Below are 131,749 nucleotides of genomic sequence, written 5' to 3'. Positions count from 1 at the left end.
CCAATGATGTTGTTGCAAATGGTAGAAGTTCCTTCTTTCTTTCAGTACTTATTCATTGTCATTTTCCCCCTTTGTACTCGTGTTCCTCTCTGTCTCTCTCTGTTTCTTCATCTTCTTAAAGCAGACCCTTTAGCATCTCTTGCAATACTGGTTTGGTGGAGATGTATTCTTTTAGCCTTCTTTTGTCTTGGAAACTCCTTATTTCACCTTCTATTTTGAATGAGAGCCTTGCTGGGTAGAGTATTCTTGGTTGTAGGCCTTTGTTTTTCATTGCTTGGAATATTTTTTGCCATTCCCTTCTGGCTTGTAGTGTTTCTGCTGAGAAATCTGATGATAGCCTTATTGGAGCTCCCTTGTATGTTATTAGTTGTTTCTCTCTTGCTGCTTTTAGGATTCTCTCTTTGTCTTTGAACGTTGACATTTTAATTATGATGTGTCTTGAAGTGGGCCTATTGGGGTTCTTCTTCATTGGGACCCTCTGTGCTTCCTGGATTTGCATGATTCTTTCTCTCCTCATGTTAGGGAAGTTTTCTGTCATTAGTTTTTCAAAGAGGTTTTCTGTTCCTTGCTCTTCTTCTTCTCCTTCTGGAATTCCTATGATACAGATATTATTACGTTTCATGTTGTCCTGCAGCTGTCTTAGAGCTTCTTCAGTCTTGTTCAGTCTTTTTTCATTTTGTTGCACTGTCTGTGAGTTTTTGTCTACATTGTCCTCCAGCTCGCTTATCCGATCTTCTGCTTCCTCTAGCCTGTTTTTAATTCCTTCTACTGTGTTCTTCAATTCAGAGATCGTATTCTTCATTTCCTCCTGGCTCTTATTGATAGCTTCTATGTCCTTTTTGATGCTGGTATAATTCTCAGTAAGTTCCTTATAGTTCTTCTGGAGTTCACTGCAGTTTTTCTGGAGTTCTTTGTAGTTTCCGCTGAGCTCATTGAGCTTCTCCATAATCCGTGCTTTCAATTCCGTATCTGATAGTTGGCTCCCCTCTATTTCATTTAGCACTCTTTCTGGGGACTCTACCTTTCCTTTCAATGGGGAGTTGTTTCTCTGTCTCCCCATTTTTGTGACTCCTATTGTTTGTTGGTGCTTCTTAGAATCGGAAAAAATTCTTAAAATTATAAAATTACACACACACACACACACACACATGAGGTCTGTCTGGAAAAATTCCAGCCGTTGTCAATATAATGAGAATGATTTGCACAACATTGGTGTAACCTGACAGCCAAGGAGAGTGGGCTGGAATGCCCATGTGTGAACAATGACGACTTCACTGTACTAGTCAGTGGGGGCCATAGACACCGTTGAGTGAGAAGGTGTGCTGTGTGGCTGTAACATTCAAAATGACTGAGAGAGTAAAGCAATGAATCTGCATCAAATTTTGCGTTAAACTTGAACATTCCTCTGCGGAAACTATTTGGGTGACTCAGATGGCTTTTGGGGATGATGCAATGAGTGCAGCACAAATAAAAGTGTGGCACAAATGCTTCAAAGATGGTCAAGAGTCTGTTGAAAGTGACCCACATCCTGGAAGGCCCGCAACGAGCAGAACACCTGAGAGTGTTGAATGTATACGAGCTGCAACCAACAGAGATCAGCGACTGACAGCGTGAGAACTAGAAGCTGACCTGGGGATTCCAAAAACTGCTGTGTCCGAGATTTTGACATGAGATCTTGGCATGAAAAGAGTCATGGGAAAATCCATTCCATGGCTTCTGCTACCAGAGAAGGAACACTGTGCTGCAGTTGCTAATGACTTGATTCTAACCACTACCAATGAACCAGATTTCCTCAGGAAGGTCATAACTTTAAAGGGGACTGAGGCATATTGTCCCATGTAGAATGGTTCTTGTATCTTGTATGTTCTTCAATAAATGTCTCTAGGTTTCCCAGTATGCAGCTGGATACTTTCAGGACAGATCATTTTATATATATATATAGTTTGTCTTTGACCCCTTCTTTGACACAGGGCTCATAAATCTTTCTGTGATTTCCTAAGTGATAAGAGCACTAGGAGAATCTTTTGTTCTAATGAGGCAACGCTGGATGGGCTCCTGGATGGGAACTGGTTCCCGGAAAGACCGAGCCCTGATTAGAAACTTAGAATTTCAGCCCGCTCCCATCCTCCGGAGAGTAATTGATCATGCCCATGTGAGGAAGCCTCTGGGCTCAGAGCTTCCAGGCTGGTGACAGGTGAAGGGTCAGGGAGAGGGACGCACCAGGACAAGGCACACAGGCTCCACACTTCTTCCCACGCACCTCACCCTACTCATTGCTTCCATTTGGCTGTTTGTATCCTTTTATAATAAACCAGTAAATGTAAGGAAACTGTTTTCCTGAGTTCTGTGAGCAACTCTAGCAACTTAATCAAACCCAAGGAGGAGGTCGTGGGAACTCCTGATTTATAGTCATTGGTCAGAAACCCAAGTGACAAGCCCAGATTGGCGATTGGCCTCTGCAGTGGGGCAGTCTTGTGGGACTGAGTCCTTAACCTGTGGAATCTGATGCCACCCCCAGGCAGGCGGTGTCAGGATTAGGTACATGTAGAACCCAGCTCGTCATGGAGAATTGCTGGGGGATGTGTGGAGAAAACACCCCCACCTTATACCTGGGTCTTAGAATCATTTTAACAATTGATCCTTTGTTTTTCTGGTTTGAAGATAATTTATTGTTTTGTTTTGTTCTTTACCTTCTTCCACTTCAACCCCACTTCTCACCCCACCCCCCCAATAGTTGAGCTTTGGTTAATGAGGCCTGTGCTTACGAAGCGGTATTTCTTTATTTATTAACCAAATATTTACTATGGGCCAGGCGGGGCCAGCTTCATGGGCTTGCAGCCTGGACAGTCCCACAGGGAGTGCCTGGCACTCAGAAGGGGCCCACGCTGCAGGTTTAATGCTTCCCTGTCCCATCTTGAAGTGCTTAACAACCTTACCTTGGAACGCGTGCTTTGTAAGTTCAAGTCCAGTGGGACACCAGCGCGGGCTTGTGAGCAGCGGAGATCAGCACAATACGTGTCCTAAGGCAGGCGGCTCGCACATGCGCTTCTGAGGCCGGGGTTCTGTGCTTGTTAGCCACGCAGTGTTCTGTTTCGTTTGCAACCTGGATTTCAGAGCCGTGAAGGGAAGCAGTGCCATCCAGTTGCTTCGAGCCTCACTACTTCCTGTTGGCGTATACCTGGCCGCATCACACATTTGCTATTTGTCTGTTTTTTAACTTAATTTTATGTATTAACTGTGCTTTATTCATCAGTTCCTTCAATACGCAGAGCTGAAAGCTGGTTTTGGGTCCTGGCCTCCAGGCTCAGCTCTGTTGCATAAAGAAAGTGACTCCTCTATTTAAACCCACGGTGAAAAACATATTCAATCTAACAAAAATATTTATAAAGCATTATTCTACTTGCCTTGCACCATGCCCTGGGCTAAGAAAGAAGAAAAGGGGTGTGAGCTTATGATGGAAGAGGAAAAACGAGCTTTGCAGGGGCTTTGATCCCGCCCAAACATCCGCGGGGACAATTGGTCCGCACTGACCCACGCACCTTGCCCCGCGTGCCATGACCAGCTCGGCTACCGGGGCAAGAGGGGTTATTACTGGCTACACAGGCACCACGCAATTATTGGACCAACAAAACATGATGGTATTAAATCTGTAAACCAAATATATAAGTAACTGTTATGAGCTATTCAGACCCAGGGGTGTTTTGTAAGCACGGATGCTCTGGACAGGACCGTGTGACGTGAACCAAATGTGTTCATGGATGTTTTTGATAGAACAACATTTCAGAGACATTATGGCATGGATCAAATGTGTCCATGGATGTTTGCGACAGGGCCCAATATCCACTAATCAACACGAGCAAACAACTAGCAAGTGCAGCTTCGTACACTAACCATCTGGGTGTTTTAAAACGAAAACTGATAGTGGTTACGCAACAGTGACTTTTCAGTCAAAGCAGGGGGTGACGCATGGAGGAGAAAGTGTGTGATAGAATTCATATCCATGGATAAATTAAATATCTATACTGCTCACTCTTTCCCCTTAAAAAGAAAGGTAGGAGAGAGAGCGCAGCCTGAGATGGGGGCTTACTGTTTGAAGGTCTTGCGTCCATGAATCTTCAGCCATCGAAGGTGTTCCCTGAGTCACCCGGGAGGCAAGTATAAAAGTCTCCTCCCCTGAGAACAGGGGGAGAGAGGAGATGGCCGAAACACCATGAGACAGACCAGTGGGAAGACTTTGAAACACGTGACCAATGTTCAATATTAAGTCGTTGGCATTGCTGAGTTTTAAAGTCCCCTTCTTTGCCAGTAAATTTTCAATAAAATCTGAGCCACAAAGACACGTTATCCCATGAGTGGGATTTCTCCGCCACGAAGCACGACATTCATTTCACATCTCCCAGTGTGTCTGGCATTCGGCAAGAAATTGATGAGTATTTATTATAAGAGAGACCAAACCGAAGACGTGATTAATGCATAGTCACAAATGAGCACGTGAATGATGGTTCGCTGGCTCGGCGTATCTCGAGCCCTCACACTGGGGTACAACTTGGAGATACTAAATGCATGGTGAGGTGCTTCCAGAGGGTGTGGGCAGGACTGGGAGGTGAGGCAGAGCTTTGTTAGTTTATATTTGCAGACCCAGCTATAAATAGATGCCTTGGCCCAAAAGATTCAAAGGACCTCAGAAGTAAGGCTATGTCAGAATGGCCCACATTCAGGATGAAACGGACTAAGCTGGTATCAAACGCTTCTACACAATTTCTCAGCAAGGCAGAGCAAGGATCTCAACACCGCGCACTGTGGTAGCATTTGTCTCGGCACACAGAGCCCCAGGCCATCCGGGGCCACCTGTTTTGCCACAACGCCTGCTAACGCTCATTCCTGACTCACACTGGCTCACTGTTTCATAAGATGGGGCAGCTCTATTTCTCTCCCTGTGTCAACCACAATAATTATTGAGGACAATAATTTGAACAAGAACTTACTCTTCTCTTCTAACATGCAAAAGTACTGTCATTTACAGCAAAATCATCTCCTGGGTATGGGGTAATGGAAACCGTTATGTTCTGTTTCAGTCTGCATGGCAGGTGTAAACCTTGGCTATGAGTGGAATTAGAATCGCTCATTCATTCATTCATTCACTCATTCATTCATTCAGCACATACTAATAGAATACCAGTTCCGTGGCAGGCAGTGTACACCATGGAGCCTAGAATCTGGCTTTATTCCCTCCCACATCTTGATCCAGAGGAAGGGCCTGCCAGAACAATGACCATTTGATGCTTGGCTCTAGGGGAGTGATAAGCTTCCTCACAGACACCCCCCCCCAAGAACACTCTGACTACCATCTTTAAGGAGGTACTACATGAGGTCAAGATTCAAACCAGAAACCTGCTCTACATCCCACAGACATGACACAGGATCTGAATCCTGGTCCTGTCTCTCGCTAACTAAGTGACCTAGGACACATTTCTTCCCCTCTCTGAACCTCTACTGCAGGAGGTAAAATAGAAATAAAGTATTCTAAGATCATTCGAGCAACAGAAAAAAGAGGGGTTGGTGGATTTAGAAACTAAAGTAGATCTTCAGAATGGATCTTCTATGCTACTCCAAACAAATTGCTGGAACTCAAAGCACAGCAGACATGAAATGATAACATGAGCAGATAAGATGCTTCTTTAAAATTAGCGCCAGACCCATGAAACAGTTCCAAGGCTACCACAGCCTTTCAAACTCTGCAGAAGAGTCTGGAAAACAAGTCATGCCTGCACAAAATACCCATCTACATTCAACAGTGACTACAGCTCTTGATACACATGAGCCTAGACGCAAACAAGCCCTACTTAACACGGTTTCTAGTTTGTTGCTAAGGAACCACGACTGCCTGGTATGCGTGTGACCACTTTGTGTCTTGTGTCAACTCATTATGCTAACATAATTAGAGTGAACTTAACATCAGAGAATGACATGTGGGACTGTGTTTTTCATCACCTAAACAGTCAGTCCATTATTGTCCACAAACCTAAAGAATATTTTCCAGAGCCAGGCGAAAGAACAGAGAGGTCAAGGAAGAATTAAGATCACGTGGCAGGTGGGAGGAAACGTGATTCTTTACATGAGTGTCCACAAAGGCCCACCCACTGGGTGACAACCATTCATCTTCTGTCCTTTATCCCTTTCAGAGATGGTGCGTCATACTAGTCAAGCATGGACACCTAGTCCTTGACGCCATGATATAAACAGAGGAATGAGGGGCAACATTTCCCCAGTTAATGGTCATTGTCATCACCCCTAGCCACTCCTCTCTCCCTGTCATAGGTGAGCAAAGGCTGGTGGGATCGTGGCTGCATTCTCCTCCCCAGGAGTGAGGAGGTCAAAGGTGAGGAGCTTTTCTTCCCAGCAGCTCTGCCCCACCGTCCAGCCTGTCCCCAACGGCTGGGTCCCATTTGCCTGTTGGTGGCTACAGTGTCTCAGAATTCCACTATCATGCTGGAGCCCAGACACACCTGAGATGGGGGTTTTCTGAGTTCCTGAAGGACATTTCATAAATCACTTCTCTTAGGAAAGTAAATGGTCTCAAGATAACTCTAAGTTATTCATTCACTTCCTCCGCTGGATTTAAATTCCCTTACCCCGTTTCACTGGATGATCAATTTTTTAAAATATTGATCTAAGCAATGATACACTAGCACCGGAGAGAGCACAGGGAATAGTTAAGTTAGCAAATGACAATTCAGTGTGGTGAGCAATGGGGTCAGTATAAACACATGGGGCTGTGCGCCCCCTGGTAAGGCAGCTACTCCTGAACCAGGTGGTGTGTGTACAAGTATGTGTGTGTGTGTGTGTTAGAGTGTGTGTGTGTGCGCGAGTGAGTGTGTGAGTGTGTGTGAGAGTGAGTGTGTGTGTGTGTGTGTGAGAGAGTGTGGGTGTGTGAGTGTGTGTCAGTGTGTGTCAGTGTGTGTGCGTGTGCCAGAGAAGGGCTCCTTGAAGCGGTGGCACCTGCGGCTTCCCCACTTGCGGGCAGATGCCTGGCCGCACCTGTGTCTGCATCTCCCCTGTGCCTAGTGCAGAGCCTCACACCCGGCGGTTGCGCAGGGACCATGCCCTTGGACTATCACCTACTCAGACATCTCAGATGACCCCTTACCATCGCAGTCACGGGCTTCACCTCTCTCTAGCTTGCTCATTTCCTAAGCCCTGGGTGAAGTTCACTTACATCTGTTCAGCTTTGATTTGACAATTTTTTGAAGGCCATCTCAAAGCCATCCTCTGGGCTCTCACCATGGCTGCGAAAAGGAGCTCCTCCATGCTGGGTCTCAGCAGAGCCTGGCGCGCTGGGCCCACTCCAGACATCATTTCCCCAAGGGTCCGCAGAGCAAGCCTTCCTTGCCAGCACCTGCTGAGGGGTCAGTGCAGCGGGGCAGGTGGCAGGCTCTGGCTCTGGTGCCCACCACCCTCCATCGCCAAAGCAACAAGGCCGGCCCCTCTTGCAGCTCTGTGGGCACGCCCACGCTCACAGGCTTTGTTTGGGGGCAGTAGTTTTCCATGAAAGTAATACAAGTGTCAGTTAAACTCATGAAGTCAGAAAAAGGAAAAGAAAAAAAAAAAAAAAACCACACCTACTTTATATGTTAGCTACATTTTGAATGACAGCCCTTTCTAAAATCTACCCGATAGAAAACTTAGACAATGTGTTTAAAAGACACTTATTATTAATACCTAATTCACAGAGCTGTATCGCAGGCATTCTTCAAAGTCCTGACTGGCGGGGGGCGGCGGGGGGGTCACCTCTGTACCTTGCATGTTAATCTTCCTTCATTTCTGCTGTCATCATGTCATTTTGTTGTTTAAGAACTTGGCCTCATGTCCACGTCCCATTAAAGCCAGTCCAAAGTCTTGGCCCCCATATCTGTTTATAGCCAAGCCCCACCCCCACCCCGCACCCCCCACCTTAGCCTCCAGCTCTCACCAGGACTGCTGCCTCTGCCTGTGCTCTAAACCATGCTCCCCGGCCTCCCTACATCTAGTTAAGCTGTCCCCGGCCATGAATGCTCTGTCCTTTTTCTCCGTCGATAGTAGTAATTCACCTTGCCCTTGAAAGTTCAATTCCTGTTGGCTTTCATCCAGGAACTTTCCCGGATAACCTTGACCCTTGACCCTTCCATCCAGATGCCCCATCATTTATGCACACGGTCTGTTCCCGTCTCCTGCACTCGGTGTGTAGATGTGGAAGGCAACGCAGTATACTAGGAAGCTCGTTGGACTTGGAATTGAGCCTCAGCTCTCTCACCTATTACCTGTGTGACCTTTGGCAACTTACTTAACCTCTCTGGATCTCAGTGTATCTATTTATTTTAAAAAAGACAATAATATCTACTTTGCAGGGCAGTGCTAATTCATTGGTAGAGGCAGTGGGTATAAATGCACCTGGCAAACAGGGAGTTCAATAAGGATGGTGTTCGTGGTCTCCTTGGAACCCGGCTGTTTTCTTAAAGGACGGGATTAGAGAGCTGGCTGGCTGCTACAGGGGCCAGAAAGTGACTTCTTTTGGATCCCAATCCTGTCTGCACATGCAAAGCCCTCCTACCCGCCACCTCCTCCTCTTCAGGCCACACAGAAAATGCCATTGTCGACTCTGGGCTAAATTGTGGATTTTGACCCAGAAGTGTTGGTTGCTCCCCCATTGGGCCTCCATCTGGGCATTTCACATAAACGTGTCCCCCTCAAGCCACTCCATCCCAACCCCTAAGGCCCAGCTCAAATCTGCCTCCTCCCTCAGCTCTTCGCAGAAGGCTGCTTGGAAAGCCTCTGACTCCTCACCTGGCTTTCCCGGTTCTTTGCTCATAGCGCTGCCACAAGTGCATGAGTTAACCCATGAAAAACCCATCGCACAATTCCTGACTCAGAGCACGCACCGTGGAAGTGTGAGCTTCCGTTGGTGTCACCCTCGTCCTCCGCCACCACTGTGCTGTGGGCCTCCCCAGACCCTGGCTGTCCTGGAGGCCGACTCCCAGGCCCCTTGCCTCTCTTCCTGCTGGGTGTGGCTAAGAAGGAACCCCAAGGAGGCACAGGAGGAGGGAGGGGGCTGTTGTCAGGATATTGTCCTCTTCTCTGTGGGCTGCTGAACGCAGAGGCCCCAGAAGCCCCTCCTCCTCCCCAGAGCTCTCCCTGTCCCAGTTCTGACAATGGCTCCTTCCCTTCACCGGCTCTGGCTCCCTGGTGTTCCTGGCCCCAAATCTCCATCTGGTCTCTTTAGTCAATTCTCCTCAAACTACCCAAATTGGCTAGGTCCCCTGTTTCTTGCCAGAACCCTGATTGAGACACCTACCTCCTGTAACAGTGTTTGGTTTAGTCGAATGTCATAGGTCGGCCAGGTTCCTGGAGGCTCTTCTGAATCTATTAGGAAAAAAAAACAACCACAACTATCATACGCCCCGACCCCCTGACCGGTATGGCCCAGTTGGTTTAGGAATCATCCTGCAAAGCGAAGGGTCGCTGGTTCAATTCCAGGTCAGTGCATATACCTGGGTTGTGGGTTCAGGCCCAGTCGGAGCACGTATGTGAGGCAACCACACATTGATGTTTCTTTCCCTCACTTTCTCCCTCCCCTCGTATTTCTCTAAAAAGTAATAAAATATTTTTTTAAAATACATACGTATTTTTAAGGCCATTTAAAAATTTGACCCTGAGGTTCCCTGAGGCTCCCTGAGACTATGTCGGGAAGGCTGGGATCTGGAGGGTTCTTTGAGAAGCCCAAGCAGTGCCCTAAAGCAGTGGCCCTGGATCAGAGTGTCTGAGCAGGTGCTGAGGAGACCATTCTATGGAGGCCAGAGCATGAGTCCTGAAGCTGAGCCCTCAGGAAAGGCTGTTTCCTGTCCCCTCCTCAGAGCCCAAGTGCCCCTCAGGGAACAAAGGAGCCCCCCTGCCAGCAGCACTGAGTGGCAGAGGGCTCTCTCCCCAAGCTGCTCTGACAGCAGAGCCCGGGGTGTGCTAGAGGGAGCCCCACAGAACAGCCGAGAGTCAGCCTGGCCCCGACCTTGATAATGGCAGCTTCGAGCCAGATTTGATCGATTTTTATAAATAAATAAATAAATAAATAAATGGAACATTTCTTGAGCCTCATTGTTGTGGCAGAGACACAATTGTCACCTCTCCCATTTTGTAGAAGAGGCTGGGGACAACGGCCTGACTTCCCAGAATCCTTTGCAGTTAGGTACGAGCAGTATTTCCAGGTCCTATCCTTAGGGAAAGGGGCATGATGATAGGCGTTTGTCCTCACTCAGCTCTGATCGGTGCAACCCCAGGGGCCAATGCTCCTTCTGTTCCTAAGACAACGCCTTCATCTGCAGGAGCTGGGAGGACTTCAGGGTGGAGGATGAAGGGGACTGTCAAGGGAGAGCAGGAGGACATTTATTGGAGTGGTGGATCTGTTCTATATCTCAGTTGTAGTGGGGGTTACACAAACCTATAGATGTGTTAAAATGCATAGAACTATACACTGAAAGTGATGAAAAGTAAATTTTACTGCATAATTTAAATAAAATACACACAAATATGTATATGTACGTATGTGCATGTGCACATATGCTATTTATATACATAGTGTGTTAGTTATGTGCCTCATGCACAGAAAGTGCTACTCAGTGTGTGGGATGCAGACCGGCAGCCACAATCATTGCGAAGATCAATCAACTCTGCTTTGCTAAGCACATGCTTTAGGCTGTAGCTGACTTTTCCTTTTTAAAGTAAGACTTTCTCAGTGAAGTTAACAGGGTGTTGATTTATGTTATGGTGCAAGTTCCTTTTCTAGAAGCAGAGAGGCCCTTTGAGTAGCACTGCTCTAGAAAGTGTACTATGATAATATCCCTGTTACTTACATACGGCCGTGGCATTGATGTCGGGGTGGCCAGTGCTGGGCACAGGACCTGGCTGACAGACAGGAGAGGTCAAATCAAGTTTGTTGGAGAAGCACATATGGAGAACGACTGAAAGGAGAACGACTTTCACATGCAGCTCATTCATTTATTCAACTGATGAGTTTACTGGGGGGCAGACAGATAAACAATATACTCTAACAAGGCATACCGAAATGCCAGCTGAATAATGTCCCAGGAGACCTCTTGCACAAGGATCAAAAGGAGTGACAACCTATGGAAACGTATATCTTTCCCTGATGCCAGAAATTTTGCCTTTTTCCTTATGCAGCCCCAGTAGGAAACCTTCTCTCCAAGGCTCTACAGTCTGCGGCCCCCTGGTTTAGATCCAGGGCCCTTTGTCCTGCTAGAGAAAAGTCAGGCCCATGAAAAGGAAAAGAGGTGAAGCAGGGGGAGAGACTGCAATTCAACAGCCAGCACCCTGGCCCAAGTGCTGCCCGTGGTAAGCTGTGTGGCCTCGGGTGGCATCCCTCTCTAAGCACCTCTGTTTCCCCAGCTACCCAGCAGGAGAGCTGGGCTCTCACACCTCCTCACCGTCACCCCTCCTACCTCACTTTCTCAAATTCTTTACAGCTGATACTGTCACTCATTGATTAGACCCTTTTCATCCTTCTTTTCCTGCCCTAGATCTGCAACTCTGAGTATGTTGGTTCTTTGCCAAAGGCCAGCAAGCGTTGACCACAGAGAAAAGCACGTGTTCCTGCTGATAGGAAATCCAAGAGCTGAAAGCCTAGCCTCAACCTCCCCTTCGTTTTTGAGTTCTCACGGTGCCCTTGGCACAGCCCACAGTCCCCAGGCAAAGAAGTCCATCATCTCTACCATCGCAGACCTCCTGGCAGATTGCAGCAGCCTCTATTATTTCAATGTATTATTTATATGGCCCGTTTCCACTGCCAAGGACAGCCCGCAAAGCACACTTGATCCTGCGCAAGGAAGCCACAAGTTCTGCCTTCTGAGATGCGTGTGCTCTCCACCTACATCCACACCCAACTCCACCGAAGCCTTTCTCTTGACTGCAACGTCTCACTAGGCCAGGAACAATGGAAACTCAGAATAATAGGACAGTCCCCACAGTTTCAAGGCTGCTCTCGAGGCGGGGGCACGGCTGACGTTAAACACACAGGGCGGTTTGCAGCAGCTGCAGAGCTGGCCCTGGCAGGCTGGAGCCCACAGCTTCGCGCAATTACATCTTAGAGTGAGCAGCGTGGCGACCCAGGCGTCGGGTTCCCAACCAGGAGCCTGGGTTCCGATTCCTTGATGCTGCTGCCTGCTACCCAGAAGGCTTCAGACTTGTCAGGCCAACCCCCTGGACTTCAGACTCCTCACCTGTGAAACACTCGTATCAATGTACTAGCTCTGCCTCGCCAGCGTCACCGGGTTGCCTGCCGCAAGGATCCAGAGAAACAGCGGCCACTCTACTCTGGCTACTCACAGTGTGGTCCCCTGACCAGCTGCATCAGCGTCACCTGGGAGCCTGTTAGAAATGCAGGATCCCGGGCCCCTCTCAGACTCGCTGAATCAGGTGTTTCTTTACCAAGACCCCCCCACCCACAGGCGATTTGTGTGGCAAGCATTTTCCTATATAAACACAGATGTGCTTGGTGTCGGGGGGAAGAGGGGGTTCCGTTTGGAGCCTGGAGCTCTTAGTTCAAATTCAGCTCTGCCACTGACTGCCTCTGTGGCCTCGGGAAAGCCACTGGAGCCGCGGCTCCTCAACGAGGAAACACTGTCACACTGCCGGAGCACAGGAACGTGGGGTGAAGATGAGAGCGGGCAGAAGGCAGAGTGCCCTACGTTCTTGGTGGGACACAAAAAAAGTAAAGGGGTCTGGGAGGAACTCTGTAGGCTGATGGGAAATGGAGACGGTTACATGGTGGAGAGGAACAGGAAACAGATCAGAGCTTCCTCTGCCTGCCCTGTGTCCCCTCTATCCCACTTCTTTCCCCAGTCACCAAAGCCACTTGACATGGACTCTCAAGGTAGCTGCCAACCAAAGGCAGCTGAAGAGTGGGCAGCTCCCACGTGCTGTCAGATAGCCAAAGCGACAACCACAACGGATGGAAAGAAAAGGCTGCGGGCTCAGAGCTACACGAGTTCCCACTTTCTCCAGCAGAGCTGGCAGGTCTTCAACCTGGCCCCAGGCCACAGAGCATCTCCTGTATGGTACCGGGAGACCCAGGACTGAGGTCAGCAAACGAATGGGGAATAGAGAAACCACGGAGCAGACCCACCCTCCAGGTTGCAAAGGACACAGCCAAGGGGGTCTTGCCGACAGTCTCGGAGGCATTGCCTGTACATTTAATGAGCGACATTCAATAGCACTGGATTTCCTATTAAGCAAACTTGATACAACTTGAAGCCGAACGTACTTGACCTGGGTTTCAAAATTTTCCAGCAATGCTGGGAAATGGACTGCGTCACACTCGACAAAATTCCATTCAAGTAATTACCCAGGGAGAGGTATTAGCATCGCCCAGATGCAAGTGCTCCGTTTTGTGGGGTTAAAAATGCCCGCTTCCAGAGCTGTGCTGAGCATTCAGCAAGGGAACACGCTGCTGCTCCTCCTCGCACAAGCTCCTTACTAGTCCCTGGCAAGCGAACTGAAGCCTTCACTCTGGCCAGAGGCCCCTTCCTTGGCCTCAGCCCTGGCAGCAGCACTTTAATGGCTCTGCTAATCAATGTTTCAGGTCCACAGTGACGGAGTCCTGGGCCCTGATCCTAAAAGCCCCAAGTCCTGGCTGGTGGAGTATTTTTGGCCATTGTCTGTTTTCAGAAAAAGCTGGTCTCATTCTTTCAAGACCACAAAGAGCGTGGCCCTCTGTGCTTTCTGCAGCCACAATAGATCCCTTGAGAAAATCACGTTAAAGAAAACCTCACAGTCAGGAGTTTTAAATGTCCCTGAGTGCACGTTCCAAACCTGGAGAACCTACAGGTCAACAGGTGGATCAACTGGACAAGCACGTACTGAGCACTGACCAGCTGTGGGAGGTTGAATTGCTGCCCCCAAGGCTTCACCCCTCCCTGTTTTCACATCCCGGCCATGGCCTGGTTTGGGGCAGAGTAATTCCACACTCCTTGATGTGGGGCTTGACCATGTGGCTTGCTTTGGCCAATGGAATGCAGCGCCAGTCCCAAGCCTAGACCCTAAGGAGCCTCCTATGTTTCTGAGATTGCCATGACCTTGCCCTGGGTAGCTGCTCCCCCACCATTCTGCCACAAGAGAGTGCTCAAACCCCAGAATGGAATTCTCCCAAAATCCTGTCCTAGAATTAGGACTGCAGTAGGCCCCACCCGGTGAGCAGCAGGTAGTCTGAAAGGTGAGAGAGGGTGGAATCTGGGATCTCAGCATTCTTGGCCTGCAGCCCAGTGCTGAATTAAATCTATTTAATATTTAAAGTAAGTTCATTTTTTTCAGGTTTTCTATTTCTTCGTGAGTCAATTTGTTAATTGCTCAACGAATGTCCGTGTCTTTATATTGTCAAATAGAGGCATAAAGGTGCGTATAACATGTTCTTATTGTCCTTCTAATGTTGTGATAACTACTCTTTTATTCTTGATGACCGTGACTTTTGTTTTCTCTCGCTTTTTCCCTTCATCAAGGAAAACTAGCTAGGATTTTAAAGTGCTACTAAAATAAAAGTTAAGATTGTTCACTTTTTAAATTGTTTCTTTTCTATTTCATTGACTTCTGCTCTTATTTTTATTTCTTTTCTTTCACTTACGTTGGATTTAATTTTATCTTTTTAATTTGGAAAAAGATAATTTATTTTAAATCATTTCTTCTAATATAAACACTTTAAGCTACACAAAAAAACATTTCTAAGTGCTAATTTAGCCACATGCTACACATTTTGGTATTTTATCTCCATTCACTCAAAATATTTTCTAACTTCACCTGTGATTTTTTAATTTGTCCCAAGAGTTATTTATTTTTTTAAAGATTTTATTTATTTTAACATGGAAACAGGAACAGACTGACAGCAACCAGAGGGGTGGAGGAGGGGGATAAGGGGTGGGGGAGATAGGGAAGGGTCTAGTCAAGGAACAAGTATAAGGGAACCATGGACATGGACAATGGGGTGGGGACTGACTGTGGGAATTGCAGGGTTGGGGGGACAGGGGAGAGCAACAGGGAAGAACTGGGACAACTGTAATAGAACAACAATTTTTTTTTTTTAATTTACTTATTTTTAGAGAGGGGGGAGGAAAAAAGAATAGGAGAGAAACATCAATCAGTTGCCTCTCACACACCCTCATCTGGGAAGCCAGTGTGCAACCCAGGCATGTGCCCAGACCAAGAATCAAACTGGTGATTCTTCAGTTTGCAGGCACGTGCCCAGTCCACTGAGCCACACCAGCCAGGGCTATCTCATGGACTATTTAGAAGTATGTTACTCAATTCCCATGTAGCTGAGGAATTCCTAGATGTCTTATTATTGTTGATTACTAATTTACTAGCCCTGTGGTCAGATAATGTACTGTATGTTTTTGATCTTCTGAAATTTATGAGACTTATTTTATGGTCCAGTATATGGTCTATCTTGCTGAGTGGTCTATGTGCTTTATTCAGTCTGACGATCTCTGCTTTTTGCATAAAGTATTTAGTCAATTGATATTTAAATAATGATCGATATGGTTGGGTTTAAGACTACCATCTTGATTTGGTTTTTCATTTGTTCCATACATTCCTTGTTTTTCTACTCATCTTTCCCTGCCTTATTTGGGGCGAATTAAGTATCATTTAGTATGCCATTTAGTTGTTTAATTAACCTTTTAGCAAAACCTCTTTGTGTTGTTTCTAGTGCTTTTTCTAGAAATTGAGACATTATTAACATCACACTCTGTCTTTAACTAACAGTATTCTACATCACAAACAGTATCAGAAACTTACAAGGTTAAATTCCATTTACCCCTCTCCTACCCTTTGCGCTCTCGTCATATACTTCACTTCTGCATAGGTTATAAGCCCATAATATATTGTCATTATTTTCAACCATTATTTTTAAGAGTACATTCGTGTGTTTGTTTAAAGATAATTCAAAAGGTCTTTTATACTAACCCACATATTCACCCTTTCTGATGCTCTTAGTTCCTTACTGCACATGCAAACCTCAATCTGGTATATGTTTCCTTCAACCTGAAGACATTTATTTAGAATTTCTTAAAGTGTCCACCTCCTGGCAAAAAAAAAAAAAAAAAAAAAAGAAAGAAAGAAAAAAAATTCTCTAAACTTCTGTTCATCTTAAAATGTATTTGTTTCTCTTTCAGTTTTGTAAGCTATTTTCCCTGGATACAGAATTCTAGATTGATAAAGTGCTTTTTTCCTTTCAATATTTTTAAAATTCATCATCCTCTTGTTTTCTGGTTACTGCTGTTTTTTCTTTTAAAAGTTTACTATTAATCTTGTTGTTTTTCTATATAAATGTTTCTATTTTTATCCTCTGGGCTGTTTTTAATTATTTTATTTCAATATTTGATTATCAGAAGTTTGACTATCATGTGTGTAGCTGATTTATCCTCTTTGGGGTTCATTGAGCTTATTTAGGATCAGTGAGTTACTGTTTTTGTCTTTATCAAATTCGTAAAATTTTTAGCCAATATTTTTTCAAATATTATTTTCTACCTATTATTTCTCTTCCCACCAATCACATGTGTATTTGGTCACTCAGTACTATTGAACAAGTTATTGAAGTGACATTCATTTTTCACTTCTTGTGCTTCAGTTGGATTATCTTTATTAACCTTTCTTCAGATTCAATTCTCTTGTTGTGTCCAGTATTCTGTTAATCCCATTCCATAAATTTGTAATTTTATATGTTATATTTTTCAGTTCCATGACTTCCATTTAGTTTTTTTTTATGAGCACCCAATGCTCCTTGATTTTCCAGCTCTTCAATTTCTTACATATTCTAGATTCTTACATATATTTATCAAAGGAATTTTAATATATATTTTTGATAATTACAACATATGGGTCATCATGGAACTGTGTCTATTAACTGATTTTTCCCTCAACTATAGGTAACACTTTCCTGCTTCATTGATTATCGTGTTTTCTGGGTTTTTTTGTTTGTTTGTTTGTTTTTGTTTTGTTTTATTTTGTTTTTGATGCTGGACATTGTATCTGGGAAGGGTCTATCTCTGGAGTTTAGTTATTTTATATTTGCTGTCCACAGTTCTTTGCCAGCTCACAACCTGTTTTTATACAGATCATGAAATAAGAATGGCTTTTACATTTTTAAAGGACCCTGAAGAAGGAGGAGAAGGAAGAGGAGGAAGAGGAGGCAGGGAGGGGCAGGAGGAGGAGTAGGGGGAGAAAAGAAGAAACAAAGACCATTTGTGACCTGAAAGTCTCTACTCTCTGGTTCATACAGAATATTTGTCAACACCATACTTAAAGAAAAAAAAATACTTTTTTTGTTTGTTTATCCATTGATTTCTTGTTTTTCAGCAGTAACAAAGGCCTTTCGCATCCTTCCACATCTTAGCCAGAAGCAGAACTCATATTGTGGTTTTATTTCTATTTCCTGATACACTGAGACTGCATCTTCTGTGCATCTTTTTATATGTGTATTGCTTATTTGAATAGCCTCATTTTTTTTAAGTCTCTTGCATGTTTTTCTACTACAGTTTGCCTTTTTTGATTTGTAGAAGTAATTTATATATTCTGGATATCAGCCCTTTGTTAGTTATATTTGTGACAAATGTTTTCTCCCATTGTGTGGCCTGATTTTTTGTTCTTCTCATAGTGACTTTATTGAATAGAGCCTCTTAATTTTAATGTATTCAAATTAATAATCTTTTCTCTTATGCCTGTGCTTTTCTTGTGTTTGGTTTAAGCTTATGGTCTTCATTTGCAAATTGCAGGAAACCAGAACCGACCCAGTTGGCAAGGTGAGTGGTTTACATTGATTTTGAGGTTATCCTCAAAAGCAGCTTTTATAAACAGCAAGATCTGTTTGTGGCTTGGGTTTTTGTTGTTGTTAACATTGAATTTAATGAAGTAAAAACTAAAAGCTAACATCCTTAAGTTTTTAGGTTTAATTAAATCCTTAATCTTCTATGTATAAATCTAAGAGGCTCTTTACAACCTAGTTAATCAAATCCTTAAATATTATAGGTTGAATATATATTAACAGAACCAATTTTCTTTTTAAGTTTGTATCTATAATTCATTTTATTCTTAAACACTGCAGTTATTTCTAACAAGCAAAGCCTTCTCAAGAACATGGTGAATTTTATAAATTAATAAAATAAGCTTATACAGTTTTGAATGTTCCATCTTTATAATCACAAGATTAAATCTCCTGCTGAAGTACACCTTTAAAATTGAAATCATAACTCTGTCACATATACCAAATTCTTATGCACAAATAAAATATTCAATATAGACAAATTATTCTTAAGCATTAAAAATAATAACATTATTTGTTCATTTTGTATTTTATTTTCTCTTTAATTAATTGTAAACATGCCTAAGTTTTTCAAGTTATCTTCAAAGATGGTAGTTTTTAACATGGATAGTGCTGCCCCCTAGGGGACATTTTTTAAATTTGCCGGTATGTTTTTTTGTAGTAACTAATGGAGGGATGCTCTTGTATTTAGCATATAGGGGTCAGGGATGCCCGACATCCTGATATACACAGGACAGTTCCACACAACTAAAAGTTATCCGGTACAAATTTCAAAGGTCCCTTCATGTAAGTGAAGAATTCATAATTGCCTGTGCCTAGAATTTCACCACGTTTTCCATGTATTTTTTGCATAATTTTGATATTGATTGAATTTTGCAAGAATTGCAATTATCTTGCAAATCAGGTAGAGATTGTACTCTGATATGTTCTGAACTTTACTAAGAGCTATTGACCATTTCAGAAAATTGTGTTGTGAGTACAAATGTCATGGTACTTGCATCGGTCTGTACAGTGGTCAAACTCATGGTGATTAGTCGTAGATATATTGATAGGAATATACAAATATATTTCTTAATCCCTTGTTTCAAATGACCAAATATTTTATAACTTTATAGTTTTCAGGTGAATATTGTATTATCTTAAAATTAAACTTAATAAGCAACTTATATCTTCTAAAAGAGTACTTGAGCATATACATATTGAAATATATACTTTTTAGTGTAACTTTCTTTTATTTCTCTTTTATACTAAAGTTTGAGCACTATATTGTGTGTAACTAGATAATGTTATGTATGAATTCCATTTCAGGATAGGAGAGATTATTACAAAGTATTTTTAAACCTTAAAATACTGTGTAGCCCTGGACTAATAGTTATGATACTGCTGTGCCGTGTAATGGAATTGAACAATTAAGTAAATGGGTGACAGGTAAAGTGAGCTTGTTTCTTCCTACTTGAGTGGGAACTAACAGATAAGAAAGGGGAGAAAGCTAGAATGACCCACGTGGGGTTGGATTAGAGTTGGAGACATCAGTGTGAACTCAGGTTTAGCTCAGCATCAATACAGGTGGTTAGGAATAGGAATATTTATAGATATGTGATATACATGGGTTAATATGCATTCATCTATTTCCTTGCTCTGCAGGTGAGAGGGTCTAGAAGCAATAACTCCGCAGTAACAAGGAACACACCTAGCGGGCAGAGGCTGATGTCAAATATGCTCTAATAAAAGAAACCAGTTCTTCAGTTCTAAGGGCTGGGACAAAAAATAGACAAAATAAGCCTGCAGCATCATATAGTACCAGAGTGTAAGGAAATCCTACACACGCACCCACACACATGCACACACAGTGATGGGCATGTGTCAAAGAGACACAGGAACCAACTGAAAGACTTGCAGTGGCCAAAGCTGAAACAACTCGAGTAACAAAATAATTAAATTACTATTGAATTATACCCCAATGTATAAAATAAGTATCAATGAGTCCATACTGATTTAAACAAATGATTAAATAAATGAATAGGAGAGAAGAGAGGAATCTCCCATGCAGAAGAATCCCAAATAATTTATGAAGATTCTCCACCCTCAAAGGTGTGGGGTGTAATTCCCTGCTCTCAAAGCGTGGGCTATACACAGTAACCTCCTTCCAAAGAGGACAGCGTAGAGAAGAATGTGGGGAAATACCCTCACAGTGAACAAACACAACTTCAGCTAGGCAACCAAGCTCAACAGCGACAGTAATAAATCATGTTGACAGTATGTATTTTTGACACATGATGTGACAAGAGTGGCACTTTACATTGGTGGTCTTCCTCCCCCAAACCTGTAACTCTAATCTAATCATGAGAAACAATTCAGACAGATCCCAATGAAAAAACATCTTCCAAAATATCCGATCAGTCTTCCTCAAAACTGTCAAGGTCACCAAAAACAAGGAAAGTGTGAGAAACTGTCACACCCTTGAGGAGCCTAACTAGCATGATGACTAAGTGTAATGTGACATACTGGATGGGGTCCTGGAACAGAAGGACATTGGGGTAAAACTAAGGAAATCTGCGTATAGACTTTACTTAATAATAATGTGCCAACAGTGGTTCATTCGTCGTCGTCGGCAGCCGTCCGTCTCGAGACGATGGTGTAGCTTCTTAAGAGTCTATCTGCACCGCCGAGAATGGTTGTGCAGTCCGACTCGGGAGTGACACGGTATCTGTCTCCTCCCGTGTTGAATCTACATCTTGCGATGACGCTGGAGTGTCCTCTCCAGTGAAGCTGAAGCTACAGAGCCTGGGCAGGGTGATATGGAGGGTCTGCTGTTGCCCATGCAGCAGACCCCCCCTCTCTTCGCAGCTGAAGGGTCCAAGGGAAAGACAGAGTCAATACAGCTTGGCTTCAGGTGCACCGCAGGAGTTGCCGGTGTTGACTACAACGTCAAACCGCCTTAGGGACTCCGGCTCCGGATTTACTGTTCATTAACTGTAACAAATATACCCTACTAATAAAAGATGTTAACAAAAAGGAACTGGGTGTGGGGTACCTTTGAAGTCTGTACTATCTTTGCAATTTTTCTGCAAATATAAAATTTTCTTAAATAATAAATTTTATTGAAAAATATGTAGTTCTTATAGGTAGACAACTACAACACTTTACCAAGGGATACAAAGGACAATTTGAATAAGCAGAAAGAGTTATCATGTACCTCAATGTAAAGAATAGGTTTTGTAAAGATAACTCTCCCTAAGTATTTATTCCAAAATTTAGCTCAATTTCAATCAAAATAGCAAAGAATTATTTTGGGAAATTGAAAAGATATTTTTAGAGTTCATCTTAAGAATTATTAGGTAGGAAGAGTAGGATTTTAAAACCTAAATCAAAATTAGCATAGTCAGAAACTAAATCAAATATTAAATTAATAAACATTAAAACAGTCTAATATTGTTGCAAGAAGAGATAGCTCATTAGAACAGAATAGAAAACTTCAAAATAAGTACACCGGTACCAGTATATAAATTTTGAATATTAAGATGGGCTCTCAAAGCAAAGAGAAATTGAAAAATAACTTAATAAATGGTGGTGGAACAACTCATTAAGACATATATAGATATGGAAAGTGCCCTATATGTATCCAATTTAATTTCAGGTGGATTAAAAGTTAATTTTAAAAAGTGAAATTCCAGAAGAGCCTAAAGAAATACAGGTGATGATGAATCTGGTAACTAGCAGGAAGAGCCTCTGTAGGCACAAAAAGACAAAAACAATAAGCTAAAATGCTAGCAAACTTGCACAAGTGGTAAAACTTTCTGTGTTTAACCCCTCCCCCAACAAAAATAAAACAGTAAAGAACTTGGAACAAAATTTTGCAACATCCGAGAGAATGGATCAATGTAATTAATATATAACAAATTTCTATACATCTGTAAGTGAAAGAAATACTTCAATAGAGAAAAGGTCCAGAAATCTAAGACTACAATTCACAAAATAAGGACTACGTTTTTATAGGGAAGGGAAGGGAGGGTGAAAGAGAGGGAAAGAAACATTCAATCAGTTACCTCAGTTGCCTCTCATATGTGCCCTGACCAGGGACCAAACCCAGAACCCAGGCATGAGCCCTGATCAGGAATCGAACCCATGACCCTTAGCTTTGTGAAACAAAGCCCAACCAACTGAGCCACATCAATCAGGACAGCAAAGTTGTTTTGTTTCGTTTTTAACAAAGCTAATAGGAGTAGAAAAAAAATAGATTCCCCCACATACTTTTGGAGGAACTATAAACTGGTACAATATTTTTGGAGGGCAACCAAACAGCGAGTATCAGTAGCCATAAGAAATGTATAGTTTCTGACTCAGCAATTTTTCCTCTAGGGATTTATGATCAGAAAACCACAACATAAGCACTTCATGCCAGGAAAACTCATAAGAGCAAAAATTAGAAAGAATTTAAACTCAAAAAGAAGGGCTGATATATTGAACTATAGCACACCCACAGGACAGAATGTTTGATAAGTAAAAGTCATGTTGAAAGTCTGCAAAAGGCAACTGTGTAGGAAAGGAAAACAGATCAGTGGTCCCCAGGGTCTGGGGTACTGTGGGGAGGGGTTCACTACAAAGGAGCGTGAGAGAATTGGTCCCTGGGGGGAATGAATGGGTGATGACAATGTCCTATATCTGAGCTGGCAGTTCCAGGGCTGTAAGTTTCTCCAGACTCATAGAGGTGCACGCTGAAAGGCTGAGTTTTACTTCGTGTAAATTACACCTCAATAAATTCGACTTAAAAAAATCCTATTGACGAATATTAAACAGGCTGGGGGGACTCTAAATGACTAGGTAAAGAAAATCAGGACTTTGCAAAGGAGCGGGAAGCAAGTTGATTGGAACTTGGGGTGGCTCGGCTCCCCATTCAGACAGTGACAGGTATGGTGCCTTGGCGAGGCAGACTGAAAGGAAATGTGCTCAAATGAAAAGAAGGGAAACCAAATATTGTTCTTCTCCTTAGGTTTTCTTTTTAAATGGGGGCGGGGGTGGTGGAGGTGGTGGGGTGGATACAGGAACTTGAAACCACAGCCCTCCGGCTTTGATGTCCAGGTACTTTAAACTCTGTTCGTTAGAGCCATCAAGCAAGAGGAAAGCCACCCAAGGGAAACCCCCAGTGGGCGCGAGAGCCAGTGGCGGAGTGGGTAGACCGGTGAGTGGGGTGGGGATTAGAGGCGGGCGAGCAAAGACCTGTGAGAAGGTGCGGGGTGGGGGCTGGCGAGTGGGGTGCGGGGTGGGCGCAGGCGAGCTAAGACCGGTGAGCGGGGTGCGGGGTGGGCGCGGGCGAGCCAAGGCCCGCAGGCGGGCAGAAGGCGCGTGCGTTCCTGCGTTTTGCCCGGCCTGAGGAGTCCCAAGGGGCGGGCGGTGTCCCCATTGGTTCGCCTGGGAACTAACACCCCCCCGGAGCAGAGTCATTTCCTGAGCGGAGCCTGGACCGGGAAGGCCTCACCATGATCAGTGAGTCTTGCCTTCCCCCGGGGGTGGTGGCCTGGGCAGGGGTGGGCTGGCCTCCCCCGGCTCCAGCCCAGCCCACGAAGGGCCAGAGGGCTCTCTATTTTCCTCCATTCCCGCAAACAACTGACTGTCGTTCCCCGCCCCCCGCCCCCCGCCCCCCACTTTGTCTCCCTAGAGAGAGCGGCTGCAGCGGCAGTCGGAGCAGGTGAGCTACCTGGGAGCCTTCATCCCGGGATGGGTGGGTGGGAGACTTCACAGACCCGGCGCTGCAGCGCTCTGCGGGCTGGCCCCCCACCGGTTCCACTCCCGGGGCTACCTGCGTGACTTTCAGGGGCAGAGAGCAGTGCTCCCGCGGAAGTGCCACCTGGATGCCGACCTAGCTGCCCCTTGGTGCTTACATGTAATGAGCATGCAGACAAGAGCGCATATCAAAGGGGGTTGCAGCTAAACTGCCAAGGTGTAGTTCACCCTCCCCGTTTACACGAGCACAAACTTGAGCCCAGGGAGGGGCAGTGTCCCCAGCAGCACACAGCAAGTTAAGCGACCCAACCAGGGCTATGCTATGCGGAGACCTGCTAGGACGTCTGTGCCCGCCCCCCAACGCTGTCTCCTTTGCCTTGGCCCCAGTTTCCAAGCTGCTGCCTTCCGTATGCTCAGAGCAGACACTATCAGGGAATTCCTAAGGGGATCCTCTCCCCGAGCCCACATCCCGACCCGGCCCCTGGTCCCCGCAGTGGTGGCCGTGGGCGCGGTGCCCGTGGTGCTGGGCGCTGCGGGCTTCACCGGGGCGGGAATCGCAGCCTCCTCCCTAGCGGCCAAGATGATGTCAGCGGCTGCCGTCGCCAACGGGGGCGGGGTTGCGGCCGGTAGCCTGGTGGCTACTCTGCAGTCTGTGGGTAAGTGACCTGAGCAGCAGGAGGAGGTGGAGGATCGGGCCAGGGAGCCAGGACGGGATTCCGCCCAGAGGCTAAGCCTGAGGGGAAGGCCTGTCCCCCACCTCCAGTTCCGAGGTCCTCAGAGCCCCGGTTCCTTTGTCCCTCCCTCGCTGTCCCCTCTTTGGGTTGGGGGTTGGGGGTTGGGTCCAGGGTACAGCCCAGCAGGCCTGCATTCCTAGTCAACCCTACAAAACCTGGGCAGGTCCCCTCCCCTCTCCAGGCCCCAGCCTAGTCCTGTGGAAGGTGACATGCCTGCCCTTTCTCAGAGGGTCTGCCCTCTCTGTCACTGGTGGAGTCACCACCAGAGTTCATGTCTCCTCTCTGGGCGGCCCCTCCCCAAAGCAGGCATCCTGGGGTTTTAGGAAGTAGAGGCGGGAGCAGGTGTGGGATGTTGGTACCCCTGACCTCCAGAGGTGTCCTGGGATCTCTGACCCTACACCCTTGCCAGGAGCTGCTGGGGCTGTCTGTCCCCATGTGCTGTCAACCTCTTTTTTCCCAGGGGCAGCTGGACTCTCTATGTCATCCAACGTCCTTCTGGGCTTGACTGGGTCATCTCTTGGGGCCTGGATGGGGTATTCAAAAGAGAAAGACACTTCCTCTCCTCCAGATGAACCCAGTGGTGGTGACTCTCAGGATGGCAAACCCCCAAACGACAAGCCCCCTGCCTCCCAAAATTGTTCAAAGAAGGATGAGAAATAAAGACGAGATTCAGTGACCTTCCCCCTGTGTCTACACTGCGTTCCTGTGGACAGGGCAGGGCAAGCCAGTGGGGACTCTGTAGGAACGCGCACCGACATCCTCCATGGCTGGAAGCCACGTCTGTTCCCAGTCCTGCCACTCACTTGTACCCCTGAGATTGCCATGTCTCCCCCTTAAGCCTCAGTTCACAGCTCTTCAGATGGAGACTTGGACCAAGTGTCTTGGGAGATCTGAGCCCAGGCCAGCGTAATAGGGCAGCTTGGCTCTGGGGTCACTGTCTGAGCCCTTGACCTTCAGCTCCTAAACCCTTTACCCTCAGGCATTCTCGACCCCTCCACGCCCCACGGGAGACTCAGGGTCAGGCTGCATCGTGACTCTAGCACAGCGATTTTCAACCATTTTCATCTCACGGCACGCTTAAACTCATCACTAAAATCCTACGGGACAACAAAAAATATATTCTTTGCTGATGTAATTTTGATTCATTCACACCAGATGCCTACTGTTGTGTTGGCTGTTGTCATTTTTTTATTTGACAGTCTAAGGGAAAAGAGGTCAGTGCCCCTGACAAAATAGGCATTGCATATTTTAAGAACTCTTGAAGGAGACTTGACTTGGGGTTTTGAACACACAATACAATATACAGACTATGTATGATAGAATTGTACACCTGAACTCTATATAATTTTATTAACCAATGTCACCCCAATAAATGCAACTAAAAATAAAAGTTCTTGCAGCACACTGGTTGAAAATCGCTGCTCTGAAGTTCAGGGACATTGTGTCTGCCTGGCCTGGTAGCTCCTGAGGCTCTCCAGGTAAGTGGAGAAACTGCCTTTTTCCAGGGAGCTCTGTCCCTGTTGGTCTAGAACCTGGGGGTCATCAGCCCCCAGAAGGGATTGACCAGTGTCTGCAAAGACAGACAGGACTTGCTTCCCTGGTGGGACTCGCAAGAGATGGGCCAGTGCAGGTCATTTATTTCCCAAGGCCCACTGTGTGCCCAGCCCCGGCTGGTGTGTCAGGTGTCCCGTGCACACTGACCTGGCATCTGCCACCTGCCTGCCTTGCTGATAACCCACAGTCAGCTTCTGGGAGGCCTTTTCCATCTTAGGTTCGAGTCTCAGATCTCAACCTACTGGCCTTCACACCCGTTCTTCCTTGACTGGAGTCAGGCTCTGTATTTCAGACAAGACCCCAGACACATGAATGAGCCCAGCTAAGATCCTAAAAGTCAACCCAAAGCTGAGGCCAGAAGAGCCGCCTGCCTCAATTGCTGACCCATGGAATCATGAATTAAATATTTTTAAGTCACCAATAACTCACTGATAACACAACCCAATGTGTGTGATATATTGAGAGGATCAAGCTACATGGTGTGGAGGACAGAGAAAGTAGAGATTAATTCTAACTGTAGCTATTAGGGAAGGCTTCCTGGAGGAGGTGCCATTTTATTTAAGATTATATAGTTATAAGTAATAGAAACTTGACTATAACTGGCTTGAGTTCAGGGGACTTTATTGGCTTCCTGAACTGAAAAGACAAAAGTAAGTAGGCTTCAGTGGAGGTTTGATTCAGCAGCTCAACATTGATGTGAAGGACATGTTTCTTTCTGTCCCTCCTCTGCTTCTGAGTTGTCAGCTTCATCCTATGGCTGCTGAGTTTCATGGTTGTAAGTTGGCTGCTGGCAGGCGCTGGAGGCTACCTGCTTCTTTATTCATGTCTCCCCCCAAAGAGCATTTTTCCATGAACCTTCTGCTGAAGAGCAAGAAAGCATCTTTCCCAAATGCCTCTGTTAAAGGTTCCTGTTCATTTTACCCCTAAAGCCATTACTTTGGCCCAAAGGATGTGATGTGAGTATTGGTTTTAGCCATTCTGGGCTCGCCTTTGGAGGCTGGGGTCAGAGCCCAAGGCTTGGACAAGCCCAAGGTCAAGGCAGAGACTCCCAGTCCCTGAGGAGTGGACAAAGACAGGGACTGTCCTCCAGAGACAGAGTAAGGGCTGTCCTCTGAGGGGAGACTGGGCCTCCAAGGACCCCGTGGGGAACCAAAGCAGTCCCCTAGCCAGGCAGTCTGCATCTGTCTCTGGGTAGTGACCATGGCCAGGTGCGTGCAGCCCTGCAGGCCTAGTGCCACTTCTGCGCCACAAGCTCTAAAGGGGCAGCTGACTCCCAGAAGGGTCCCCGTGCTCTCCTGACCCAGGCAGGCCTGAAAGGCACAGTCTTCCGCCTGTAGACTTTGTGGGCCCTCAAATTCCAAGGGATTCATGTCAGGTTTTCCAAGGGGGTACCGCTGAGGTCCAGGTGTCCTGGTGGGTAGACCCCTTTCCCTCCTCTCTCCTGAGGGGTGTGGGAAAGAACAGCCCACCAATCCTCTCTCGTTCTCTCTTCTTTCTTCTTCTCTCTTTTCTTCCTTTGAAATCTCAGCTCTAATTAATTCCTCTCCTTTCTTTCTTTCTTTTTAGAGAGAGGGGAAGGGAGGGAGGAAAGAGGGAGAGAAACAGTGATGTGCAAGAGAGACATTGATCAGTTGGTTGCCTCTTGCACGCCCCCAACCAGGGGTCTGGCCTGCAGCCCAGGCATGTGCCCTGAGCGGGAATTGAACCAGTGACCCTTTGGTTCGTAGGCCAGCACTCAATCCATTGAGCCACACCGGCCAGGGCATAATTCCTTTACTTTTACAAAAAAACTAGTTGTACAGTTTCTTAGCATATCCTCTCAGCAAGGTTAGGAAGTGGAGGTTCTTGGCACCTGACTGTACTGCTCCCTGCCCTTGAACCTCAGCTGAAACACCAATGAACATTCAGGGAAGGTGTGCATTTAGCATTTACATATAGTAAAGGTATAAAACCATACATGGGAATAATTAGCTGTAAATTCTGGAGAGTGGTTACCTGTGGGGCAGGAGGCAGAGCGAGGAGGTTGGAAGGGATTCTCAGGTTGTGTTCACTGCATCTGTATCATTTGAGATCTTGAGTGGAGTGGCAGTCAAATAAGCGTTTGTTGTATTATTATCTATAGCTTGTTGGATGTGTGGAGAGCAGGACCAATAAAAAGGCATTGGTCCCTTCAAGACAGCATCAAGAATATAAAACAAAGTGGAGTCACTTGTGTCAACCAAAATGACTGTTAGTCAGCCGTGACACTTCGGTTCAAGAGGGAAGCTGCCTAAGTCACACAAGATCCACCTGACAAGGAGACACAGCTAAGGGATCTGCACATGTGACCAGGACAGCCATGTCTGCAGAGCAGAGCCACCCAGAGATAGGCTGCTGGGGAAAGCCCATACTTGCCATCAGAGGTGTCAAGACAGCTATTTAGAGACCCAGAAGGGTGGAGTATACCCTTTTCAAGATATAACTGAGGTGGGCTCCAGACCACTGCTGAGATAGCCAAGCTCCACCCACCAGAGCGCTGCTCCACACGACGCTGATCTCCGTTGGCATCGGCTGCTGGAGGCTCTGCCCTGCTGGACTGAGGACTTTGTCTGCCCTGTTGCCGACCTGGCTCCGGAGACCCTTCCTTGCAAGACGCTGACGACTCCCTTGCCCACTGTGCAGTCTCCCAGACCTGCCGACTGAGACTCTGGGACTCAGGTTCATCACTCCCCATTGATTACTCTCGGTCTGTGTTATATTTTTCTTAGACTGTTAGAGTGTGAGTAGGATAGTAATTGGTTGATGTTCTACTTTGCGTGACCCTGAATTCAATAAAAGCTGAGAGGCTAGCATAGCCACCCTGTGTGACTCCTGTCAATTTCTTGGTGCTGGACAGCTCAGCAGGCAGCTAGCGGAGGGAGAAGTTGCCCAGCTGACTTAGAGGAAAGACTATATTGCAAACATACGCTTGTGACAGAATGCCTGAAAATATTTCCTACTATGAATAATGCGTATTTTAAAAGCACCTGTAAGGTAAGAGAGAGGAAGAGCAGGTGTACACGTCTCTTTCAACAATTTGCTGGGACGGCAGTAGAGAAATTAAAAGGCACTTGGTGAGAGCTTGGGGGTCAGCAAGTGATTACAAAGTCGATCTCTATAGTCTCTATAATAACTAGAGTTTCCCCTTGATGGGAAAAGGGAAGAAAAATGTGGTTTTGGTTTCTTGGAAAAACAAAATCAATCTCAGTTGCTGCTGCATGCCTTGGGCTGTGCTTCCCTCTGAGCGGAGCTGCTTTTAACCCTCCAGGAACACAGTCAAGCTCAGTTCTAGTTCTCAGAAATTCAGGACAGAGAGTGGATAGTGGCAAGGTCAAAGTCTTTGAGGAGGAAGAGGGCATGAAATCATAGGAGCTGGGATAGTTGACCCACAGCAATGGACGGAAGGCAGAGTCTATGGATCCAGACGCTGGGGGCTGGTGGAGCTGTCATTGTGAAGAGAATGCTTTTCTGATTGCATCTAAGTTCTTGAAAGAATAAGTGATCATCTGAGAGTGAGCTGAGAGGAGATGGTGGTAGAAGCTTTAGAAGCCAAATTTTGTAGAATTGCTGGGTAAAAAACCATACCCACATGCTGACCCAGTCCCCTTCCATCCAGAAGTGATTTGAGCCTCAGCTCCCATTGTGACTGGCCTCGCAGAATCAGGATGGGCTCCCCCAACTGGAACGCTGTTAGGATGTTGAAACTGGTGGAACCCTGAGTGCGTGCGCGCACACACACACACACACACACACACACACATACATTCATTGTGTGAATTAGCAAATCCTCTGGTGTTGAAAGTAGCTGGTGGGAGGTGTGTGGATTCCAGAGCAGGGCAGACCTCCAACCAAGTGTGGCGGAAACTCACGAACCCAACAGGTGTATCACACTACTCATGATGACTATTTAAACTTAAATTACAGCCATTTTTTTTTCAGTCTATCCTCAATGTAACAGCCGTAGTGAACCTGATCTTGTCATTTCTCTGCACCAGGCCCCGCACTCGCTTCCCATCTCGCTTGGAGCACAAGAGCAAGTCCTTGCAGGCCGGCTTCCTGTTAACCTCTGACATTCCTTCTTGCCCCCCTCCCTCTTCCTCTCCCACCTGGGCCCCTTGCCACCTCTGTTCCTACCACCTGGAGCGACTCCCCTCCTTCACCTCCTTTTGCTTTAGTACGTCTTCAAATCACACACTATATTCAGTAACTTATCTTACTTTATGTCCCCTTACAGTGTGTAAACTCCATAAGGACACATATTTGGGCTAGTTTGGTCTTTGTGTTACAGAAACAGGGGAGTCCAAAAACAAACCCCAGAGTTTGCGGCTGGGAGATAGGCAGCAGGAAGCAGCTTTCAGGATGCCCTTGCATGCCTGGGGCCAGTGGCTGGAAACATTGTTGCAAAGAGCCGCTTTACTTCCAAGACTCAGGAAGATGGGAGGGATCTTGGACTGTGCGCTGGTGCGGAAGAAGCAGACAGAGCCTATGTAGGGTTCGGTAAATGGTCAGGACGGTTTGCAACACCCACTTCGTGAGAGGACGCAGGGGGAGAGAGGAAGCAGGGAAGAAGAGAAGCAACTGTGGACATTTTGGGCTGGCTCTGGCTCTCTCTGGCCCTCATGCCCTCACTGTCTGGCTCTTGTGGGCTCCCTCCATGTGGCTTGGAGAAGGGGTCTCCATGCTGCTTAAAGAAGAAGCTCTCACCAGGCAAGGAGATCCACGTGGTTTGCAGGAAGAAGGCAGTTTACAAGGAGGCTGAGAATCCAGGCGGTCCTGCACTGAGAGCTGGAGGGCACCACAGCACAGAAAGGACCTCCCCAGTCAGAACTGAGTGATTGGCAGCTACTGGTAAAGCTGAACTGTGCCTAGGAAGAAACGGTGTTTCTGACTTTCCTAAGACTGGCCAGGTCTGGGAGGGGGAGGCAGGACTATGTGTAAATAAACAATTCTTTTTCTTTTCACCAAACTCTGGTATTCAGAGTTATGATTCTGGCGGCAGGCAATCGGGCCCCTAACTAAACAGCCCAAGGGTTCTGTTACACTTGCTCTCACTCAGTGCCTAGATCCATGTCTCGCGTGGTGGTCCCTCAGTATAGATTTTTGGAATAACTAAACAATCAGTCATGACAAGGATTAATGCTATTCTGAAAACCACCTTTCTGTCTCCATTAGAAATTAATATTTATCCTCTTATTATATAACTTTGATCAGATTTATTAATGATCTTTATCATGCAGATAGGACACTCCATCCCCAAATTAAATGACAGTGTCTTCCATTAACCGACAGGGGTGGATACAGTGGTCAGATTCCATCTCTAATAACTAGATTTTTCCATTGACTGGGAAAGGGAAAAGGAAAACAATATGGCTGCAGTTTCAGTTTCCTGTAAAATGAAACCTACCATATTTGGGACTTGCATTACTGAGGGGTGGAACTGCTCCTAATATCCGGAGCCACGCCTCAAGAGCAGTATCCAAATTCAAGCCCTGGAGCTCAGTTCCACATTTCAGAAAATCCTCTCCTCTCGGTAAGACGGGGAGGGGTGGCAGGGGTGGCAGGGGATTCAGGGAGCGGAGGGAGACCCATGTGGATCCACTCACAGAACATTCTTTTTGTTCTCAGCAGGAAGGCTGCCATCAGAGAAAGTGGGTCTTGGGAGGGAAGGGACTCCAGCCCCCACCAGCTCCTGGGCTCTGGGACTCAGGGGGCAAAGAGCCTGGTCCATTCCTGGGTGGGGGTGAGAGAGGCAGGGGGAAGAGACCAATTAGGTTTAGGGGGACGCAGATCACAGCCGGTCCAAGCCTGAGCTTTGGAAGCAGCTGGACCTGGGTTGGGTGGCACTTTGACATACAACGTCTTGTGACCTGGATGAACCACTCACTCTCTCTGTGCCAGACAATGTTTTCTCATTTATAAAAGGAAGATAGTAATCTCTTCTTTATCACTGTTAGATGACATCAAAGCAGGAACCCAGAGTAACCTGGGACAGGCAATTGGTTCTCGTCCTGGTATCTTTTAAGTTGCTATGTGGAGGTTTAAGGGAGTTCCAGAAATATCTGAATAGTGGATGCTGGAAGGAAGCAGCCCCCCTGGGGAAACAGAATCCACCTCCACCCCACCTCCCACGAACAGGTCCTTGCATAACCCCAACACCCACACCTGGACCCTTTCCAGGCCTGCTGCCCCACAAGCCCCAAGAAGCTTCTCTACCCCCCACTGGGACACCTTATGAGGCTACAGGGGTGGGTGGGGGAATCCCAGGTGCAGCAGCGGGTGGGGGTGGGTGGGGGGTGGGGTGTGGGCCCTAAGTGCAGCATCTGCAGGGGTGGGGGAGGGACGGAACCCCAGGTGCAGCATGCCCATCCCTCATCAGAGCGCCAATCTCCGCGCAGGTTTGACTCTGCTGAGTGTTTATTACCCTGTGCACCATGGAAGCCATCCTGGTCTCTTCAGTCCCCAAGATAATGTCCGCAGTGAGCCTGGCCAAAGCTGGCGGGGCGGCGTATGGTGCCCTGTCTGGACTGACATCAGCGGGTAAGTGCCCCTAGGAGGGCGGCTGGGGAGAGAGGGCACAGGGAGGGCCCTGCTCAGGGATCTGTGAAGACAGGGGGTGGCTTCATCACCTGTGGCCTCTCTCCCCTGCCCTGTCCTTCCCTGGGAGTCTGTCCTGCTCTCTCTCCGAGAAGGGCCAGAGGGAGGCAGGAGCTGAAGAAGGAGCCCCTCTGGGCGACCCCCCCACACACACACACTACAGGGACCTTGCCTGGGTCCTGCTTCCTGGCCCCTGTTTCCCTTGGATTCACCACCAAAATTTACCTCCTTTACTTTTTGACCAATGCGGCCACCCAGCCTTTCACAGCAGTTTGTAATGTTGGGTCTCAGAAGCAGAGCATTGGTTTTAGCGAAATTCTTCAGTTTGGCCCTCTTTTCTTAGTTAGTTCATGTGAGTGCCCTCCTGGGTTTTATTTTTTTACTTTGCCATTTATCTTGTCTTTTGCCCCCACCCCACCCGCAAAGTCAGCCTTTCTAATATGTTTAATGTGTACCAGGTTTTCATATATATTTTTGCAGAATGGGTATTTTCTGTTTGCATGCGTTTTCATTTACTTACAGAATAGTGTGCTGTCTACGTCATTCTGTTGCTTCTCTTTGCATGAAAAACTTTTTGAGGCCTGTCTGTGTTGCTAGGTGAGCTTCCAGCCCTCACTTCCATTGCTGCAAAGTGGTTGCGTGTGTCCCCACCGCCATTTATTTACCTTTCTGTCCCCTGGGTGGACACCCAGGGGCCCTCCAGCCCCAACCAGCAAAAATTGCATCATATGGAACAGGGGGAGGGCGCAGGGCCTCCGACCACCGCCTGACACCTGGCGCCTGTGCACCCACCCCATGTCCCTCCTCAGGGCTTACCCTGCCATCCAGCGCTGCCCTGGGCTTGGCTGCATCGACCGTGGTGGCATCCTTCCTGGGGACAGTGAAGGTCTCGTGCCTGGTGGGATCCCCCGCCGCGGCCCTGACTGCTTGCCCACTTGGAGGTAACTGACCTTGGGTAATAGACGCTCTCTTTGGGCCCCCACTGAGCGCACAGAAGTGTCACAAGCATGTTAAGGCCTCTAGGCCACAGCCAATGCTCCTTCCTTCCTGTCTGAATTACAGAGCCCTCCTCAGCTGATGGTAAGAGTAAGAGCAGCTGGCTTTTCTCAAAACGCTAGTCACTAGGCTTGGCAGTTGACATGTATCCATCGGTTTACTTCTCATAACGATCCCAGACGAAGATAATGTCCCTTATTTATACATGTAGACACCACGGTGCAGGAGCCTTGGGCAGGGAGGAAAGGGTGGGCAGCTGGGAACTGCAGTAGGAAGGAAACGCAGGCCAGGCTTCGGGAGGAGGCCTCAGGGCAGGGCAGGTTCTGAGCAGCCCAGAAGGGCCCGGCCACCCTCCCCGTGGATGAGCACGGGGCCCGCCAGCAGGCAGCTTGTCAAACAGCACCCATTTCCCCTTGGCCTTCTGATGTGGGGACGTCCGTGTGCCAAGCCGCTGGCCGGCCTGGCATTACTCACTTGTCAAACAATAACATTAAGCAGTGAGTATGTTCTAAACAGGCCCCTGATTCCTGAGTCTCTGGTTCATAGCCCACCCAGGGGGCCCCTTGGACCATTCAGTTTTGGTTTCCTGCCCCTCTCTCTTTACTTTCTCCATCGTTGCCCCAAGGCTCTCTCCCTGGGGAGCTGGCGGAGTTCACTGCTGCACGCCTTGCTATCTTTAGAACTTCTGGCCCCCACTGGCCTCAAAGACTGCAATCCTGGCCACTATGGCTGCAGCAGACCAAGACCTCTGCCTGCTCCCCAGGGACCCACAGCATTGGAGAGCCAGGCCCGTGCACACCTCAGTATGATTCAGTGTTGTGCATGGCTCCGGCCACAAGGGAGCAAGGGTGAACTCTGGGGTGGCTTCCTGGAGGAGGGGGGTGACAAGTCAGGCCCTGAAGAATCAGGAGCATTCATTTGACTCACTCAAGCATTGCTCTCAAGTAGCATTCAAGCATTCGATGGTGCTTGCCTGACTTCAGCCAGGCAGTGCAGATGAAGCAGCTTCTCTCCACAGGTTCCCTCACTTATCGCGGGTATTGTTCTAGACCCCCCTCGACAGGTGAAAATCTGCGAAGTAGGGACCTTATCTTTATTGAAGTATCTATATATATTGTAAGGCTTTATAATCCCTTCCCACGCACTTATAAACCATTCCCACTCCCTTATTAACCTTTTCCACACTTTTATAAACACTACTTATGTTCTTAAACATATTCTACACTCTTAAACCTACGTAACTTTAACAACATATGTATATAGTACCGCAAAATCCCGCAATATAGCGAAGTATCCGCTATATTAAATAATTAAATATAATATTTTAAAAAATCCCACGATACAGTGAGGCCTCGATAAGTGAACCGTGATATAGAGAGGGACCACTGTACATGAGTATGGATTATAGTCTAAAGAGCTTCTATAATTCCCCACTAAGAAAACATTGACCAAATTCTAGATGATGAGCTGACATCTTGGCTCAGAGAGCACGGCCCCCATTTCCTTCGCCTCTCCCTGCCCCTTTGAAACTACCACGCCCTAAATTACTTGGCCAAAAAGTCCACCTTCACGGAAAAGGAATGTGGCAGTGGCTTGCTAGGGGTTTTTTTGTTTGTTTTCGTTTTGTTTTTGGTTTTAAGCAAACCTGGCTTGGAAGACAGAACGAAAAGGATAGCTTCTGACCTCCCTACGAACCCCTAACCAATCAGCAGACAGATAAAAGTGAACCAAACCAAAATTGTAACTGATGACTGAGTTTATGGGCACAAGGACCTCAGACCCCATCTCCAGGCAACTTTAGGCCAAGGCGGCACATTCACTGAGGACAGAAGTTACGCCTCTGCAATCAGACTCCCCAGCAATCCTCACCAAGCTCAGGGCTGTGACGCTACCTTTCTCAGAAATCCCATGTCTCTGAGTGAAGGGGGTGGGGGGATGAGAACAACCCCCTCCCCGTAGGTGGGCCATGAGCTCAGGGAGTGGAAGGGAAGCCAACTGTGGCCCTACTCACACCGTGTTCTCTTGGTTTCCAGCTAAGACTGCTGCAGCTGTGATCGGAGGAGGTAAGCCGCTTTAGGGAAGGGACTCATGGCCCCGTCTCTGGGATTTGGGCCATAACTGGCCTTGTGCGTGCCTATGTTTGCCCCAGGCCTCGTGTAGATGGTAGGAAAGGAGATGAAAGGATGGAGATGAGCAGGAAGCGAGGGACTGGAAACAGGAAACAGAGACCTTGAAACAAGGCGTATCATGGCAACGCTGATGTGGAGGCAGCCCTGGCTGGGCCCAATCTCCTCTTCGCAGAGCGTTCGCTGTGTGACCTTAGATATGTCTTTGAACTCCTCTGAGCTCTCATTTTCTCCTCTGACATATGGGCCAGTATCACCCACTCAGGATTATCGTGAGGCTTTGTATAGGATGAAACGTGCACAGAGTCAGAACATAGGCAGGGCATTAAAGAGAGGCCATCGGCTCAGTGACCCTGGGTCTAGTGACTTTCCTGCTGCCCTGTGGATATGCCGTGGAGCCCCTGAGTTGGGATTCACTGAGATTCACGCAGGGCTCAGAATGTGCTCCTTGCTTCCACTAGGCCCCTGGGTGAGTAAAATTGATTGTATTAAAGAGTTCCTCGGCAAAGACAAGGAACTTGAAAGCCGCACCCTGGTTCCTGCATCCTACTGATGCAGAAACTGAGACCCCGAGGACAAAGGGCTTTGCTAAGGACGGTGCTGCTGCAGACCAGAGCTGGTCCCGGGTCCCTGTCCCCACTGACCCCACAGCCTTTCCTGCTTCCCCAAGTTCTTTCTGTGACCTCTGGCCAGGCCCAGAGTCTCTCCCAAGTTTCGAGTTCACCCCCTTCTCCACCCTCTTGAGGTCTCCTGAGCCTAACCAACTGTGTATGGGGGTGGGGGAAGGGAGTCCATTCCCTTGAGTGTCGCCTTGACCTTGCTCCTCTCCTTTGACAGCTGTGGCCGTGGGCGTGGTGCCCATGGTGCTGGGCAGCATTGGCTTCACTGGGACAGGAATCGCGGCTTACTCTTTAGCGGCCAAGATGATGTCAGCAGCCGCCATCGCCAACGGGGGTGGGATTGCCTCCGGTAGCCTCGTGGCTACTCTGCAGTCCATCGGTAAGTGTCCCTGGTGTGGCAAGAAGGGCGGGAGTCTCAGAGGGGCCGGCCCAGATCCTAGCCCTAGCGACCTTCAGTCTCTCTGGGTCTCTGTCTAACTCCCCCTGCCCTCTCTCCGGGTTTCTCTGAAGGAGACGTAGGACGGGGGGAAGGAGCCCTAGCCTGGGGTGTGCAGGTTCAGGTGGACTCTGCTCGAAGTGGGTGGCTGGGTTACTTGGAGCACCCCCCCCCCCCCAATGGCTCAGCCTCCTTCCCTGGAGAGCCAGGCAGCTTCCAGCTCTCAGTTTAACCACTGGAATTCATGCCACTGGGTAGCTGCCTGCAGCAGCCCCTCCCAGAGCAGGGATCCTGGGGTCTGGGAAACCAAGGAAGGTGCAGGGTGGGGTGTCTGGGCCTGCCGGTCCCTCTCCGCTCAATCTCTGCTTCTTCCGCAGGAGCCAGTGGACTGTCCATGTTGTCCAACACCATCCTGGCCACCGCTGGGTCTTTCCTGGGGTCCCTCCTGGTTTAGCTCCCTGTCACTCCCAGTGCAGAGAAGAGGACCAGGTGGAGCCCTGCTCACCAGCCTGATGCAATGGGGACCACACCCAGGGTGACAATATGCCCCATGCTGTACCCCCAGAAAATAAGGAATAAAAATGAGGTGTTGCAACCCCTCCCGGTTCCCTTTTGTCTCGCTTACAGTCAGGTGGCGGAGGGCTCACTTCTCTTCCCAACTATGTAGTCACAGAGCCACATGGCGTTGGGGTGCAGTGAGCTGGAAAGAACGTAAACAGGAAAGCTGGAAGTGCCCCCTGCCCAGCTTCTGACTCTGAATGTGACCCTGGGCAGGCCCTCCTCTCTGGGCCTGCTATTGTCCCTCTCTAAATTGGGAGTTGATTTAAATAACCTCAAAGATCCCAACCAGGGAGGATGTTGGCTCAGTTCCTATGCAGAGTCAGGAAAAGGGGGAGAGGAGGGTGGGCTCTCTGGAGCCACTTACCAAGCCCAAGTCTCATTTGCACACTGGAAACTAACTGGGCAGCTTGATCCTGCCGCCTGCCACCATGTCCACTCAACACAGATTTGTGCGGAACGAAAAGGGATTTTATTAAAAAGATACCCAATTTGAGGGGGCTGGGAGCACCCCTGCTTCAAGCCAACCTCTTCTGCAAAGCATAGAAATCCCGTTGTTTTCAGAAAGACTAAAACCCAAACACATGCCCAGAAGCCCCCCATCATTACTTTTCTGTCCTTTTGGAACTCAAGACAGCTACACAAAGGGGCCCCTGGCCTCAGTCTCTCTGTGGTGCACACCTGTGAGTTCCAGAGAGGCCATGCCTAGCAGCAGCTCCCCGCCCCCCTCTCTCTGTCTCTTGTGTGTGTGTCTGCAGTGTGCTGCCAGATCACTCCAGATGGTTGTGCACAGGAAGCTCCATCCATCGGGCCCTGGGGCTGAGGAAGGTCTGGGGCCTGCGCCTCTCTCAGGGCAAGAGGGTGGAAGCAGCCCAGGCCCCCTGTGGTGAGGGGGGACCCGGTGCATGCTGCCCGCCAGGTCCCACGAGCGCTCCTGCCCCCACCCCGACTGGGGCTGAGGGGCAAGGAAGAGACAGGAAGAGAACATATGTTTTCCGGCGTGCTCTGTTTTAAGGACTTGGGCCAGAGACCTATGTGTGACAAAGTATCGGGCTTTTTCACTGATGGGTACCAACGCCCACCGTGTCTGCCAGCCCCGCAGTGTCTTTGCCCCTTTTCTGGCCACCATCTTGCAGATGGGGACAGAAGTTTCCCAGCCAGGCACAGGCGCACACGGATCTCCACTCAAGGCAGGATGTCCTGCCCCCACAGGCCACCCAGCCCTGTCGCCTTTGTTTACAGTAGCCCCAGGGTGTGGGAAGGCTGGCTTGCAGCTTTGATTGCTTTTCAATCTCCACGGTTTCCTGTGCTTCCTGCAACCCCCTCCTGGGGAAGCGGGCTTGGTTTCCTGTGCTTCCTGCAACCCCCTCCTGGGGAAGCGGGCTTTTCCTCTGGCTGCTGCTTTAGACTGCCACCTCAGGGTTTTTTTCCCTACCCTTCCTTCTGGGGGGTACAGCTTTTCATGCCAGATTGGGGTTTGCCCCTCCGCGCCCCAGTGATGTGGCCTGACCCACCCTGTCACACACTCACCCCATCCCTGGTCTCTGACGGCCAATGGCTACTCCCTAGGTGGCCTGGCTCAGGCTTCCAAAGCACAGCCTCTGGGACCTCACTGCCCCAGCCCTGCCCGGTCCTCCCTCCCTCAGCTAGAAGGAAAACTGTTCATCGGGGCTCTGGCCTTCCTGCTTCAGGGCCTCGGTCCGGAAATGTGCTTCTCTTCCCAGAACAAGCTCATGTAAAAACTTACCACTAGGATGGGTTTCATCCCAGCGGATAGAAAATTCACTCCCATATTGATTCGTACTCTCTTTCCACAAACTCTGAGCATGGGCTGTGGGTCAGGACCTGGGCTGGGTGCTGGGGAACCCCGCCTTTTCCGGGGCAGTGCTCATGGTCTGCTCGGGGGATGCACCCCAGCCCCCGATCAGTGCATTTCCCGAGGCCAGCCCAGGGCTCGTGGGGGCCCAGAGCAAGGCGTGTAGCAGCAGCAATGCCTTTGTCCATTTGGGCTGCTGTAGCAAAAACCTCAAGGACCAGGTGTTTTACAAACAATAGAAATTTATTTCTTGCAGTCCTGGAGGCTGGGCATCCAAAGACCCAGGTACCGACAAAGTAGGCATCTGGTGAGGGGCTACTTCATGGACAGCAGTCTTTTCGCTGTGTCCTCCCGTGACAGATGGGACAAGGGAGCCCTCCAGGGTCTCTTTATAAGGGCATTTAATTCCAGCCATGAAGGCCCTACCCTCATGATCTAAGCGCCTCCCCAATGTCTCACTCGCTAACACCATCACCTTAGGGGGTAGGGTTTAAACATGAATTTTGGGGGGGACACGCACATTCAGACCATGGCAGGCATGTTGGGAAAGGGGTGCTTGGGCTTTATTATCCCGAGGGTTTTGGGGAGACCCTGAAGGGTTTTCAACATGACAGGTACCCAGTCACTGACCTTGCACCCCTGTTCACCCTGTCCTAGGTACTGCGAGCAGCCTAACGGGGTCTCAGTTTCCAACAAGAACTAAAATTGTGAGTCTAGTGGACATTTTAGAAAGTTAAACAACTCATCTGTGCCCTCAAGTGGCTCCTAGTTGGGTCAATGATGCCTGGTTGCTACCCAGCCGTAAGAATAAACCCCTTGGGTTACTAATTCACTGCTTGATTCTTTTTCTTTCTCCCCTTTCTTTGATGCCTTGGAGAATCTGATAAAAGCTGTGAATCTTTTCCCCCCAAAAGGCACATGTTCTCAAAATAATGCCTCCAACTTCAAGGTGTTCATTGGAGCTCCCAAAGGCCCCTCTTGGAGCCGAAGGTAAGAGCCCCACCTTAACTGGAAGTCCAAGTTCCCCACAGGAAGGGCCCTTGGGTCTGACCTGGACCCAGGAGGATGGACAGGCAGGCCTTCCTTCCTGCTAGGGCCCAGCATGCAGCTCTGCAAGGCTCCCCCCAAGAGCGCCCATCATTCTGGACTCTGTGTCCTGGCCTCCTTCCCCACCCCGCTCACGAAGGTGAGGCCTCCAAGTTCCCAGAGGGCCTGTTTCTATTCCACTTGAGTTTGCAGCCCCACCTCTGGGCTTCCTGGCTCTGACCTGGGTCTCTATCTCTGGCCCCCAGGCTTGGCCTCTACAGCAGGCAGAATCCTAAGCGTGGCTCTCAGCGACCCTTACCCTTGTATACTCCCCAACCTTTGGGTGTGGGTGGTTCCTGTGACTAGGATGGCACTTCACTCCTGTAATTACGCAAAGTTATGTGACAAAGGGAGGTTCCACAAGTGTGTCTGAGACAGGCTAGCAAGAAGCTAGGAAAATTCCTTGGGAAGTGGAACAGGGGAACTGAGGCAGGGAGCTGAACACAATGGCTGAGCAGTTTGTAGCTGGTGTAGATGGTCCCCAGAGCAGAAGGCCTGGCAGGGGCAAAACTGGGAAAACAAGGGCCTTGTCCCCAGGGTAACCTCTTCACCCCTGGCCTTTTCTCCCTGGAGATTACATCTAGGCCCTGCAAATGCCCTGGTTTCCCCTGACAAGGCAGGGCCAGGGGAACGCAAAAAAGGCCAAATTCCTGCACACCCTCTGTCTTAAATCTTTTGCCCCCAAATCCTACATGAGGCAGAAGTGTCCAAATTCCCAGCCAGTCTCGGCTGGTGTCCACCACACACAGTGTCTCTGCCTGGGCCGGGCCATCACCACGCTCACCGTCACCGTACACGTGTGTTATGACCTCTCAGCCCGCGCAGGTCCCGGGCAAGCTGTGCCACAAGCCACCTTAGTTGTTCTCCCTTCTCCAGGTCATCGAAGCCGGTCACGCAGCTTCGGTTGTAATTTCAATCGTCACCTTGGGGTTCCCTCTGACCCTGCCCCTCTCTGCGACGAGGCAGGTTGGGAAAATGGGGAGAACCGGAACCCTCTAATTCACATGCCAGCCAGGGCTGCAAGGAGCAGACACGCGGAGGTATATCGGCACATGCCCTTTATTTCTCAGGGTCCTCTGACCAGAGTGGTGGTTTCGGAGGTTTGCGTTGGGATATATTTTCTCCTGGCTCGTCCCCTTCAGCTCTGGGTGAAGCTGGGGGAGAGGAAGGGGGTTCCTTCTTTGAACCTCCCAGCAAGGCCTCAAAAGCAGACCCAGTGCAGGCCAGGAGGACGTTGGATGACACGGAGAGCCCAGCTGCCCCTGCGGGAGAAGAGCGGGTGAGCATGGGGAGCATGCAGTGGCCAGTGGCCGGGGACCCTCAGGAGGTCTGAGGCCTGAGGCCCAGAGATCCCAGCGGGACCCCTCCTCTAGGTCCTGAGACCTGCAGGCCTCTGCTTTAGGAGAGGATGCTGGGGGCAGCAGAGAGAAGAGACAGGGTGAATTCACGGGGAGTGAGAGACAGAGGGGAGTTGGCCTCAGGGTCCGAGCTACAGGCTCCTCACTTTACACATGAAGTCACTGAGGCTTCATGTGTAAAGGAGGGGACCCAGCAAGGTCTCCCAGGTGTCAGATTTGGGTAGATCTGGACCCACAGCCCAGAAATCACTCACCCTGGGCTCCTTCCCTTCCTCTCCCTCCCAGGACCTCTTCATCCCTCCACTCTGCCCCGAACTTCACTCAGAAGGAGCCAGAAAGAGGACAGCGAGGGAGGGACAAAGGACCCGGGGCTCTGAGGACCTCGGAACTGGAGGTGGGGGACAGGCCTTCCCCTCAGGCTTAGCCTCTGGGCGGAATCCCGTCCTGGCCCCCTGGCCCGATCCTCCACCTCCTCCTGCTGCTCAGGTCACTTACCCACAGACTGCAGAGTAGCCACCAGGCTACCGGCCGCAACCCCGCCCCCGTTGGCGATGGCAGCCGCTGACATCATCTTGGCCGCTAGGGAGGAGGCTGCAAGTCCCGCCCCGGTGAAGCCCGCACGGCCACCACTGCGGGGACCAGGGGCCGGGTCGGGATGTGGGCTCGGGGAGAGCACCCCCTTAGGAATCCCCTGATAGTGTCTGCTCTGAGCATACGGAAGGCAGCAGCTTGGAAACTGGGGCCAAGGTAAAGGAGACAGCGTTGGGGGGCGGGCACAGACGTCCTAGCAGGTCTCCGCATAGCATAGCCCTGGTTGGGTCGCTTAACTTGCTGTGTGCTGCTGGGGACACTGCCCCTCCCTGGGCGCAAGTCTGTGCTCGTGTAAATGTGGAGGGTGAACTACACCTTGGCAGTTTAGCTGCAACCCCCTTTCAAATGCGCTCCTGTCTGCATGCTCATTACATGTAAGCACCAAGGGGCAGCTAGGTCGGCATCCAGGTGGCACTTCCGCGGGAGCACTGCTCTCTGCCCCTGAAAGTCACGCAGGTAGCCCCGGGAGTGGAACCGGTGGGGGGCCAGCCCGCAGAGCGCTGCAGCGCCGGGTCTGTGAAGTCTCCCACCCACCCATCCCGGGATGAAGGCTCCCAGGTAGCTCACCTGCTCCGACTGCCGCAGCAGCCGCTCTCTCTAGGGAGACAAAGTGGGGGGCGGGGGGCGGGGAACGACAGTCAGTTGTTTGCGGGAATGGAGGAAAATAGAGAGCCCTCTGGCCCTTTGTGGGCTGGGCTGGAGCCGGGGGAGGCCAGCCCCCCCCACCCCCCCAGGCCACCACCCCCGGGGGAAGGCAAGACTCACTGATCATGGTGAGGCCTTCCCGGTCCAGGCTCCGCTCAGGAAATGACTCTGCTCCGGGGGGTGTTAGTTCCCAGGCGAACCAATGGGGACACCGCCCGCCCCTTGGGACTCCTCAGGCCGGGCAAAACGCAGGAACGCACGCGCCTTCTGCCCGCCTGCGGGCCTTGGCTCGCCCGTGCACACCCCGCACCCCACTCTCCGGTCTTAGCTCGCCCGCGCCCACCCCGCACCCCACTCGCCAGCCCCCACCCCGCACCTGCTCACAGGTTTTTGCTCGCCCGCCTCTAATCCCCACCCCACTCACCGGTCTACCCACTCCGCCACTGGCTCTCGCGCCCACTGGGGGTTTCCCTTGGGTGGCTTTCCTATTGCTTGATGGCTCTACCGAACAGAGTTTAAAGTACCTGGACATCAAAGCCGGAGGGCTGTGGTTTCAAGTTCCTGTATCCACCCCACCACCTCCACCACCCCCGCCCCCATTTAAAAAGAAAACCTAAGGAGAACAATATTTGGTTTCCCTTCATTTCATTTGAGCGCATTTCCTTTCAGTCTGCTTCACCAAGGCACCCCATACCTGTCACTGTCTGAATGGGGAGCCCAGCCACCCCAAGTTCCAATCAACTTGCTTCCCGCTCCTTTGCAAAGTCCTGATTTTCTTTACCTAGTCATTTAGAGTCCCCCAAGCCTGTTTAATATTCGTCAATAGGATTTTTTTAAGTCGAATTTATTGAGGTGTAATTTACACGAAGTAAAACTCAGCCTTTCAGCGTGCACCTCTATGAGTCTGGAGAAACTTACAGCCCTGGAACTGCCAGCTCAGATATAGGACATTGTCATCACCCATTCATTCCCCCCAGGGACCAATTCTCTCACGCTCCTTTGTAGTGAACGCACCGCAGACAGCAGCACAGCCTAACGTCCGGCGGCACGAAGACCCAGACCAGAATCCAGGCGTGACCACTCACAGCCATGCCGCTTTAGAGACGATGTCTACCCTCTGGGACCCCAAGTTTCCGAATCAGTGAGATGGGAAGGATAATGGAATTTACCCCAGTGCGGCTGTGAGAACGTCACACAGGGCCCGATGCATTTTAAATGCTAAGTCAACGTTTTAAGTCGTTATTACCGCCATTCCCCTTTCTTGGGGTTCCCTTGCTCTTCCATCCACGTGACTCTGATATAGGACCCCACCCCAAGTTTCCTGACCACTCTTCCAGAAGACGCTAAGTGTCTAGGCGGCCTAGTCCTATGTCACACAATAGAAGAGTCACTTGCCACAGATGGCTACTGAGCACTGAAAGCGTGGTTATGCTAAACTGAGAGAGGCTGCAAGTTCAAAACACACACCGGAGTCTGAAAACTTAGTATAAAAAGGAACGTAGGTTATTCTCCGGAGCACCTGAGATCTTAGTTCCACATATGTGGTCAACTTGGCTCAAATAAACTTATAAAAAAAGTAATAAAGTAAATGTGAAATAGCTCACTAATAATTCTACATAAATTACATACTGACATTTTAAAAATATAATTGGTTAAATATGTAACTAAAATGAATTCCACCTCTTCTTCTGTAACTTTTTAACATGGCTCCTAGGAAATTTAAAATTACATTATGGGGCTCACACTATACATATATGTATGCATGTCACTGCTTCGGAGCCTGAGACGGCCCAGGGGCTGAGGAAACTCACTCCTCAATGCCCCAGCCTAACGGTCAGCTCCTGCCCAAATCTGCTGGCCCGGCCACCTACCAGGCATGACAGTAAGCTCACCAACACCCCAGAAGCCCTTTTGATCTCTGGCCACCCTGTCCAGAGAGTAAGGCACGCTGTCCTTACGCTAATGCAGACCTACTCTCCGGACGGCTGATCTCAGCCCCGCTGTCACCAGGAGCCACTCAGAACAGGAAAAAACTGCCAGTTGCAGGTCACTTACGACCGACCGCTGTAAAGTTTCGCTGCTGCAGCATTTACATTTAACCCCCAGAGCAGAAGCAGCAGGTGCTGCTGTCACCTCCCTTTTATAACGGGGCCTGTCCTGCTCAGAGACATAAAGTGACGCCTCCGGTACCGGTCAGTAACTGGCCGGTTGCCACACCACGCTGGCGACTCGGACACCTCACCTGACCCTTACGCGGCCCCACTCCCAGCAGCCCCACCCCACCCCCCACCAGCCTGATCGCAGCCACACGGGCCAGACCCAGAAGCACCGCGCCCTGGCCGGAGCAGGGTGCCCTTACCTGTCTCAGCAGCCCCGAGGACATCCAGTTTGTCACGGATGGCGGGTGCCAGGGTCAGAGCTTGGATCGGGGTGGGCGCAGAGAAGCCTAGAAAGCTGAGCGCTCGCAGAACTGGCTTGGGCACGAACAGATCCTTCCACGCCGACACGTCTGCCTTCTGGTCGCGCACTTCAGCCATCCACGTCTTCGCTTTTTTGGGCACCTTCACAGTGGGGCCCTGGGAAGGCGCCCGGGGTTTTTTCCCTTTCTTTTTCTTCTTTTTCGGAACAGCTGGGGCCGCGCTGCCTGATGCCCCCTCCCCTAGCTCCAGATCGGGACCAACTGTGCCTTCTCCCTGGGGCTCTGGCTCGGCATCGCTGACCTCAGACCCTTTCTGGGCACCGGTTCCTGCAGTTTCGGCAGCTTTACTCTTCTTCAACTTCATTTTTTTCTTGGAGGAGCTACACTCTCCTTCCTCCCATCCTTCCGGAACAGCTTGGGCCTTTCTCTTCTTGGGCTCCTCCTTTGCGAAGAGACTGGAGGAATTCTTACCGGGGGAGACCAACCGGTAATCGGTCAGCTCCTCAAAGCACACCAGGTCGTCCATCTGTCCGTCTGCAAACACGTTTGGGTCGATCTTCACCTGCTTCCACTTTCCGACGACTTTGATCCCCTGCGTCTGAAAGCGGCCGTAGCTTTGCGACTTTGGCCTGGATTTTGGCTCCTTCAACTTCATGGTTGCTGAAAAGGAGAAACGTTCCGTGAGGTCGGACGCTGAGACGCACAGGGCCCCGAGGCGACGACCACCTTCTGGGCAGCCTGCCCTCTCGCAGGCCCTGCAGACAGGAGGACAGGACGCAAAGATAGCTCTAACCCGGGGGCTCCACACCCCTATCAGCCTGTACGTGGGGTGCTATTTTCCGCAGCTTTTTCATGCCTCCCCTGTTGTTCGCAGATGGTGAGGGCAGGTCGGCCTGACTAAAAGCCCAGGCTTGAACCACCAAGCCAAACCGGCTCCTTTGTTATATGCAGGGAAATCAGCTTCACAGTCTGGGCGGCCTGTCCCGTTTACCGCCTGGTGACCTTGGGAAGCCCCAAAGCAGTGGTTCGCAGCCTTTTTGGCTCCAGGGACCAGTTTTGCGGAAAACCGTTTTTCTGGCGGCGGGGCTGGTTTCGGGCACATTACATTTACTGTGCACTTTATTTCTGTTCTTACACTGTAATATATAATGAAATAATTATACAACTCACTATAATGCAGAACCAGTGGGAGCCCTGCCCTTGTTTTCCTGCAACTACACGGTCCCATCTGGGAGTGATGGGAGACAAGGACACCCGAAGTGTGTTGCTTACTTATGTTCAGTCTGACTCTGTAAGCTTGTTTTGGTTGCTGTCACTGCAGAAAACCCTGCTTCGCAAAGACAGGATGTTGGAAATGGAAGCAGGCTTTTCAGGGCTCCCGTGGCAATCTCAGGGTATTCCGCCTTAACTTTAATCGGAACGTATGGAGATTTGAAGTTGTCTCCAACATACTTTTAAGGCCACCGTCGTTTGCGATCTCAAGCAGCTGATCTTCTTCTAGCACGAAGTCGATTCAGCTGGCTTATTCACAAATGGGTCACGGGTCCATTCCTTTGCAGTTCGAGGGTCTTTTGTGGTTGGGAAGTAATGCTCAAACTCTTGAAAGCTGAGACAGGTGATCGTGTGCCAGCCGGGAGAAAGATGGCCCTGGCTCAGTCTCTTTCAAAATCTCTGCTAATGTTTGAAGCATGTCAAAAATCCCAGTGTCACTCATCACCTCCATAATTCCAGTGTTTGGCTTTGAATGCAGCCCCTTCATTTGCTGACTTAAACACAGTTGTCGCTCTCCCCTGAAGTGACATTGTGTTCATTGAGCAAGTTGAATATGTCACCCAAGTAAGCAAGTTTGGCAACCCATTCTGTGTCACCGAAATGTGCTGCCAGCAGTAACTTCTCTAAAAGAAATCTCTGGAGCGGCTATTGTGACTCAAAAACTCTTGCCAATGACCCACCTTTACAAAGACATCTCACTTCTGTGTATAAGAGAAGACATGTGTGCTCTGTGTCCATCTCACAGAGCTGTGCAAATAGGTGTGAGTTAAGGCCATGTACTTTAATGTGGTTGGTCATTTTAATCACATCATGCAAAACGTTCAGTTCAGGTGACAGTTTTTGGCTAGCCAGCATTTCACTGTGGATGACACAGTGCGTAGACTCACATTCAAAAGCGACCTCTTTGACCCGAGCAGTGAAACCAGAAAGCTATCCAGTCACGGCAGCCTCTCCATCAGTCCATGTACCGACACAAAGTGACCAGTTCAGTTTTCCCAATATGTAACCATTCAAAGACTTGAATACTTCTGCAGCTGTGGCATTGGTGGGCAACAAAAGGGCACATAGCATGTCCTCATGCACCTCCTCCTGAAAAATATATTGCACAAAAACAAGCATTGTTGCCTTGTTGTCAGCATCAGTAGACTTGCCGACCTGGATTGCGTGCCACAGTGACTCACTAATCCTCTCCGAACGATCATGCCTCAGTACCCTCTACTGTTTTCTCAATTTGTCTAATTATGGTGGTAGCCAAAAGAGGGACTCGTGCCATCTTTTGAACTACAGCCTCTCCTAAAAGTTCACGACAAACGTCCTTAGCAGCAGGCAGGATCAACTCCTCACCAGTGGTAAAGCGCTTCTTAGCTTTAGCCACTGCAGTTAGCCACTAAGAATGATGCTCTCAGTGCAGACGCGTCTGATGAAGTGGTGGCCTTCAGTAATCGCTTCTGTTCTTAGTGGCCACGTTATTTTTTCTTTTGAAAAATTCCAAAGGCTTGTCTTTGAATTCAGGGCGCTTGGTGTCCAAGTGGTGAAGCAGTTTTGAAGGCTTCATGGCTTCGTTGGACAGCTGGTCGCCCCATGTTACACAAAGTGAGCTTGCAGAATGGGAACCACCTGCTGCAACGAACCCGTGATTTAAGTAGGACTCTTGCTATTTTCTTTTAAACGAAGCTTCCTTTCTGGTGGCAGTTGTAGAGTCTCCTGCTCTCTCATCATTGGGTCTTTCCCCCTTTTCAAAGAAGCTCGCCAGCGACATTTGGTTTTTACTCACTTTGGCTGGGGCCAGCTTGTGGGCTTACCAAAACTGTGACTGAGACAAGTGCGTGGTGCCGGAAAGAGGCAGGCCACGCACGGACTCAAGTTTAAGTGTCGGATTCTGACTTAAAGCCTGCCACCAGGTGTAACTGTACAATTGAAGTACATCAACTCACTTGCCACTGAAAAGCTTGCCACCAGATGCAGCTTAATTGTCATTTGCCACTCACTGATGGGGTTTTGATACGAATCTGCAAGGAGTTGATTTATTATGGTCTCTGTGCAGTCAAACCTCCCGGCTAATGGTCATCTGTGTCTGCAGCTGCTCCCCAGCACGAGCATCACCGCCTCGGCTCCGCCTCAGACCACCAGGCATTGGATTCCCACGAGCTGTAGGTCCCGCGCATGCGCAGTCCCCAGTAGGGGCTGCGCTGCTGTGAGAATCTAATGCTGCCAATGATCTGACAGGAGGCGCAGCCCAGGTGGTAGTGCGAGCGATGGGGAGCGGCTGTAAATACAGGTGACGCTTCCATTGCTCTCCCGCCGCTCACCTCCTACTCTGTGGCCCGGTTCTGTGATCTGTGGCCCAGGGTTGGGGACCCCTGTCCTAAAGGACTATGGGGGAAATCACCAAACTTAGGTCAAGCGAGCCTCCCTATCCCCTTACAGCCACCATGGGACAGAACTTAACTCGTTTCTTGGGGGAACTTGCCAGTGTGTCCCCAAGAGGCTGGGTGGTGTAGAGCCTGTGTTCTAGTGGTGCCCGAGGAAGTCTGATGACAAGACTGGAGCTGTCCCAATGGCAGGGTGAGGAGGAAGGGCTGCATGTGCCTCGATGGAGGGACAAAGATTCCCATCTCCTCTGGGCCAGTTACACACCTTGGGGGGTGAGCTCTGGCTGTTAAGCTTTTGCACTGATAGTTGAACTGTTCCAAAGGGATTTAACATGGCGGCTTGGATAATGGGAAGCAAAGGGGTAAGTGACCATGAATAAGCCCTTGTGGGATCAGGATACGTGGAAAGATATTTGGGTCCACCTGTAAGGACCTGAGGTCATCCTGTTTTCCACATCCTGGCTCGTAAGGCACTGACACCCCCTGGCAGTCAAGAAGCTGATGCCCTAGCTCCAGCACCAGCAGGTACAGCGGATCGGATGTGTAAAAGAGCCACCACTGCGTTATCTGGGATGGCAGATTGCCCTTGAAATACAGTGACTTGGATAATGCAGTAGCAGCATGTCCTGTGTGCTCGAAACACCACCAAAGGCAGCTACCAAAGGAGTCTGGAGCCACCCACCAGCACTCCCAATTAGCGAATGATTAAATTGATTATATTGGCTCCCGCCCTGCGAGTGGTTTATACGGACATTGAGTCTGATTTAACCCAAGCTTTACCCTGTTGCCATGCAATCCAGGTAGCCACCATTAAGGGGATTAGAGAGCCGAGTATCAGATTAGATCATCGGGAAGACCAGCTCACACTCACCCCATCTTCGCATTAGCAAGGCAAAGGTGAGGTCTACCTGGCTCTAAGCTTAGAATGAGAGTGACTCATCAGGTTCATTTGAGCCTTGGTGTTGCACATCATCCAGGGTGTGACTATTTAGCCTACTGGAGTCCTCGGAAGCCTCGCTACACCCAGGACTTCTGACACTGCTCTGCCTTCTCAGGCAATTACTTCCCAAGGGAGGCAGGGGCCTGGGAAGTGGCAAAGGTGAGACTCCGCTCTTACCATCTCTCTTTGCTGCCATCCAGGGCTACTGTCACTGTGATTGGAGGTGAGTGTGCTGGGGAGGGCTTTGAGCCCACACTGACCCTGAGACTTTGGAAGCAACTGGTCTTGTTCCAACCCAGGTTACTCTCAAGCCCTGAGACTTAGGCTGGGGAGGGGGCAGTGGTTAGGGGACAGAGAGGAATAGAAGCCTGGGGATCAAGAAGCCAGGCAAAGTCATTCACTTAAAAAGCTGGAGTCTGTGCAGATTTGGGGGATGTGCAGGAAATGGCCCACAGGCTGCTATAGAACAGACGGCTGGGCTCCGGGCAGAGAGGTGCCCACTTCTTCCCCCAGTCCATTACAAATCAGGTACAGCACTTCTGTTTTCAGTCTGTGTCTGGGAAAGGCGGTGGTTCCACCAAGATGTCAGCTAAAGCCATAGAGGATGGGGAAGGATTTGCCCTGGATGCCCTCCTGCAGGAGTCTCAGTCGGATGGTGAGTGCCCTCAGGGAGGCAGTGGAGGGCCAGGCGGCCCGGGGCTTGGGGTGCGTGGCCCAGAGCACAGGGGGGTCTGCGTTCCAGCATGAAGGCACCAGCAAGGTGCATAGTATCTGAGTGAGTCTGTTCCCTCCTGGGCCTGAGCCTGCCCCTCTGTGAAGTGAGGGACCTGCCAGCTCTCAGTTGGTGGCCAGGTTTCCCCCCCACCCCGTCTTCTCCTCGGGTTCATCTCCAGGCATTCCCATCACTTCTCAGTGCAGCTGCCGCTGAAGTCCCCTCCCCGGATCGGAGTTCTTGAGAGCTTCCGGAAGTGGCAGAGGGTGCTCTGTGGTGCCTCTGGCCCTCATGCCCTCCTCAGGGGCCTGGGGGCAGCGGTCTTTGGTCCCACAGCTGCCTACCCACTGTGTGCTCCCCCCTCTGCTTCTTCTCCAGAGGAGGAAGAGGCCTCCCAGCCATCCTCTGCTGGTTCTACTCCTGGGGGAACCCCATCAGGGCCTGAGGGACCTGGCTCCGACCCCACGGACCCAGCCAAACATGGAGGAAGGAAGTTCTCCCGTGCTGCAAGTAATTGATCCCTGGGTGCCTATCAGCCCCCCACCCCCGCCACTGCTCAGCTCAGCCTTCTAAATTGTCTACATTAAGGCACACGTCCCGGTGGAGCCTCCACTATCCCCACGTTGCCGGCAGAGGGGCACGTGTATTTGGGCAATGACGTCAGTGATGCACGAGAGTCAGAGGGAGGCACTCCAGGTTCTGGCTCTGCGGCTGACTTGCTGAGTGACAGACCCCAAGCTGTCCCTTAGCCTTGATCAGTTTTACCTCTGAGTGCAGGCCTGCTGCTCAGGCTCCGGCCCAGCAGTGGGCACAGGCTCGGGCCTGGCTCTTTGCCAGTGCAAGTCCACTGCCCGTGCCCTGACTTGCTGGCCCCACGCACCCAAGGCCGGGGTGAGTTTCATTTCTCCCATGGCTCCTCCCTTGAGGCACTGGGGCCTGGTTGATGATTTGCTCCCAGGACACACTCTTGTAGAGCAGCCTTACCTCTAAGGCAGGGCCAGTCCAGGGACAGAGAAGCAAAAGGTCCATTCTGGGTTTGTTGTTGGTTTTTTTGTTTTTTGTTTTTGTTTTTGTTTTTGGTGGCAGAATGCACATTAACATAAAATTTGCCAACTTAGCCACTTTTAAGCAGACAGGTCCATAGTGTTGATTACCGTATATTTACACTGGTGTGTTTGTGACCCATCTTCGGAACTCTTCATCTCCCCAAACTGAAACTCTACACATTCAGCACTAACTCCCCATTCCTTCCTCCTCCCAGCCCCTGGCAGCCACCTTTCTATTTTCTGTCTATGAATTTGACTACTCGAGGGATTTCATATGAGTGGTGTTGATGTAAGACATGTCCAAACCTGTAGAGAATTTATATAAGAATTTATATGAGTCACACTGACAACATATGCCAGGAGGCAAGGCCTCAGTTGTTGCTGAAATAAGTTTTTTCAGCATCCTTCGTGCATTTGAAATTAAGGAGGGGATGTAAGGAAGACTGTAGAAAGCCAGGTGGGGCCTGGATTTCAGGATGGTTAACAAGATTGTGTGCTCTCTTGAGGGTTAAGACTCCTTTCAGGGGTATTAATTCTGGTATTGCAAAGGCGTGTTAACCTTGATACACCAGACTAAAGGACGCTGGCTGGCTGAAAACCCTTCACTGAAGGAGTTATAGGCCTGAGGCATGACTCCCCAGCGTAACCTGCCCAGTTAGGAATTTATGATCAAGTCACCCTGTGCAGTTGCTTTCCATAGAAAGCAACAGTGGGATCCACAGTGGAATCACACAATATTTGTCTTCTTTTGTGATTGGCTTATTTCACTGAGCATGTCTCAAGGCTCAGCCATGTGTCAGAATTTCCCTCCACTTTAAGGCTGAACAATATTCCACTGCATATAGACACCACATTTTGTTTATCCTTTCATCCATCCGGGGACACTGGGGTTGCTTCCGCCTCTTGGCTATTATGAATAATGCTGCTATGGACTTGGAGCGCAGGCACCTCTGTAGGGCCCTGCTTTCAATTCCTTTGGGTGTTTACCCAGAAGTGGGATTGCTGGGTCATAGAGCACTCCCTTTTCATTGTTTCTGGAACCGCCATATTGTTTCCCACAGCGGCTGCATCATTTTATGCTCTCACCAGCGGCGCATAGGGTTCCAGTTCCTCCACATCCTAGCCAATGCTTGGATGAAATGATATCTTACTCTGGTTTTGATGTGTATTTCCCTAGTGATTAGGGATGCTGAGCATCTCCTATGTATATTGGCCATTTGTATATCTTCTTTGGAGAAGTGTCTATTCACATTTTGCCCATTTTTAGGTTGGATTATTTGGGTATTCTGTTGTTGTAGAATTCATTATACATTCTGAATATTAACTCTTTATCAGAGCTATGATTTGCAGGTTGCTTTTCCACTCTGTTGCGTGTGTCCTGCCTTAATCAGTTAGCACGGCTGGAACAAAACGCCATAGACCAGTGGATTATGAACAACAGAAATTTAGTTCTCACAGTTCTGGAGGGCAGGAAGTCCAAGATCAAGGCTCCCGCAGACCAGTGTCTGGTGAGGGCGCACTTCCTGGACAGCCATTTTTTTGTTGTAACCTCACGTGGTGGAGGGAACAAAGGGACTCTCTCGGGTCACTTTTATAAGGGAACTCATCCCAGTCACGAGGGCTCTGTCCTCACGAGCTAGTCTCTTCCCAAAGGTCCTACCTTGTAACACCACACGTTGGACACAGTATGTTTCATGCTGTGAATTGGGAACACAACATTCAGACTATAGCGTGTCCTTTGATGCACAGAGGTGCACTCTTGATCCAGATTTCGTTCTCCGAAATACCCATTCAGCACTGCCTTGCTCGCAGGCCTGTGGCTGGAACTAGGGTGGTAGCAATGAATGAGGCTTGGTCCTTGACCTTGGAGAGCTCAAAATCTAGCAGGGGAGACAGACCAGCATTGCCTGTGGGCAATTCTGTGGCAGAAAAGGAGCGTAATAGACTCATACTTGGCGTCTATAGGTGGAGGCAGCCGAGGGATTGGGACTCTGTGGTCAGGGCAGGCTCCTGGAGGTGGCAAAGTCCTGAAAATCTGCCTGGATTTGACATGAAAAAGGTTGGAAGCCAAGCGCCAGGGAGCGGCTTCTATCCTTGCCTTAGGATAGCACAGCAGTGAGCTTGGGGAGGAAAGCAGGAGCCAGCTCTCTCGTCCTGGTTAAAGAGGTGGGCTTATTGTGCCGCGGGGCGCGGGGCGGGTGTGGGGCTTCAATAGCACGGCCCTTCCCTGTACCCCTGTGTAGTGTCCATGTCATTGATCATGGGCGGTGGGAGGTGATGCTGACCAGGGTGGCAGTGGTGGAGGTAATAGGGGTGGTCAGATCCTGGACCTGCATTAAAGGTGGAACCAACAGGAGTGCTAACGGCTGGATGTGGAGTGAGACCGGAGGAGGAGCGTCTAGGGTGAGTCCACGACCTTGGCTGCTGAGGGAACGGCGCCAGGCTGAGTGGAAGCTCGGGGGCCAGAGCAGAGGCGGGGGACAGCAAGGAGGCTGCCGCACTCATCCTGGTGGCGGCGTGGCCCGTGATGGGAGAGGCAAACAATGGTCAGACTGGATACTTCCAAGGTTAGTCAGCAGGATTTGCAGATGGGCTGGTGTGCAGAGAGGGAAACTGGGCAAGATCGACTCGTGGGTGCTGACGCTGGCCTCCTGAAAGCCTGGGGCTGCCTTTCACGGAGATGGAACAGCTGGAAGGGGAATGAGTCCAGCTTGCCACGTGGCATGTCTGAGGTGCTTCTCAGACACCCACGTGGACTTGCTGAGTAGGTCTGGGCTGGACGTATCAGAATTCAGGTGGCCCTGAAAGTCATGGGGCTGGTGAGGGCACCCAGCAGTGGAGCTGAAGCAGAGCAGGGGTCTGAGGACTGAGTCCCTGGACATGACGCCGTCAGAGATCCGAGCAATGAGAGGAGAGGGGACCGAGAAGGAGAGGCAGGTGTGGCAGGAAGAGACGTGGGGAAAAGTGACTCCTGAAGGCCTGATGAGGAGAACGTTTCCTAGGGCAGCCATAAACACACGTGGTGGCTTAAAACAACAGAAACGCGCTCTCCCACGGTTCTGGAGGCTAGAAATCCCAAATCAAGGTGTCTTCTAGGGCTCAGGGGGAGACTCTACCCCATGCCTGTTCTAGCTTCTGGTGGCTGCCGGAAATCCTTGATGTCCCTTGGTGTGTGGCTGCATCACTCCAGTCTGTCTTCGTCTTCACATGTCCAGGTGCCTAACCGCTGTGGCATTCTGCCTCGCCCTCCATGCAGAAAAGGATTTCACAGAGCTTTGCCATGAGGAATGGATCAAAGTGAGGTGGCCATTGCAGGAAGCTGTGGTGCAGAGGGAGAGGCTGCCTTTGTTCTTCAGCTGGGGGGCGTGGTAGAGCCTGGTGGGATGCCCTTGGAAGTGGTCCAGGACAGAGGGAGACTGATAGCGCAGAAGCAAGGGGGGAATGCCGGAGGAGCAAGGGGGAAATGCCGGAGGAGCAAGGGGGGAACGCCCAGGAGCACCCCCTTGATTGGAGGGAGCAGGTGAGCCCAGCACACAGGCAGCCAGGAGCAGGCACTGCTCCACACAGAAGCAGGGGTCCAGAGGAGGGGGCGGTAGACTTGGTGATGGAAGGGAGGGTGCAGAAGTTGTCTTCTGGTTGCCTGGATTTCCTTGGTGAAGTAGGGAGCTGGGAGAAGCAGGATGGTGGAGCAGCGGCCTGCTCGGAGATCGGGGAGAAGCTGTGAATGCTGGGTGTTCTCAGAGAGCGGGGGAGTGACAAGAGCAGGAACACTTGGTGGGGTTGAGCCCAGGAGATGAAGAGGAGGGGAGGGCATTAAGGGTCTGCGAGGGGCACTTGTGGTGAGTGGGTATGGAATCTACCTGGGTGAAGAGGGCACAGAGGATGGGGGATGAATGAGGGGTCGTGTTGTGGGTTATACTAAGTCCCCTCAAAATTATACGTGCGATCCTAACCCACAGTACTTGTGCATGTGACTGTAGGTGTAATAAAGATGTAAACTGAGGCCCTGGGGAGGTAGCTCAGGTGGTCAGAGTGTGGTCCTGATAGGCCAGGGTTGCGGCTTTGATCCCAGTCAGAGCACATGCGAGCAACAACAAATGAATGCAGATGTGAGTGGAACAATGAATCAATGTCTCTCCCTCCCAACCTCCCTCCCTCTCTCTTTCTTGTCAATAAATCTTTTCAAAAAGTAGAGGTTAGCGCTGAAACTGCACTAAAGTATTTTTAATAGATGTATGTTGAGATGAAGTCACATTGGACTAGGGTATGACATGTGTCCTTATGAGAAGAGAAGGACACAGGGAGAAGGCCATGTGAAGACAGAAGCAGAGACGGGAGTGATGCCGCCATAAGCCAAGGATTCCTGGCAGCCACTACAAGCTAAGAAGAGGCAGAAGAGGAAACCCCCCCAGAGCCTTCGCAGGGAACACAGCCCTGCTGACACCTTAAAACTCAGGTGTCTCGCCTCCAGAACTAGAATATGAGAGAATGAACGCCCGGCTTGTAGTAATTGGTTACTGCAGCCACAGGAAACTGACACAGATATTGGAAAGGCCAGTGTGAAGAATTGGTCAAGGCTGTGCTAGAATCAGAATCTGCAAAGGGAAGAGGTGAGAGTGTCTAGGGCGCTGCTGGGTGCTGGCAATAGAGAGGAGGCAGTTCTTGTTAATAACGAGGTCGAAGGCAGCGCTGTCCAGCAGAACTTCCTGCAGTAACGAGCATGTTCTCTGCACCGTCCAACACGGTGGCCGGTGGCTGCTAGCCACGTGTGATGTTGGAGCGTTGGAGATGTGGCTAGGACAATGGAGGAACTGAGTTTTAAATTTTCTTTTCTTTTAGCCGATTAAGATATAAATCGCCAAGTGTGGCCGGCGGTTACTGTAGGGGGCAGCGTGGGCCCAGGGTACGACGGTGTGGGGTATAGAGATGAAGATTTTGGGAAGTGAGTTTGTTGGAAACATCACCCCTGCTGAAATGGAAACCATCAAGGCAGGTCAGGAGTGGAGAGACAGGCGACGATGCGCCAGGAGCTACAATCTCCAGGAAATGGCTGGGTGTGCCCTGAAGACCACCGAGGCTGATTCTGCACCTTCTGTCCCATGCCTGGGACCAATGCTGCTCCTTGCGGGGACCTGGCTGAGGGCACTGCTGCAGGCCCCGAAATCTCCAGAACTCCTGGTCCCAGCTGTCCAAACGCTGCAGTCCGGGTCCCTGTCAGATGTCCCTGCCAGGCCCAGGCACTATAAGCAGTTCACTGTGGGCCAGCTGTGCTCTGCCCAGTGTGACAAGGGGTTCCTGCCACAGGAAGCAGGGTGACTTCGGGTGGGGGAGTTGGGGATGCTTCCTGCAGAAGGGGACAGGGAGGCTGAGCCCTGGAGGGTGGACGGCTTTCGCTCCAGCCTCTGGCCTGGGATGGGTTTGCGAAAGAGGGAGAGAACAGTTTGATTAATCCCACTGCAAATAAAAACAGCTTTTCTTGCTTTTTTTTTTTTTTTTTTTTTTTTTTTTTTGAGAAAATGATGCCTAATGCATTGGCTTCAAAGAGCAGGGCGGAGCCTCCCCCACCTGGAGCAGCACAGAGCTCTGGGCCTCCTGCGCCCTCTGCTGCGTGCTCAATAAATCAGACTTCTCAGAAAAGCGGGCGGGGGCTGTTCTCTCCTCCCATCCAGCTCCAGAGCACCCTTCCCACAGCGGACATCAGTGGAAAATGCAGGGGTGCGGGGTGGGGACAGTGCCGTGTGCTCACACATGTTCTTTGTGTCTCCAGAAATGGCAGCTATGGCTGTGACTGGCGGAGGTAAGTCTCTCTGGGAAGGAGCTCAAGCCCCCGTCTGCCCCTGGCCCTAGGCCTCTGGGAGGAACCTTCCTTGGCCAAGCCCAGCCCCAAGTGTAAACCTGCGATCCTGGGTCCCCAGAAAGCAGGGCCGTGAGGTCCTCCTGAGGGCTGTCGGAATTCGTAAGCTGAGCTGTGTCTGGTTTCTGGCAACTGCTCTGCGGGCCCTGGTAGCTCCTCCAGTGACCCCAGAGGCTTCCAGCTGTGCTCTAGAGCAGCGTCCTCCCATACAGTGGCCAGAATCAAAGAAGATAAAAACATTTCTGTCACAGTAGCCACCTCTCCATGCTCAACAGCCACATGTGGCTATGTGTGGTATTGGACAGAGCAGGTACAGAGCGTTTTCATCGTTGAAGAATGTTCTGTGACTGCTCTGGAGTTGGAAGGGAGGAGGGAGGAGCTCCCCTGCCCCGCCACTGCTGCGGGGCCCCGAGGGGCAGCGTCTGCCCGCACCCATCATCCCTTGAAAAGAGCAGCTCTGGTGTTGTCTTTGTGCCTGGGCGGGGGGAGCACTGTGTTCCCTGCCAAAGGGAGAAGCCTGGAGCCCACTGCTCCTTGCAGCTTAATTTATTGCCCACAAGGGCCGCTGAGGCCCAGGTGGGCAACAGCCCTTGGGTGTCACAGCAAAACGGGGACCCAAACAGGCCTGGGGTCCAGTTCTCCTGGGAGCCTGTCCGCTCGCTATGCACATGTACAGCCTTCCTTTGTGTGGGGTCCCTATCCCTGCCCTGTGACTCTCTCAAGGGCAAAGCAGATCCCCCGTTTACCCCCAGGAAGATGTCAGGGAGACCGGGATCAGTCTGTCCCATGGGGCCAATCTCAGATTCCTGTTCCCCGCAGTGGTGGCCATGGGAGCGGTGCCCGTGGTGCTGGGCGCTGCGGGCTTCACCGGGGTGGGAATCGCAGCCTCCTCCCTAGCGGCCAAGATGATGTCAGCGGCTGCCGTCGCCAACGGGGGCGGGGTTGCGGCCGGTAGCCTGGTGGCTACTCTGCAGTCTGTGGGTAAGTGACCTGAGCAGCAGGAGGAGGTGGAGGATCGGGCCAGGGGGCCAGGACGGGATTCCGCCCAGAGGCTAAGCCTGAGGGAAGGGCCTGCCCCCCACCTCCCGTTCCGAGGTCCTCAAAGCCCCGGGTCCTTTGTCCCTCCCTCGCTGTCCTCTTTCTGGCTCCTTCTGAGTGAAGTTCGGGGCAGAGTGGAGGGATGAAGAGGTCCTGGGAGGGAGAGGAAGGGAAGGAGCCCAGGGTGAGTGATTTCTGTGCTGTGGGTCCAGATCTACCCAAATCTGACACCTGGGAGACCTTGCTGGGTCCCCTCCTTTACACATGAAGCCTCAGTGACTTCATGTGTAAAGTGAGGCGCCTGTAGCTCGGACCCTGAGGCCAACTCCCCTCTGTCTCTCACTCCCCGTGAATTCACCCTGTCTCTTCTCTCTGCTGCCCCCAGCATCCTCTCCTAAAGCAGAGGCCTGCAGGTCTCAGGACCTAGAGGAGGGGTCCCGCTGGGATCTCTGGGCCTCAGGCCTCAGACCTCCTGAGGGTCCCCGGCCACTGGCCACTGCATGCTCCCCATGCTCACCCGCTCTTCTCCCGCAGGGGCAGCTGGGCTCTCCGTGTCATCCAACGTCCTCCTGGCCTGCACTGGGTCTGCTTTTGAGGCCTTGCTGGGAGGTTCAAAGAAGGAACCCCCTTCCTCTCCCCCAGCTTCACCCAGAGCTGAAGGGGACGAGCCAGGAGAAAATATATCCCAACGCAAACCTCCGAAACTACCACTCTGGTGAGAGGACCCTGAGAAATAAAGGGCATGTGCCGATATACCTCCGCGTGTCTGCTCCTTGCAGCCCTGGCTGGCATGTGAATTAGAGGGTTCCGGTTCTCCCCATTTTCCCAACCTGCCTCGTCGCAGAGAGGGGCAGGGTCAGAGGGAACCCCAAGGTGACGATTGAAATTACAACCGAAGCTGCGTGACCGGCTTCGATGACCTGGAGAGGGGAGAACAACTAAGGTGGCTTGTGGCACAGCTTGCCCGGGACCTGCGCGGGCTGAGAGGTCATAACACACGTGTACGGTGACGGTGAGCGTGGTGATGGCCCGGCCCAGGCAGAGACACTGTGTGTGGTGGACACCAGCCGAGACTGGCTGGGAATTTGGACACTTCTGCCTCATGTAGGATTTGGGGGCAAAAGATTTAAGACAGAGGGTGTGCAGGAATTTGGCCTTTTTTGCGTTCCCCTGGCCCTGCCTTGTCAGGGGAAACCAGGGCATTTGCAGGGCCTAGATGTTATCTCCAGGGAGAAAAGGCCAGGGGTGAAGAGGTTACCCTGGGGACAAGGCCCTTGTTTTCCCAGTTTTGCCCCTGCCAGGCCTTCTGCTCTGGGGACCATCTACACCAGCTACAAACTGCTCAGCCATTGTGTTCAGCTCCCTGCCTCAGTTCCCCTGTTCCACTTCCCAAGGAATTTTCCTAGCTTCTTGCTAGCCTGTCTCAGACACACTTGTGGAACCTCCCTTTGTCACATAACTTTGCGTAATTACAGGAGTGAAGTGCCATCCTAGTCACAGGAACCACCCACACCCAAAGGTTGGGGAGTATACAAGGGTAAGGGTCGCTGAGAGCCACGCTTAGGATTCTGCCTGCTGTAGAGGCCAAGCCTGGGGGCCAGAGATAGAGACCCAGGTCAGAGCCAGGAAGCCCAGAGGTGGGGCTGCAAACTCAAGTGGAATAGAAACAGGCCCTCTGGGAACTTGGAGGCCTCACCTTCGTGAGCGGGGTGGGGAAGGAGGCCAGGACACGGAGTCCAGAATGATGGGCGCTCTTGGGGGGAGCCTTGCAGAGCTGCATGCTGGGCCCTAGCAGGAAGGAAGGCCTGCCTGTCCATCCTCCTGGGTCCAGGTCAGACCCAAGGGCCCTTCCTTTGGGGAACTTGGACTTCCAGTTAAGGTGGGGCTCTTACCTTCGGCTCCAAGAGGGGCCTTTGGGAGCTCCAATGAACACCTTGAAGTTGGAGGCATTATTTTGAGAACATGTGCCTTTTGGGGGGGAAAGATTCACAGCTTTTATCAGATTCTCCAAGGCATCAAAGAAAGGGGAGAAAGAAAAAGAATCAAGCAGTGAATTAGTAACCCAAGGGGTTTATTCTTACGGCTGGGTAGCAACCAGGCATCATTGACCCAACTAGGAGCCACTTGAGGGCACAGATGAGTTGTTTAACTTTCTAAAATGTCCACTAGACTCACAATTTTAGTTCTTGTTGGAAACTGAGACCCCGTTAGGCTGCTCGCAGTACCTAGGACAGGGTGAACAGGGGTGCAAGGTCAGTGACTGGGTACCTGTCATGTTGAAAACCCTTCAGGGTCTCCCCAAAACCCTCGGGATAATAAAGCCCAAGCACCCCTTTCCCAACATGCCTGCCATGGTCTGAATGTGCGTGTCCCCCCCAAAATTCATGTTTAAACCCTACCCCCTAAGGTGATGGTGTTAGCGAGTGAGACATTGGGGAGGCGCTTAGATCATGAGGGTAGGGCCTTCCTTCATGGCTGGAATTAAATGCCCTTATAAAGAGACCCTGGAGGGCTCCCTTGTTCCATCTGTCACGGGAGGACACAGCGAAAAGACCGCTGTCCATGAAGTAGCCCCTCACCAGATGCCTACTTTGTCGGTACCTGGGTCTTTGGATGCCCAGCCTCCAGGACTGCAAGAAATAAATTTCTATTGTTTGTAAAACACCTGGTCCTTGAGGTTTTTGCTACAGCAGCCCAAATGGACAAAGGCATTGCTGCTGCTACACGCCTTGCTCTGGGCCCCCACGAGCCCTGGGCTGGCCTCGGGAAATGCACTGATCGGGGGCTGGGGTGCATCCCCCGAGCAGACCATGAGCACTGCCCCGGAAAAGGCGGGGTTCCCCAGCACCCAGCCCAGGTCCTGACCCACAGCCCATGCTCAGAGTTTGTGGAAAGAGAGTACGAATCAATATGGGAGTGAATTTTCTATCCGCTGGGATGAAACCCATCCTAGTGGTAAGTTTTTACATGAGCTTGTTCTGGGAAGAGAAGCACATTTCCGGACCGAGGCCCTGAAGCAGGAAGGCCAGAGCCCCGATGAACAGTTTTCCTTCTAGCTGAGGGAGGGAGGACCGGGCAGGGCTGGGGCAGTGAGGTCCCAGAGGCTGTGCTTTGGAAGCCTGAGCCAGGCCACCTAGGGAGTAGCCATTGGCCGTCAGAGACCAGGGATGGGGTGAGTGTGTGACAGGGTGGGTCAGGCCACATCACTGGGGCGCGGAGGGGCAAACCCCAATCTGGCATGAAAAGCTGTACCCCCCAGAAGGAAGGGTAGGGAAAAAAACCCTGAGGTGGCAGTCTAAAGCAGCAGCCAGCGGAAAAGCCCGCTTCCCCAGGAGGGGGTTGCAGGAAGCACAGGAAACCAAGCCCGCTTCCCCAGGAGGGGGTTGCAGGAAGCACAGGAAACCGTGGAGATTGAAAGGCAATCAAAGCTGCAAGCCAGCCTTCCCACACCCTGGGGCTACTGTAAACAAAGGCGACAGGGCTGGGTGGCCTGTGGGGGCAGGACATCCTGCCTTGAGTGGAGATCCGTGTGCGCCTGTGCCTGGCTGGGAAACTTCTGTCCCCATCTGCAAGATGGTGGCCAGAAAAGGGGCAAAGACACTGTGGGGCTGGCAGACACGGTGGGCGTTGGTACACATTAGTGAAAAAGCCCGATACTTTGTCACACATAGGTCTCTGGCCCAAGTCCTTAAAACAGAGCACGCCGGAAAACATATGTTCTTTTCCTGTCTCTTCCTTGCCCCTCAGCCCCAGTCGGGGTGGGGGCAGGAGCGCTCGTGGGACCTGGCGGGCAACATGCACCGGGTCACCCCCCACCACAGGGGGCCTGGGCTGCATCCACCCTCTTGCCCTGAGAGAGGCGCAGGCCCCAGACCTTCCTCAGCCCCAGGGCCCGATGGATGGAGCTTCCTGTGCACAACAATCTGGAGTGATCTGGCAGCACACTGCAGACACACACACAAGAGACAGAGAGAGGGGGGCGGGGATCTGCTGCTAGGCATGGCCTCTCTGGAACTCACAGGTGTGCACCACAGAGAGACTGAGGCCAGGGGCCCCTTTGTGTAGCTGTCTTGAGTTCCAAAAGGACAGAAAAGTAATGATGGGGGGCTTCTGGGCATGTGTTTGGGTTTTAGTCTTTCTGAAAACAACGGGATTTCTATGCTTTGCTGAAGAGGTTGGCTTGAAGCAGGGGTGCTCCCAGCCCCCTCAAATTGGGTATCTTGTTAATAAAATCCCTTTTCGTTCCGCACAAATCTGTGTTGAGTGGACATGGTGGCAGGCGGCAGGATCCCAAGCTACCCAGTTAGTTTCCAGTGTGCAAATGAGACTTGGGCTTGGTAAGTGGCTCCAGAGAGCCCACCCTCCTCTCCCCCTTTTCCTGACTCTGCATAGGAACTGAGCCAACATCCTCCCTGGCTGGGATCTTTGAGGTTATTTAAATCAACTCCCAATTTAGAGAGGGACAATAGCAGGCCCAGAGAGGAGGGCCTGCCCAGGGTCACATTCAGAGTCAGAAGCTGGGCAGGGGGCACTTCCAGCTTTCCTGTTTACGTTCTTTCCAGCTCACTGCACCCCAACGCCATGTGGCTCTGTGACTACATAGTTGGGAAGAGAAGTGAGCCCTCCCCCACCTGACTGTAAGCAAGACGAAAGGGATCCGGGAGGGGTTGCAACACCTCATTTTTATTCCTTATTTTCTGGGGGTACAGCATGGGGCACATTGTCATCCTGGGTGTGGTCCCCATTGCATCAGGCTGGTGAGCAGGGCTCCACCTGGTCCTCTTCTCTGCACTAGGAGTGACAGGGAGCTAAACCAGGAGGGACCCCAGGAAAGACCCAGCGGTGGCCAGGATGGTGTTGGATGACACGGACAGTCCACTGGCTCCTGCGGAAGAAGCAGAGATTGAGCGGAGAGGGACCGGCAGGCCCAGACACCCCACCCTGCACCTTCCTTGGTTTCCCAGACCCCAGGATCCCTGCTCTGGGAGGGGCTGCTGCAGGCAGCTACCCAGTGGCATGAATTCCAGTGGTTAAACAGAGCTGGAAGCTGCCTGGCTCTCCAGGGAAGGAGGCTGAGCCATTGGGGGGGGGGGGGTGCTCCAAGTAACCCAGCCACCCACTTCGAGCAGAGTCCACCTGAACCTGCACACCCCAGGCTAGGGCTCCTTCCCCCCGTCCTACGTCTCCTTCAGAGAAACCCGGAGAGAGGGCAGGGGGAGTTAGACAGAGACCCAGAGAGACTGAAGATCGCTAGGGCTAGGATCTGGGCCGGCCCCTCTGAGACTCCCGCCCTTCTTGCCACACCAGGGACACTTACCGATGGACTGCAGAGTAGCCACGAGGCTACCGGAGGCAATCCCACCCCCGTTGGCGATGGCGGCTGCTGACATCATCTTGGCCGCTAAAGAGTAAGCCGCGATTCCTGTCCCAGTGAAGCCAATGCTGCCCAGCACCACGGGCACCGCGCCCACGGCCACAGCTGTCAAAGGAGAGGAGCAAGGTCAAGGCGACACTCAAGGGAATGGACTCCCTTCCCCCACCCCCATACACAGTTGGTTAGGCTCAGGAGACCTCAAGAGGGTGGAGAAGGGGGTGAACTCGAAACTTGGGAGAGACTCTGGGCCTGGCCAGAGGTCACAGAAAGAACTTGGGGAAGCAGGAAAGGCTGTGGGGTCAGTGGGGACAGGGACCCGGGACCAGCTCTGGTCTGCAGCAGGACCGTCCTTAGCAAAGCCCTTTGTCCTCGGGGTCTCAGTTTCTGCATCAGTAGGATGCAGGAGCCAGGGTGCGGCTTTCAAGTTCCTTGTCTTTGCCGAGGAACTCTTTAATACAATCAATTTTACTCACCCAGGGGCCTAGTGGAAGCAAGGAGCACATTCTGAGCCCTGCGTGAATCTCAGTGAATCCCAACTCAGGGGCTCCACGGCATATCCACAGGGCAGCAGGAAAGTCACTAGACCCAGGGTCACTGAGCCGATGGCCTCTCTTTAATGCCCTGCCTATGTTCTGATTCTGTGCACGTTTCATCCTATACAAAGCCTCACGATAATCCTGAGTGGGTGATACTGGCCCATATGTCAGAGGAGAAAATGAGAGCTCAGAGGAGTTCAAAGACATATCTAAGGTCACACAGCGAACGCTCTGCGAAGAGGAGATTGGGCCCAGCCAGGGCTGCCTCCACATCAGCGTTGCCATGATACGCCTTGTTTCAAGGTCTCTGTTTCCTGTTTCCAGTCCCTCGCTTCCTGCTCATCTCCATCCTTTCATCTCCTTTCCTACCATCTACACGAGGCCTGGGGCAAACATAGGCACGCACAAGGCCAGTTATGGCCCAAATCCCAGAGACGGGGCCATGAGTCCCTTCCCTAAAGCGGCTTACCTCCTCCGATCACAGCTGCAGCAGTCTTAGCTGGAAACCAAGAGAACACGGTGTGAGTAGGGCCACAGTTGGCTTCCCTTCCACTCCCTGAGCTCATGGCCCACCTACGGGGAGGGGGTTGTTCTCATCCCCCCACCCCCTTCACTCAGAGACATGGGATTTCTGAGAAAGGTAGCGTCAACAGCCCTGAGCTTGGTGAGGATTGCTGGGGAGTCTGATTGCAGAGGTGTAACTTCTGTCCTCAGTGAATGTGCCGCCTTGGCCTAAAGTTGCCTGGAGATGGGGTCTGAGGTCCTTGTGCCCATAAACTCAGTCATCAGTTACAATTTTGGTTTGGTTCACTTTTATCTGTCTGCTGATTGGTTAGGGGTTCGTAGGGAGGTCAGAAGCTATCCTTTTCGTTCTGTCTTCCAAGCCAGGTTTGTTTAAAACCAAAAACAACGAAAACAAACAAAAAAAACCCTAGCAAGCCACTGCCACGTTCCTTTTCCATGAAGGTGGACTTTTTGGCCAGGTAATTTAGGGCGTGGTAGTTTCAAAGGGGCAGGGAGAGGCGAAGGAAATGGGGGCCGTGCTCTCTGAGCCAAGATGTCAGCTCATCATCTAGAATTTGGTCAATGTTTGCTTAGTGGGGAATTATAGAAGCTCTTTAGACTATAATCCATACTCATGTACAGTGGTCCCTCTCTATATCACGGTTCACTTATCGAGGCCTCACTGTATCATGGGATTTTTTTAAATATTATATTTAATTATTTAATATAGCGGATACTTCGCTATATTGCGGGATTTTGCGGTACTGTATACGTATGTTGTTAAAGTTACGTAGGTTTAAGAGTGTAGAATATGTTTAAGAACATAAGTAGTGTTTATAAAAGTGTGGAAAAGGTTAATAAGGGAGTGGGAATGGTTTATAAGTGCGTGGGAAGGGATTATAAAGCCTTACAATATATATAGATACTTCAATAAAGATAAGGTCCCTACTTCGCAGATTTTCACCTGTCGCGGGGGGGTCTAGAACAATACCCGCGATAAGTGAGGGAACCTGTGGAGAGAAGCTGCTTCATCTGCACTGCCTGGCTGAAGTCAGGCAAGCACCATGGAATGCTTGAATGCTACTTGAGAGCAATGCTTGAGTGAGTCAAATGAATGCTCCTGATTCTTCAGGGCCTGACTTGTCACCCCCCTCCTCCAGGAAGCCACCCCAGAGTTCACCCTTGCTCCCTTGTGGCCGGAGCCATGCACAACACTGAATCATACTGAGGTGTGCACGGGCCTGGCTCTCCAATGCTGTGGGTCCTGGGGAGCAGGCAGAGGTCTTGGTCTGCTGCAGCCATAGTGGCCAGGATTGCAGTCTTTGAGGCCAGTGGGGGCCAGAAGTTCTAAAGATAGCAAGGCGTGCAGCAGTGAACTCCGCCAGCTCCCCAGGGAGAGAGCCTTGGGGCAACGATGGAGAAAGTAAAGAGAGAGGGGCAGGAAACCAAAACTGAATGGTCCAAGGGGCCCCCTGGGTGGGCTATGAACCAGAGACTCAGGAATCAGGGGCCTGTTTAGAACATACTCACTGCTTAATGTTATTGTTTGACAAGTGAGTAATGCCAGGCCGGCCAGCGGCTTGGCACACGGACGTCCCCACATCAGAAGGCCAAGGGGAAATGGGTGCTGTTGACAACCTGCCTGCTGGCGGGCACCGTGCTCACCCACGGGGAGGGTGTCCGGGCCCTTCTGGGCTGCTCAGAGCCTGCCCTGCCCTGAGGCCTCCTCCCGAAGCCGGGCCTGCGTTTCCTTCCTACTGCAGTTCCCAGCTGCCCACCCTTTCCTCCCTGCCCAAGGCTCCTGCACCGTGGTGTCTACATGTATAAATAAGGGACATTATCTTCGTCTGGGATCGTTATGAGAAGTAAACCGACGGATACATGTCAACTGCCAAGCCTAGTGACTAGCATTTTGAGAAAAGCCAGCTGCTCTTACTCTTACCATCAGCTGAGGAGGGCTCTGTAATTCAGACAGGAAGGAAGGAGCATTGGCTGTGGCCTAGAGGCCTTAACATGCTTGTGACACTTCTGTGCGCTCAGTGGGGGCCCAAAGAGAGCGTCTATTACCCAAGGTCAGTTACCTCCAAGTGGGCAAGCAGTCAGGGCCGCGGCGGGGGATCCCACCAGGCACGAGACCTTCACTGTCCCCAGGAAGGATGCCACGGTCGATGCAGCCGAGCCCAGGGCAGCGCTGGATGGCAGGGTAAGCCCTGAGGAGGGACATGGGGTGGGTGCACAGGCGCCAGGTGTCAGGCGGTGGTCGGAGGCCCTGCGCCCTCCCCCTGTTCCATATGATGCAATTTTTGCTGGTTGGGGGTGGAGGGCCCCTGGGTGTCCACCCAGGGGACAGAAAGGTAAATAAATGGCGGTGGGGACACACGCAACCACTTTGCAGCAATGGAAGTGAGGGCTGGAAGCTCACCTAGCAACACAGACAGGCCTCAAAAAGTTTTTCATGCAAAGAGAAGCAACAGAATGACGTAGACAGCACACCATTCTGTAAGTAAATGAAAACGCATGCAAACAGAAAATACCCATTCTGCAAAAATATATATGAAAACCTGGTACACATTAAACATATTAGAAAGGCTGACTTTGCGGGTGGGGTGGGGGCAAAAGACAAGATAAATGGCTAAGTAAAAAAATAAAACCCAGGAGGGCACTCACATGAACTAACTAAGAAAAGAGAGCCAAACTGAAGAATTTCGCTAAAACCAATGCTCTGCTTCTGAGACCCAACATTACAAACTGCTGTGAAAGGCTGGGTGGCCGCATTGGTCAAAAAGTAAAGGAGGTAAATTTTGGTGGTGAATCCAAGGGAAACAGGGGCCAGGAAGCAGGACCCAGGCAAGGTCCCTGTAGTGTGTGTGTGTGTGGGTGGGTGCCCAGAGGGGCTCCTTCTTCAGCTCCTGCCTCCCTCTGGCCCTTCTCGGAGAGAGAGCAGGACAGACTCCCAGGGAAGGACAGGGCAGGGGAGAGAGGCCACAGGTGATGAAGCCACCCCCTGTCTTCACAGATCCCTGAGCAGGGCCCTCCCTGTGCCCTCTCTCCCCAGCCGCCCTCCTAGGGGCACTTACCCGCTGATGTCAGTCCAGACAGGGCACCATACGAGGCCGCCCCGCCAGCTTTGGCCAGGCTCACTGCGGACATTATCTTGGGGACTGAAGAGGCCAGGATGGCTTCCATGGTGCACAGGGTAATAAACACTCAGCAGTCAAACCTGCGCGGAGATTGGCGCTCTGATGAGGGATGGGCATGCTGCACCTGGGGTTCCGTCCCTCCCCCACCCCTGCAGATGCTGCACTTAGGGCCCACACCCACCCCCCCACCCACCCCACCCGCTGCTGCACCTGGGATTCCCCCACCCACCCCTGTAGCCTCATAAGGTGTCCCAGTGGGGGGTAGAGAAGCTTCTTGGGGCTTGTGGGGCAGCAGGCCTGGAAAGGGTCCAGGTGTGGGTGTTGGGGTTATGCAAGGACCTGTTAGTGGGAGGTGGGGTGGAGGTGGATTCTGTTTCCCCAGGGGGCTGCTTCCTTCCAGCATCCACTATTCAGATATTTCTGGAACTCCCTTAAACCTCCACATAGCAACTTAAAAGATACCAGGACGAGAACCAATTGCCTGTCCCAGGTTACTCTGGGTTCCTGCTTTGATGTAATCTAACAGTGATAAAGAAGAGATTACTATCTTCCTTTTATAAATGAGAAAACATTGTCTGGCACAGAGAGAGTGAGTGGTTCATCCAGGTCACAAGACGTTGTATGTCAAAGTGCCACCCAACCCAGGTCCAGCTGCTTCCAAAGCTCAGGCTTGGACCGGCTGTGATCTGCGTCCCCCTAAACCTAATTGGTCTCTTCCCCCTGCCTCTCTCACCCCCACCCAGGAATGGACCAGGCTCTTTGCCCCCTGAGTCCCAGAGCCCAGGAGCTGGTGGGGGCTGGAGTCCCTTCCCTCCCAAGACCCACTTTCTCTGATGGCAGCCTCCCTGCTGAGAACAAAAAGAATGTTCTGTGAGTGGATCCACATGGGTCTCCCTCCGCTCCCTGAATCCCCTGCCACCCCTGCCACCCCTCCCCGTCTTACCGAGAGGAGAGGATTTTCTGAAATGTGGAACTGAGCTCCAGGGCTTGAATTTGGATACTGCTCTTGAGGCGTGGCTCCGGATATTAGGAGCAGTTCCACCCCTCAGTAATGCAAGTCCCAAATATGGTAGGTTTCATTTTACAGGAAACTGAAACTACGTTTGTTTTACAAGAAACTGAAACTGCAGCCATATTGTTTTCCTTTTCCCAGTCAATGGAAAAATCTAGTTATTAGAGATGGAATCTGACCACTGTATCCACCCCTGTCGGTTAATGGAAGACACTGTCATTTAATTTGGGGATGGAGTGTCCTATCTGCATGATAAAGATCATTAATAAATCTGATCAAAGTTATATAATAAGAGGATAAATATTAATTTCTAATGGAGACAGAAAGGTGGTTTTCAGAATAGCATTAATCCTTGTCATGACTGATTGTTTAGTTATTCCAAAAATCTATACTGAGGGACCACCACACGAGACATGGATCTAGGCACTGAGTGAGAGCAAGTGTAACAGAACCCTTGGGCTGTTTAGTTAGGGGCCCGATTGCCCGCCGCCAGAATCATAACTCTGAATACCAGAGTTTGGTGAAAAGAAAAAGAATTGTTTATTTACACATAGTCCTGCCTCCCCCTCCCAGACCTGGCCAGTCTTAGGAAAGTCAGAAATACCGTTTCTTCCTAGGCACAGTTCAGCTTTACCAGTAGCTGCCAATCACTTAGTTCTGACTGGTGAGGTCCTTTCTGTGCTGTGGTGCCCTCCAGCTCTCAATGCAGGACCGCCTGGATTCTCAGCCTCCTTGTAAACTGCCTTTTTCCTGCAAACCGCATGGATCTCCTCTTCTTCTCAAAACTGCATGGCGAGAGCTTCTTCTTAAAGCCGCCTGGAGACCCCTGCTCCAAGCCACATGGAGGGAGCCCACAAGAGCCAGAGAGTGAGGGCATGAGGGCCAGAGAGAGCCAGAGCCAGCCCAAAATGTCCGCAGCTGCTTCTCTCTTCCTCCCTGCCTCCTCTCTCCCCCTCGTCCTCTCACGCAGTGGGTGTTGCAAACAGTCCTGACCATTTACCGAACCCTACGCAGGCTCTGCCTGCTCCTTCCGTACCAGCCCACAGTCCAAGATCCCTCCCATCTTCCTGAGTCTTGGAAGTAAAGCGGCTCTTTGCAACAATGTTTCCAGCCACTAGCTCCAGGCATGCAAGGGCATCCTGAAAGCTGCTTCCTGCTCCCTATCTCCCAGCCTCAAACTCGGGGGTTTGTTTTTGGACTCCCCTGTTTCTGTAACACAAAGACCAAACTAGCCCAAATATGTGTCCTTATGGAGTTTACACACTGTAAGAGGACATAAAGTAAGATAAGTTACTGAATATAGTGTGTGATTTGAAGACTTACTAAAGCAAAAGGAGTTGAAGGAGGGGAGTCGCTCCAGGTGGTAGGAACAGAGGTGGCAAGGGGCCCAGGTGGGAGAGGAAGAGGGAGGGGGGCAAGAAGGAATGTCAGAGGTAAACAGGAAGCCGGCCTGCAAGGACTTGCTTTTGTGCTCCAAGCGAGATGGGAAGCGAGTGCGGGGCCTGGTGCAGAGAAATGACAAGATCAGGTTCACTACGGCTGTTACATTGAGGATAGACTGAAAAAAAAATGGCTGTAATTTAAGTTTAAATAGTCATCATGAGTAGTGTGATACACCTGTTGGGTTCATGAGTTTCCGCCACACTTGGTTGGAGGTCTGCCCTGCTCTGGAATCCACACACCTCCCACCAGCTACTTTCAACACCAGAGGATTTGCTAATTCACACAATGAATGTGTGTGTGTGTGTGTGTGTGTGTGTGTGTGTGCGCGCGCACGCGCGCGGTTCCACCAGTTTCAACATCCTAACAGCGTTCCAGTTGGGGGAGCCCATCCTGATTCTGCGAGGCCAGTCACAATGGGAGCTGAGGCTCAAATCACTTCTGGATGGAAGGGCACTGGGTCAGCATGTGGGTATGGTTTTTTACCCAGCAATTCTACAAAATTTGGCTTCTAAAGCTTCTACCACCATCTCCTCTCAGCTCACTCTCAGATGATCACTTATTCTTTCAAGAACTTAGATGCAATCAGAAAAGCATTCTCTTCACAATGACAGCTCCACCAGCCCCCAGCGTCTGGATCCATAGACTCTGCCTTCCGTCCATTGCTGTGGGTCAACTATCCCAGCTCCTATGATTTCATGCCCTCTTCCTCCTCAAAGACTTTGACCTTGCCACTATCCACAGAACTAGAACTGAGCTTGACTGTGTTCCTGGAGGGTTAAAAGCAGCTCCGCTCAGAGGGAAGCACAGCCCAAGACATGCAGCAGCAACTGAGATTGATTTTGTTTTTCCAAGAAACCAAAACCACATTTTTCTTCCCTTTTCCCATCAAGGGGAAACTCTAGTTATTATAGAGACTATAGAGATCGACTTTGTAATCACTTGCTGACCCCCAAGCTCTCACCAAGTGCCTTTTAATTTCTCTACTGCCGTCCCAGCAAATTGTTGAAAGAGACGTGTACACCTGCTCTTCCTCTCTCTTACCTTACAGGTGCTTTTAAAATACGCATTATTCATAGTAGGAAATATTTTCAGGCATTCTGTCACAAGCGTATGTTTGCAATATAGTCTTTCCTCTAAGTCAGCTGGGCAACTTCTCCCTCCGCTAGCTGCCTGCTGAGCTGTCCAGCACCAAGAAATTGACAGGAGTCACACAGGGTGGCTATGCTAGCCTCTCAGCTTTTATTGAATTCAGGGTCACGCAAAGTAGAACATCAACCAATTAATATCCTACTCACACTCTAACAATCTAAGAAAAATATAACACAGACCGAGAGCAATCAATGGGGAGTGATGAACCTGAGTCCCAGAGTCTCAGTCGGCAGGTCTGGGAGACTGCACAGTGGGCAAGGGAGTCGTCAGCGTCTTGCAAGGAAGGGTCTCCGGAGCCAGGTCGGCAACAGGGCAGACAAAGTCCTCAGTCCAGCAGGGCAGAGCCTCCAGCAGCCGATGCCAAGGGAGATCAGCGTGGTGTGGAGCAGCGCTCTGGTGGGTGGAGCTTGGCTATCTCAGCAGTGGTCTGGAGCCCACCTCAGTTATATCTTGAAAAGGGTGTACTCCACCCTTCTGGGTCTCTAAATAGCTGTCTTGACACCTCTGATGGCAAGTATGGGCTTTCCCCAGCAGCCTATCTCTGGGTGGCTCTGCTCTGCAGACATGGCTGTCCTGGTCACATGTGCAGATCCCTTAGCTGTGTCTCCTTGTCAGGTGCATCTTGTGTGACTTAGGCAGTTTCCCTCTTGAACCGAAGTGTCACGGCTGACTAACAGTCGTTTTGGTTGACACAAGTGACTCCACTTTGTTTTATATTCTTGATGCTGTCTTGAAGGGACCAATGCCTTTTTATTGGTCCTGCTCTCCACACATCCAACAAGCTATGGATAATAATACAACAAACGCTTATTTGACTGCCACTCCACTCAAGATCTCAAATGATACAGATGCAGTGAACACAACCTGAGAATCCCTTCCAACCTCCTCGCTCTGCCTCCTGCCCCGCAGGTAACCACTCTCCAGAATTTACAGCTAATTATTCCCATGTATGGTTTTATACCTTTACTATATGTAAATGCTAAATGCACACCTTCCCTGAATGTTCATTGGTGTTTCAGCTGAGGTTCAAAGGCAGGGAGCAGTACAGTCAGGTGCCAAGAACCTCCACTTCCTAACCTTGCTGAGAGGATATGCTAAGAAACTGTACAACTAGTTTTTTTGTAAAAGTAAAGGAATTATGCCCTGGCCGGTGTGGCTCAATGGATTGAGTGCTGGCCTACGAACCAAAGGGTCACTGGTTCAATTCCCGCTCAGGGCATATGCCTGGGCTGCAGGCCAGACCCCTGGTTGGGGGCGTGCAAGAGGCAACCAACTGATCAATGTCTCTCTTGCACATCACTGTTTCTCTCCCTCTTTCCTCCCCCCCTTCCCCTCTCTCTAAAAAGAAAGAAAGAAAGGAGAGGAATTAATTAGAGCTGAGATTTCAAAGGAAGAAAAGAGAGAAGAAGAAAGAAGAGAGAACGAGAGAGGATTGGTGGGCTGTTCTTTCCCACGCCCCTCAGGAGAGAGGAGGGAAAGGGGTCTACCCACCAGGACACCTGGACCTCAGCGGTACCCCCTTGGAAAACCTGACATGAATCCCTTGGAATTTGAGGGCCCACAAAGTCTACAGGCGGAAGACTGTGCCTTTCAGGCCTGCCTGGGTCAGGAGAGCACGGGGACCCTTCTGGGAGTCAGCTGCCCCTTTAGAGCTTGTGGCGCACAAGTGGCACCAGGCCTGCAGGGCTGCACGCACCTGGCCATGGTCACTACCCAGAGACAGATGCAGACTGCCTGGCTAGGGGACTGCTTTGGTTCCCAACGGGGTCCTTGGAGGCCCAGTCTCCCCTCAGAGGACAGCCCTTACTCTGTCTCTGGAGGACAGTCCCTGTCTTTGTCCACTCCTCAGGGACTGGGAGTCTCTGCCTTGACCTTGGGCTTGTCCAAGCCTTGGGCTCTGACCCCAGCCTCCAAAGGTGAGCCCAGAATGGCTAAAACCAATACTCACATCACATCCTTTGGGCCAAAGTAATGGCTTTAGGGGTGAAATGAACAGGAACCTTTAACAGAGGCATTTGGGAAAGATGCTTTCTTGCTCTTCAGCAGAAGGTTCATGGAAAAATGCTCTTTGGGGGGAGACATGAATAAAGAAGCAGGTAGCCTCCAGCGCCTGCCAGCAGCCAACTTACAACCATGAAACTCAGCAGCCATAGGATGAAGCTGACAACTCAGAAGCAGAGGAGGGACAGAAAGAAACATGTCCTTCACATCAATGTTGAGCTGCTGAATCAAACCTCAACTGAAGCCTACTTCTTTTGTCTTTTCAGTTCAGGAAGCCAATAAAGTCCCCTGAACTCAAGCCAGTTATAGTCAAGTTTCTATTACTTATAACTATATAATCTTAAATAAAATGGCACCTCCTCCAGGAAGCCTTCCCTAATAGCTATAGTTAGAATTAATCTCTACTTTCTCTGTCCTCCACACCATGAAGCTTGATCCTCTCAATATATCACACACATTGGGTTGTGTTATCAATGAGCTATTGGTGACTTAAAAATATTTAATTCATGATTCCATGGGTCAGCAATTGAGGCAGGCGGCCCTTCTGGCCTCAGCTTTGGGTTGACTTTTAGGATCTTAGCTGGGCTCATTCATGTGTCTGGGGTCTTGTCTGAAATACACAGCCTGACTCCAGTCAAGGAAGAATGGGTGTGAAGGCCAGTAGGTTGAGATCTGAGACTCGAACCTAAGATGGAAAAGGCCTCCCAGAAGCTGACTGTGGGTTATCAGCAAGGCAGGCAGGTGGCAGATGCCAGGTCAGTGTGCACGGGACACCTGACACACCAGCCGGGGCTGGGCACACAGTGGGCCTTGGGAAATAAATGATCCGCACTGGCCCATCTCTTGCGAGTCCCACCAGGGAAGCAAGTCCTGTCTGTCTTTGCAGGCACTGGTCAATCCCTTCTGGGGGCTGATGACCCCAGGTTCTAGACCAACAGAGACAGAGCTCCCTGGAAAAATGCAGTTTCTCCACTTACCTGGAGAGCCTCAGGAGCCACCAGGCCAGGCAGACACAATGTCCCTGAACTTTAGAGCAGCGATTTTCAACCAGTGTGCTGCAAGAACTTTTATTTTTAGTTGCATTTATTGGGGTGACATTGGTTAATAAAATTATATAGAGTTCAGGTGTACAATTCTATCATACATAGTCTGTATATTGTATTGTGTGTTCACCACCCCAAGTCAAGTCTCCTTCAAGAGTTCTTAAAATATGCAGTGCCTATTTTGTCAGGGGCACTGACCTCTTTTCCCTTAGACTGTCAAATAAAAAAATGACAACAGCCAACACAACAGTAGGCATCTGGTGTGAATGAATCAAAATTACATCAGCAAAGAATATATTTTTTGTTGTCCCGTAGGATTTTAGTGATGAGTTTAAGTGTGCTGTGAGATGAAAATGGTTGAAAATCGCTGTGCTAGAGTCACAATGCAGCCTGACCCTGAGTCTCCCATGGGGCGTGGAGGGGTCGAGAATGCCTGAGGGTAAAGGGCTTAGGAGCTGAAGGTCAAGGGCTCAGACAGTGACCCCAGAGCCAAGGTGCCCTATTACGCTGGCCTGGGCTCAGATCTCCCAAGACACTTGGTCCAAGTCTCCATCTGAAGAGCTGTGAACTGAGGCTTAAGGGGGAGACATGGCAATCTCAGGGGTACAAGTGAGTGGCAGGACTGGGAACAGACGTGGCTTCCAGCCATGGAGGATGTCGGTGCGCGTTCCTACAGAGTCCCCACTGGCTTGCCCTGCCCTGTCCACAGGAACGCAGTGTAGACACAGGGGAAAGGTCACTGAATCTCGTCTTTATTTCTCATCCTTCTTTGAACAATTTTGGGAGGCAGGGGGCTTGTCGTTTGGGGATTTGCCATCCTGAGAGTCACCACCACTGGGTTCATCTGGAGGAGAGGAAGTGTCTTTCTCTTTTGAATACCCCATCCAGGCCCCAAGAGATGACCCAATCAAGCCCAGAAGGACGTTGGATGACATAGAGAGTCCAGCTGCCCCTGGGAAAAAAGAGAGGTTGACAGCACATGGGGACAGACAGCCCCAGCAGCTCCTGGCAAGGGTGTAGGGTCAGAGATCCCAGGACACCTCCGGAGGTCAGGGGTACCAACATCCCACACCTGCTCCCGCCTCTAGTTCCTAAAACTCCAGAATGCCTGCTTTGGGGAGGGGCCGCCCAGAGAGGAGACATGAACTCTGGTGGTGACTCCACCAGTGACAGAGAGGGCAGACCCTCTGAGAAAGGGCAGGCATGTCACCTTCCACAGGACTAGGCTGGGGCCTGGAGAGGGGAGGGGACCTGCCCAGGTTTTGTAGGGTTGACTAGGAATGCAGGCCTGCTGGGCTGTACCCTGGACCCAAAGCCCAACCCCCAACCCAAAGAGGGGACAGCGAGGGAGGGACAAAGGAACCTGGACACTGAGGACCTCAGAACTGGAGGTGGGGGGCAGGCCCTCCCCTCAGGCTTAGCCTCTGGGCGGAATCCCGTCCTGGCCCCCTGGCCCGATCCTCCACCTCCTCCTGCTGCTCAGGTCACTTACCCACAGACTGCAGAGTAGCCACCAGGCTACCGGCCGCAACCCCGCCCCCGTTGGCGATGGCAGCCGCTGACATCATCTTGGCCGCTAGGGAGGAGGCTGCGATTCCCGCCCCGGTGAAGCCCGCAGCGCCCAGCACCACGGGCACCGCGCCCACGGCCACCACTGCGGGGAACAGGAATCTGAGATTGGCCCCATGGGACAGACTGACCCAGGTCTCCCTGACATCTTCCTGGGGGTAAACGGGGGATCTGCTTTGCCCTTGAGAGAGTCACAGGGCAGGGACAGGGACCCCACACAAAGGAAGGCTGTACATGTGCATAGCGAGCGGACAGGCTCCCAGGAGAACTGGACCCCAGGCCTGTTTGGGTCCCCGTTTTGCTGTGACACCCAAGGGCTGTTGCCCACCTGGGCCTCAGCGGCCCTTGTGGGCAATAAATTAAGCTGCAAGGAGCAGTGGGCTCCAGGCTTCTCCCTTTGGCAGGGAGAACAGTGCTCCCCCCGCCCAGGCACAAAGACAACACCAGAGCTGCTCTTTTCAAGGGATGATGGGTGTGGGCAGACGCTGCCCCTCGGGGCCCCGCAGCAGTGGCGGGGCAGGGGAGCTCCTCCCTCCTCCCTTCCAACTCCAGAGCAGTCACAGAACATTCTTCAACGATGAAAACGCTCTGTACCTGCTCTGTCCAATACCACACATAGCCACATGTGGCTGTTGAGTATGGAGAGGTGGCTACTGTGACAGAAATGTTTTTATCTTCTTTGATTCTGGCCACTGTATGGGAGGACGCTGCTCTAGAGCACAGCTGGAAGCCTCTGGGGTCACTGGAGGAGCTACCAGGGCCCGCAGAGCAGTTGCCAGGAACCAGACACAGCTCAGCTTACGAATTCCGACAGCCCTCAGGACCTCATGGCCCTGCTTTCTGGGGACCCAGGATCGCAGGTTTACACTTGGGGCTGGGCTTGGCCAAGGTAGGTTCCTCCCAGAGGCCTAGGGCCAGGGGCAGACGGGGGCTTGAGCTCCTTCCCAGAGAGACTTACCTCCGCCAGTCACAGCCATAGCTGCCATTTCTGGAGACACAAAGAACATGTGTGAGCACACGGCACTGTCCCCACCCCGCACCCCTGCATTTTCCACTGATGCCCGCTGTGGGAAGGGTGCTCTGGAGCTGGATGGGAGGAGAGAACAGCCCCCGCCCGCTTTTCCGAGAAGTCTGATTTATTGAGCACGCAGCAGAGGGCGCAGGAGGCCCAGAGCTCTGTGCTGCTCCAGGTGGGGGTGGCTCCGCCCTGCTCTTTGAAGCCAATGCATTAGGCATCATTTTCACAAAAAAAAAAAAAAAAATAAAAAAGAAGCAAGAAAAGCTGTTTTTATTTGCAGTGGGATTAATCAAACTGTTCCCTCCCTCTTTCGCAAACCCATCCCAGGCCAGAGGATGGAGTGAAAGCCGTCCACAATCCAGGGCTCAGCCTTCCTGTCCCTTTCTGCAGGAAGCATCCCCAACTCCCCCACCCGAAGTCACCCTGCTTCCTGTGACAGGAACCCCTTGTCACACTGGGCAGAGCACAGCTGGCCCACAGTGAACTGCTTATAGTGCCTGGGCCTGGCAGGGACATCTGACAGGGACCCGGACTGCAGCGTTTGGACAGCTGGGACCAGGAGTTCTGGAGATTTCGGGGCCTGCAGCAGTGCCCTCAGCCAGGTCCCCGCAAGGAGCAGCATTGGTCCCAGGCATGGGACAGAAGGTGCAGAATCAGCCTCCGTGGTCTCCAGGGCACACCCAGCCATTTCCTGGAGATTGTAGCTCCTGGCGCATCGTCGCCTGTCTCTCCACTCCTGACCTGCCTTGATGGTTTCCATTACAGCAGGGGTGATATTTCCAACAAACTCACTTCCCAAAATCTTCATCTCTATACCCCACACCGTCGTACCCTGGGCCCACGCTGCCCACTACAGTAACCGCTGGCCACACTTGGCGATTCATATCTTAATCGGCTAAAAGAAAATTTAAAACTCAGTTCCTCCATTGTCCTAGCCACATCTCCAACACTCCAACATCACACGTGGCTAGCAGCCACCGGCCACCGTGTTGGACGGTGCAGAGAACATGCTCGTTACTGCAGGAAGTTCTGCTGGACAGCGCTGCCTTCGACCTTGTTATTAACAAGAACTGCCTCCTCTCTATTGCCAGCACCCAGCAGCGCCCTAGACACTCTCACCTCTTCCCTTTGCAGATTCTGATTCTAGCACAGCCTTGACCAATTCTTCACACTGGCCTTTCCAACATCTGTGTTAGTTTCCTGTGGCTGCAGTAACCAATTACTACAAGCCGGGCGTTCATTCTCTCATATTCTAGTTCTGGAGGGAGACACCTGAGTTTTAAGGTGTCAGCAGGGCTGTGTTCCCTGCGAAGGCTCTGGGGGGGGTTTCCTCTTCTGCCTCTTCTTAGCTTGTAGTGGCTGCCAGCAATCCTTGGCTTATGGCGGCATCACTCCCGCCTCTGCTTCTGTCTTCACATGGCCTTCTCCCTGTGTCCTTCTCTTCTCATAAGGACACATGTCATACCCTAGTCCAATGTGACTTCATCTCAACATACATCTATTAAAAATACTTTAGTGCAGTTTCAGCGCTAACCTCTACTTTTTGAAAAGATTTATTGACGAGAGAGGGAGGGAGGTTGGGAGGGAGAGACATTGATTCATTGTTCCACTCACATCTGCATTCATTTGTTGTTGCTCGCATGTGCTCTGACTGGGATCAAAGCCGCAACCCTAGCCTATCAGGACCACGCTCTGACCACCTGAGCTACCTCCCCAGGGCCTCAGTTTACATCTTTATTACACCTACAGTCACATGCACAAGTACTGTGGGTTAGGATCGCACGTATAATTTTGAGGGGACTTAGTATAACCCACAACACGACCCCTCATTCATCCCCCATCCTCTGTGCCCTCTTCACCCAGGTAGATTCCATACCCACTCACCACAAGTGCCCCTCGCAGACCCTTAATGCCCTCCCCTCCTCTTCATCTCCTGGGCTCAACCCCACCAAGTGTTCCTGCTCTTGTCACTCCCCCGCTCTCTGAGAACACCCAGCATTCACAGCTTCTCCCCGATCTCCGAGCGGGCCGCTGCTCCACCATCCTGCTTCTCCCAGCTCCCTACTTCACCAAGGAAATCCAGGCAACCAGAAGACAACTTCTGCACCCTCCCTTCCATCACCAAGTCTACCGCCCCCTCCTCTGCGCCCCTCACTCCTCTGGACCCCTGCTTCTGTGTGGAGCAGTGCCTGCTCCTGGCTGCCTGTGTGCTGGGCTCACCTGCTCCCTCCAATCAAGGGGGTGCTCCTGGGCGTTCCCCCCTTGCTCCTCCGGCATTTCCCCCTTGCTCCTCCGGCATTCCCCCCTTGCTTCTGCGCTATCAGTCTCCCTCTGTCCTGGACCGCTTCCAAGGACATCCCACCAGGCTCTACCACGCCCCCCAGCTGAAGAACAAAGGCAGCCTCTCCCTCTGCACCACAGCTTCCTGCAATGGCCACCTCACTTTGATCCATTCCTCATGGCAAAGCTCTGTGAAATCCTTTTCTGCATGGAGGGCGAGGCAGAATGCCACAGCGGTTAGGCACCTGGACATGTGAAGACGAAGACAGACTGGAGTGATGCAGCCACACACCAAGGGACATCAAGGATTTCCGGCAGCCACCAGAAGCTAGAACAGGCATGGGGTAGAGTCTCCCCCTGAGCCCTCAGAAGACACCTTGATTTGGGATTTCTAGCCTCCAGAACCGTGGGAGAGCGCGTTTCTGTTGTTTTAAGCCACCACGTGTGTTTATGGCTGCCCTAGGAAACGTTCTCCTCATCAGGCCTTCAGGAGTCACTTTTCCCCACGTCTCTTACTGCCACACCTGCCTCTCCTTCTCGGTCCCCTCTCCTCTCATTGCTCGGATCTCTGACGGTGTCATGTCCAGGGACTCAGTCCTCAGACCCCTGCTCTGCTTCAGCTCCACTGCTGGGTGCCCTCACCAGCCCCATGACTTTCAGGGCCACCTGAATTCTGATACGTCCAGCCCAGACCTACTCAGCAAGTCCACGTGGGTGTCTGAGAAGCACCTCAGACATGCCACGTGGCAAGCTGGACTCATTCCCCTTCCCGCTGTTCCATCTCCATGAAAGGCAGCCCCAGGCTTTCAGGAGGCCAGCGTCAGCACCCACGAGTCGATCTTGCCCAGTTTCCCTCTCTGCACACCAGCCCATCTGCAAATCCTGCTGATTAACCTTGGAAGTATCCAGTCTGACCATTGTTTGCCTCTCCCATCACGGGCCACGCCGCCACCAGGATGAGTGCGGCAGCCTCCTTGCTGTCCCCCACCTCTGCTCTGGCCCCCGAGCTTCCACTCAGCCTGGCGCCGTTCCCTCAGCAGCCAAGGTCGTGGACTCACCCTAGACGCTCCTCCTCCGGTCTCACTCCACATCCAGCCGTTAGCACTCCTGTTGGTTCCACCTTTAACGCAGGTCCAGGATCTGACCACCCCTATTACCTCCACCACTGCCACCCTGGTCAGCATCACCTCCCACCGCCCATGATCAATGACATGGACACTACACAGGGGTACAGGGAAGGGCCGTGCTGTTGAAGCCACCAACCCCCCCACCCCGCCCCGCAGCCCACTAAGCCCACCTCTTTAACCAGGACGAGAGAGCTGGCTCCTGCTTTCCTCCCCAAGCTCACTGCTGTGCTATCCTAAGGCAAGGATAGAAGCCGCTCCCTGGCGCTTGGCTTCCAACCTTTTTCATGTCAAATCCAGGCAGATTTTCAGGACTTTGCCACCTCCAGGAGCCTGCCCTGACCACAGAGTCCCAATCCCTCGGCTGCCTCCACCTATAGACGCCAAGTATGAGTCTATTACGCTCCTTTTCTGCCACAGAATTGCCCACAGGCAATGCTGGTCTGTCTCCCCTGCTAGATTTTGAGCTCTCCAAGGTCAAGGACCAAGCCTCATTCATTGCTACCGCCCTAGTTCCAGGCACAGGCCTGCGAGCAAGGCAGTGCTGAATGGGTATTTCGGAGAACGAAATCTGGATCAAGAGTGCACCTCTGTGCATCAAAGGACACGCTATAGTCTGAATGTTGTGTTCCCAATTCACAGCATGAAACATACTGTGTCCAACGTGTGGTGTTACAAGGTAGGACCTTTGGGAAGAGACTAGCTCGTGAGGACAGAGCCCTCGTGACTGGGATGAGTTCCCTTATAAAAGTGACCCGAGAGAGTCCCTTTGTTCCCTCCACCACGTGAGGTTACAACAAAAAAATGGCTGTCCAGGAAGTGCGCCCTCACCAGACACTGGTCTGCGGGAGCCTTGATCTTGGACTTCCTGCCCTCCAGAACTGTGAGAACTAAATTTCTGTTGTTCATAATCCACTGGTCTATGGCGTTTTGTTCCAGCCGTGCTAACTGATTAAGGCAGGACACACGCAACAGAGTGGAAAAGCAACCTGCAAATCATAGCTCTGATAAAGAGTTAATATTCAGAATGTATAATGAATTCTACAACAACAGAATACCCAAATAATCCAACCTAAAAATGGGCAAAATGTGAATAGACACTTCTCCAAAGAAGATATACAAATGGCCAATATACATAGGAGACGCTCAGCATCCCTAATCACTAGGGAAATACACATCAAAACCAGAGTAAGATATCATTTCATCCAAGCATTGGCTAGGATGTGGAGGAACTGGAACCCTATGCGCCGCTGGTGGGAGCATAAAATGATGCAGCCGCTGTGGGAAACAATATGGCGGTTCCAGAAACTATGAAAAGGGAGTGCTCTATGACCCAGCAATCCCACTTCTGGGTAAACACCCAAAGGAATTGAAAGCAGGGCCTACAGAGGTGCCTGCGCTCCAAGTCCATAGCAGCATTATTCATAATAGCCAAGAGGCGGAAGCAACCCCAGTGTCCCCGGATGGATGAAAGGATAAACAAAATGTGGTGTCTATATGCAGTGGAATATTGTTCAGCCTTAAAGTGGAGGGAAATTCTGACACATGGCTGAGCCTTGAGACATGCTCAGTGAAATAAGCCAATCACAAAAGAAGACAAATATTGTGTGATTCCACTGTGGATCCCACTGTTGCTTTCTATGGAAAGCAACTGCACAGGGTGACTTGATCATAAATTCCTAACTGGGCAGGTTACGCTGGGGAGTCATGCCTCAGGCCTATAACTCCTTCAGTGAAGGGTTTTCAGCCAGCCAGCGTCCTTTAGTCTGGTGTATCAAGGTTAACACGCCTTTGCAATACCAGAATTAATACCCCTGAAAGGAGTCTTAACCCTCAAGAGAACACACAATCTTGTTAACCATCCTGAAATCCAGGCCCCACCTGGCTTTCTACAGTCTTCCTTACATCCCTTCCTTAATTTCAAATGCACGAAGGATGCTGAAAAAACTTATTTTCAGCAACAACTGAGGCCTTGCCTCCTGGCATATGTTGTCAGTTTGACTCATATAAATTCTTATATAAATTCTCTACAGGTTTGGACATGTCTTACATCAACACCACTCATATGAAATCCCTCGAGTAGTCAAATTCATAGACAGAAAATAGAAAGGTGGCTGCCAGGGGCTGGGAGGAGGAAGGAATGGGGAGTTAGTGCTGAATGTGTAGAGTTTCAGTTTGGGGAGATGAAGAGTTCCGAAGATGGGTCACAAACACACCAGTGTAAATATACGGTAATCAACACTATGGACCTGTCTGCTTAAAAGTGGCTAAGTTGGCAAATTTTATGTTAATGTGCATTCTGCCACCAAAAACAAAAACAAAAACAAAAAACAAAAAAACCAACAACAAACCCAGAATGGACCTTTTGCTTCTCTGTCCCTGGACTGGCCCTGCCGTAGAGGTAAGGCTGCTCTACAAGAGTGTGTCCTGGGAGCAAATCATCAACCAGGCCCCGGTGCCTCAAGGGAGGAGCAATGGGGGAAATGAAACTCACCCCGGCCTTGGGTGCGTGGGGCCAGCAGGTCAGGGCACGGGCAGTGGACTTGCACTGGCAAAGAGCCAGGCCCGAGCCTGTGCCCACTGCTGGGCCGGAGCCTGAGCAGCAGGCCTGCACTCAGAGGTAAAACTGATCAAGGCTAAGGGACAGCTTGGGGTCTGTCACTCAGCAAGTCAGCCGCAGAGCCAGAACCTGGAGTGCATCCCTCTGACTCTCGTGCATCACTGACGTCATTGCCCAAATACACGTGCCCCTCTGCCGGCAACGTGGGGATAGTGGAGGCTCCACCGGGACGTGTGCCTTAATGCAGACAATTTAGAAGGCTGAGCTGAGCAGTGGCGGGGGTGGGGGGCTGATAGGCACCCAGGGATCAGTTACTTGCAGCACGGGAGAACTTCCTTCCTCCATGTTTGGCTGGGTCCGTGGGGTCGGAGCCAGGTCCCTCAGGCCCTGATGGGGTTCCCCCAGGAGTAGAACCAGCAGAGGATGGCTGGGAGGCCTCTTCCTCCTCTGGAGAAGAAGCAGAGGGGGGAGCACACAGTGGGTAGGCAGCTGTGGGACCAAAGACCGCTGCCCCAGGCCCCTGAGGAGGGCATGAGGGCCAGAGGCACCACAGAGCACCCTCCGCCACTTCCGGAAGCTCTCAAGAACTCCGATCCGGGGAGGGGACTTCAGCGGCAGCTGCACTGAGAAGTGATGGGAATGCCTGGAGATGAACCCGAGGAGAAGACGGGGTGGGGGGGAAACCTGGCCACCAACTGAGAGCTGGCAGGTCCCTCACTTCACAGAGGGGCAGGCTCAGGCCCAGGAGGGAACAGACTCACTCAGATACTATGCACCTTGCTGGTGCCTTCATGCTGGAACCCAGACCCCCTGTGCTCTGGGCCACGCACCCCAAGCCCCGGGCTGCCTGGCCCTCCACTGCCTCCCTGAGGGCACTCACCATCCGACTGAGACTCCTGCAGGAGGGCATCCAGGGCAAATCCTTCCCCATCCTCTATGGCTTTAGCTGACATCTTGGTGGAACCACCGCCTTTCCCAGACACAGACTGAAAACAGAAGTGCTGTACCTGATTTGTAATGGACTGGGGGAAGAAGTGGGCACCTCTCTGCCCGGAGCCCAGCCGTCTGTTCTATAGCAGCCTGTGGGCCATTTCCTGCACATCCCCCAAATCTGCACAGACTCCAGCTTTTTAAGTGAATGACTTTGCCTGGCTCCTTGATCCCCAGGCTTCTATTCCTCTCTGTCCCCTAACCACTGCCCCCTCCCCAGCCTAAGTCTCAGGGCTTGAGAGTAACCTGGGTTGGAACAAGACCAGTTGCTTCCAAAGTCTCAGGGTCAGTGTGGGCTCAAAGCCCTTCCCAGCACGCTCACCTCCAATCACAGTGACAGCAGCCCTGGATGGCAGCAAAGAGAGATGGTAAGAGCGGAGTCTCCCCTTTGCCACTTCCCAGGCCCCTGCCTCCCTTGGGAAGTAATTGCCTGAGAAGGCAGAGCAGTGTCAGAAGTCCTGGGTGTAGCGAGGCTTCCGAGGACTCCAGCAGGCTAAATAGTCACACCCTGGATGATGTGCAACACCAAGGCTCAAATGAACCTGATGAGTCACTCTCATTCTAAGCTTAGAGCCAGGTAGACCTCACCTTTGCCTTGCTAATGCGAAGATGGGGTGAGTGTGAGCTGGTCTTCCGGATGATCTAATCTGATACTCGGCTCTCTAATCCCCTTAATGGTGGCTACCTGGATTGCATGGCAACAGGGTAAAGCTTGGGTTAAATCAGTCGCAATGTCCGTATAAACCACTCGCAGGGCGGGAGCCAATATAATCAATTTAATCATTCGCTAATTGGGAGTGCTGGTGGGTGGCTCCAGACTCCTTTGGTAGCTGCCTTTGGTGGTGTTTCGAGCACACAGGACATGCTGCTACTGCATTATCCAAGTCACTGTATTTCAAGGGCAATCTGCCATCCCAGATAACGCAGTGGTGGCTCTTTTACACATCCGATCCGCTGTACCTGCTGGTGCTGGAGCTAGGGCATCAGCTTCTTGACTGCCAGGGGGTGTCAGTGCCTTACGAGCCAGGATGTGGAAAACAGGATGACCTCAGGTCCTTACAGGTGGACCCAAATATCTTTCCACGTATCCTGATCCCACAAGGGCTTATTCATGGTCACTTACCCCTTTGCTTCCCATTATCCAAGCCGCCATGTTAAATCCCTTTGGAACAGTTCAACTATCAGTGCAAAAGCTTAACAGCCAGAGCTCACCCCCCAAGGTGTGTAACTGGCCCAGAGGAGATGGGAATCTTTGTCCCTCCATCGAGGCACATGCAGCCCTTCCTCCTCACCCTGCCATTGGGACAGCTCCAGTCTTGTCATCAGACTTCCTCGGGCACCACTAGAACACAGGCTCTACACCACCCAGCCTCTTGGGGACACACTGGCAAGTTCCCCCAAGAAACGAGTTAAGTTCTGTCCCATGGTGGCTGTAAGAGGATAGGGAGGCTCACTTGACCTAAGTTTGGTGATTTCCCCCATAGTCCTTTAGGACAGGGGTCCCCAACCCTGGGCCACAGATCACAGAACCGGGCCACAGAGTAGGAGGTAAGCGGCGGGAGAGCAATGGAAGCGTCACCTGTATTTACAGCCGCTCCCCATCGCTCGCACTACCACCTGGGCTCCGCCTCCTGTCAGATCATTGGCAGCATTAGATTCTCACAGCAGCGCAGCCCCTACTGGGGACTGCGCATGCGCGGGACCTACAGCTCGCGGGAATCCAATGCCTGGTGGTCTGAGGCGGAGCCGAGGCGGTGATGCTCGTGCTGGGGAGCAGCTGCAGACACAGATGACCATTAGCCGGGAGGTTTGACTGCACAGAGACCATAATAAATCAACTCCTTGCAGATTCGTATCAAAACCCTATCAGTGAGTGGCAAATGACAATTAAGCTGCATCTGGTGGCAAGCTTTTCAGTGGCAAGTGAGTTGATGTACTTCAATTGTACAGTTACACCTGGTGGCAGGCTTTAAGTCAGAATCCGACACTTACTTGAGTCCGTGCGTGGCCTGCCTCTTTCCGGCACCACGCACTTGTCTCAGTCACAGTTTTGGTAAGCCCACAAGCTGGCCCCAGCCAAAGTGAGTAAAAACCAAATGTCGCTGGCGAGCTTCTTTGAAAAGGGGGAAAGACCCAATGATGAGAGAGCAGGAGACTCTACAACTGCCACCAGAAAGGAAGCTTCGTTTAAAAGAAAATAGCAAGAGTCCTACTTAAATCACGGGTTCGTTGCAGCAGGTGGTTCCCATTCTGCAAGCTCACTTTGTGTAACATGGGGCGACCAGCTGTCCAACGAAGCCATGAAGCCTTCAAAACTGTTTCACCACTTGGAAACCAAGCGCCCTGAATTCAAAGACAAGCCTTTGGAATTTTTCAAAAGAAAAAATAACGTGGCCACGAAGAACAGAAGCGATTACTGAAGGCCACCACTTCATCAGACGCGTCTGCACTGAGAGCATCATTCTTAGTGGCTAACTGCAGTGGCTAAAGCTAAGAAGCCCTTTACCACTGGTGAGGAGTTGATCCTGCCTGCTGCTAAGGACGTTTGTCGTGAACTTTTAGGAGAGGCTGTAGTTCAAAAGATGGCACGAGTCCCTCTTTTGGCTACCACCATAATTAGACAAATTGAGAAAACAGTAGCGGGTACTGAGGCATGATCGTTCGGAGAGGATTAGTGAGTCACTGTGGCACGCAATCCAGGTCGGCAAGTCTACTGATGCTGACGACAAGGCAACAGTGCTTGTTTTTGTGCAATATATTTTTCAGGAGGAGGTGCATGAGGACATGCTATGTGCCCTTTTGTTGCCCACCAATGCCACAGCTGCAGAGATATTCAAGTCTTTGAATGGTTACATATTGGGAAAACTGAACTGGTCATTTTGTGTCGGTACATGGACTGATGGAGAGGCTGCCGTGACTGGATAGCTTTCTGGTTTCACTGCTCGGGTCAAAGAGGTCGCTTTTGAATGTGAGTCTACGCACTGTGTCATCCACAGTGAAGTGCTGGCTAGCCAAAAACTGTCACCTGAACTTAACGTTTTGCATGATGTGATTAAAATGATCAACCACATTAAAGTACGTGGCCTTAACTCACACCTATTTGCACAGCTCTGTGGGGAGATGGACACAGAGCACACGTGTCTTCTCTTATACACAGAAGTGAGATGTCTTTGTAAAGGTGGGTCATTGGCAAGAGTTTTTGAGTCACAATAGCCGCTCCAGAGATTTCTTTTAGAGAAGTTACTGCTGGCAGCACATTTCGGTGACACAGAATGGGTTGCCAAACTTGCTTACTTGGGTGACATATTCAACTTGCTCAATGAACACAATGTCACTTCAGGGGAGAGCGACAACTGTGTTTAAGTCAGCAAATGAAGGGGCTGCATTCAAAGCCAAACACTGGAATTATGGAGGTGATGAGTGACACTGGGATTTTTGACATGCTTCAAACATTAGCAGAGATTTTGAAAGAGACTGAGCCAGGGCCATCTTTCTCCCAGCTGGCACACGATCACCTGTCTCAGCTTTCAAGAGTTTGAGCATTACTTCCCAACCACAAAAGACCCTCGAACTGCAAAGGAATGGACCCGTGACCCATTTGTGAATAAGCCAGCTGAATCGACTTCATGCTAGAAGAATATCAGCTGCTTGAGATCGCAAACGACGGTGGCCTTAAAAGTATGTTGGGAACAACTTCAAATCTCCATACGTTCCGATTAAAGTTAAGGCGGAATACCCTGAGATTGCCACGGGAGCCCTGAAAAGCCTGCTTCCATTTCCAACATCCTGTCTTTGGGAAGCAGGGTTTTCTGCAGTGACAGCAACCAAAACAAGCTTACGGAGTTAGACTGAACGTAAGTAAGCAACACACTTCGGGTGTCCTTGTCTCCCATCACTCCCAGATGGGACCGTGTAGTTGCAGGAAAACAAGGGCAGGGCTCCCACTGGTCCTGCATTATAGTGAGTTGTATAATTATTTCATTATATATTACAGTGTCACCCTGGCTGGTTTGGCTCAGTGGATTGAGCGTCGGCCTGCGAGCTAAGTGTCGCTGGTTCGATCTTCCAGTCAGGGCACATCAGAGAAGGAAAGCTCTGACTCCAAAAAACCTCCGCTGCCTTGCGGCATACCTCTTCAGGGGAAAGGCTAAGGGAGTAAACCCCGACAGAAAATCCGGAGCCGGAGTCCCTAAGGCGGTTTGACGTTGTAGTCAACACCGGCAACTCCTGCGGCGCACCTGAAGCCAAGCTGTATTGACTCCGTCTTTCCCCTGGATCCTTCAGCTGCGAAGAGAGGGGGGGTCTGCTGCATGAGCAACAGCAGACCCTCCATATCACCCTGCCCAGGCTCTGTAGCTTCAGCTCCACTGGAGAGGACACTCCAGCGTCATCGTAAGATGTCGATTCAACACGGGAGGAGACAGATACCGTGTCACTCCCGAGTCGGACTGCACAGCCATTCTCGGCGGTGCAGATAGACTCTTAAGAAGCTACACCATCGTCTCTCGAGACGGACGGCTGCCGACGACCACGATATTACAGTGTAAGAATAGAAATAAAGTGCACAGTAAATGTAATGTGCCCGAAACCAGCCCCGCCGCCAGAAAAACGGTCTTCCGCAAAAATGGTCCCTGGAGCCAAAAAGGCTGTGAACCACTGCTTTGGGGTTTCCCAAGATCACCAGGCGGTAAACGGGACAGGCCGCCCAGACTGTGAAGCTGATTTCCCTGCATATAACAAAGGAGCCGGTTTGGCTTGGTGGTTCAAGCCTGGGCTTTTAGTCAGGCCGACCTGCCCTCACCATCTGCGAACAACAGGGGAGGCATGAAAAAGCTGCGGAAAATAGCGCCCCACGTACAGGCTGATTAGGGTGCCAATTAATTGCTAAAACATTTGCAAAACTACAGGCAGCCTCACACGTAAGCACATACCCACTGCACTAAAAGTAGAACGCTAACAAACTTGCGTTCCAGTGCAACGACCTCGGCCGGCCCGCAAATCCCGGGAAGAGCACCGCCCGCGCAGGTTAGTCTTAGGTCCCTCTGCGTTCTCTTCTCTCGCACTGAGGAAGTCCGCGGTCCCGCGCGGCAGCCAATCAAGTGGCGGCGTCTAGAATGGGGGCGGGACTTCCTGCCGCAGAGCGCTCGCAGGCGCCAGAGGAAGCTCCGCCCCGGAACTGCGGTCGCCGCTGCAGCTGAGAGAAAACCGTGGCGTCTTCTAAGGTGGTTTGTGCCGTGGCATCGGAGGAAGCCGCGGCGGCGTCTCCACAGGTACCCTGTGCTGGAGCTGGAGAGGAGCTGGGGGCGGACTCCCGGACGCCTGTCGCGGGCCTCTCCAGGCCACTGGATCCTCCGGTACAGAGAGGGCAGCCCCCGGCCCAGCCAAGCAGCGTACCGGCCCAGCGCGGGGGCCACCTTTGTGGGCGCCGAGGCGCGCGGCCTCGTCTTCTCCCCTTCGTGCGCCGCTCCGTGCGTAAGACGAGGCGAAGACGGCGGTCAGGGGGCCGGCGCCGCGAGGCGGGACCCCCGCTAGCGCTCCAGGCCGCCGTCAGCGCCCCATGTGCGTGAGCGTCGCCCACGCGTCTTGCAGTTCGTGATCCTGGCGAGCAGGGCCGCTGGGCGAACCCTCCTGCGTGCGGGGCTGTGCCCACCCCGTGAGGCGCCGCGCTGAGCGGTTTCTGTCGTGCGTCCCCTTTTTGTGTACGCGGGAGGGTCCGGGGCGCCACAGCCTCATCACCCCCACTTCGCAGACGGGGGACCGGAGAGCATCGGGAGCTCGGGCACGGACTCCGAGCTGGCGCGCGCGGTGGCGGCGGGGGTGCCTGTTGGAAAGAACCGCGCCTCGCCTTTGTCTTTCCTGCGGGACGCTGTTCTTCTCCATCACTTCACGTGTCGTGAGAAACGACGTCTTTAGGCCACTCGGCAAAGGCCAGAATGGGGGAACAGGCGTTTATTCGCCCTCTCGTGACAAGATTTGAGAGGGAAGAAAGCTCTGTTCGCGTCTCAATAAAGTGCCCCCCCCCCCAAAAAAAAACCCCCAGATTTGTATTTTGTCTTCCAAATGGTTTGGATGTGACAGAGTTTATCCTCCATGCTTTGCATCAAACATTTTGTGACTTAGATATTACTAGGCCCTTCAGAGAGGGTTCAGGAAGCAGTGTTGGGTCTGGACTCCAGACCCGACCTGGCTCGTCCGTTCCAGGCCCGGCTGCCTGCGGCGAGGGTGTATTTCTTTCCTTTGATCTTCTCTGGTCTGGAGCCCCCGGGTTAGAGCCATCTTTGCGTCCTGTCCTCCCGTCGGCAGGGCCTGCGAGAGGGCAGGCTGCCCAGAAGGTGGTCGTCGCCTCGGGGCCCTGTGCGTCTCGGCGTCCGACCTCACGGAACGTTTCTCCTTTTCAGCAACCATGAAGTTGAAGGAGCCAAAATCCAGGCCAAAGTCGCAAAGCTACGGCCGCTTTCAGACGCAGGGGATCAAAGTCGTCGGAAAGTGGAAGCAGGTGAAGATCGACCCAAACGTGTTTGCAGACGGACAGATGGACGACCTGGTGTGCTTTGAGGAGCTGACCGATTACCGGTTGGTCTCCCCCGGCAAGAATTCCTCCAGTCTCTTCGCAAAGGAGGAGCCCAAGAAGAGAAAGGCCCACGCTGTTCCGGAAGGATGGGAGGAAGGAGAGTGTAGCTCCTCCAAGAAAAAAATGAAGTTGAAGAAGAGTAAAGCTGCCGAAACTGCAGGAACCGGTGCCCAGAAAGGGCCTGAGGTCAGCGATGCCGAGCCAGAGCCCCAGGGAGAAGGCACAGTTGGTCCCGATCTGGAGCTAGGGGAGGGGGCATCAGGCAGCGCGGCCCCAGCTGTTCCGAAAAAGAAGAAAAAGAAAGGGAAAAAACCCCGGGCGCCTTCCCAGGGCCCTACTGCGAAGGTGCCCAAAAAAGCGAAGACGTGGATGGCTGAAGTGCGCGACCAGAAGGCAGACGTGTCGGCGTGGAAGGATCTGTTCGTGCCCAAGCCAGTTCTGCGAGCGCTCAGCTTTCTAGGCTTCTCTGCGCCCACCCCGATCCAAGCTCTGACCCTGGCACCCGCCATCCGTGACAAACTGGATGTCCTCGGGGCTGCTGAGACAGGTAAGGGCACCCTGCTCCGGCCAGGGCGCGGTGCTTCTGGGTCCGGCCCGTGTGGCTGCGATCAGGCTGGTGGGGGGTGGGGTGGGGCTGCTGGGAGTGGGGCCGCGGAAGGGTCAGGTGAGGTGTCCGAGTCGCCAGTGTGGTGTGGCAACCGGCCAGTTACTGACCGGTACCGGAGGCGTCACTTTATGTCTCTGAGCAGGACAGGCCCCGTTATAAAAGGGAGGTGACAGCAGCGCCTGCTGCTTCTGCTCTGGGGGTTAAATGTAAATGCTGCAGCAGCGAAACTTTACAGCGGTTGGTCGTAAGTGACCTGCAACTGGCAGTTTTTTCCTGTTCTGAGTGGCTCCTGGTGACAGCGGGGCTGAGATCAGCCGTCCGGAGAGTAGGTCTGCATTAGCGTAAGGACAGCGTGCCTTACTCTCTGGACAGGGTGGCCAGAGATCAAAAGGGCTTCTGGGGTGTTGGTGAGCTTACTGTCATGCCTGGTAGGTGGCCGGGCCGGCAGATTTGGGCAGGAGCTGACCGTTAGGCTGGGGCATTGAGGAGTGAGTTTCCTCAGCCCCTGGGCCGTCTCAGGCTCCGAAGCAGTGACATGCATACATATATGTATAGTGTGAGCCCCATAATGTAATTTTAAATTTCCTAGGAGCCATGTTAAAAAGTTACAGAAGAAGAGGTGGAATTCATTTTAGTTACATATTTAACCAATTATATTTTTAAAATGTCAGTATGTAATTTATGTAGAATTATTAGTGAGCTATTTCACATTTATTTTATTACTTTTTTTATAAGTTTATTTGAGCCAAGTTGACCACATATGTGGAACTAAGATCTCAGGTGCTCCGGAGAATAACCTATGTTCCTTTTTATACTAAGTTTTCAGACTCCGGTGTGTGTACCTTGTATCCCTGTGGGTTTTTTACTACTGAGAGCTGCTCATTTTCCTCTGAAAAATTACTTGTGAGAATTTTTTGAGGCTCATGATAAAGTTTTTTCCTTCCAGAGCTCATTTATTTGGTTCAGCCTAGGCTTTATAACTTTGGAACTACTTTAAATTCTCAGCTTGAGGAATTTTGTTTGTTTTTTAATATTTTTTAAAGGTTTTATTTATTTTTAAGGCGTGGGGAGGAAGGGAGAAAGAAAGGGAAAGAAACATCAATGTGCAACAGATACATCAACTGGTTGCCTTTCGCAAGCCCCCAACTGGGGACCCAGCCCACAATGCAGGCATGTGCCCTGACTGGGAACCGAACCGGTGACCCTTTGGTTAATAGGCCAGCACTCAATCCACTGAGCCAACCCCAGCCAGGACTATTTTGTTTGTTTCGACCACCCAGATGATATGGACTCCGTATATATTCAAAGGCCAGGTTGGAGATGTTCAAGCATAGACCGAAGTATGCTAATTTAAAATTTTCTCATAAACTATGAATTTTATTTTATTTTTGCCTCCCTCCTTCTGCACCAAAGAAAGGTCTTGGGAAAGTACTATACAGATTTTCACTTTTCACCCCCACATTTGTTGTTCCTTAGCAACAACAACAAAACACACACATACACACCTTGCCCTTCTCTTTGGGGTTCCGTTGCTTGGACATTTGTCTGTAGTTCATCACTGGTGGCCTCAGTTTTCAGTGCCAGTTTTCCGGGTTTTCCTCAGGCTTCTAAATTACAGGTGCAGTGTCGTAAGGAAACCACATAGGGTGGAGGGGCTTGGAGTTGGTCAGGGTGGCACTTTGCTATTTTAAGCGTCCCTTAGTCTGTGTAAAAGAAAGAAGCCCGGATAAAAGTATGTGCATCTGTTGATACACGCTGCTTCTATTTGTTTTACTTCTCAGGAAGTGGGAAAACGCTTGCCTTTGCCATCCCAATGATTCACTCGGTGCTGCAGTGGCAGGTGAAGAAGCCTGCCCCACTCCTGAGTGACACGGCAGCAGCACCTGGCGAGACCGGAGCCGAGACGGGACCACCGGGCAAGGCCGGCACTGAGCCCGGAGCGCTGTCTGATGAGATGGGAGCTGAAGGTGAAGCACTGCCCAGCGAGGCTGGAACGAAGGCCAGAGCATCACCCAGCAAGGCAGTAGCCAAGACCGGAGCTGCCTTCTCGGACCCGGTGCCGCCCCTCTGCGATGACGACGCTGGCGAAGGCCCTTCTTCCCTGATCAGGGAGAAGCCTGCCCCCAGACAGGGTGAGGACAGACAGGCAAAGCTTGATGAGGAGCAGGCTGGAAAGCTAGAACAAGAGCTGGGTGGCAAAACTGTCACCTGTCAAACACACCCAAAGCGTCCTCTGCTTGGGCTGGTTCTGACTCCCACTCGAGAACTAGCCGTCCAGGTCAAACAACACGTTGATGCTGTGGCCAGGTTTACAGGTGAGATTTAGTTCTGTTTGGTAAATGTTTCCTGAGAGGCTCCTAGGGGCTGGGTGGCAGAGGGGAACGAGCTGTGGCCACTGCCCTCCAGGGAACGCTGTCTCATCAGTTTAGAATTGAGCCCTGCAGAAAACGGAGTGGCGCTTTCTCTGCCATTGTAGGTGCGCGGGAAATTAATTTATCGGGTACAGTGTATGCTTAGGAGAGGGTCTGGCAAACTGCCTGTTTTCGTAAGTAAAGTGCAGCCACAGCCCTTCGTTTGCGTCCTGGCTGCGGCCGCTTTTGTGCCAGCAAGGCCGAGGGGAGGAGAGAGCAGCTGGGACAGGCCGTGTAGACCCCAAGGCCACAGGTGCTTACCGTTGACCCTTTCGGGGAAACTTGGCGGACCTCTGCTTTAGAGCGTTGGGCCGTGGCTCTCCCGTGAACTCCTTACGGGAAGAGCTGCACAGCAGGCACTGAATTTTATAATAAAAGGGGCAGTTACTTACCGCGCTCTTACTCTGCTGCAGGGCGCTCCGCTGAGCGCTTTGCCTGCTTCTTTCACCCTGGGTCCCCTGAGACGTCCTCCAGGGGCGAGGGGAGAAGAACGCCAGGCCGTAAAGGAGAAGCAGGTGGACTCCAGTGGAGGGGACAGGCAGGCTTCCCAGGGGAGGCGCGTCACAGCTACAAGCGGCAGTGCTCCCGGCGTTGTGCTGTGCCCCTGCCCAGCTTTTCTGGAGCTTTGGACATGAGCATGCCCGGGTCCAAACGGATCCCTCCCGTGGCGGCTGCAGAGGAAGGAGTAGAAGGGAGTGAAGTGGGGGAAGTCGGCAAGGCGCAGCTCATAGAAGACTGGGTAGGTCCCTGAGGGGCAGCATCAGTGGTCACCCCTTGGAGAGTGAAGCCACGCTGGTGACTGCCCCTGCTAGTCTGGGAGCCTGTGTCGGCCGTGGAAGAAACACGGCTAGACTGAATGACATCGGCCCTTATGCTTTGTGTACCACAGGAATTAAAACGGCTATTTTGGTCGGTGGCATGTCCACGCAGAAGCAGCAGAGGATGCTGAACCGCCAGCCTGAGATCGTGGTCGCCACTCCGGGCCGACTGTGGGAGCTGGTGAGGGAGGAGCACCCTCATCTGAGTGACCTCCGGCAGCTCAGGTGAGAGGCAGCGGCCGCCCTTCCCCTCGCCTTCTGTTCTGAGGTGACATGCAGTGTGTGCAGTGCCTTCTCCCTGTCACCAGGTGCCATGGTGTGGCGCCGTACGGCCAGACCTTGGCCTTTAGGAAAACCAGCCTGCATGAGGGAGATTAGTTCAGTCCCCCCAGTGGTGGTGGGTTTGTGTGTGTGTGTGTGTATTGAAGGTGGGGTGGGTAGTAGTGTGCTCTAGATCAGTGGTCCGTGACCTTTTTGGCACCAGGGACCAGCTTTGTGTAAGACAGTTTTCCCATGGGGGCAGGGCAGAAGGACAGGAGGCGGAGCGCAGAGGGTAATACGCGGGAAGCTTTGCTCGCTTGCCCACCGCGCCCCTCCTGCTGTGTGGCCCGGTTCCTAACAGGCCGCACTGGTCTGTGGCCCGGGGTTTGGGGACCCCTGCTCCAGGCGATTCCTCTTACCTGCTGTTACCCAGCTCAGGTGGCTCTGTCTGGATCTGCAGGTGCCTAGTGATTGACGAGGCCGACCGGATGGTTGAGAAGGGCCACTTTGCCGAGCTCTCGCAGCTGCTGGAGATGCTCAACGACTCCCAGCACAACCCCAAGCGGCAGACGCTTGTTTTCTCTGCCACACTGACCCTGGTCCATCAGGCTCCTGCTCGAGTCCTTCACAAGAAGCACACCAAGAAAATGGACAAAAATGCCAAAGTTGGCCTTCTCATGCAGAAGATTGGCATGAGGGGCAAGCCCAAGGTCATTGACCTGACACGAAAAGAAGCCACCGTAGAGACACTGACAGAGACCAAGATCCATTGTGAGAACGAGGAGAAAGACTTGTATCTGTACTACTTCCTGATGCAGTATCCAGGCCGCACCCTGGTGTTTGCCAACAGCATCTCCTGCATCAAGCGCCTCTCTGGCCTCCTCAAAGTCTTGGACATCATGCCGCTGACCCTTCACGCGTGCATGCACCAGAAGCAGAGGCTCAGGAACCTGGAGCAATTTGCCCGTCTGGAAGAGTGAGTCAGGCCTGTCCCCAGAGCCCGGCCTCTAGCCTTTGGGGCGAGGTTGCCAGGATGATGGGGAGATGGTGGGAAGCTCCCTTCCGTCACGGGTCTTTATCAGTAGAAGGTGCGCTTTTTCTGCACAGCGTGAGGCTGGCTCACCCTCACCTGGTGCAACTGGTTGCTGGTGATGCCCAACAAAAACTTCCTTAGTGAGGAATGATGACTGATACCTAACATTATTAAACGCTTATGAATAGATTAAATACTATGCTGGCATTTTAGATACATTACTGTGATACATTCACTTCTGACATTCTGGAGGAGAAGCAGAATAGATTGATGGTTAAGAGCACAGACTGGAACCAGACTGCCGGAGATCAGATCCTGGCTGTGCCACTTTTAGCTGGTCAAATTACTTCTCTGTTTCAGTTTTCTCATAATTAATATAATAATAGAAGCCACCTCAGAGGGCTGTTAGGAAGATTAAGTGAATGTATGCATATAAAGTATTTAGAACAATGCCTGGCACGTAGTATGTACTTGCTAAATGTTAGCTTTTAATATCACTTATTATTATTACTATTCTCATAGGTGGCAAATCAAGCTCTAGAAAAGCAAATCACCTTGCCTAAGGTTTCTCAGCGTGGCAGAGCTGGGCCTCAGGACAAGCCTGTCGGACCCCAGAGCTCATGCTGTGCCCTGCGTGCTGTCATTGTCCCGGCGGCGTCAGAGCCAGACGGATGCTCAGGCAGCAGGGTGCACACTGGCAAGACGAGGGCCTGGCAAGTTGAGGCTGACTCTGACCTGCTGTTTCCCCACTGTGGGTTTTGTCAGGTTACAGGGTGATTAGTTTTAGGACAAGTGTCTGGTTTACCTCCCTTTGAACGTTGGTAGGTAGAGTTAGTGGTTTCCTGGATCAGGCGTTGGCCAACGAGCCCATGGGCCAAACCTGGCTCACTGCCTGTTTTGAAAGTAAAGTTTTGTTGGAACACAGCAAGTCCCATGAGTGTATTTTCTGTGCCTGCTGTTGCACTATAACAGCAGAGCTGAGTTGATGCAACAGAAAATATCTACAAAGCAAAAAACAATTTACTTTCTGGCCCTGTACAGAAAAAGTTTGCTGACCTTGACTTAGAGCAATGGTTTAATGTTTTATAAACTTATAGTTTGCATTATACTCTCCATTCCTGCTTCATACATACAAGGACTTTGGCCCTTGAAGGGCCCAGAATCTTAAGTTTTTAAAATAGACCCCAGGTACTTTTGTCTTTTCTTGAACAACACATACATTAAGAAGCATCACACACCACATATTATCAAGTGCTTACTTTGTAAGCAGGAACTGTCCTAGGGGCTGGTGATAGCACAGTGAATACTGCAAAGTCCTGTGGAGTTCACAGTCCAATGGAGGGAAATAATAAATTGAAAAGTAAGTATATAGTTTGTCAGGTGGTACTAAGTGCTAAATAGTAAAGTTGGTCCTGTGGAACTGGAGGGAAGTAAGTGGGAGTGTGATAGGAGAAGAGGCCACCAACCTGGAGTGTGTGTGGCTTCACTTAATTCACGGAGGTGGTCTTCAGCCTCGCAGAGGGTGGCTTCTTGATCACAGCCATGTATGTACCCTGGGAAGTTAATCTCTTCGAGCCTGAGTTTCTGAGTCTATAAAAGGGAGGTAAATAGTGTTATCCCATAGAGCGTCTGTAAGGAGTATAGTGTTTTAGAGTGCTTGGCAGGTGGTAAGAATTTCCTTAGTGGCAGCTATTAGGTGTTATTAATGAGCTTTCCTTCTCTGCCACAGCTGTGTTCTCCTGGCGACAGATGTGGCCGCTCGGGGCCTGGATATTCCTAAAGTCCAGCATGTCATCCATTACCAGGTAGGGGCATCAGGGAACTTGTAAGCATCTCCCAGCATCAAAAGGGGAATCTTTAAAGCGAAGTTTGGGAGAGGGAGGAGGCGTTATTGGCTCTAAGACCCTGCAACGGAATACCCCTTGGTATGTTGTGACCGACCCGCTGCTGCCACTTTTGGAACACTGTGGTGAGACTTATTCTCAGAACCTTTTGGTGGTGTCTGATATCAACGAGCCCCTCTCTTTGATTTGGGCAGGCTGCATGATTGTTGGCCGGTTAGTCTTAGTTTCATCCATGAAATGGGAATAATGAGTTTAGCTTGTAAAGTGGTTATCTTGGTGCAGAGAAGCAGAAAAGTGTGTGAAAGTCCTGCCTGGGCTTAAATCCCAGCTTTGTAACCTTAAGTTACTTAGTCTCTCTGTACCTCAGTTTTCTTCTTTTTTAAATGGCAGTTATTGTAGTATCTATTTCTTATGTTCTTAAGGCAAACTAAGTACTGTGTGTGGAGAGCTTAGAACGTTGTCCAGCACATCGTCAGCGCAGGAGACGTTAGCGGCCGCTGGTCCTGCTGTTGGTATCAGTGCACATGCCTAGCGAGCATTGTTAGCGCAGGGGGTGGTGGGAGTACGGGCCTCCGAGCCGCACTTCTCGGGTGTGATGTGTGTCGGCTGCTTCACACTTAACCAGCTTTGGGCCGGTGCCTTAGCAGCTCTGGTTTCAGTGCCGCTGTTTGTAAACTGGGAGGAAGGCAGCCGTCTGCCCCTTGGAGTTACTTTGAGACTTAAATGAGCTGATGCTGATGCGGCAGCTAGCACAGTAGCTATTTTGGTATTGTTTCTCCTTTTTAGTCCTTCCTGCTTTAAAAAAAAACTTTAGGGTGCCAGTTCAGTTTAGCAGATCTTTATCCTTCCTCTCTTTGTGGCAGAGACTGGGTCGGTCTTTGTGAAAGGTGTCCAGATGAAGAAGATGTAGTTCTAGCCCCTGAGCAGTGAATCCACTAGAGGAGATGAAGTGACTGCAGCTGTCATTTAGGGCAGAAGGTATTAGACAGTTTTGAAATATAATGGAAGAGAGAGGTAGGCTCTAGTTTGGGAGGTGGGAAAGTGCTTTCTTAAAGACGCTTGGCATTTAAGGGTGGAGAGGACATGGGCATGTACGGGTAGAGAAGGAAGGGGGCAAGAACACGGGGATGTGGGCAGCGGCTGAGTGGGAAGAGGGGTGAGTTGGGGGAGGGAAGTGAGAAGTGGCAAGTAGGTCTCATTTCTGGCACTGCGTTGGGAAGGATGTTGAGCGTTATCTGGGCTCAGGGAGAAGACCAGTACTACCCGGGAGTCGGGGAGGGAGGGGTTGTGTACCCCCTCCCACCCCCCCACCCCCGCCACATTATCTCTGGATAATATGTAGAGGCAGCTTGGCCCAGGGCTTCACATGGTCTTTGGAGCTGGACTGCTTCAGTTCGAATCCCGGCTTTACCACTTAGTTTGATAACACAGGAGGACTTGCTTAGCATCCGTTTGTGAGGAATACATGGGATAATACGTGCAGAGTGTTTAGAATTGCCTGGCACATTGTAATCACTCAGTAAATGTTGGTTATGATTACTGTCGTCGGTCATTCATGCAGAATTAATGAAGAACCAGTGGATTTTTGGGGGGGGGTATGAAGGTCAGAGCTTTGACTCAGGAAGAGGACACTGGCAGCTTTGGGTGGGTCAGGGAGAGCGGGAGGGACAGGGACCACGTAAGAAGTGACTGCCATTTGCCACTTTCGTAGTCACGAGGGCCTGAACCAGGGCAGGGGCGTGGGAGGGCAGAGCCTGCAGAGTGAACTGGGCACAGTTTGAGTGTGGGCCTGGGGGAGAAGGGCTGGGTCAGTCCGTGGTGCTGGCGAGGCTGCTAGCTGCCTGGCTGAGGGGGTTGCTGAGCCTGAGGGGAAGAGCAGTGTTCGGTGACGGCCGCATGTTAACCTCCCAGTTCTCCCTTGGCAGGTCCCTCGCACCTCGGAGATTTATGTCCACCGAAGTGGTCGAACTGCTCGTGCCACCAATGAAGGCCTCAGCCTGATGCTGATTGGGCCTGAGGACATGATCAACTTTAAGAAGATTTACAAAACCCTCAAGAAAGATGAGGACATCCCATTGTTCCCTGTGCAGACAAAGTACATGGACGCAGTCAAGGTAAAAAGAAGTTACAAGCCCGTTGCTAACGAGGGGCGGGGTCACGCTGCCTTTCCACCTTGGCAGTATGACCCTCAGGAACTAAGCAGTGGTCCTGCCAAGAGTGCAACAGGGAGATTCATAAAAATGCAGGATAGGGCACTGTTCCTGGGAGAAGGAAGGAAGGAAGGGTGAGAGACCAGAAGTGAGGAGTTTTCTTCCCGAACCATCTTCCCCCCAAGCCTGCACCTTCACCCTCCTCCTCTGGACAAGGGCAGTGACCATCGGGAAGTGAGGTCGGCATGTCTCGCTGAGGCCGATATGTAAGGCCTGTCACGGTCCAGAAGCAGGTGCCAATAATTCCCACCTTTGACGTTTTATTTTTACTTAGTAGGTACACACTGAGTGGGTTCCGCTTACTGTGGCCAGAGTGTGTCAGAGAGCAAGTGGGGTGCGTTCTCCGTGGCGGCCCACTGGCTCGTGGGGCAGGCCACGCGCATGCTAACGGTCAGGCGCACGGAGCACTGCGGGGCAGATCGGTAGGAGACGAGGTTCCCTCTGAGCCTCCTGTAGGCAGAGACATGGTGGTGTGAAGAGGAGAGGCAATTCCAGAATTTGAGGGAGCAATAGCGTGGAACAGTTTGAGGACTTTGGGGAAACGTGACAGAGCTGGAGATGGAAAGGTGGGTACATTAGGAAGGAGGATTAGAAGCCACCCTGGCTTTTCGTGGCTCCTTCCCTCACGTTGCAAGATTGCTCCCAGTTTTTGGTGTTTCCTCTGACTGCTGTCTGACCCAACACCCATTAGAGGGAGAGCTGAAATGTTTTCCAAAAAGGACGGCGTGACGGAGAGGGAAGGCAGTGCTGTGGGTTTGTCGTCCCTGCGATTGGGGGCTGGGCCCTAACTCAGCACTGCAGGGGGTTTCAGGATCTGCTTGGCTGCGGAAGCTGGCTGTGGTGCCCGGGAAGGAGCGTCCTGTGGGCCCCTTAGATGGGCAGTCTGACCCAGGTGGGCTTCCAAGGGAGACCACTCAGGTTGGTGCAGGAAGCGGGCTCCTGTGATTTCCTGTGTCCACTCACGCGTGATGACTGCCCTCTGCTTTACTATCAGGGACCATTGGTTTCAAGAGTGTTTTTAACAAAACACAACCTGCATAGACTTTGCTTCCCAGAGGCCTGACCCCTTTGTCAGAGGAACACGTTCTGTTCCTTTTCCCCAGGCACGAATCCAGTTAGCTCGGCAGATCGAGAAGGCCGAGTACCGGAACTTCCAGGCCTGTCTGCACAACTCCTGGATCGAGCAGGCGGCAGCTGCCCTGGAGATCGAGCTGGACGAAGAAATGTACAAGGGTGAGTGGGCTGCATGGGACCTGAGCAGGGGTGCCTTCAGCTCGTTTGCTTTTGCTTTTCCTTCACCTTCTGTCTTGTTGGAACCGCCCCACTACCATGGGTCCCGTCAAAATCAGCCAGACGCCTTTTCCTTCTCTGCGACAGGCCCTTGTCCCAGCTGAGCCTAAAGCCCTCGGTCTTGTTTGTCTGGAGCCTTCAGCTGCCACCCACATGTGGGGGAGAGGCAGTGACTTGGGAGCAGGCTCTGTGGCCAGACTGCCCATGTCTGAGTGCTGGCCCATCCCCTTAACTGGCTGTTACCAGGTCAGGTTTCTTGATCTCTTGTCCCTGGGCTGTCCTCATTTATAAAATGCAGGTTATAAAGTACCTGTCTCAGGGGGTCGTTACAAAGAGGGCCTGACTTCATGGTTTTGAAGTGCTTATAACAGTAAGTTATTATTTATTGTCATTATTGCCACTGCACCTGTCTTCCAAGCCAGTGAAGCCCTGATCAGCATCTCACCTGAGGTGCGCACTCACGATGAGCAGCAGGAATAATTACCCCTTCCCACGGGGGCGCCAGGGCTTCGCAGCAGAGAAGCGGTTTGTGCAGGATGGCAGCTCTGCCGCCAGGCATTTCCTGAGCCCCCACTCAGGACCTGGCCCGAGGCTGAGGATTCAGGGGGGAATCTGTGTGGTCCCTGCTCTAGGGAAGCTCCCGAGTCTAAGAAGTGGCAGAGCCATCTCTGGAACTGACAGCACCCGTTGGGTCCCACGCTCTTTCCAGCCCACAAGTGGGCAGCTCGGCTGGGATGTTGGCACTTTGATGCCCAAATCAGCAGATTCAGAGGCAGATGTACTGCTCTCTGCTCTGCATGGAGGCTGGACACCAACCCGCTGGGCTTGATGACGGGGAGCTAGTCCTCTGGGAGCTCGGGGTTGGGGCTTGGGTCGTAGGTGCACGAGGCTCTGGCCGGTGTGGAGCCCTTTGGCTGTGCCTGGCTTTGCAGGAGCAGCCACGGTGTTGGTGGGGACGTGCAGGAGAGCTGGGCTGCAGAGGAGTTTGTAGCTGTTGAGTTGTCAACCCCCAGGGCTGCAAGTGGGGGAGTTGTAGGAAGAAAATGATACTCAGGTCAGGAGACTTGCGTTCTAATCTCTTCGACAGCTCTGTGACCTTCGGCAAGTGACCTCTGAGTTTTCTGGGCTGTAAGATGAAAATAATTCCTGTCATAGAGGTTTTTTTATTGGGTTTTTTTTTTTTTTTTTTTTTTTTTTCTTGTGGGAGGTAAAGGACAGTGGCCCTGGGCAGCTATCCCTCCTAAACTATGTTAGAAGTTGGTCAACACTAGTTTCTTCAGAGAACTTTTGAGCCCTGTTTGCCCCAAAGAGTTCCAAAACATTTTCATCACATGTATTATCCGTCAAGGGACAGTCTGCTAGCAGTCTGCTAGTCAATATCTTTTTCATACCGTGTTTCAAGGAGGAAGAGCTGACCAGCAAGAAGAACATAGAAGACAAAAGCAGATGAAGGCTCTAAAGAAAGAGCTGCGCCACTTACTCTCCCAACCGTTGTTTAAAGATGACCTGAAAACCAAGTACCCGACTCAGTCTGGCGCGCCCCCCGCACTCAGGCCCGGCCCAAGAAACGGTGAGTCCGCTTTGAGCTGCCTCTACAAACAGAAGAAGAAGCAGCCAAAGCCAAAAAGGAAGGAGCAGCAGGAATGGCCACAGCCAAGTACAAGTGCAAGTTAACTGCCCCGGGGTCGGTCTGCTCGCAACCACACGTGTCCATGCCCTGGGGCAGCGTTGGGGGTTTCCCGTCTTCCATTCCACTCCACCGGCAGCCCGATCACAGAAGTCTCCCTCTTTCCACCCCACCCCCCGGTGGGAGGGACCTCACACAGATGTGTGTTGTTTTGGAGTAAGAGTTCTTTGCAACAGCGTACGTATTCCCGTATTTCAGTGTTTACAGGCTTGTATGTTGAACTTTATTTCCTTAATTAAAAACAGTTGAATTAGCACGTCATCCTGTGTTTTTAGCCAGAATGTGGGGGATCCTGGCAGTCCTCCAGCTGCAGGATGCAAAAGGGGGTGTCTCACCCCACTGGACAGTGTGGAGGGAGCAGGAGGCGAGAGTTTTGCAGATCCCTGGAAAGGCAGTTCTGCCTGGGTCCTCAGCACGTGTTCCTGCTTTTCCCCATGGCAGCACCCTTCGCTCCCGCACTCTCTGCCGCTCGCGTACAGCTACTGTTTTGTCTGAGCCGCCCCGGGAGGGCGGCAGGGAAGAGGTTGCCAGCCTGGGGTTCCAAGAGAGCACAGGCTCCCTTAACATCAGAGTCACTTGGGTGTGAGGTAGTCAGGCCCGGTCCCAGCCCATCTTTCTGGCCTTGTCTCTCCGCTCCCTCCCCTGTGACAGCACTGGTTGCGTCCTTTGCTCCCGTTCGCCCCTTCTCTGGTCCTGAGCCTTTGCGTAAGCTTTTCCCTCGGCCCGATGGCCTTTCCCAGCCTTGAGCACCGCTTCATCTCCTCGGTCCCGAGGCCCCCGAAAGGGCGTTTCCGCGGCGGGCTCCCGAAGTACTCATGCCTCTCCTCTTCCCAGCACTTGCCCACGCACAGCAGCGTGGCTGTGCTCCCTGAGAGCAGCGGCAGCTTTAGTCCCCTTGCAGCCCTTCAGCTGCGGTCCGGGCGTGGTGTAAACGCGTGCCGGGGGAGACTGTGACCTCCCACTGCCACCCAGCTTTCTCGGGGGTGGTCTGGGCGAGCAGCCGCAGTGGCCACAGCAGGAGAAGCACCGATTCCTGTGTAGCTGAGTCTGGGCTTCCACACAGGTGTTGCCTCGGCCTCAGGGTTGGCGGGATGGCAGCAGCATGCCCTCAGCTCCTTTGGGTAAGTGCAGCAGGGCACTGGTTCTCAACTCAGGGTCAGGTGTCATCGTGTGTAGACCGAGTACTAGGCACTGCTAGCTACTTTCATTACCGTTTTGTCTCGTCTCCGTCGGGGCCCTGAGACATAGCTCTTAGTATCCTTTATTTTGTAGCTGGGAAAGCTGACACTGGTTACGACTTTGTCAGGATCACACAGTAGCTGGGTGTCAGAGCTGGGTTTGGAACCCTGGATATGTCCCTGTGGGCCCAAGGCAAGTTCAGAAATTGCTTTGGTCCTCAGAGACAGCAGTGATGCTAAGGACTGTCTCCACAGGCTCTCCAGTGACCTGGAGGGATGCGTGCAAAAGCAAATGGCCTTAGCCTGTGAGGCCCGCTCCTGAGTGATGACAGCTCTCGAGGGTGGCAGGGGGCTCTGCATTTTCCAGATGATGCAGGGGACTTAGGGAGCCTGAAGTCCCTTAGCGTCCCTGGGGCCACTTGTCACAGGCCAAACAGATCCACTGAAGTCCATTCACATCCTGCCCTTACCTCTCACAGCAAATCTTGTTTGTTTTAGTGGGGTAACAGGTTAAGGGGAAAGGTTTTAGAAAGACATGGCCAGCCTCCCAGGCACTTCCGCTCGCTGCCCTGCCAAGGTGGGGCTTTGGTGGGCCCATGGTTCCTATGACGCCTCCAGCCCAAGAGCAGGGCTCCCTGAGTGTCTGGACCTCCCACTGAACGAGGAGTGCCACCCCAGTCCACTCACACACATAAGCCCCGTGGGTTCCAGATACTGAGAAGCCAGGACAAACGTTGTTAGAGAAACCATTTTAATGCTAGGAAATGTTTTCACCAACTGCCCTGGAAGTTGTAGGGCCTGTCCCACATCCCATAGGCCCAAAGGCCCCTGGGCAGCCACTCAGAGCCACAGCCCCCGCCCCCATTTCTGCTCAGTGGGGGAAAGGGTTGGGTTCTCAGACCACTGTTTGGGAAGCCGTAGTGCCACTGGCAAGGTGACGTGTCCCCCTACCTTGCAGTACCCCGCAGCCAGCCCCGGGAAGGGTGGGGTGGGGGCACCCCATTTGTGGAACACGCACTGTGTGTCAGGTCTCGGAGTTGTTTTCACACGCATGGTCTCGTTCCACTTGCACTAGTAGCCCAGTGATAAGCAGGTATTTCACTGATGGGCGGACTGGGGCTCGGAGAGGTCAGGCGTCCTGGCCAAGGCCACACAGCTCGTGAGTTACAGAGTTGAGATTCAGACCCTGGCTGGCTCAAGATCCCCTTTGTGCTTAAATGGGAACCATCAAAAGCAAGGACAGTTTGTTCTTTTTGCTGCTAAATATTTCCATGGATTTATAGTTCCCTTTGGACAGATAGTAATAAATACGCAGTTATAAACTCTCAAAGCAACATTCCTTCCAGCTTTCAGTCTGTGAAGAGATGGCTTCATGGGGTGTGACCCGGGAAGTGTGGTGGTTGGCATGACTGGGTTCTAACAAATCACAGACTGTGCCCACCTTACGATTTTCTGACTTTATGATAGTACAGCAGCGATACATGGATTCACTAGGAACTGTACTTGGGATTTGGGAGCTTGATCTGCTCCCAGGCTAGTGAAATGCGGGGAGGTGCTCTGCTGTGGGGCCGGGCGGCGGCGGCACGCCACGGGTGCAGGCAGGCGGGCCACCAAGTGCTCTGCACTCTGCAGTGCACTGTCGCCCGCATCGTCGGGATATTGTATTTTGTCTTCTCATCCCGTCATGCCTCCAAAACACCCATCTATGTCTCCTGCCTCTGGTGAGAAGAGGAAGACAATTCTCGAGGTGAAACCCAAGGTAATTGCCCAACTGTAGGCTAAGTGTTCTGAGCACAGGTGAGGTAGGCCAGACTAAACTCTGATGTTCGGTTTGTTGTGTTAAATGCATTTGGCACTTAAAATATTTTCCATTTTGGGGTTTCTTGGGACATAACCCCATCTTAAGTCAAGCAGCACCTGCACGTACAGTTCCACTGAATTCGACCACTTTCTCCCCAGTGCTTTCCCTTAGAGAGAGTAACCTGGCCCACCTCTCTGGGGCTTTCGGCTCCTAGGCTGATAGGATCGCTCCTGGGAAGCGGGTCCAACGTGAGCACTGGTGGACCCTCCGGCCTGGAAGCACAGCTTAGGCAAGGCTCAGAGGAGATTTCTCCAGCCGGTCGGCCAGAGGAGGACTGCTTGTGTGAACACTACAGAAGCCACGCGTGTAGAGAAGTGGCAGCCGGTGCTACGTATGCTGTGCTCGAGAGCCTGGCCAGGGCTCAGGACCCATCTCAGCCCGGGCCACGTGTTCGTGCTCTTCCGTCTGGGCACAGGGATGCCGATACTCACAGACTAACACGTTTCCTCCCGCTCTTCCATGTACTGTCACAGAGCCCAGCACGCCTACCCAGACGGTGGGGCACTGAACCTCTTCAGAGATGAGGATCAGATATATATTCCTGTGGAAAAGTGTCCTAACCACTTAGTTTGAGCCCTTGGGTTCAAACTCCAGCCAATGGCAGAATGGGAACCTGGGTCCTTGCCTGGAATTAAAGCACCCTGACATGAGGCCTCTGCACCAGGACTTAGGGCAGTCTGCTCCCCAGTCCCCCTGCGTAGTCTAGCCATCAGCAGGCTCGCAAGGCGGCACCAGCCGATTCTAGTAAGTCCCTACAGAACGGAACCGGTGAGAAGGCCTTTGATTAGGAAGTAACCCCTGGGGCAGTTCCACACCCCTGCGTTTCCGCAGAGCAAGAGAACCTGCTAGCAGAGCCTCAGCCCAGCCAGGGCTCGCGGAGGTCCTGAGGCAGCCCCGTGAGGTTAGTAAGGGGTGTGTCCAGGTAGCCCAGTGAGGAAGCCTACCAGCCAGGGCCCTCGACTCCCAGGCAATTTTCAAACACAGGTCTCGCTTTGTGCCGTCTTCTTCCACTTGCCTCTGTTCTTTCCCCCCTAACCTCTCACCAGCCCATAAACCCGGCAGAAGCGGGAACGGAGAAAGGAGAGAAAAAAGACAACCTTGCGAAACTTGTCTGCTCCGCTCTGCCTTGCTCAGCTGGAGTCTGGCCGTACGTGCCAGTGTCTCCGCCTGACTGAGTAGCTAGATTCTACTTCCAGGATACGTAGCGGATGAACGTACAGCTTCCAGGCCCCAGACCCTAATGTTTCTCAAGCAGTTGTCCAGGTGGGCTGGCAGCAGAACCCTGAAGGGCCAGGCAAGCAGTCTGGCCCTGAGAGAGGTAGAGGGGGCCCCAACACCCTGAACTTCACGGTGAAGTCCCCTTTCTAGGCTTTGGCATAAAAGTTTCTTTTTTCCTTCTTAAGTTAGGGGTAAGAAAACACTCCCATAGTGAATGTTGGGAATCACACTGAAGCCCTCACATTCAAGTTGACCTCAACCGGCCAATGCTTCATTCATCCGTCCACCAGTGTCCAGTGCAACAGTTAAGTGGACTTGATTTTTTTTTTTTATAGAACTGGTGAGTCACTTAAGATGGTTGATCTTGAGCTTTTCCTCCCTTCAGAGAGGCACTGCCCGTGGTAAAAAGAAACCAGAGGGCCCTGGCTAATTTTTATACAACAACAGAATGTCAACACTGGCAGCAACCTCCTCCAGATGAAGAAACAGGCCCAGGGAGGGGAGGTGACCTATGCAAGGTCTCCAGGAACCTGGAATAGAGCCAGGGGTCCTGGCTTCCCAACCCCGAGTTAAAAAGCATTTGATCCTTTATGAAAATGAATACTAAAAATTCAAATTGCCACAGTTCGTAACTGGTAGGCCCCATGCCCAGTGACTGTGCCCAAAAGGCTGTGTGTCCCGTTTTCTAACTATAGTCTAAATCGCTTAAAAAATTGAAAAGCCATAACGTTCCATTCAGAATGCAGTCCCGTTAGGTGACAGGCTCCACTTCATGGCCTAAAATCAATCACGTTTATCAGCTGCATAAAGGATGTTGTAGTGTGATGTTTTATAGAGCAGGTAAACGGAAGGGACGGCCGCCTCGGGGAAGACGTGGTGGTTCAGGGCCGTGTCCATCTCGTCCACGTACTCCACCTGCAGGGCGATGTTCAGCGCCTGGGACAGGGCCGTGATCTGGATGTGGTCACACTCCATGGCCATCGGCTCCACTTCCTGCAGAGGCCAGAATGAAAAACAACCCAGTTTAGGAAGGAGGCCCAGCGGAGGCCAAATGGGAAGTCCACCCTGGCTTTCGTCGTCCTGGGTCAAAGCATGTCTGCTACTGCGCTTTTGCTGATGGCTGCCATGCCGGAATGAGTCCTGGGAGCCGGAGCGCATGTGAAAATTGCCCAATGTTTACATGTTGGCGGCTCTTGCGGGCTAATACCATACATCATAAGCAAAACACATCTTGGGGTAAAAAGCAAAACACATCCTGGGGTAAATGTGACTCCTTAATTATGTCAGTAGTCTAGTCCAAAGCCTGTTTCTAAGATGGGAAATGGGAAGCCCAGAGATAAAAGTGGCTTGCCCAAACCTCACAGTTAACGCAGTTCAAGTGGCCTGCTTCTGGCTGGCTTATCTGTGCTCTTGGAATTGCAAATACAGAGCCTCGCCCAGGTTCCTACCCAAGTTCCCCAGTTAGGGATGCTGGTGCTAAAGTCTCCCAGGGAGAGAGCGGGGAGCAGGGCCCAAGGCTGGAGCCAGCGTCCCCAAAGCCCGAGGCCCCGAGGACCTACGTGAGTGCAGAAGTCCTTGAGGTCCATCTCCTCGTCGATGAAGTGTCGGAAGAAGTCCGCGCGGTTCCTGATGAAGGCCGAGGTGAGCAGGCGCAGGAACTGCACGATCCTGTCGGAGGTGCTCTGCTCATTGAACACCTTCAGCAGGCTGGACACGGCACTGTCCTTCTCGACCAGCTCCACCACACTGTAAAACTGGCCCTGCGGTGTCAGCCAGGGCGGGCACAGGCCAGAGACACGTGCCTCCCCTGCCCTGGGACCCGTCGGCTGCCTTGTCATTTTTAAATCCTCCGGTCAGGGTACCAAATCAATCAATCTGAGACCCCACCAAAGCTGAGTACCAGGGTTGGAAATACTCTGCAGTGAGCGAGTGACTTAGCCCGGAGTCCTGTCGCACAAACAGCAGTGGGGGTCTCCCCGCATCACTGTCAGGCTGAGATTCTTTAGAGATCCACAACTGAGAGGTTCCCCCCGATACGAACAGGATCAGGGGAGTGGGGTGGAAAGGAAATGGGGAGAAGGAGGTTGGGCAGGAGTTTCAGCCAGAGAGCTACCCTAAGGAGGTGGGTGCCCCCTCCTAGAAGGAGGGCAGGGCCCGGGGTTCCCTGTCCCCCGATGTCCCCACAAGCAGGAAGTAACCCTCAGTCCTTCCCCAGCTGGGAGGAGCATGTGAGGCCCAACCACAGAACCACGGGATGCGGAGGGGCTCTGGCCAGCGCCCACTCCTGTCTGCTCTGCCAGCGTGGGAGGACCCCGTCCCTCAGCCCTCGCGCCCAGGCTAACTCACAGCGTTAAAGAAGTTCCGGAACTTGTGCTCCTCAAAGCCGGCAGCCAGGAGGTCGTTTGGGGTCTGCAGTACACGCTCTTTGAACCTAAAGGGGTAGACGGATGCTTACGGGGAAATCCAGGGAGCGCTGCTGTGACTGGCAACTGCCAGCCCACTCTCACCAGCTGTCCCCAGCACAAGGAGGTGAGGTCACTAACAGGTGAAGGACTTCTCTGCCTTTCAAAGCACTTCCACGTGGACCACACACTGACTTGTTCTGTCCTCACTGTGTACAACCCCAGGACGTGGATATGACACCAACGTTGCAGAGAAGGAACTCGAGGTAATCACCACCTGCTCGAGAGAAAGGCCTCTTGGCCCTGTCCCTCCTTCGTGTCCCCGTGGTTCGTCCCTGTGGGCCATGCCTAGCCTTCCCTTGCTCCTGGTCCCTTCTCCAGAGGGACCTCCGAGTGGCCTACCACACATCAGCGCAGGTGTGCAGGAGGACCCCTGCCTAGCTCTCCCACCTCATCTCGGGTCCCGTCGCCTAGCCTCCATCCTGCCCCACGGCCATCTGCCTCGTGCTTTTTCACCTCTTAGAGCCCACAGCCAGGGACCGAGGGCCTGTCCACACTCATGAGAAGTAATTGTGAAATTCTCGGGAATTTGGCCAGCCAGGTTTTAAACAACCATTATTTTAAAATTATATTATGTGTAAACTTATAATTAAGTTATACTTGGTTTGGCCCGGAGAGGTGGGGATGGCAGTGTGTTGGGAGTCACAGTCCCTTTATGTCACTCTCAGGCCTCAGGCTGCAGGCTCCCCTCGCACAGTGTGGGTGATGGTGAGGTGCCTCCATGGGGGCGCTGTGAGGATCTCTTTGGTCACTTTGTCCCCGCGAGGCCGTGATAGGAACAGCTCCGCTCCCTCTCGCTCCGGCTCTCCTGTCCGCCACTGCTGCCCGCCCCGGAGCCTCCACACCATTCCCACAGCCATTCACCCAACAAGTGCTGACCCCGCTGTCCAGGCACTGGGGACACCGCGATGACTGGACACACGGGGCAGACACCCGGGCCGGGACTCATGCCCCCACGAGGTGAGGGAGGAAAAGGAGTACGGCTTTGGGATACCTGGCAATGTCCGGAGACATTTTTGATTGTCATGACTTGGGGAAGGGAGGTATTCCCAACATCTAGTGGGTGGAAGCAAGGGATGCTACTAAACATCCTGCAGAGCACAGGACAGAGGACAGCCCTGTGACAAGAGTGATCCTGCCAGAAGTGGATTAAGGTCAACTGAGGCCATGGGCGCAGAAGAAAATATTGGGCCCCTTAAAAAAGAGAGACAGGGAAAATAAAAATACATGTGAACCATATTTTATGCAGCGTAGTCATGAAACCAAACTTGGTGTCATTTGAAAAAAGTGTAAAGTTGGCGTTTTGCGGGGCCCTTCAGAAGTCAGGGTCCTGGGCGCGCGCCTGGTGCGCCCACCATTAAATCCGCCTCTGGATCCTATCCAAAATCTCAGTAGTGCCACCATTGAGAAACCTGCCTTAGCAAAGGATTTCTGACAACAGGGCCCACCGATCAACTCTGAGTGCTCAGTGACTGTTAGATCGTTAGTTCCATCCCCAGCCACTTGGCTGCCTGCTCCTCCAACGTGGCAGGCAGCTGGGCATCCCTGAAGATCAACACTGCTTCCAGGCAGCCCTCCAGCTCACTTCCTGGGTTAGGCAGGCTGTGCCAAGGAAAAACCCTTCAGGGAAATCAGCACTGCCATAACAGAGAACATAGCCTCAGCGTCAGGGAGCCCACCTTCTGCCCCACTCACTTGAGGATCTCTCTGTTCTTCCCCAGCAGAGATTCCAGGTAGGAATAGCCCAGAGCCCTGTAGAAGCAGTTCCCATCCCCTTTGGTCTTACGGATCGCGGTGAACCTTTTGCTGAGTTCCTGTGGGGAGACAGGGAAATGTGGTCATTTGCAGCGACAGCCCTTCCTGTCATGTCCCATCAGGACTGGAACCCCACCACCCCCAGGTAACACCAGCTCCCCGCCCCCCAGACTGCCTGCCCCTCCACTGTCTCCCAGCTCTCATTCATCCCACAGGCGGGAAGAAACACTGAGCATGTCCTTGTGTCTGGCACGGGGTGATGCCCGGGGGCTGTGGCCCCGCCCTCAGGCCCCCTGTGGTCCAGCGGGGGAAGACAGACAGATCTCAACAGGAGGACAGCAGGAGCATGGGGTGGGCACTGGGGGTGACTGGGAGCAATGGCTTCTACACCAGGCTTCAGAAGAGGGTTAGGAGGGGTGTGCACAGTGTGGGTGGACCACCTGAGCAGAGGCGGCGGCAGGATTGGTGTGGCAGCGTGGCTGTGCGGCTGCGTGGTGGGCCAGGAGGCTGCAGAGCCAGCCAGAAAGGCCTCCTCAGAGATGTGAAAGCAGCCTGGCTCATCCTTCAGACATTCCTCAAAAGGTGTGGTCCTCCCCATGCCACCCCCACCCCCACCCCCGCTGTCAATTTCCCTCCGAAATGGCCTGGAGTCCCCTTTGCCGTCTCCCTCCCGAGGCTCCAGTTCCGACAGCAGAGATGGTTTCCAATAGGTTGCGGAGTCCCTTCTCACCACCAGTGAGAGGGCTCGGAGCCCACGGGCCACTGAGGCAGGCCGGCGGGGTGGGGAGAGAGCTCCAGGGGACACGAGAGTCGGTGTGCTGCCCAGTCCTTGCTCCTGCCCCAGAGACAGTCCTGCCCATGTGCAGAGAGAAGCGGGCGCCTGCTGCCTGGGAGCCCCCACTCTGTGAGCTGTCCCTGCTCTGTTCTGGCAAACGCCCCCGTTGTTACCCCACTGGAGTGGGCTTTCCCTCCAGCGTGGTCACAGGTGCAGCTTAAGTGGTCAGGCTGCCTGGTCCAAATCCCAGCTTGCTCACGCACTAGCTGTGGGACCACGGGCCTGCTATTTAACATCTGTGCCTCAGTTTCCTCAGCTGTAAATGTGCATAATAAAAGTTCTGACCCTCAATATGGTGATGAGGTTTCAGTGGGTAAATAAAGCCCCTAGGATAGTGCCTGGCTTAAAAAAAATTTTTTTTGGCAACTAAAGGATTTCTCACTAAAGCACATGCCTAACACAAAAATATTCTGGGAGCCCTTTAATTTGTCCAAGAACCTGGTCCAAATGCTAAGCCTTTTAGCCTTCAAACTGGCACCGTCTCCTCTGCTCCCAACTCTAGCCTGTCTCCTCCCGACCTCTGCCTCACCTGGATTTTTCTCTGGTAAATCCTGTTTTCAGGATGATCTCGGAGAATCGACAGAATGTCACACTTTTCTGATATTAGGTTGAAAGATGTTTCACTCTGAAAGACAAAGAAGCAAAGCTGTGACAATTTCAAAAGAAACCAATGGGCCTTCACCAAGAACAAAGCCTCTGAACTGCTAGTTACATGACACAGGGACTGCTACCTCCCCACAAAAGGCACATGAGCTGTGACCAGCACCCTGCACGCCATGCTGCCTGGACAGGGAGTCAGGAGAGGGCCCATCCTGTAACGGCAAAACTGATTCATTTTATAGAATATAACGCCTCCAGCCTAGCGAGCCTTCGTGCTGGAGTGTGACATGTTCCTTTGTCTCCTCTGTCCTTCCTGTCTCACTCATACGTTCCTTCTGGGCACCCAACAATCCCCTGACACCCAGCCTGCACCCAGCCCGTGCTAGAAATGCAGAGGCAATAATACCTGGCCAGATGCACCATCTACTGGTGAAAGTTCGCATTGCAGCCCAGCTCGGAGTCTAGGTCAATTCCAACCCAGAGGGATTAGCCTCCTGGCCTAGAGTCCGGGCCTCGGGAGAGCTGAGAAGTCATCTGGCAGCGAGCAGGTGACAGCAGCTGGAAGCTCCAGAGCCAGGAAAGTGCAGGGGACAGCTCTGTCCTAATAGGCAACTCCCTGCAGGCCACGTCTCTGCCTCATGCTTTTCCTGCCCAGACATGGGGCTCGGACAAGTGGGAGATGCACCCATGGTTCCCACCCAGCCCAGGAACATCTCAAACTGCAGCACAAAGATAATGTAATTGGATTGGTGTTAAAGCCATGGCTAGTTAACAGTTTAAAATAGGTGGCCCTGGTACCCGCGCATAACCTGAGGAGAGGATGCCTGTGCATTTTTGTAAATGGAAATCAGTTTTTCATCAGTTTATTGCTCCCAGTTTTGACAGACTGCCTCCAACCACAAAAGCTTTTCTAGAGCAGCCTCTCGGGCTCCTGGCTGACGAGACAATGACTTCAACCCAAAACCACCGGGCTCAAAGTGGAGCCTTCTTTTTTTTAAATCCTCACCCAAGGATATTTTTTTTCATTGTTTTTAGAGAAAAAGGAGAAAGAGAAACATCAATGTGAGAGAAAAGCATCAATTGATTGCCTCCCATACACACCCAGACCAGGATCACAAGTAGGACCAGGGATCAACCTGCAACCCAGGCATGTGCCCTGACCGGGAATCGAACTGACAACTTTTTGGTTAGAGCATGACGCTCCAACCAACTGAGGCACACCAGCCAGGGTTCACAGCGGAGGCTCTGATGTTACAAAACCCTTCCCATCTGGAAAATGCGTCTGATTTTCGATGACTAGATTTCTGTAAAGCTCACCACCAGAAGCACTAAGTGACTTCTAGGGTTATCCCCGTCCCCATGTCAGACAGACTCCAAACTTCTACCTGACAATGAGCTTCTTTGGTCCCAATTCCTGCGCCCAGCATCCAAGACAGCGAAGAGGTGCATTTCTGGGGGGCCTGGGTGCCCCTACCCATCAAGCGTCCAAAGCCACATGGGCCTTCCTTGGCACGGGACAGCTTGCCAAACCCTCTGAGACCTTCTGTTCGTCTGGCTGATTTCCCAGGGCCCAGCCTAGGGCCTGGGTCAGAGCAGGGGTGAGATGTTTGCTGAATAAATGAATAAAAGCGCCCCCCTTTCTGCACCCACTCATCTTCCATGAAGAGACTCCCCCTGGCCCAGGCATGGTCCTCACTGTAACTACCTGACGGCGCCTCTGCAGCGTGGCCTCAGGCTCACACCTCTGCCTATGAACCCTGTCAGTATCCCCTTTGCTGCATCTGTGAGCATCCTCCAGCCCAGGCTCTGCAGCCCTGGTGGGCCTCTCACGGGTCCCCGTGGGCCCCAGGGGGCAATGCCAGTGCTCGGCCACCCCAACCTCCCTCTGAGGCTACTCATGTCGTGGCCTGACCTCCAGCTACTGACTCCTTCACAGTAAAGGCTAGAGCCTCCGGGCTCACCCACCAGCAGGGCAGGGCCCAGAACCTGGCCAATGTCCCCTCCCAGAAGGTCCCCGTCACTTCCAGGGGCTCCCAGGGGCCCCAGCCCTGGCCTTGCCTGCCTGGGGCTGGGGTCTCCAGAGAGGGCTGGTTCAGGGGCTGAAAGGAAATGCCCCTTCAAATGTCAACTTTAGGGTATGATGTATAATGTAGAAATATGGGGAATGATCAAACATGTTTACTGAGGTGAGTAATCAAAAATGTTTGGAGGCCAAAGATTTAGGAAAGCCCTAGAGCCCTGAATTAGTTTCCTATGCTGCTATAACTCAGGAACCGGAAACAGCATAGATTCATCATTATCTTGTGTTTCTGCAGGCTCCAGGGGAGAACCCCTTTCCTCCCCGTTTCCAGTTCCTAGAGGCGGCCCGCACTCCTCGGCTCATGACCCCACTCCTCCGTCATCATGCCTCCTTCTCACTCTGACCCTCCTGCCTTTCCCCTTATAGGGACCCCGGGCCTCCATCACTGCCCCACATGGGTACTGCAGGGTATCTCCCCATCTCACCTGCAAAGGCCTCTATTGCCATGGGAGGCGCCCTAGTCACAGGTTCCGGCGATTAGGACAGGGACATCTTTGAGGGGCTATTACTCAGCCCACCGTCCAGATGCCCCTTCTCTGCTGTTCAGTTCAGAAAACAGGGAACACCCTGCACCTGGGTCCCTGTATGCCTTGGGTCCCAGTTATTGGCTGGCCTCTCAGAGACCCTGAACTCGGACACTGGCCCCCTCTCATTTGATGCCTGAACTTGCACAGCACCCTACTTATGGACCCTCAGAACTTGTCTCCGGCTCTGAGCTCTCCCTGGAGATCTGGCCTCAGCCACCAGCCACTGGCGAGTGTGGCCAGGATCCCCGAATCACGTGCCCCCAGCCGCGCTCTCTCCCCACCGCTGCCTCCTCTCCCAGGTGTCCTCAGCTCCCCTAAAGGCCCCTCCAGCCAGCAGAGCTCACACCAGAGACCCAGAAGTCCTCTTTCCCCTCCTCTTCCCCCATCGGCTCTGCTCCCGGGTCCAGCCTGAGCTGCCACCGTCTCTACCCCCCACAGAGGCTGCAACAGGGTCCCCAGCTGACTCCTGGCTTCTGCTCCCGCCATCACCCCAACGGTCCTGCACGGCAGCCAGGGCAGCCTGCTTCACACATAAGCCCACCGACAGCACCCCCTTCCTCAACACCCTCCCATGGCTTCCCTCACTTAGGAAAAGGCTCCACCGGGGAGGACAGCCTCCCAGGTCCCCTGCCACCTGGCCATGTTCACCGCACCCTGCCTGAGCTCCCACCACACGGCCCTCGGTGTGTTCCGCCAACAAGACGCACACACTCCTGCCTCAGAGCACCGGCGCCTGCCGTTCCTGCTGCCTCTGCACAGGACTCAGGTGACATCACCTCCTCCGAGAGGCCTCCCTGACCGCCCCGCCCCTACTGCCTTGACTTGTTTTATTTCTTCGGGCATTCTCTGGCACGTAGGTTCCCTCCCTGACTCGCGTATTGTCTGCCTCCCTCCAGGAGAATGCCAGCTTGGTAAGGGGATCTAGCCAAGCCTGCCTGTAGACTAGATCCCCAAAGCCTGGCACCCAGGAAGGCTCCAACACAGCATCCTGCGTGGGTGACCGAGGGAATGGATGAGCCGGTCTCAGAAGGCAGCCTGGCCACCGCCAGCCCTGTGTCCCCTCCTTTGCCAGAGAGATCATCGAAGTCAACCATTTCTTCCTTGTCAAGAACATGGTCTGCTTCTCCCCATTCGCAGGATAAAACCCAACCCCACAGCACAGCACGTGAGGCCCCTCACAGCACAGTCGGACACCCTTGTTTTTCTAGTCTCAACTCTCCTGCCCCCCCACCCCCCAGCTCTCTGAACCCACACGGGCCACCACTTGTTCCTAGAATGTTCCGTTCTTAACCAGGTTCCCAGGCCTTCAAGCACGTGGGCCCACCCTGCCTGGAAGGCACTCTCCCCTGACTTCCTGAAGGCTGCGTCCTTCCACACCCAGCTCCCAAGCGCTCCTAGAGAAGCCTTGCCCACCCTCCCCTCTCCCTCAGAGGGCGCCGCTTCCCACTGTGCCCCCAAGCCCTGGATCAGCCCTCTCAGGCCACAACCGGTGGGTAGCTCAGCAATCGCTGGTATCCAGCTACGCCTTGACCAACAGGCATTTGGCTCCTAAGAGAACACAGGCACTGGTCTTCCTCATCAGTGCCCAGCATGGGGCCTGAGCAGAATGCCTGCTGGGGTCTCGTTTGGCAAATGAAAGAACAAAGCCACCGAAGGGCCCTGTGACACTCCTGACACTCCTTCACCCACCCAACCCCTCACTACCTACAGCCCCCGCCAGTGGCAGCTCCAGGCCTGGTCTTCATCCCAGCCCCTGTCTTCCCAAGGGGTTCGGCGTCTTCTACCTGGGACCCTTCCTCAAGCTTAGCCCTGACTTTAAAATGGGAAAGGAAGGAAGGCGCTGTGATTCCCAAAGGCATTCTCCTCTGTGGCGCACACACACTCACCGCCACCCACACCTCGCAGCCAGGCTCCGCCACGGTGCTCGGCAAACAGCAGGTGCTCAATAAATGCTGAGTGAATGGAAGAGAACAGGCCCTGCACAGCCTGGGCCCCCCATGATTTGGGCGGCTCGGGAGCCTTGGAGACATCCTACTCAGTGGGTTGATCACTTCATCCCTCTCCAGGGACCTGAGCCTCCCAGTGACTGGGTGAGGGCTTGGTACGAGCTACTAGCTTCCGGTCTCACGGGGCCAGGGCAGACAGGGGGGTGTGGTCAGAGAGCTCACTGTGCAGCGCAAAGACCAGAAGTTGGGGTTCCAGCCCCCACTGTCCCTGATGTTTTCTCAGCTACCCAGTGGTGGCCAGAAGGCATGCCAGCCTCCAGGTCCAGGGCGGCTAAAGCCATTATTACCTCATGTCAGGCCCCTCCCTAGTGAATGATGCAGAGACACCTGGACCCCCTTCTAGGAGCAGCAGAGAAAGGTAAACCCTTGGGCACTGGGTAGAAGCAGGAAGCTGGCGCTTCCAGATGCCCCAGAGGCCTCAGCCACACCCCAGCAAAAAGCTGGTTTGTCCAGGACAACTCTGGCTCAGATGACCTGGCTGCCCATGCCACACCCTGGAACTTGTCAGACGTGACCTGGCTTTGACCCCTGCCCCTGCCCAGCAGCATCCAGCCGTGGTGACCCATTTCCATGCCCAGACAGGGGAGGGAGGAGGCCAAGCACAAAGAACGAGGTACCTGTGCACACCTATCTCCAGGACGCTGTTATCAGAGGAAAAGCCGCATCACCTCATGTGGTCTGCACAGCGGCCCATTGTATAGATGTGCAAAATAGTGTTAGGGAGGGGAATGGACCGAGCAAGCCTCTCCGCTTCCCAAGGGCGGGAGGTGAGATTTGAACTCAGGCTGTGTGACTCCAAGCCACCATAAGGGCCACCAGCCCTTACACTGCACAGGTTCCCTGGAAGAGGGGGATCAGGACGAAGGGTTTCAGGCAGTCATCACTCTCAGTCCCCTGCAGATTGCCTGACCCCTCCCCGAGATGGGGAAGGTGCAGCGATGTGACACAAAGAGCACTGGGCTGTGAGTCCAGAGGTTCTACCACAATCGGTCCCAGTCCCGTTCCTGTCTGGGCCTCAGTTTCCCCACCTGCTCAAGCCCTAGGTTTGGCTCAGCCCAGAGAGTCTCTGGGGCCCTTTCTGCTCAGACAGGACTCTGAACCAGGGGTCCCTCTAGTCTTTGCTTTGCCCTAACTCCTAATTCACGTGCCTTACAACTTGAGGCAGCCTCTCTATGTGAATCCTAACTCCAAACACCTTCTGATCATGTGCGGGACGCAGAGAATGTTCAGTGACCCGGCCATGTTTAGAGCACCCATAGGGTCCACTTGCGGTGCTTGGGAGGGGGGGTCTCTGATGGCTGAGCTGCCGACTAGGGGTTACTCAACAAAGAGGGGGCAACCCTTAGCCCTGGAGCCCTTCCCCTGTCCTGGTCCTGTTTGAGGGCACCTACCTCGCGACGGCAGGGCGGCACCCTTGGGGACACCTGAGAGGAACGCGCTGGGAGCGCGCGGCCATGGGGACCGGGCTGGGTTCCCTTTGCTGTGCATCCATGGGGGACGGCGGGGCGCGTCCCAGGACTCTAGAGGGCCTTCCGAGGAAGGACGGGGGCCCCCGGCATCCGTCCCGACTCAGTATTCCTGAGGGTCCCAACGCTACGGGTCCAGCGCTGGGAGCTGAGCGTTGCCAGCCCCGAGTCCCACGAGTGCACGTGCGCCACCGCGGCGACCCCGCCTACATCGCCCACTTCCCGCTCCCCCTTCTGCACCTCCCCGCGCCTCCCCCCACGACCACTGACCATAGTGACCGGAGCTGTTGGGCCAGGTCCTGCCCCAGCGAGGAGCGATCCTGTGCGAGAGGCCGCCGCGGGAGCCACTGGCTGGCTTCGCTGTTGGGTCGGGCGGCGGGGGCTTTGAGGATGTGGGGGCCCGTGGAGGAGAATGCACCCGACCGCTCCGAAAACCAGAGGTGAGACCTCCACTGTGTCCCAGCAAGACACAAGCCCCGCGATTGACGTCTGAGGCGAGCAATCAGAGGCCGGGGCACAAAACGTCACAGAAAGTGGGTGGGACTTCACGCGCCTTCAGCCTATACTTTAGGGTCCATTTGACAGGGTACCGCCCCCTTTTAAAGACACAGAAAGCTTTGAACTAACGAAGGAGTTAGCATAATCCAGAGAGGTCTTCAGTTATAAAGGCTGAAAGACTTTTGACCGAAACTGCAAATGGGGGTCTTCTGCAAGCTTAGTTGGCCCTCATTAATTCATAAACAAGGTCATAAAGTATAGTTTTCTCAAGATCAGAGAACAGACACTCGGGAACACGTGTCCCAAACATTAACTGCCTGCCCTGGTGTAGCTTCTAAAGGATATGTTATCCCTTTCCAACTCATGAATCAGTAGGTTGCCAGGCACTCAATTAATGTTTGTTGAATAAATGAATTTCCAGGATCGTTGATTCTGGGCCTCTGGAATTGCGTGGCTATAAATGAGGCGCAAACTGTGACCCAGGTTTGGTGACTCACTCGGCCGGCTTGTTATTACTAAACATCAAACAGAGGAATATGTGTCATTTAAACATTTATTCATCAGCCCCTGAGGTGCATTGGGAGGGGGAGAGAAGGTTGGTGGGGAACTACAGTGCATCGCACGTGCCCTTTTTACAAGTGTTAATACTTCCAGGAGCAGGTATTAAGCAATTCCCCACCCCGGTCTCCCTCCCCTGCCCCAGAGAGTGAGCAAGTCTCTAGGGCAAGACACACCGTGCCTTTCAAGTGCGTCTATTTACGCCTATTTACTAGGTGGGAAGTGGGCGGTCAATGGAAGCTCAAGGAGCAATAACACTGATAGTTCATTTTTACTGAGCACCTACTATGTATCAGACACTGCACTAAACTCTCCACCTACACCATCTTTCTTAATTTTCTCACCCCTGCTTTATGGGGGTAAATTCACACGGCACACAGGCAGCCTGACTGCAGAGCTGTTTTTGAACTCACCGTGTATGTGACTTGCGGGGGGGGGGGGGGGGTGACAGGTGGTGCACTCCCGTCACCCCTGTTTGCTTTTGGAGAGCTTTCTGCACTTTGTTTTTTCCAGCCTAGGAAGTCAGAGAGGTGACTTAAGTGGCCCATGCCACTCAGCTAGGAAGTGGCCCGGCTGGGCTGGGTCCCCGGACTTCTGACTTCTCATCCAGTGCTCATTCCAGGCTGTGTTAGGCTTCATTTGGTGGAGGAATGACTGAGTCAGGTGCTGTCACATGGGGTGCAGATGAGGAGTCTGCCACGGAGGGGACTAACAGGCTTGTGAGGGGCATTGCCTGGGGCCTGGCCTCAGGCTTAGCCCTGGTCGAGCCCACATCCAAGGCATTCGGGGTGCCCAGGAGGAGGACACTGAGTGAGCTGAGGCTTCTAGGAGCCCTGCGCCCTTGGCCCACGGTCCTCCCTGTCCGAGGCCACAGCACCTCCAAACTGAGCCAACATTGCTGTGTGGAAGGGGCCCTGGGCTGGTTTGCAGTAACCCTGGGCCCCAGGCTGTACTGATTCTGTCACTCCATGCTCTGTGGCCTCAGTTGACTTCCACACCCTCTCTGGCCTCTAATTCCTCACTCAATGAGAGGGTTGGACAGTCTGGGAGATTTAAAACAAAAAACAAAAACCAATATTTAAAAATCTGCTTTTAGTGGTGAAGCTTTTAAATAAAACAGTCTTACCCAGAATCTCAATATATATGTAATGGAATAAGCAGGGGAAAATGTCATCTCTGGGATCTGTTACGCAGATTTGACCTTGAGCTGTGGGCTCCTGCCTGTAGTTCATGATTCATGGCTTCACTACCTTCAATCTGTAGCACCAAGTCCAAGGAGACAGAGGCGAGCCTGGCTCCTGGGCTGTGCAGCCTCGGGCAAGCCTTTAAGGTCTTCGAGCCTCCATTTCCTCCTATGTACAATGGGGACAGTCACTCTCACAGGGCTGGGATAGAGGCTGCGTGAGTGATGACAAGCTCAGCGAGGTTCCTGGCACATAGCAAGCGTCCAATGCATGTTACCTCTTGTTCTTAGAGTGCTTTTTTACTACACACCATTTCCGGTTCCAGTGACAGTTGTTCCAGCTGGAGTCTTGGACCTGAATGCGCGTCCCTGCCCAGCCACTAGCAGCTCTGTGACCTTGGATGAGCCACAGAGCCGTACTGAGCTACAGCTTCCCTTTCTATAATATGGAGCTAGGAAACCTCTGCCTTCTAGCTCACAGTTGCAGGGAGGACTCAGCGAGTACAGGGACTGTAAGCAACATTCTGAACCACCGTGGGGACAGCCCGCAGGAGCCTACCTCTTTTGACCTACTCACATGCACTCACGTGTCCAATACAAGGCTCCTACTCTGTGCCAGGCCGCAGAGAGTTAGGGACCAAGGAGACGAAGCTCCAGCCTTCACATTTCCCTTTCTACAGGGCAGTTGGGGACCCAGGGCTCCCTATCTCTGGGTTCTGAACACAGCCTCTCAGTACTAAAATGTGCAGAGCACCTAAGCAGCTGGCAGCCAGAGATAAGTGAGCTTTGGCACCAAAGGGCGTGGGAACCTTGCAGCATCTTCTAGAGGCACCTAGTAGGAACAATGGGGGACATACCAGGGCCAGGCAGTTCAGGTTTGAAGACATTTGAGATGTTCCTATGGTCTGGCCACATTTACAGCCTCAGAGTACAAGCCCCAATGTTGCCTGGCCATTCCTGGGTCAAGAGCAGGGCCGGGCAGGGCATGGCCTGGGATGAGGGGCTGGGAGGAAGGCTGGAATGCCCAGCGCCTTTACAGCTGGGGCCGCAGCAAGGAAGCCTCTTCCAGATGTTCCCTGTCATTCCTGTCTGGCCAAGTTCCTTACCTGGAGAAAGGAGCTCAGACTGCGGCAGCATGGTATAAGGCTGGCGACAATGGAGACCCATCCAGAGAGGGGAGCTACGTTCAAGAAACTAGAGTTGCCGAACTTGAAGGCAGTACACAGAGAGCCAAGAATCCTGTCTCCAGAGACTTGAAGACATTCCTGTGGGTGAAGGACTTGATCATTAGTTTTGTTCTTGGGGACACCAGAGGCTAAGATCAGTGAGATACCAAGAAGAGTTGGTTTCCAATTAATTTTTCCAATTTCTAAATAAAGCACTTTTTCTGACTATAAAGTTCAAGCATGCTCCTTACAGAAATGTTGGAAAATATCGAACAGCATAAGGAGAAATAAAAAATTAGGACTCTGCCATTCAGAGCTGACCACTGATAACGAACAGGCCCATCAGGTAGGCTGGTCCCAAAGGCTGGGGGTTCTTGGGTTGGAGAGAGCGCAGAATCTGGTGTGCTGCTGTATCAGACAGCTACTGCTATAACACTACGTAACAAATGAGCTCAAACTTCACTGGCTCACAATGATAAGCATTTATTCCTCACTCGGGTCTGCGGGTTGGCTGAGAACTGAATGGTTTCGGTGGATCTATGCTTCAGTTTGGGTCCTTATCTGCTTCACGTGGTTCATTGCTCTGGAACCAGGCGGCTTCCCGAGGCTCGTGACTAAGCTCTCGGTGGCAAAGTTCCACTGCGCGATGATGTTTAAGCCTCTGCCCAAGTCATAACCCACTACCATCCTATTAGACAAAGCAAAAGCCACATGGCCAATTCACAGTCAAGCCTCTGGGGAGAATGTGGATGTAGATGCCACCACAGGGGCGTGGGGACTTGGGGCCGTTAGTTCAGTCTTCCCTCCCAGGTGGGCCCAATGGTTCGCCACTCCTCCCCAGGGTCAGGCTCCTCCCACCTAGAAGCATTGCTTCAGTGTAGTTCCCTCTTCTCTTTTATGTCTACAATTTTCACCAAATTGGGTTTGTAGTCTACTTTTTTATTTTTTAGAGTAAGTTTTTAATGATGTGGAGTCACTTCAGCCCACGTTAGTTCATGTCTCCAGCCCTATTGTACTATATAGTCCTTCGTTTCAATCATATCAACATGAAAGGGCAGTGAGTGTAAAACGAAGAAACGGAACTTGCCTTATTTCCGTTAAGCCATCCTATGTAGACAATTGAGTATTTTAACTTCTGCTTAAGTTTAAAATTATATTGTATTTTATTTTTCAATTAGAGTTGACATTCAATATTATTTTATATTCGTTTCGGGTGTACAGCGTAGTGGTTAGACATTTATATAATTTCAAAATGATCCCCCCACAAGTCTATTTTATAACTACAATTTGTACTTCTTCATAGTCTACTCTTTAAAAATACCTGATTTTTTTCACTTAGATTTACATATTTTTTTAAGATTTTATTTTTAGAGAGGGGGGAGGAGAGAGAGAAAGTGAGGGAGAGAAACATTAATGTGTAGTTGCCTCTTGCATGCCCTCAACTGGGGACCTGGCCAGCAACCCAGGCATGTGTCCTGACTGGGAATCGAACCGTCAACCCTTTGGTTCGCAGGTCAGCGCTCAATCCACTGAGCCTCACCAGCCAGGTACATGTTATTTTTTTACATTAAATATTTTTGGACTCGTAATTTATGGATACAGAATTATAAAATCCTAAAGTTTGGACATCATTTATTGAACTCTTCCTCTGAGATAGTCAGGTTGTTTCCAATCTGGCTACTACAAAGAACACGGTGGTGGACATCTTCCTACAGCCACTTCGTTGCATCTGCAACAAACATTTCCTTCCTTGGGTCGCCCAGCTCCAGGGCCCACCTCCCTCTGGTAACAGGAGCTTGATTTCCCTTTGGAGGAACTACGCCCGTCTCCTTCTTTCAGTCCATGACTTCCATGTGGCATGCACCACCGGCTCCAGGGGCATGGTCTCTAGCCAGGAAAGGTACTCTACCTCACGAAAACGCAAACAAAAATGTGAGCCAGGCCTGGCCAATCAGAGGATGCAATCCCCCCTAATTACAGAGATTGGCTAGAATGGGCTTTGTAGCCTAGACCTGGCCACTCAAGGATTTGTTGAAAGGGAGGCACAGGACCCAAGGTGATTCCATCAGAATGAACTCTGGGACTTGCCTGGGATTTACTGGAAAGAGATATTCGCTTTTCCTCTTCTTCAACGTTAAAGGCACCACCGGTTAAATTGAGCCTGAGAATGAAGCCAACGTGTAGAGAGCAGAGTTCAGAGACAAAGACAGACTGGATTCCGTGGACACTGAGCTCTTGATTGAGCTGGGCTTGAAGCTAGAATCTTGGCCTTTCAATTTTAAAGTCCAATGCCGCCCTGGCTGGTGCGGCTCAGGGGGTTTAGCACCGGCCTGGGTTGCAGGCGGAGGTTCTATGAGAGGCAGCGGGGTGTCTCCCTCTCTCACTCCCTCCCTTCCTCTGCCTCTAAAAATAAATAAATAAAATCTTTTAAAAAAATCCAGTGCCTTCTCTTTTTGGCTTAAGCCCAATGGAGCTGGGCTTTCTGCCATTCGGAACCAAACAGCTCTGGTTTTAGTAACTAAAGTTTCTTGACCTAGAATTACTGAGCCAAAGGACGTAGACATTTTTTAAGCCTCTGGAAGCCTCTTATTGCACTGTCTTTCAGAGAGTGTATCATGCAAAGAGCATCACAGTGTTGGAGAGCTTAAATTACAAGCAGTAGTATTTTAGCTTAAATATTCAAGATGGGAAGAAATTATATGGTTTAATTTTCTTTTTAGTGAGCCGAAATATTTCTCATGTTTATAGGCTATTTTTATTTATTTTGTGATTTGCTGAACATGAACAATGGGTGTCAAAAATGGTTCCTTTTTCAAATTTCTCATCATTTCCCCCGAGTTTATTGCCTTTAAATATTTTCGTGTTCTGAGGTAGATGTATTTTTAATTTGTTTTTGTGGTCACATCACTTTCAGGTGTCACTTCCTTTTGTTGCTTTCACACTTCCAAAGTCCTTCCCGACCGAAGACCAGGTAAATGAGGACCAGGTTTTCTCGTTTTGACATTTAGATGCCCATTATTTTTTCACCCTGTGCTTGGAGACCCATCTGCATCAGAACCACCTGGTTCTTATTAGATTGTAGATTGACAGCCAGTCAGGCCACTGCCACACGAGGTGTCTGTTCTGATCATCCTGCTTCCCAAGGAGTGTGACAAATATCTGAACTTGACCTCCAAATGCACAACAGGTGCACGGCAGGCAGATGGCAGGAGACAGAAGGACAACCTGCTCTCCACGGAGCCCTAGCACGCAAAGCTGCAAAGCTAGCGACCCTTGCCCTGGGCCCACAAGGGGGTGTTACATCCAACATCTTGCAGGAGGTTAGACAGGTTAGTGGGGGTGGTCCTCCCAGAATGCCAGGTCCAGCCCCATCACGCAGATGGGGACCTGGAGTCCAGGCAAGGGGAGTTGTGCTCCAGGTGGGTCAGACCCCCGGCGTAGACGTTTTTGCCATGACTCTAAAGCAGTGGTTCTCAAAATGTGGTCCAGGGACCAGCAGCATGAACATCACCTGGGATCTTGTTGGGGCAGAAGCCCTGGGGGTGGGGCCACGCTGTGTTGTAACAAGCCTTCCTGATGAATGCTCAGATCGAAGAATCATCGGCCCAACATGTACCCACATCACAGGGTGGTTAATGGGGTACTTAGTTCTCTCTGGAAAGTGGATGTTGTGGGAAAAGAAAACTGAGGGGGTATGAACGTGAGGGTCTCTGCGGCAGACTGAACGTTCATGCCCCTCCCCGATTCATACACTGAATTCCTTATCCCCGATGTGACCGTGGAGCCTGGGGAGGTGCGTAGGTCATGAGGGTTCTGCTCTCGTGAATGAGATGAGTGCCCTTATAAAGGGACCCCAGACAGCTCCCTCACCCCTCCACCATGGGAGGACAGTCACCTGTGAACCGGGAAGAGAGCCCTCAGCGGACATTGGACCTTGGTCTGGAACTCTCAGCCTCCAGCACTGTGAGAACTACATTTCTGCTGTTTAAGCCCCCAGCCTGTGATCTTCTGTCGTAGCAGCCCAAGGGGACCAAGGCATCCTCACGTGTGACTGAAGTCCCACCTCGTAGCCTGGCCTTTGGGACCCCACGGGGTTTCCCAGCCCACCGTCTTGGACTGCCTGTCAGGGTCTTCGACCCACAGCTGAAATGTAGGTCCTTACTCCCGTGTTTCCTTCCCGTTCTTCAGCCCTCCCCACCTCCTCCGTCTGAAATCCACTCAGGCCCTACCTGAGAGGTCCTCTTTGCCACAGGCAGAGGCCTGGGGCATCAGAAACTCAAAACCATGCTTCCTGCTCAGATACCCTTAAGACCCGACCCCACCCTGGCTGGCGTGGCTCAGGGGGTTGAGCTCCCGCCTGACCACCAAAAGGTTTCGGTTTGATTCCCAGTCAGGGCACATGCCTGGGTTGCAGGTGTGCACCCTCTTCCTTCCTCCCTTCCCCTCTCTTTAAATAAATAACGTCTTTTAAAAAAAAACCTAGCCCTGGCTGCTGTGGCTCAGTGGATTGAGCGTCAGCCTGCGAGCCAAGTGTCGCTGGTTCGATTCCTAGTCAGGGCACATGACTAGGTTGCACATCAGGTCCCCAGTTGGGGGCGTGAGTGAGAGGCAACCACACAGTGATGTTTCTCTCCCTCTCTTTCTCCTTTCTCCTTTCTCTAAAAATAAATAAACAAACAAACAAATAAATAAATTATATTAAAAAAAAAAAAAACCTGACCACACACTCAGCCATCTTTATTATATTTAGCTCCCTAATGAACTCCAAGCCCAAGTCCTACTCACCCCCCACCCTCTCTCCCTCCCCCCAGGCTCCCATCTCCCTCTCCCAAAAGCACCTGGAAGACAGCAGGCCCTCCATGTTAGCTGATGGAATAGCAGCATCTTTTCTGAACCATCACTTTGAAAGTTAATTTGCTGACTGAACACAGTTTGCAGCTCAATAGTTGCTCTTAAATTTGAACTTGAACTAAATCAGTTCTTATCAGCAGACCTCCAGAGGTGAATTCTTTTCACAACTGCGGTGGCTGCTAGGATGACTCTACCCCAGTGACACGATAAAACCAACCAGCACCTTCCATACAGACTGAGCTTCTCCAACCTTGACCTAGAACATCAGCCTGGAGAAGGAACTCCCTTAGGCGTCCTCTCACCCAATTTTACAGGTGGGAAAACCAGCTGGAGAGGGGCTTTGCCTTGCCAAGGCCTCCCTAAGAAGAACATTCATTTCAGGCGCTCTGGGACCCTTAGAGGTAGCCAGAAGCGCCGATGGGGTAGTCCACTTCTGGGACTAGTGATGAAATGCCCCCACAAATTCAGCACCCCCAGTCTGCTGCAGACCCTAGTCTGTTGCATGCAAGGTGAGCCCCCATGCACCCTAGAGCTCTGGGCCACTCTTTCCAAGAGTTTCTGTGACTCAGCCTTTCCTAGTAGCCAGGCATCCATCCCAAGCTCCTCAGTCTCAGATGAGCCCAATGATAACAGAAAGGGAGCCCTGGCTCCTGGCTGTAGGTCCCTAACCTAGGGTTTCCCACCTGGCAGCTGCCTCCAACTCACAAACCATGCTTTCCATCCTGTGGTCCCAGGCAGACCTCACCTTAATCCATGCCAATCCCAAAATATGGGGAGCAGCATCCCCACCCTCTCACTGCCCCCAGGCTGGCTCCCACCCACTCAGGGCGGCCGGTGGTGAGAAAAGGAGGCCATGCAGGCAAGGAGACGGTCACGATGTAGGCAGAGCCTGCGTGGCCACCGGCTTGGTCAGTGCAGGTTGGGTCAGTGTGGGCTGGGTCAGCGTAGGCTGGAGCCTTCTGAAGTCTGGGCACTGGGAAAAGGTGTCCTTGGGGTTAAATCTTGGCTCCTTGGGCATTTCCCAAAGGATCTGGGGCACCTTCTGAATCCCCGGCCCATGTGGTTGTCACCTGACCAGCACACTCTGGGTTCCATGAGCAGTAGGAGAAATTTCATAGTCTCCGTTTTGTCCAGCATAAATTCCTGGGGGAACAACATCTCTCAGCTGACCATTTTTCAGATCCTTGACACCACTTTCCAGGGACCAAAGCACCATCAAAATCTGCCTACATTCCTTTAGCTCTCACACAGGCCCTGAGACGGATGGTATCAATGACAGCTGGCAAGTGAGCAAATCTAGGTCAGAGAGGTTAAGTGATTTGCCTGACACTGCACAGCCCAGTGGTGTCTTTATGAGTGTGCATGCTGTGTGTATATGAGTCCAATGCACCAGGTGGGGTGATGCATAAAGACCAGGCAGGGCGGGAGTCTGTTGACACCCACTTGTGACCCTGCACCTTAGGTGCTCATCACAAGTTTGTCGAGAGAGTGACAGAGACCTTGAGACCCACTGCACCAGGAGCCCATGCAGCTGTGGAGGGAAGGGCTAATGGGGGACTAAACACGAAAGCACCACAAGCCGAGGCCCAGGACAGGCTGAGGCTGGGGCCGGCCTGGGAGGCAGGGAGCCGTCACCTGAATCAAGTCCAGCTTGCAGAAGACGCCCATGCTCCTGGGCACAGCACGGGCAGAGGAGCAGCACTGCTGGGCCTTTTGCACGTAGTTGAGCAGCCGGTTCTGCAGGAGGGGGAGGAAGAGGAAGAGGTGGAGGGAGTGAAGGAAGGAAGATGAGATGAGAAGGAGGAGGAGGAGGAGGAGGGGGAGGCAGTGGCTCAAGCCCTGGCCCAGCATCCCCAGCCCCTTGTCCGCAGCTCGCTCAGGTCACACATCCTGGAGCCAGGAGCCACCTTCTCATCCTGGTCTGTGCTCCACTCCCCAGGGGTCTTTGATCAATCCTCCCCTCATGGGGGGCTGCGGTCCATACCTGGGGCAGGGGCTGGGAAGGAGCAGGGAGGACCCCTGTGCTCCTCACGCCGGGCAGCGCCAGAGGGCGGGACTTCGGGCCTCCAGGGTGGTGATCAGCTGTGGCAGCCTTGCTTCCCGCCTTAAAAAGACCCAGGAGGGGCTCTATGAACTGTGGCCAACCTACGCCCTGTCTAAGCTTCTTGGTTGGAGGCCAGCAGCCTACAGACCCCAACTTTCATGTCTTCCAAATTAGATCCTGTATAGCCTGAGAAGGCCTTACATGTACATCCGCTGACCACCCCATGCCTGGGTGGGGTGTCCCCTGAACAGCAGCCGATGAGGCTGGAAGGGCACAGTTTCTTGTTGGGTAGGGGGTTGGGGGGTAACTAGCTCACATTCCCAAGGCCAGTAAGAAGCATCTCAAGAAGTTGAGCTCAGAAATCCTGGCCCTTGGTCATGAACTTCCACCATAGCTTACACTTCTGAGCATCACGTTTGTCACCTGTGAAACAGGTGTGGGTAAGAATGAAGACCTAGTTAGGAGTGCCTATTCTGGGTTAGGGCTCGTGCTAAGCACGCCCTGGTAATGATCAAAGAGATGCAAGGGTTGCTGAAGGTAGTGCGCAACAGCCCCTCACTTAAATGTTATTATCTTATCAATCACAAGCATCATCGAAGGACTGAGTAAGCACCCAGCATATGCCAGGCCCGGGCCTGGGCCAGGGATCCGGCTCCGGTTCTTGGTGGGGCTGGGCCCTTAACTATCTGTGGCTTCACTTTTCCCATCTGTGAAGTTATCCTTGCCCCATCTTAGAGAAGCCCTCTGAACACTCACAGTCAGCGTGGAGGGCAACGGGTAAGTGGGGTGTGTGTGCGTGTGTGCGTGTGTGTGTGTGTGTGTGTGTGTGTGTGTGTGTGTGTGTGTGTGTTGAAGGGTGAGCAGACAGCAGCCTCCAGCCCCTGCCCCCGCCCCTGGGCCAACACACTAGGCTCACATTACAGCTGCCCGTGTCTTTCTGGTAGGTGACATCTTGTTCTGACTGCCACTGCTGTTCCTGCCCGCAGTGACACCTCTTCTGCAGCTGACACAGCTGGATCTTGAGGCTCTGTCCTGAGAAAGGCCAGGTCACTCGGATGCAGCAAACCCGCCTAGGTCCCGAGACACTCACTGCCCAGGGGGTCTGAGTGATGATGAGGCGGTAGGGGGTGGGGGGCGGGCAGGGACAATTCTGGGAGGTCAGGGCCATTCAAAGCACCAGGAGATGCAGCGGAGGACATGACCTGGCCGACTGGGGCTTGAATCCCGACACAGCCCCCGAGTGCCCTTTTTCTCGTCACAACCAGGGACACCATCTGTGCCTTCCTGGCCTCAAGGGGCCGCTGGAAGGACACCGGGGACAAGGCTGGAAACGGCCTTCTGTGTACATGGCCACAGGGCTGTGCTGAGCACAGTCCCACTTCCAGGCCCCATGGGTGTCTTTGGAAGGCACAGGACACACACAAGTGTCCTCACTTCTCTGAACCTCAGTTTCCTGACCTTGAAAATGGCAAGCACAGTTTGGCTACAACTAAGGGGCAAAATTTAAGGTGGCATCAAAAAAAAAAATAGAAAAACACCTCACCAATTAAGATAAATAATATTTTAATGCAATGTTTTTAAAAATCAATGTTAATGCAAAAAAAAAAAAAGCCCATGATGAACAAAATATTAAAATTTAAATAAAGATGGGATCTAACTCTGCACCAACACACTCACGTCACTCACCTCCCCTTGTCTCAGCCCTTGGAAGAGAAGCACCTACCCTGAGGTGCTGGGGGTGGGACCCCTCACAGGGTCCCCGTTCTCCAAAGGAAGAAAGGTACAAAATGGTGTAGGTTTCAGTTCTGCCACTAGGGGGAGAGCCTCGCGGTCGTATAATGGTCCTTTGCAAGAATCAACCAAACTGTCACTCTTCCACTCCCTGGAGTGCCCCCTTCACCTCTGTCCCCAGGCCCCACCAATAGCATGCAGACTTGAAGGGGAAGTCTCTTCTGCCTGGAATGCCTATTCTTCTCGGTGAAAGTTCTTCTTATGACAAGATTAACCAAAAAGAAAAGAGAGACAGAGACAGAAAGAAGTTCTGCGGGCACTTACTTTGAGACAGTGGGAGGTCAGGGTCTCTCAACAACCTAGCAGCCAAGCTGCATTGCCCCCATTTCACAGATGAGGAAACTGAGGCCCAGAGAGGGTACGGACTTGCCCAGGATCACGCACCTAGTCGGAGGCAGAGCTGGAATTGGAACCCCAGTCTGTCTGAATCCAGAACTCACTGCTTTGCTACCACCAACACCACCTCTTACACATAAGCTGAGCCTCAAGAGAAATCCCAGCTCAGCCAGCGGAAGGGGAGAGAAAGCGTTATGGAAGAAGTCTCTGGAGTGACACCCCCCACCCAGAGCCATTCAGCAGCCCACCGCCACTCTAGGCCTTCCCAAGGGATGCTGAGGGAAGGGGATCCCTATCACCCCAGTTCTCTGGGCCAAGGCAAATGGGCCGGCTGCACGCAGCTGTTACCAGGATAAGAGCTCTATGACTCTCCTCTAGGCACTCCGGGCTCTGGTGGACGGCCTGGTTCATCTCGGAGAAGACCTCGAGGTGCCCCTGGCTGTCCTGGCTGACTGTGAAGAGCTTCCCATAGTGCTCCAGCAGGGCCTCCAGCAGGGCCTCCTCC

The 131,749-nt window shown here is 51.9% G+C and overlaps 9 protein-coding genes across 10 annotated transcripts in view; 4 read left to right on the top strand and 5 right to left on the bottom strand.

Annotated features, from left to right (window-relative positions):
• Positions 1–23,164: 23,164 nt before the first annotated feature.
• On the top strand, positions 23,165–24,984 carry LOC150017214 (interferon alpha-inducible protein 27-like protein 2A). The gene is made up of 4 exons (XM_090272129.1): positions 23,165–23,332; positions 23,505–23,534; positions 24,064–24,225; positions 24,764–24,984. The coding sequence occupies exons 1-4, from the start codon at positions 23,326–23,328 to the stop codon at positions 24,961–24,963; spliced, it is 399 nt and encodes a 132-aa protein (XP_090128255.1). The 5' UTR covers positions 23,165–23,325; the 3' UTR covers positions 24,964–24,984.
• Positions 24,985–31,284: 6,300 nt separating this feature from the next.
• LOC150017213 (interferon alpha-inducible protein 27-like protein 2) lies at positions 31,285–37,246 on the top strand. 2 transcript variants are annotated; one of them, XM_090271349.1, is made up of 6 exons: positions 31,288–31,405; positions 32,271–32,412; positions 33,279–33,410; positions 35,499–35,528; positions 36,429–36,590; positions 37,025–37,246. In XM_090271349.1, the coding sequence occupies exons 2-6, from the start codon at positions 32,307–32,309 to the stop codon at positions 37,099–37,101; spliced, it is 507 nt and encodes a 168-aa protein (XP_090127475.1). In that variant the 5' UTR covers positions 31,288–31,405; positions 32,271–32,306; the 3' UTR covers positions 37,102–37,246. The 2 variants fall into 2 exon arrangements, with proteins under 2 accessions (XP_090127474.1, XP_090127475.1); XM_090271348.1 differs by lacking the exon at positions 37,025–37,246 and having other exon boundaries at positions 31,285–31,405; positions 36,429–36,703.
• Positions 37,247–41,147: 3,901 nt separating this feature from the next.
• Positions 41,148–42,910, bottom strand: LOC150017212 (interferon alpha-inducible protein 27-like protein 2). Its single transcript, XM_090271347.1, has 4 exons — positions 42,822–42,910; positions 42,624–42,653; positions 41,961–42,056; positions 41,148–41,369 (listed from the first exon to the last, which is right to left on the bottom strand). Exons 1-4 carry the CDS (start codon positions 42,826–42,828, stop codon positions 41,167–41,169), a joined length of 336 nt encoding a protein of 111 aa, XP_090127473.1. The 5' UTR covers positions 42,829–42,910; the 3' UTR covers positions 41,148–41,166.
• Positions 42,911–48,647: 5,737 nt separating this feature from the next.
• On the top strand, positions 48,648–59,073 carry LOC150017211 (uncharacterized). The gene is made up of 7 exons (XM_090268373.1): positions 48,648–48,670; positions 49,757–49,927; positions 50,175–50,359; positions 50,795–50,926; positions 51,207–51,307; positions 58,069–58,297; positions 58,889–59,073. The coding sequence occupies exons 1-7, from the start codon at positions 48,648–48,650 to the stop codon at positions 59,071–59,073; spliced, it is 1,026 nt and encodes a 341-aa protein (XP_090124499.1).
• Positions 59,074–63,017: 3,944 nt separating this feature from the next.
• On the bottom strand, positions 63,018–68,015 carry LOC150017210 (interferon alpha-inducible protein 27-like protein 2). The gene is made up of 5 exons (XM_090271346.1): positions 67,846–68,015; positions 66,850–66,978; positions 64,734–64,763; positions 63,672–63,833; positions 63,018–63,239 (listed from the first exon to the last, which is right to left on the bottom strand). Exons 1-5 carry the CDS (start codon positions 67,952–67,954, stop codon positions 63,163–63,165), a joined length of 507 nt encoding a protein of 168 aa, XP_090127472.1. The 5' UTR covers positions 67,955–68,015; the 3' UTR covers positions 63,018–63,162.
• Positions 68,016–75,288: 7,273 nt separating this feature from the next.
• Positions 75,289–84,850, bottom strand: LOC150017209 (interferon alpha-inducible protein 27-like protein 2). The gene is made up of 6 exons (XM_090268372.1): positions 84,420–84,850; positions 83,988–84,108; positions 83,423–83,554; positions 77,084–77,113; positions 76,049–76,210; positions 75,289–75,508 (listed from the first exon to the last, which is right to left on the bottom strand). The coding sequence occupies exons 2-6, from the start codon at positions 84,058–84,060 to the stop codon at positions 75,309–75,311; spliced, it is 597 nt and encodes a 198-aa protein (XP_090124498.1). The 5' UTR covers positions 84,061–84,108; positions 84,420–84,850; the 3' UTR covers positions 75,289–75,308.
• A 5,438-nt stretch (positions 84,851–90,288) lies between these two features.
• On the top strand, positions 90,289–103,090 carry DDX24 (DEAD-box helicase 24). Its single transcript, XM_090271344.1, has 8 exons — positions 90,289–91,215; positions 93,057–93,590; positions 94,576–94,729; positions 95,226–95,741; positions 97,528–97,603; positions 99,568–99,756; positions 100,956–101,085; positions 102,545–103,090. Exons 1-8 carry the CDS (start codon positions 90,501–90,503, stop codon positions 102,814–102,816), a joined length of 2,586 nt encoding a protein of 861 aa, XP_090127470.1. The 5' UTR covers positions 90,289–90,500; the 3' UTR covers positions 102,817–103,090.
• Positions 103,091–107,526: 4,436 nt separating this feature from the next.
• On the bottom strand, positions 107,527–113,204 carry OTUB2 (OTU deubiquitinase, ubiquitin aldehyde binding 2; the record flags this gene model as incomplete). The annotated part of the gene is made up of 6 exons (XM_090271343.1): positions 107,527–108,079; positions 108,646–108,840; positions 109,433–109,517; positions 111,244–111,362; positions 112,668–112,763; positions 113,145–113,204. Coding segments are annotated over 6 exons (765 nt in total), but the record flags the coding sequence as incomplete, so codon positions are not given.
• Positions 113,205–127,927: 14,723 nt separating this feature from the next.
• Positions 127,928–131,749, bottom strand: part of CCDC197 (coiled-coil domain containing 197) — a 6,411-nt gene continuing 2,589 nt past the window's right edge. The window contains exons 3-6 of the mRNA XM_090268371.1: positions 131,593–131,749; positions 130,034–130,144; positions 128,709–128,810; positions 127,928–128,216 (exon numbers count right to left, since the gene is read on the bottom strand). The exon at positions 131,593–131,749 is cut by the window's right edge and continues 5 nt beyond it. Of these exons, the coding sequence (XP_090124497.1) occupies positions 128,013–128,216; positions 128,709–128,810; positions 130,034–130,144; positions 131,593–131,749 (574 nt within the window). The 3' untranslated portion in view covers positions 127,928–128,012. The remainder of the gene's footprint in view (positions 128,217–128,708; positions 128,811–130,033; positions 130,145–131,592) is intronic.

The sequence above is a fragment of the Furipterus horrens genome, unplaced genomic scaffold (genome assembly GCF_987537825.1).
Source record: "Furipterus horrens unplaced genomic scaffold, mFurHor1.1.pri manual_scaffold_3, whole genome shotgun sequence".
NCBI classification, from domain to species: Eukaryota; Metazoa; Chordata; class Mammalia; order Chiroptera; family Furipteridae; genus Furipterus; species Furipterus horrens.
This window is presented reverse-complemented; position numbering and strand designations above follow the sequence as displayed.

Bases quoted from the DNA above. Each gene is read 5' to 3' on its own strand.
- DDX24 (XM_090271344.1), top strand. From the start codon at position 90,501: ATGAAGTTGAAGGAGCCAAAATCCAGGCCAAAGTCGCAAAGCTACGGC. The intron at 91,216-93,056 runs GTAAGGGCACCC...TTTACTTCTCAG, and splicing joins CCTCGGGGCTGCTGAGACAG to GAAGTGGGAAAACGCTTGCC. The intron at 97,604-99,567 runs GTAGGGGCATCA...CTCCCTTGGCAG, and splicing joins AGCATGTCATCCATTACCAG to GTCCCTCGCACCTCGGAGAT.
- LOC150017209 (XM_090268372.1), bottom strand. From the start codon at position 84,060: ATGTCAGCTAAAGCCATAGAGGATGGGGAAGGATTTGCCCTGGATGCC. The intron at 77,114-83,422 runs GTAACTGATCCC...TTGTGTCTCCAG, and splicing joins GAAGTTCTCCCGTGCTGCAA to AAATGGCAGCTATGGCTGTG. The intron at 75,509-76,048 runs GTAAGTGACCTG...CTTTTTTCCCAG, and splicing joins GGCTACTCTGCAGTCTGTGG to GGGCAGCTGGACTCTCTATG.
- LOC150017210 (XM_090271346.1), bottom strand. From the start codon at position 67,954: ATGGAAGCCATCCTGGCCTCTTCAGTCCCCAAGATAATGTCCGCAGTG. The intron at 64,764-66,849 runs GTAACTGACCTT...CTTGGTTTCCAG, and splicing joins GACTGCTTGCCCACTTGGAG to CTAAGACTGCTGCAGCTGTG. The intron at 63,240-63,671 runs GTAAGTGTCCCT...CTTCTTCCGCAG, and splicing joins GGCTACTCTGCAGTCCATCG to GAGCCAGTGGACTGTCCGTG.
- LOC150017212 (XM_090271347.1), bottom strand. The intron at 42,057-42,623 runs GTGAGCTACCTG...CGGGACTTGCAG, and splicing joins TGCTGCGGCAGTCGGAGCAG to CCTCCTCCCTAGCGGCCAAG. The intron at 41,370-41,960 runs GTAAGTGACCTG...CTTCTCCCGCAG, and splicing joins GGCTACTCTGCAGTCTGTGG to GGGCAGCTGGGCTCTCCGTG.
- LOC150017214 (XM_090272129.1), top strand. The intron at 23,535-24,063 runs GTGAGCTACCTG...TGGTCCCCGCAG, and splicing joins TGCAGCGGCAGTCGGAGCAG to TGGTGGCCGTGGGCGCGGTG. The intron at 24,226-24,763 runs GTAAGTGACCTG...CTTTTTTCCCAG, and splicing joins GGCTACTCTGCAGTCTGTGG to GGGCAGCTGGACTCTCTATG.
- LOC150017213 (XM_090271348.1), top strand. From the start codon at position 32,307: ATGGAAGCCATCCTGGTCTCTTCAGTCCCCAAGATAATGTCCGCAGTG. The intron at 33,411-35,498 runs GTAACTGACCTT...CTTGGTTTCCAG, and splicing joins GACTGCTTGCCCACTTGGAG to CTAAGACTGCTGCAGCTGTG. The intron at 35,529-36,428 runs GTAAGCCGCTTT...CTCCTTTGACAG, and splicing joins TGCAGCTGTGATCGGAGGAG to CTGTGGCCGTGGGCGTGGTG.
- LOC150017211 (XM_090268373.1), top strand. From the start codon at position 48,648: ATGGGGAGCGGCTGTAAATACAG. The intron at 48,671-49,756 runs GTGACGCTTCCA...GTGACTATTTAG, and splicing joins GGGAGCGGCTGTAAATACAG to CCTACTGGAGTCCTCGGAAG. The intron at 51,308-58,068 runs GTGAGTTTCATT...GTTTACCCCCAG, and splicing joins CCCACGCACCCAAGGCCGGG to GAAGATGTCAGGGAGACCGG.